The 109258-nt window shown below is 43.3% G+C and overlaps 3 protein-coding genes across 7 annotated transcripts in view; 1 reads left to right on the top strand and 2 right to left on the bottom strand.

Annotated features, from left to right (window-relative positions):
• Window positions 1-32776, bottom strand: part of ADAMTS12 (ADAM metallopeptidase with thrombospondin type 1 motif 12) — a 390453-nt gene extending 357677 nt beyond the window's left edge. For 2 of the 4 annotated variants that reach the window (XM_029218872.1, XM_029218870.1), the window contains exons 1-2: window positions 32328-32498; window positions 10744-11105 (exon numbers count right to left, since the gene is read on the bottom strand). In XM_029218872.1, coding sequence (XP_029074705.1) covers window positions 10744-11105; window positions 32328-32454 — 489 coding nt within the window. In that variant the 5' untranslated portion in view covers window positions 32455-32498. Of the gene's footprint in view, window positions 1-10743; window positions 11106-32327 lie in introns of all 4 variants that reach the window. The other 2 variants (XM_029218869.1, XM_029218871.1) reach the window with 2 other exon arrangements.
• A 12470-nt stretch (window positions 32777-45246) lies between these two features.
• RXFP3 (relaxin family peptide receptor 3) lies at window positions 45247-62640 on the top strand. Its single transcript, XM_029216793.1, is given in 5 exon segments — window positions 45247-45316; window positions 60637-60788; window positions 61231-61904; window positions 61906-62513; window positions 62516-62640. Coding segments are annotated over 5 exon segments (1629 nt in total).
• A 5661-nt stretch (window positions 62641-68301) lies between these two features.
• SLC45A2 (solute carrier family 45 member 2) lies at window positions 68302-100999 on the bottom strand. Of its 2 annotated transcripts, XM_029216897.1 has the most exons (7): window positions 100528-100999; window positions 98179-98355; window positions 81379-81704; window positions 77102-77245; window positions 76307-76430; window positions 71741-71955; window positions 68302-69316 (listed from the first exon to the last, which is right to left on the bottom strand). In XM_029216897.1, exons 1-7 carry the CDS (start codon window positions 100910-100912, stop codon window positions 69092-69094), a joined length of 1596 nt encoding a protein of 531 aa, XP_029072730.1. In that variant the 5' UTR covers window positions 100913-100999; the 3' UTR covers window positions 68302-69091. The 2 variants fall into 2 exon arrangements, with proteins under 2 accessions (XP_029072730.1, XP_029072731.1); XM_029216898.1 differs by lacking the exon at window positions 98179-98355 and having other exon boundaries at window positions 69067-69316; window positions 100528-100962.
• Between the last annotated feature and the right edge of the window lie 8259 nt (window positions 101000-109258).

Here is a 109258-nt window from a genome sequence, read left to right on the forward strand (position 1 = left end):
AAACCCAGGCCTCCTGTTTTCTCATTTTTCAACGTTCTTATTAACATCTGTCAGTCAATGGAGACATTTTTTAAAAGAACCAGATCTTTCTGAAAGCTAATATTTAAGCTCCCTTGACCTATGATTCATGCTGGATCAAAAAAGAAGAGAAATATTAATATATGAACATCTAGTGAGAAACTCTGGACAGCTAATCTTCAGTCTCTGTAATGAAAACAGAAATGAGATTCAAAGTAGAGTCTCCAGAGGAGAGAAGAGTAACGTCTCTATGCTGCACTTGTGTGGACCCGTAAGCCAAGTAATTAGCCTGATAATAAACAGAACATCCAGCCTCTCATCTCCCATCACAGCTGAGGGTCATTCCTCTCCTGGACCATAGGGAGGATCCCTGATTCACAATCAGTGCTTCTCGAACTACTGATTCTTCAGGTCTCTCTCTCGCTTTCAATCTGTCAAGCTGGGAACTCACAAAATGAACCTGATGAATTGAAAAATAAGCAGAAAGACAAAAAGGGAGAGAAGCGGGGTGGGTGGGTGGGGGGAATGCTCATATTTATGAACCTGTAACACAAAGCATTAATAGTGAGGAGAGGAATCTCCCGCCTGCTAGAGGCCCCGTTCCAAAGTCTAATGTCTGAGTAAGCATTGGTCTTACCAGGCAACCCCCAAAGGTCAGGGATCACGGAGAATTCCTCGGTCTGGGAGCAGAGTTAGGAGATACACAGAGCATTTCTTTCCCTCCCCCTGGCGAGGAGCAACAAACTCTGACACACAGGCACCTCACAACTCAAATGAGCGCTTTCTGCAAATAAGCCACCAAGTTCCACATCGGGAAGCAAGGCAAGAAGCCACGCTGAGAAAGTTTTCCCACACAGCTCTGCCAGCGGGTTTCATTCCTCAGCTACACCACCCCAAGCTTCAGCTGAGTTCAAGAACAAGAGGACAGAAACGGCTGCATTTTTTGATTGTATGTTAGGAACCAGCAGGGCTTTCCATCTGGGCCAAGAACTCAACAGCACTCGAGGGAGTGACATGGTATAAAGTATATCCCTCTCATTAGAGGCACCATCATAAAGCAGAGACTTTTAAGTGTCACTAATCTCATTGGTAGCATTCACATAGCAAAACGCAGACAACACTTAATTCTTGCATTTTTGGACATCGGAACCTAACAAAATTTAAACTGTTAAAATTATTGTAACAGCCCATCCTAGCAAAAACTGATACCTTGCTGGTTAGAACCTGGAAAACGATTCCAAAGTTCCATACTGTCTTGCATCCGAAGATTGAATTTCTTTTCAGAGTATCCCTTCCATTTGTTCTGGTGACAAAGATTAAAATTCTATTCCCTTCAGTGTGAAGATGGCTAAGTAAAGAAAGAAAAGGATGCCTTCAAACATGACTCTTGGGTATATATTTCAGCAGAAATGTTTCACTGCAGTTTCGGGCATCTGTATGGGAGCAGTGTTTTTTCTCTACACATATTTATAGAAACTGAGTCTTTATGTATCAATAATTGTTTCTTCTTGAGAAGACCCCCTCCCTTGTGTTCCAGCTCAAGCAGGTGTTCACTAGAGATCAGTAGCAAAGACTCCCGAGTTTCAGGAAATAGAACAGACTTGTTCTTCACCTTGAAGCAAAAGGGAGATTGGGAAAGGCACTCGGTCAGGACTTGCTGCAGCTCAGTGGAAAAGGATCTGTTATTAATGCACACACACCCCATCTCTCCACACTGGTATTTGAAACTGAATACCTCAGGCTTTGGGGAACACACTGGCCGTGGATTGTTTTGTTCTCCTGTGATTGTCACTTGGGGTCCACAGAGCCAAGTCCCATGGGAAAGGGGCGCCAGGACTACTGCAGCAGCACACATTCGTGCAAATTGCAAGAGGGGGCAATTGCAGGGGAGGCAGATGAGATTTTAACAGATGCCCCCTCCAGACAGATGAATTTTAAAAGGCACCGCATCTAAGTAGACAAATTACAAAAAGACGCTCCTCTTTGAGCACAAGGATTATAAAAATACCCCTTTTCCTCCTGGAGCCAGGACATGGTTCGGCTGGCAGAGCCTGAGATGGATTTCAGCCCCAACTGGTCCCCTGGATGGGGTACCTTTGTAGGGTTTGTAACGCAAAAACTGCCCGGTGGGACCCAGCACCTTTAGGTTGGGCATCCCTCTGAAGAAAGTAGATATTCCTTGAAAGGAACTCCTGGAAAGGAGAACTAGAAACAAAGATGGGCCTCAGGCTAGGGAAATTTCCTCCTTTCCCAGCAGCCTCATGATTGGACCCAGGCCTCAGGAGAGAAATATGTTTAGGTGCATCCCTTACCCTGGAGATTGCTGTAGGGGGATTCTTGCTACACAGTGAAAGCCCAAGTGCTTGCTTAGAGATGCTCTTGAAGTTCAGCCTAGGCTCTAAGCACAGCCAAGGTGAGTAGCAGTTTTAGGTTATTATTTGTGTTGTACTTCTCTTCCTTTTACATGCGAACCTTCAAAGAAATCTTGCTGAAAATTATAGTTTGGACTCTGATGTGTTTTACAGAACAAAGAAAAGGCCTGAATGAGATGCAGAAGAGAATAGCAAAGTTGATTGCGGTGTCCCCTTGCCAAAGTCAACATGATGGTGGCAGTCACCATGCTTGTAGAGTGATAGACCCAGGAGGATCTTGTAGCAGAGGTAACATCACCCAGCCATGATGGGGAGCCAGCACCCTGGGAACCCATCAGAAGTGGCTCAGGGAACATTTAAGCAGACTGCATTCTGGAGTTCAATAGATGGCATTCAAGTCATTGCTTGGGTAGCTGAGGAATTATAATCTCATTGTGAAGCCACAGACTGGGAGGGTCTACAGAAACTTGGAGCAGTGTAAAGGCTAAATACTGAAATAAGCACATCCATTCAACCACTATTTACTGAGTGTTTATTATGAAACATAGCTTAACATGTGCAAACAAGACAGGGTGAGAGGAAGAAAAGTTAAGCAAAATAGAGAAGAAAATATCAGGTATTGTAGGTTTTTTAAAAAATAAAATAGGCAATGCGATAGAATACCGGAGGAGTGTAGACTTTGTGTAGTCAGGGAATACCACAAGCTGGGATCTGAAAGACAGAAGAAGAAGAAGGAGCAGCTATGTAGAAATCCGAGGGAAGAGTGTTGTAGGCAGAAGAAACCGTCCATGCAAAGACAATGAAGCCAGAGTGTGCCTGATACTTTGAAAAACAGAGAGAAGGTCAGTGTGGCTAGAGGACTCTGCAGGAGGGCAACATGGTGGGAGAGGGGTGCAGGGAGGTGGGCGCCCCAGATCAGAGGGAGCTTTGGAAGCCAGGGCAAGTTATTTGGATTTTCTTGAGGGAGGGAGGACCAAGCATCGTGGACTTAAAACCAGTAGAAGATTTTAAGCAGAAGAATGCACTGCTCTATAAATGTGTTTAGAAATCCAGTCTTGTCACTCTGCGAGTAATAGCTTGTAGGGAGTTAAGGGAAGAAGCAGAGGAGCCACTTGGGAGGTCAATGCAATGTTCCAGAGGAGAGAGAATGGTGACTAGGACTAGGGCACGGTTTCTCAGCCTCGGAACAATTGACATTTTGGACCATATAATCCTTTGTTGTGGGGCTGCTCTGTGCATTATAGGAAGTTTAGTAGCATCCTTGGCCTCACTAGATGCCAGACGCAATCCTCCCCTCCCCCAGTGGTGACAACCCAAAATGTCTCCAGACATTGCTAAATGTCACTTGGCGGGCACAACCAGCCCTGCTGAGAATTTCTGGACTAGGGGGTTAGCTGTGGAAGTGACAAGAGTGGTAAATTCTGAATATATTGATATTTTGAAGGAAGAGCTGATAGGACTTGCTGATAAGAATAGATAGAGAGTGTGAGAAAAAGAGATGAGTCAATGATAGAATAATTCCATGGGTTTTTGACCTGGGCAACAGGGAAAATGGAGTTACCATGTACAGCAATGGGGAAGAATGTGGGAGCAGGGAATTGAGGGTGTTGCTTTGAACATCTTAAATTTGAGATTCCTTTTAGGCATGTGGAAATGGCAGATAGACAGTTGAAGTTCCAAGAAATGTCAGAGTTAGATATACAAATGTAGTAGTTAGTCACATACATATACAGAGATAGAGATAGAGGATATAGATGATAGACAGACAAATAATTCGATGATTAGATTGATAGATATAATGATGATACATAGATAGATAGATAGAGAGATAGAGAGGTAGACAGATAGATTGCAAAGGGCATGTTGGAATGAAAACAGTCACTAAAAAGCAGGTTCTTGCCACAACTTTCCAGATAGGTTGCACATTCAAAAGCTTGTAAAAAGGCAGCCAAATTAAAAGGGCACTGAAGTCCTTCAGACTGAAAAGAAATCATAGATCATACTACTGAGGAATAGAAACTTATGTTACACCAGGACACTCTTCTCCAAGCATGCCCTAAATCGATGAGCCAAATCTCATCTATGAATAAAATGTGGTCATCCTACCAGCCCCTGTCTTTCCGTGATGAGGAGACAGTGAGGCTCAGCACAGAAGAAATTGCTATCATTCTACCAGACTAATTTAGAATCAGGAAACTTTCCAAAACAGAATATTTCAAGAATTAATATGACCGAAAAAACCAGGGGAACAAATTTGTAAAAATGCTTCACTATTTTTTTTTCCCAAATAAATTATCTGACCCAGAGGGGAAAAAAAGGCAACTGTTGGAGTCTATTTAAGAGACTCATTCTCTAACCACACTAACTACCCTATGGGTGGGGTAGGTCTGATGCCCCACAAGGACAGCCCACCCAATGGGTGATATTATAAGGGTGATGGGCTGGAAGATTTCCTGTGAGAAATGCCATCAGAGTGGAATTTAGAATTCCTCCCCAGAAGGCTGTATAACTCTCACCTTGGGCAAGAGGGAGGACCAAGCATCATGAACCTTTCAGTTCCACCAGTCAACCTAGATAGGTCTCATGGGCAGAACTGGAAGAGACCTACCATGTTCATGGATTAGAAGACTAATGTAGTAAATGTCAATTTCCCCAAATTAATATATAGGTTTAATATAATTCCTGTCAAAAAAAATCTCAGCAATTTTTTATCGTCAGATTATTCTAAAATTTATATGGAAAGGAAAAGAAGTTAGAATTACTAAAACAATTCTGAAAAAGAAGAAAAAAATGGGAGCGATCAGTCTACTTGATTTCAATACTGATTTTAAAGCAATAGTAGTGAAGCCATAGGAATGAAAATTCTATTGGTAGACTAGGACATAAAACTCAGAAACTCATGGAAATATGTCCAACTGATTTTTGACAAGTGCAGAAGCAATTCAATAGAGGGAAGGTAGCCTTTTAAAATATGGTGCTAGAGCAATCAGACATCCATAGGCAAAAAAAGAGAAGAAAAAGGAGGAAGGAAGGAAGGATGGAAGGGAGGGAGGGAGGGAGGGAAGGAGGGAGGAAGAAAGGGAATGAACCTTTACCTAAGTCTCACACTTTAAACAAAAATTAACTCAAAATGATCATGAACTTAAATATAAAATGGAAACATAAGGAGAGAATGGAGGCAGGAAGGAAATGAGTGCGCCTAAAAGGACAACATATGTGATTGTTTTGATGGTAATGTTGGGCATCTTGACTGTATCAATGTCAGATCCTGTCTATGATATTATATAGTAATTTTGCAAGATGTTACCACTGGGGGGGAAGGGGGCCTCTCTGTATAGGTTCTTACAACGGCATATGAAACTACAATTATCTCAAGATAAAAAGTTTAACTCTAAAAAAACTAAAAATAACACCTTTTCAAAATTTTAATCCATAGTTGAGCTTGAAACAAGACAGGAAATCTCAATAGGCCCAAAGGGAAAGCGAAAGAGAGTTGAGTAGGAGTTGAAGTTGAATAACCCTGCTGTTCAGATTAGGGGTCAGCCTTCAACTCCTCAGCAGGGCCTGGAATTGAGGCTAGGGTTTAGGATGGAGCCAAGAACTGTATTCACTTTAATAAAGACTGAGCTGAGAAATACTGTGCCTGACTGTGAGTAAAAATTAAAAATAATTTTTTACTGACTCAAGTATGCAGTCTAGATAGTGCGTGCCTAGCCCAAGCCCCTTGGTGGAAGTGGGGTACTCCATGAAGAGGCAGAACCCCAATCCTGTATCACACGTAAGTGTGGAGTCTAACACCTTGCGCTATCCTCCCAGTCCAGAAATCTAAACTGAAATACGAACGGCAAACTAGCCTGCAACACATCCTGTAGGGCCCTTGATAACAGCAAATCCAGCACCACCCCAGGGTTCTCACAGGTAACAACTCCCACTGCAGATGAATTCCAAATCTAATTGATTAAAGAATACAGTTTCTCTATCAAAGAACATAGAATAAAACAAATCAACTAAACTGTTCAGAGGAAACAAATTCCGTAACTTCAAAGTTTATACAAGTGTTGAGGGGAAAAGATGGTGAAAATGGTGAAGATGACAGAGAGAAAGTTGCTGAGCCAACTTTCAGATGGGGACTGACCCGGTCTGAAAGCAGCTTCCAAGAGGATGGGTACCAGAGCCGTGTGAGAGGATATTAACTGGAGGAAGGAGGTCATCCCACATCTTGTCATGGGTGACCTTTCTTGGGTCTTCAGTTTGTAACCATCTGAGTCTTCTCCAAGGGAGACTAGATGAACCTCAAATTATAGAAAACTCCAAGAGAACACAGCCTCCAACATTAGGATGAGCCCATCTGAAGCAAAGAATATGCCAGCCCTGAGCCATACGAACAAGAAGCAAATGTCCTGCTCCACACAAGAGGGTTTCCTGCCTCAGAAAGCCTTCTCCAAAGCCACCTCTGTCCCTAAGAGTGCTGGGAGGCTTAGAGGCAGCATATCCTAAGCCTGCCATCCTGTGAATCTGAGTGTGGGGTCGTCCCTGGGTGAAAAGGAAAATAAATATCCTGGAGATCAGGCCCCAGACAACTGGCCAGGAGAAATCAGACGCAAGTCCAACCACTACCTTTTGACTAGAACCACTGTAGATGAGCACTGTGAAATGATGGCACATGAGCAAATGAGCTTGAAGCCAGCCAACTTGTGTGCTCACAAAAGAAACTCATTTGGCTTTCGGTGCCTTTTTTATAATCATCCATTAATTGTCCAATTATGTGTGAAAAGATCCAAAATAATCCCAGTGGACTGGTTCTCCTGGAAAAACATCATTCAGTGATTTAGATCTAAAACTTTCCATCATCTTGGCCACCACATAAGTCTATTAGTTCACATTCGTTTCTTTGTGCTCCTGTGCTTAGCATGAATCTGAAATCTGAATCTGAAAATGGCCACATGGTGGATCTTGCAGCTCTCTGGGGCCATTAGAAATTGCAAAGCTCACAGTATTCTATTCCCAAGCCTGGAATAATGCTAAACAGTATGCAATTTCCCTTAGAGAAAACAAGATGGAAGTAGGGAGAAATTGAGGGCAATGGTCCTCAACCCTGGCTGCATGCTAGAATCACCTGGGGTGAGCGGCTACTTTAGAGCAATATTGGCTAATACTGCTAATTAATACCCACTCACACTAATCCAGTGATTGGCAACACCTAATGTACATTGGAATCTCCTAGAGAGCTTTTAAAAATACTGATGCCTGGGCTCCACCTCCACTGACCAGTCAAATCAGAGCATCTGGAAGATGGGGCTGTGGCATGGGTACTTTTTTAAAGCTCCTTAGGTACTACTATACAGTACAGGGAATAACTATTCAGTAACTTGTAATTACCTATAATGAAAAGTAATCTGAAATATATATATATATACACCTATATATATATATATATATAACTGAATCACTTTGCCGTACACCTGAAATTAACACAGTATTGTAAATCAACTATATTTCAATTAAAAAAAAAAAGCCTTAGTTGATCTAATGTTCAGCCTGGGTTAAGAATGACTGCCCTAGTCCAGGCCTTTAGGGAGCATCAGAATCTCCTGAAGAGGTCATTAAATCAAAGGTTTCAAAGAAAGCAGTTAACAGACACCAAAAGTAGTTTTGAGGCTCCCAAGGAGGAGGGGAGATGGGAGGATTGGAGAGTGACTGCTAAGGGGTTTCTTTGGGGGCTAATGAGAATGTTCTAAAATCTATTGTGGTGATGGCTGCAAAACCCTGTGAATATATTTAAAGCCATTGGACTGTATACTTTAAGTGGGTAAATTGTACGTATGTGAATTACATCTCAGTAAAACTGTTAAAACACACTCACATAGGTTTCTGCCCACCCCCAGAGATTCTGATGCACTGGTTCTGAAGTGGAGCCCATGAATCTGCCTTTTTAATGAAATCCCAGGTGATGTTGATTCTGTGAAGTCACAGATCAAACTGCTCTAGGCCACAGAAAGGCAATGGCATTCAAACTTTCTAGGATTTTGTGAGCATGATAACAGTTTATGAACGGTTAATGGTGAATGACTATATGTGGGTTCCCCCATCAGTGTTCTCTGGAGCAGTGTGGCTTTTGCATGTTTGTTTTGTGGATCACTTCACTCCTATGTGCCTGTCCTTCTAGAACAAGGGCTCTTTCTTCTGTTACCCTAGTCGTAGAGGATCAGGTGACACTGATGCTTCCAGGGTTGTCTCATAGAAATGAAAGCAGAAATTGCAAAGGGAAAATGTGATATGAACCCAGAGGAAACCCAGAGGATTAGGACCACGGAGCCAGGAGATATCCCCTGGTTTAACCAAGCACTGTATGAGACCCTGAGAGAAGAAGAAAAGAATAGGGCATCTTTTTTTATTTTGTGTCATTTATGAAATGATAAATAGCTACATATGAAAATCTAGATTTACCAAAAAAAGGCAAAGCAAGACTTTCCACTTATCGTACAAAACGATTCATCCCCGGAGGTCCTTCAGAGCATGGAACTTTCTTGGTACCTTTAAACTGATGTACAATGTTTTACATTAATTTTCCCACAGTTTTCAAGCAAAGCCAAAATAGACAGGTACAGGATAAACAGACTCTTAAATTATGAAGAGCAGGGTTCTTATCAAACTGGCAGTAAGGATGGGAGGATTTGAGATGAGCGCTTCCTGTAGGAATGTGAACGCCACTAGCGGGTTTGCCCGGCAAAACAACCCCGGTCAGACTTCCCTGGTGGCACAGTGGTTAAGAATCCACCTGCCAACTCAGGGGACACGGGTTTGAACCCTGGTCCAGGAAGATCCCACATGCCGTGGAGCAACTAAGCCAATGCGCCACAACTACTGAGCCCACATGCCACAACTACTGAAGCCCACACGCCTAGAGCCCGTGCTCCACAACAAGAGAAGCCACCGCAATGAGAAGCCCCCACTCATCACAACTAGAGAAAGCCCGCGCAGCAACAAAGACCCAACGCAGCCAAAAATAAACAAACAAACAAATAAATAAATCAATAAATTTATTAAAAAAAAAAAAAAAAGCCCAGGTACAGGCGCCAAGGCCGATGCCCAAGTCTCTGCCACAACTCTGCCCAGGACTCCGGAGGCTTTCTGCCCGCAGTCAGTCCCTAAGTACCCTTGGTTAGTGCTGCCCCCTACTCCAGCATGACCAGACCTCAACATAAGTCCTAGGCATTGTTCGCCAAGCAGCTGCCAGTGGGGCTGTCACTGTTGTCACTGCTAGAAGTAAGGCGGAACAAAGGGACCACTTTTTTTTAAGGTTTAAATTTTGAAAAACAAGCTTGGTCACATTTTGAGATGCAGTACAGGGCAGTTGAAAGACTCGGGCTCGAATTAACAAGAGCGCAGTAAAGATATTCAACATCTCCAAACTGCACCATCTGTTAAAACACAGCTACACTGGTGGCGGGGTGGGGGGACACTGTAGAGAGGACAGTGTGCATAACTCACATAACAAGCCACACATTCCAGTGCCTGGCATGTTAGAAATATAAATAATAATAATAGCAGCCAATATTCATTGAGTATTAGTTACTAGATACTCTTCTAAGATTTATATATATATGAATTCATTTAATTCTCACAGTACTCTATTACAGGGCTCAGCAAACTTTTTCTGCAAAGACCAGATGGCAAATATCTGGGGCCTCGTGGCACCATACGGTCTCTATCCTGACCACTCAGCTCTGCTGTTGCAGCTCAAAAGCAGCCGTAGACAATATAAACACATGGGCATATCTGTGTTTCAATAAAGTTTTATTTATAGAAACAAGAGGTGGTCCAGATTTGGCCTGTGGGCTGTAGTTTGCCAACCCCTGCTCTGTGAGTTGGGTGCTATCATTATCTCCATTTTACAGAGGAGAAAACAGAGGCACAAAGGAATCAACTGACAGCCCAAGGGCCCCCATGAAATCTGATCATAAACTACCCACAGTCAACAATTAGATCATAGCAGTTGCTGCCATCACCACCCCATCTGTAAGCCTCGCACTCAGGAGGGGCTGGCCACCCAGTCAGTCACCAGCACGCTCAGAGCTGCCTCGGAGGTTGAAGACCCAGCTCCGATCCCCTCCTCTCCTTGCCCTGATATTCCTGGTTGAAGTTCTTCCTGGACCCTCAATGTCCTTATTCCCCATACCACCCAGACTGATTTTAATTTTATGCATTTTCTCCCCAGCCTGTTTGGAAGCCTGGACCATGCACACCACAAGTGCTCAGTTCCTATGTGTTAAATGCATCTACGAACCCACTGGCAGTGGGTGTGCAGGCCACGAGAGTCAGGGACTGAGGGCAGAGAAGTAAGGGGACTCACCAGTCCATGGCAGGCACTGAGGGCTGCAGTCCCAACCCTGGTGCCTTGCTGCAGAACTGTACCCCTGAGATGGCAGGGGGGACCCGAGGAAGCCTCCATCTTCACATGGGAGAGGTTCCCATATCTCCTCTCCACGATGTAGCTTTTGGAAAGTAATCCCTGATTGACCGTCAAGTTAAAAAACAGGTCCTTCTCCTCATGGGAAATTCTATAGTACACCCGGTCCTCTGGGCCATCCAAATCTCTCTTCCTCCTGCTGCTGGTGACAGGATGGTGCAAGCCATAAGATAGAAAATGTCCGCTTGCGTCGACTCGGACAGGAGCCACCACGTGGTATACTGGCAGGGCCTTGACAAAATGCTCTGGAAAAAAAGGAGACACAGAATAAGCCTAAGAGATCCCTGCTGAGTCTGTGGCAAGATAAATACACCTTGTTTGGAACTTAGATTTTACCCTGTTGATTGCAAAATCCCACTGTTGAAGTGTAGAGATCGTTTCCACCATACAAACACCATCAATATCAAATTCCCCGAACAACACAAATTTACCTGGGGCTGTCTCGTAGATGACAGGTGGCTCTCTGAGCTGACACCAAGACATAGCTCTGGATGTCAGATGTTTTACTGGAGACAAACTAAGACAAGAATTAACTCATGAGGAAGATGGTTAGGAAAGGGGCAAGATCATTATGACAAACAGGAACATTTCAGGTCTAGAGTTCATTAATACAAATCACAGGGCTTCACATAAGGAGCATAAATGCCTCTGGAATTTCCGGTTAAGTCATGTTGGAGGACAACTGCAAAAGCACAGCGAACCCATCATGTACACTCTGACAAACCTTGCACGGTTACAGCACAAGTGTTCTGTAACGTAGCAATGAGTACTTAAAAGAACGTGGGTGTTTCTTTTTTAGTTTTATAAAATATACAACATAAAATGGTAAGGGAACGTATTAGGATCAGAGGCATGGGGTCAAAATATGAAAATTGTCACTTTAGAAATGCAAGACACGCACACTTCTTCCTTCCTTCCACACACGAGAACACAGACACCTTTTGACTTCCTCAAATTGAAATCTCCACCACTGCCTCTTCATTCTCCTGTTTGAGAATAACAAGGAATCTAACTAGTAAGGAGTAAGCATCAGGCTCTGGATTACAGACTACTTAAAGCAAACCATTAACCACTTATGCAGATAAACGAACCTTTTGCTTCAGGCAAAAAAAAAAAAAAAAAAAAGAGGGAGGGAAGGAAGGAAAGCAGAAAACAAAAGGGGAAGGAGAGGGAGAAGGAGAGAGAAAGAGGGAAAAAATTCTACTTTTTTCTACTTTTCTATTTCCACCTCCCAGCTGTACCTCTTGCACTTTGTAACTTGCGTTACTTTGTTCAAGTTACCTCCCCAACTACAATGTCTTTCACACTCTCTATCAAATTCTTATGTTTAACATAATCTTATGCTTATTTTTTAAAGTCCCAAATCAAATTCTCCCTCTTCTTTCTCCTAATGTCCTTGCTTAAAGTTCTTTCTCCCTCCCCTGAACCCCCATGTCCTTACTTTCTGTAGCTCCCAGAACAGCCCAATTTTACAAAGCCTTTTGTTTCTTATATTATTTATTCCCAAACCCTTTAGAGGCCAGAATCTTGCACATCACAGGTACCCAATTCATTTGTGTGGATGTAGCAGTGAACACATTTGTAGCTGGCTAAACAAAAGAACTGGACTTGATAGGGTACAATTATAAAAGAGTTCTTTTCCAGACAACTGCCTTCAAACACACTTGTCGTTCATCTGTGCCTTGGATGAAATATAGGACAGACAACATCAAAAAACAACCCAGTTAAAAAAACAGGCAGAGGACCTGAACAGACATTTTTCCAAAGGAGTCATACAGATGGCCAACAGGCACATTAAAAGATGCTCAACATCACTAATCATTGGGGAAATGCAAATCAAAACTATAATGAGATATCACCTCACACCTGTCAGAATGGCTACCATCAAAAAGACAACAAATAACAACTGTTGGCAAGGATGTAGAGAAAAGGCAACCCTGGTACACTGTTGGGGGGAATGTAAGTTGCTGCAGACCCTATGGGAAACAGTATGGCAGTTCCTCAAAAAACTAAAAATAGAACTACCATATGATCCAGCAATTCCACTTCTCAGTATTTCTCCAAAGAAAACAAAAGCACTAATTCGAAAACATATATGCACCCCAATGTTCATAGCAGCATTATTTACAACAGCCAAGATATGGAAGCAACACAAGTGTCTATCAATAGATAAATGGATAAGGAAGATGTGACATATATATACAATGGAATATTACTCAGCCATAAAATATTACTAGGCATAAAAAAGAATGAAATCTCACATTTGTGACAACATGAATGAGCCTAGAAGGTATAATGCTAAGTGAAATAGGAGAAAGATAAATACCCTATGATCTCACTTATATATGGTATCTAAAAAACAAAACAAATGAACAAACATAACAAAACAGAACAGACTCATAGATACAGAGAATAAACAGGTGGTTGCCAAAGGGGAAGGGGTAGGGGGATGAGTGAAATAGATGAGGGAGATTAAGAGGTACAAACTTCCAGTTACCAAATGAGTTATGGGGATGAAATATACAGTGTGGGGAATATAGTCAATAATATTGTCATGGGGAAACCTTCAAGATGACAGAGGAGTAAGACATGGAAATCACCTTCCTTCCCACAAATACATCAGAAATACATCTACATGTGGAACAACTCCTACAGAACACCTACTGAACGCTGGCAGAAGACCTCAGACTTCCCAAAAGGCAAGAAACTCCCCATGTACCTGGGTAGGGCAAAAGAAAAAACAGACAAAAGAATTGGGACGGGACCTGCACTTCTGGGAAGGAGCTGTGAAGGAGGAAAAGTTTCCACACGCTAGGAAGCCCCTTCGAGGGCGGAGACATTGGGGGTGGCGGAGGGGGGAAGCTTCAGAGCTACGGAGGACAGCACAACAATGGGGGTGCAGAGGGCAAAGTGGAGAGATTCCCGCACAGAGGATCGGTGCTGACCAGAAGTCACCAGCCCGAGAGGCTTGTCTGCTCACCCGCCGGCATGGGTGGGGGCTGGGAGCTGAGGCTTGGGCTTCGGAGGCCAGATCCCAGGGAGAGGACTGAGGTTGGCTGTGAGAACACAGCCTGAAGGGGCTAGTGCGCCACGGCTAGCTGGGAGGAAGTCCGGGAAAAAGTCTGGAGCTGCTGAAGAGGCAACAGACCATTGTTTTAGGGTGCGCGAGGAGAGGGGATTCAGAGCACCGCCTAAACAAGCTCCAGAGACTGGCGCGATCTGTGGCTATCAGCGCAGACCCCAGAGACGGGCATGAAACGCTAAGGCTGCTGCTGCAGCCACCAAGAAGCCTGTGTGCGACCACAGGTCACTGTCCGCACCTCCCCTCCTGGGAGCCTGTGCAGCCCGCCACTGACAGGGTCCCGTGATGCAGGGACAACATCCCCGGGAGAACACACGGCGCACCTCAGGCTGTTGCAACGTCATGCTGGTCTCCGCTGCCACAGGCTCGCCCCGCATCCGCACCCCTCCCTCCCCCGGGCCTGAGTGAGCCAGAGCCCCCGAATCAGCTGCTTTGTTAACCCCGTCCTGTCTGGTCGAAGAACAGACGCCCTCAGGTAATCTCCACAGTCAACTTGAAGCACGCGGCATCTGTGGAATACCTGAATAGACAATGAAACATCCCAAAATTGAGGAGGTGGACTTTGGGAGTAACTGTAGACTTGGCGTTTGCTTTCTGCATCAAATTTGTTTCTGGATTTATGTTTCACTTAGTTTAGTATTTAGAGCTTATTATCATTGGTAGGTTTGTTTATTGATTAGGTTGCTCTCTTCCTTTTTTCTTTTTTAGTATAGATATATACTTTTTCCCCTTTTTCTCTTTTTCTGACTGTGTATGTGTAAGTTTCTTGGTGTGATTTTGTCTGTATTGCTTTGCTTTTACCATTTGTCCTAGGGTTCTGTCTGTCCTTTTTTTTTTTTTTTAAATATAGTTTCTATCACTTATTATCTTTGGTGGATTTGTTTTTTGGTTTGGTTGTTCTGTTCGTTCTTTACTTTTTTTTTGTTTATTACTTTAATAATATTTTTTTAATTTTTAATAATTTTTAAAATTTTTTTATTATAATAACTTTATTTTATTTTCTTTCTTTCTTTCTTTCTTTCTTTTCTTCTCCCTTTTTTTCTGAGCCGTGTGGCTGACAAAGTGTTGGTGTTCCAGCCGAGTGTCAAGCCTGTGCCTCTGATGTGGGAGAACTGAGTTCCAGACATTGGTCAACCAGAGACCTCCCGGATCCATGTAACATCAAACAGAAAAAGCTCTCCCCAGACATGTCTATCTCAATGCTAAGACCCACCTCCACTCAACAACCAGCAAGCTACAGTGCTGGACACCCTAGCTAGACATGCCAAACAACTAGCAAGACAGGAACACAACACCACCCATTAGCAGAAAGGCTGCCTAAAATCATAATAAGGTCACAGACACCCCAAAACACCACCGAATGTGGTCCTGCAAGAAAGACAAGATCCAGCCTCATCCACCAGAGCACAGCCACCAGTCCCCTCCAACAGGAAGTCTACGCAACACACTGAACCAACCTTACCCCCTGTGGCAGACACCAAAAACAACGGGAATTATGAACCTGCAGCCTGCGAAAAGGAGACCCCAAACACAGGAAGTTAAGCAAAATGAGAAAACAGAGAAACACACAGCAGATGAAGGAACAAGGTAAAAAGCCACCAGACCAAACAAATGAAGAGGAAATAGGTAGTCTACCTGAAAAGGAATTCAGAGTAATGGTAGTAAAGATGATCCAAAATCTGGGAAACAGAATGGAGAAAACACAAGAAACGTTTAACAAGGACCTAGAAAACTAAAGAGCAAACAAACAATGATGAACAACACAACAAATGAAATTAAAAATTCTCTAGAAGGAATCAATAGCAGAATAACTGAGGCAGAAGAACGGATAAGTGACCTGGAAGATAAAAGAGTGGAAATAACTACCACAGAGCAGATTAAAGAAAAAAGAATGAAAAGAATTGAGGACAGTCTCAGAGACCTCTGGGACAACATTAAACACAACAATATTCGAATTATAGGGGTCCCAGAAGACGAAGAGAAAAAGAAAGGAACTGAGAAAATATCTGAAGAGATTATAGTTGAAAACTTCCTTAATATGGGAAAGGAAATACTCAACCAAGTCCAGGAAGTGCAGAGAGTCCCATACAGGATAAATCCAAGGAGAAGCATGCCAGGAGACATATTAATTAAATTATCAAAAATTAAATACAAAGAAAAAATATTAAAAGCAGCAAGGGAAAAACAACAAATACCATACAACAGAATCCCCATAAGGTTAACAGCTTATCTTTCACCAGAAACTCTGCAAGCCAGAAGGGAGTGACAGGACATATTTAAAGTGGTGAAAGGGAAAAACTACAACCAAGATTACTCTACCCAGAAAGGATCTCATTCAGATTTGACAGAGAAATTAAAACCTTTACAGACAAGCAAAAGTGAGAATTCAGAACCACCAAACCAGCTTAACAGCAAAAGCTAAAGGAACCTCTCTAGGCAGGAAACACAAGAGAAGGAAAAGACCTACAATAACAAACACAAAACAATTAAGAAAATGGTAATAGGAAGATACATACTGATAACTACCTTAAATGTAAATGGATTAAATGCTCCAACCAAAAGACATAGACTGGCTGAATGGATACAAAAACAAGACCCATATATATGCTGTCTGCAAGAAACCCACTTCAGACTTAGGGACACATACAGACTGAAAGTGAGGTGATGGAAAAAAGTTATGCCATGCAAATGCAAATCAAAAGAAAGCTGGACTAGCAAGTCTCCTATCAGACAAAATAGACTTTAAAAGAAAGACTATTGCAAGAGACAAAGAAGGACACTACATAATGATCATGGGATCAATCCAAGAAGAAGATATGACAATTGGAAATATTTCTGCACCCACAAAAGGAGCACCTCAACACATAAGGCAAATGCTAAGAGCCATAAAAGGGGAAATTGACAGCAACACAGTCATAATAGGGGATTTTAACACCCTACTTTCACCAATGGACAGATCACCCAAAATGAAAATAAATAAGGAAACACAACCTTTAAATGATACATTAAACAAGATGGACTTAATTGATATTTATAGGACATTCCAACCAAAAACAGTAGAATACACTTTCTTCTCAAGTGCTCATGGAACATTCTCCAGGATAGATCATATCTTGGGTCACAAATCAAGCCTTGGTAAATTTAGGAAAATTGAAATTGTATCAAGTATCTTTTCTGACCACAACGCTATGAGACTAGATATCAATTACAGGAAAAGATCTGTAAAAAATACAAACACATGGAGGCTAAACAATACACTAGTTAATAACGAAGTGATCACTGAAGAAATCAAAGAGGAAATCAAAAAATACCTAGAAACAAATGACAATGGAGACACGACGACCCAAAACCTATGGGATGCAGCAAAAGCAGTTCTAAGAGGGAAGTTTATAGCAATACAATCCTACCTCAAGAAACAAGAAACAGTTCAAATAAACAACCTAACCTTACACCTAAAGCAATTAGAGAAAAAAGAACAAAAACCCCCCAAAGTTAGCAGAAGGAAAGAAATCATAAAGAGCAGATCAGAAATAAATGAAAAAGAAATGAAGGAAAGAATAGCAAAGATCAATAAAACTAAAAGCTGGTTCTTTGAGAAGATAAAGAAAATTGATAAACGATTAGCCAGACTCATCAAGAAAAAAACAGAGAAGACTCAAATCAATAGAAGTGGAAATGAAAAAGGAGAAGTAACAATGGACACTGAAGAAATAAAAAGGATCATGAGAGATTACTACAAGCAACTATATGCCAATAAATTGGACAACCTGGAAGAAATGGACAAATTCTTAGAAAAGTACAACCTTCCAAGACTGAACAAGGAACAAATAGCAAATATAAACAGACCAACCACAAAAACACTGAAATTGAGACTGTGATTAAAATCTTCCAACAAACAAAAGCCCAGGACAGATAGCTTCACAGGTAAATTCTATCAAACATTTAGAGAAGAGCTAACACCAATCCTCAAACTCTTCCAAATTACAGCAGAGGGAGGAACACTCCCAATCTCATTCTATGAGACCACCATCACCCTGATACCCAAACCAGACAAAGATGTCACAAAAAAGAAAACTACAGGCCAATATCACTGATGAACATAGATGCAAAATCCTCAACAAAATACTAACAAACAGAATTCAACAGCACATTAAAAGGATCATACACCATGATCAAGTTGGATTTATCCCAGGAAGGCAAGGATGCTTCAGTATACACAAATCAATCAACATGATACAGCATATTAACAAACTGAAGGATAAAAACCATATGATCTTCTCAATAGATGCAGAAAAACCTTTTGACCAAATTCAACACCCATTTATGCTAAAAACTCTCTAGAAAGCAGGCATAGAGGGAACTTACCTCAACATAATAAAGGCCATATATGACAAACCCACAGCCAACATCATTCTCAATGGTGAAAAAATGAAACCATTTCCTCTAAGATCAGGAACAAGACAAGGTTGCCCACTCTCACCACTATTATTCAACATAGTTTTGGAGGTTTTAGCCATAGCAATCAGAGAAGAAAAAGAAATGAAAGGAATCCAAATCAGAAAAGAAGAAGTATAGCTATCACTGTTTGCAGATGACATGATACTATACATAAAGAATCCTAAAGATGCTACCAGAAAACTACTAGATCTAATCAATGAATTTGGCAAAGTAGCAGGATACAAAACTAATGCACAGAAATCTCTTTCATTCCTATACACTAACGATGAAAAATCTGAAAGAGAAATTAAGGAAACACTCCCATTTACCACTTCAACAAAAAGAATAAAATACCTAGGAATAAATCTATGTAAGGAGACAAAAGACCTGTATGCAGAAAACTATAAGACACTGATGTAAGAAATTAAAGATGATAAAAACAGATGGAGAGATATACCATGTTCTTGGATTGGAAGAATCAACATTGTGAAATGACTATACTACCCAAAGCAATCTATGCATTCAATGCAATCACTATCAAGCTACCAATGGCATTTTTCACAGAACTAGAACAAAAAATTTCACAATTTGTATGGAAACACAGAGGGCCCCAAATAGCCAAGGCAACTTTGAGAAAGAAAAACGGAGCTAGAGGAATCAGGCTCCCAGACTCAGACTATACTACAAATCTACAGTGATCAAAACAATATGGTATTGACACAAAAACAGAAATATAGATCAATGGAACAGGATAGAAAGCCCAGAGATAAACCCACACACATACGGTCACCTTATCTTTGATAATGGAGGCAAGAATATACAATGGAGAAAAGACAGCCTCTTCAATAAGTGGTGCTCGGAAAACTGGACAGCTACATGTAAAAGAATGAAATTAGAACACTCCCGAAAACCATACACAAAAATAAACTCAAAATGGATTAAAGACCTAAATGTAAGGCCAGACATTATAAAACTCTTAGAGGAAAACATAGGCAGAACACTCTATGACATAAATCACAGCAAGATCTTTTTTGACCCACCTCCTAGAGAAATGGAAATAAAAACAAAACTAAACAAATGGGACCTAATGAAACTTAAAAGTTTTTGTACAGCAAAGGAAACCATAAACAAGATGAAAAGACAACCCTCAGAATGGGAGAAAACTATTTGCCAATGAAGCAACTGACAAAGGATTAATCTCCAAAATTTACAGGCAGCCCATGCAGCTCAATATGAAGGAAAAAAACAACGCAATCCAAAAATGGGCAGAAGACATAAATAGACATTTCTCCAAAGAAGATATACGGATTGCCAAGAAACACATGAAAGAATGCTCAACATCACTAATCATTAGAGAAATGCAAATCAAAACTACAATGAGGTATCACCTCACACTGGTCAGAATGGCCATCATCAAAAAATCTACAAACAGTAAGTGCTGGAGAGAGTGTGGAGAAAAGGGAACCCTCTTGCACTGTTGGTGGGAATGTAAATTGATACAGCCACTATGGAGAACAGTATGGAGGTTCCCTAAGAAACTAAAAATAGAACTAGTATATGACCCAGCAATCCCACTACTGGGCATATACCCTGAGAAAACCATAATTCAAAAAGATTCACGTACCACAATGTTCATTTCAGCTCTCTTTGCAATAGCCAGGACATGAATGCAACCAAAGTGTCCATTGACAGATGAATGGATAAAGATGTGGCACATATATACAATGGAATATTACTCAGCCATAAAAAAGAAATGAAATTGAGTTTTTTGTAGTGAGGTGGATGGACCTAGTGTCTGTCATACAGAGTGAAGTAAGTCAGAAAGAGAAAAACGAATACCGTATGCTAATACATATATATGGAATCCAAAAAAAAAAAGGTTTTGAAGAACCTAGGGGCAGGACAGGAATAAAGATGCAGACGTAGAGAATGGACTTGAGGACACAGGGAGGGGGATGGTAAGCTGGGACAAAGTGAGAGAGTGGCATGTACATATATACACTACCAGATATAAAATAGATAGCTAGTGGGAAGCAGCTGCACAGCACAGGGAGATCAGCTCAGTGCTTTGTGACCACCTGGGGGGTGGGATAGGGAGGTTGGGAGGGAGATGCAAGAGGGAGGAGATATGGGGATATATGTATATATACAGATCATTCACTTTGTTATAAAGCAGAAACTAACACCATTGTAAAGCAATTATACTCCAATAAAGATTCTTAAAAAAAAAAGATATAGAATGGCTGAATGGATAGAAACAATGAATAAATAAATAAATAAACAGATAAATAAAGAGAAATTTTAAAATACCTTGAGACAAATAAAAATGGGAATACAATAAACCAAAAATCTATGGGATGCAGCAAACACCATTCTAAGAAGGAAATTTCTAGTAATACAGTCCTACCTCAAGAAACAAGAAAAAATCTCAAATAAATTATCTAACTTTGCACCTAAAGAAACTAGAGAAAGAAGAACAAATGAAGCCCAAAGTTAGTAGTAGAAATAAAGTAATAAAGATCAGAGAGGAGATAAATGAAATAAAGACTAAAAAGACAATACAAAGAACAATGAAACTAAGAGCTAGTTCTTTGAAAAGACAAAAATGACAACCATTTTGCTAGACTTGCTAAGAGAAGAGTCATAGCTCAAATAAATAAAATTAGAAAAGAAAGAGGGGAAATTACAACTGATATCAAGGAAATACAAAGTAACATAAGACTATTATAAACAATTTAACAACAACAAATTGCACAGCCTGGAAGAAGTGGATACATTTCTAGAAATACACAATCTTTTAAGACTGAATCATGAAGAAATTTTTTTAAATACTGATTGATTATTTGGAAGGAGGTTGAGTCAGAAAAAAATAAAACTCCCACAAAAAAAAAAAAAAAAAAGTCCAGGTGAGTTCTACCGAACATTTAAAGAATTAATAATTATACTTCTCAAACTATTTTAAAAAACTGAAGAAGAGGGAATGCTCTCAAACTCATTTTACAAATCCAGCATTACCCTAATACCAATCCTAGACCAAGAGACCACACGCATTCGTACACACACAAATTACACAGATGAACATAAATGCAAAAATCCGAAACAAAATATTAACAAGCTGAATTTAACAATACATTAAAAGGATCATACACCATGATCAAAGGGGATTTATTCCAGCAATGCAAGGATGGTCAACATCTTCAAATCCATCAACATGATACAGCACACTAACAAAATAAAAGACAAAAATCACATGCTTGTATTAATAGATGCAGAAAAAACATCTGACAAGATTCAACATCTGTTTATGATAAAAACTCTCAACAGAGTGGGTGTAGACTAAACATACCTCAGTATAACCTAGGCCATATATGACATACTCAATGGTAAAAAGCTGAAAGTTTTTCTTCTAAGATCAGGAACAAGAAAAGAACACTCACTCATAGGACTTTCATTTGACATATTTTGGAGTTCCTAGCTAGAACAATTAGGCAGAAAAAATAAGTAAAATTTATCCAAATTTTTTGGGAAAACAAAAAATTAAAAATAGAAATACCATATGATCCAGCATTTCTGGTTATTTATCTGAAAAAAACAAAAACTCTAATCAAAAAGATATACGCACCTTATGTTCATTGTGGCATTATTTACAATAGCCAAGATATGAAAAAAAAAACTGTGTCAATCAGTAGATAAATGAATATGAAAGATATGGCATATATACACACACACACACACACACACACACAGAAGAATACTACTCAGCATTAAAAAAGAATATAATCTTGCCATTTGAGACACTAATGGACCTTGAGGATATTATGCTCAGTGAAATAAGCCAGACAGGTAAAGGCAAATACTGTATGATTTCACTTATATGTGGAAATCTAAAAGACACAACAACTGAAAAAATAGACATAAAACTGAATTCATAGATCTACCAAACAGATTGGTGGTTGCCAGATGGGAGGAGACTTGTGGGGTTGGGCAAAATGGGTGAAGGGGATCTAGAGCTATAAACTTCTCATTATAAAATAAGTATGTCATAGGGATGTAATGTACACTATGGTTACTATAGTCAATAATACTCTATTGCAAATTTAAATGTTGTTCTCATTATAAGAAAAACAATCTTTAACATTTTATGGTGACAAATGTTAACTAAACATTGTGGTGATAATTTTCACTGTATACAAATATTGAATCATTATATTGTACACCTGAGTGGAATGGCATGTATCAATTATACCTCAATTTAAAAAAATTTGCATAAAGTGGCGCCATACTCTATCTAGTGTCTTGGTGAGGTGATAAAAGAGAAACAGACATGTGAAGTGTGTAATCACTAAGTTTAAAAGTCCTATCTTTTAAGGAAGCCTATTTGCTCTAAAATGCTGGGGGTGGGGCTTCCCTGGTGGCGCAGTGGTTGAGAATCTGCCTGCCAATGCAGGGGACACGGGTTCAAGCCCTGGTCTGGGAAGATCCCACATGCCACGGAGCAACTAAGCCCATGTGCCACAACTACTGAGCCTGCGCTCTAGAGCCCACGAACCACAACTACTGAGCCCATGTGCCACAACTACTGAAGCCCACGTGCCTAGAGCCCATGCTCCGCAACAAGAGAAGCCACCGCAATGAGAAGCTCGCGCACCGCAACAAAGAGCAGCCCCTGCTCGCCACAACTAGAGAAAGCCCACGCACAGCAACGAAGACCCAACACAGCTAAAAATAAATAAGTTTTAAAAAATAAATAAATAAATAAATAAATAAAATAAAATACTGGGGGCGGAGGTGGGAGTGAGGGGGGATTATAGATGAAACAAAAGTAGCCATAATTTGTAATTATTGAAGTGTTGGGTAATGGGAGTTTATTATATTATTTTCTTTAGTGTACATTTGAAAATTTCTGTGATGAAAAGTTAAAAATAAAGGCTTGTTTTGTTAACATAAAAAAAAAAAATGTGGGGGAAAACCGCATGCCTAGGAATCAATGAAGCAAAATATTTGTGATCACGTCTTACATCTGGTTGACATTGGGCCTGGAATCAGAGGACAGGCCAAGTTCCCGCTCTGCCACTCACCAGCAGTGGGACCTTGGGTTCATCACCTAACTTCTTAGCTTCTTCAAGTATAAAACAGAGATAATATCAGTTCTGTCTACCTTATGTGGCTGTTGGGAGGAGCTAATGAAACAATGACAGTGAGAGGGCTTTGCAAACTATGGTGCCAAATAAATGTACACGTTGAAAGGAAGAGAATTCCAAGTCTATAAGGCCTCTGAAGGCAGGTTCTAGGTGTGATTCACGTCTGTATCCTCCACCAGGTCTAGCTGCATCATTCATACAGTAGGTGTAAAGATGACCGTTGGTTGTTCCTATGGCTGCCTTGCATCTGAACGTCTTTACCACATTTGGGAGTTCCTCATCATGGGTCTTGGGAACAGAGCCCACCTCCCAGGAGAGAAGATGCAAGAAGCATGTCCCTCACCAGTCTAGCAGCTCTGGAGCAACCCGTACACTCACGCTTCATTCATCAGAGGCACTGCCTTGACTTTGAATCCAGAAGCAGTGATACTAAGAAGCAGGGATTATGGTAGCGGCCCCGAGATGAAGGAGGAGCTGGGGCTCGCAAGCAGCACCCAGCATCCAGCCCCAGTGGATGAGCATCACAAGCTGAAGTGTCTAGGACACGGCAGAGGCAGTGGCCGCAGAGGCAGCCATATTCTGACCTTTGTTCCTCCTGCAAAGCATCCACACTTGGCTCTCAGCTCTCCTGGCATTTCTTTGAGCAATCCAGGATCCCTTTAATAAATTCTTCTTCTGGGCTCCCCTGGTGGCACAGTGGTTAAGAATCCACCTGCCAATGCAGGGGACATGGGTTCAAGCCCTGGTCTGGGAAGATCCCACATGCCGTGGAGCAACTAAGTCCATGCGCCACAACTACTGAGCCTGCGCTCTAGAGCCCGTGAGCCACAACTACTGAGCCTGCAAGCCACAACTACTGAGGCCTGCACGCCTAGAGCCCGTGCTCCGCAACAAGAGAAGCCACCACAGTGAGAAGCCCGCGCACTGCAACACAGAGTAGCCCCCGCTCGTCACAACTAGAGAAAGCCCGTGTGCGGTAACGAAGACCCAACACAGCCAAAAATAAATTAATTAATTAATTAAATTTTTAAAAAATAAAATAAATTCTTTTGCTAAAATCTAAAATAGTAATAATAATATTGTCATATTTTTGTATGGTGACAGGTGGTAACTAGACTTACCAGTCAGTGATCATTTTGAAATGTATAGAAATATTAAATTACTATGTTGTGTACCTGGAACTAACAGAGTGTTGTAGGTCAATTATACTTCAATAAAAGAAAGAAAGAGGGAAATACGAGACAGAGCACAGTTTTCACTCTTAGGTACTAACCAATAGTCTCAATTTTTAAGAGACTATTAAAAGTCCAGACCCTTGTTTCTGACTGCAGCAACTAAGAGCAACAGAGCACAAAGCAACATGAACAAACCTTAAAAACAATGCTCGATGAAAAATAAGAAACAAAACAAGTTAATACAGAGCCATTTACATTCATGGAAAATACATGCAAAAACAATAACACAGAGTTTGCCAGAACATACTTGAACAAAATAATACATATGGAACCCATTAAAATGGTTTTCTATGCGGAGGAATGGGAGTGGAGAATGGGGACCCAAATGAAGGTGTTTTACACAAATTAATAGTGCTAATGTACCACACACTAGGAGTCAAGTTGACTCAGGCCTCTGTACTGCCGGCTCCCCAAGGAATATCTGGACCTCGTTAGCATCAGAGCTTCACTGCCCTTCAGAGTTCAGACCTCAGGGGGGAATGGGCAGGGTGGTTGAGGTTGGATGTAGTCAGCTTCTCCAGTATTTCCCTCATGTTTCTCTTTTCTTCTATGACTCACAGTGATGTCTCTGGCTCTTCCAGGGTTGGAGAAGTGGGGAGCAGTAAGGGGCAGAAAAAGTCTTATTCAACTGAATACAGCCATTATCCTGCAATGGTACCCCCTGTACGTGGTCCTGTCCTGATGTGGACTCCTCTCAAGAGAAGCTCTTATGTCCCTTATAGCAGGGGTCCCCAACCCCCGGGCCGCAGACCCGTGCTGGTCCGCGGCCTGTTAGGATCCGGGCCGCACAGCAGGAGGTGAGCAGGGGGGCCAGCGAGTGAAGCTTCATTTGCCTCTCCCCATCATTCCCCCATTGCTCGCATTACCTCCTGAACCATTCCCCCCATCACTCGCATTACAGCTTGAACAAACATCCCCCAACCCGTCCATGGAAAAATCGTCTTCCACGAAACCGGTCCCTGGTGCCCAAAAGGTTGGAGACCGCTGCCTTATAGGACCTGTCTCTGAAGATACATCTCAAAGAATTAAACATGATTTAAATATAAAATGAAAGACTAACTTGCCTAAACCCCAGCACCTATTGCCCAAAGAATAAAAGAGGAAATACATATACAGCTTTTGACCCAGTTGCTTTTGATCTAATGTGCTTTTAAGAGAGCCAGCATAAGCTGGTTGTATAATCATATAATAATTATAGTAACCATTTAATGAACACTTGCTACAATACTCCTCATTTAATACACACAACGACTCTGTGACACAGATTCAGTTACTATCCCCATTTCATAGAAAAAGAAACAGAATGTAAGAGAGGTCACAAAGCCAACATGCAATGTTACTTGGATTAAAATCTTGTGCTTCCTATTTCAAAATCATGTTCTTGGCCACTGCATTTTGTGTACATAAGCAGTTGTACTTGGCAGCGGGGATAGCAGAGGAGAGGTAATAGCACTGCCCCTGGGGATGATGATCCGACAGTAAAAGAACTGTATGACTTCTTTAAGAGGCCTCAAGTCACTCAGCAATAAATGGAGAAAATAACTGCCTCTTTATCAGGTGAAGTAATGGGAGGTAAGACCAGTTTCACCTCTTGATTTTACTGCAAAGGAAGCGGCTAAGCCACATCTGCCAATAGGTGTGGATGGAAACAGGAGGCCACTTACAGAGTGTAGCTTCCGTGGGTGGCCCAGCTGCACCTGCCTCATCTATACAATGGGCATAACAATAATAGTATTCCCTCCTAGAGTGGTTGTGAGAATTCAATGCAGTAATATATGTAATAGATTTGGAACAGTGCTTGACAGATAACACTCACTATCTAAACACTAGCTACTTACTCTTGGTATTAAAGATAGAAAATTGGGGGAGTTCCCTGGCGGTCCAGGGGTTAGGACTCTGCACTCTCACTGTCGAGGGTTCAGTCCCTGGTCGGGGAACTAAGATTCCTGCAAGCCGTAAGGTGCAGCTAAAAATATATATAAATAAAGATAGAAACTTGGCTACTAGGGATCTCTGTGGCCTTAAATACATGTAAGCTCCAGGCGATGGGGAGAGGCTTGCACTCATCTTGGCTTTCTCTCAGTAGGTGTTTAGTTTGGAATATGAGCTAGCTATCGTCCTGGCCAATAGAAAGCAGAGTTCAGAGGGGATATGACAGGGATGGAGAAATAAGATGTCAGGAAATAATAATAACTCCTAATTTTTACCATTTCTATGGTCAAAGATGGCATTTAGAGTATACCAATTTGGTCTTGGTCATCCTCACAATTATCTGGAATATGATTAACAAGTGTCCTTGTCTTAGCCTTCATCCCCACCTCTGTAAAAAGACAATAAAGAGGAGTGAGGATTCCTGCTGTGGCAATCTGACCCCAGAGCCCAACCTCCTAACCTTTGCTCTCACTACTTCTCAAGGGGCAACCACTGAGAGCCAGGCATCAAGGTAGGGTGTCAACAGGGCTGGGGCCATTGTGGCTCACAGGCTCAGTAGTTGTGGCTCATGGGCTCAGTAGTTGTGGCTTGCGGGCTCTAGAGCACGGGCTCAGTAGTTGTGGTGCACAGTTGCTCCACGGCTTGTGGGATCTTCCCTGACCAGAGCTCGAACCTGTGTCCCCTGCATTGGCAGGCGTATTCTTAACTACTGCACACCAGGGAAGCCCTGTGAAGGCTCTTCTTACATTAAGATCTGAAATGATTTCCTCCTTGCAGAAGTTATTTTTTGCAAATGGCATAAATACATGATTATGACATTGGTCTTGAAATGCACTGCAGCGCTCCCTCGGTTCCGCCCAAGTCCGTGCAACCTGGAGCATGTCTCTAACATGGGATGAAGTGCTGGTCCTCTCAACTTCATGGAGTTGTCAGCAGCAAAAGAGGTCATGGAAGTGACCGGTGACTTGTAAACAGTACAGGGCAAAACGAACCTGAGGGGATATCGTCAGCTATAGAAGAGAGGCCATGTGTTGTGTGCAAGATTAATACTTCCTATTGTTCTGATACTTCATTGGGAGCCTTGTGGAGGTCATCACACAATTGTGTATGTCACCACTGAGCGATGTGGAAAGAATAGTGGGCAGATATTGCCCAATCTACCTGTTTCTAGTCCCAGAAAGGATTGGATTTATTTCCATGGTCCTTCCTAGATCTAAAATCCAGACTCTGCCTGCCCCTTAGAACTAGAAGGAACCTTAATAGTCATGGAGGTTCTGAGTCGGCCTCCTACTGCAGGACCCTGTGTGACTCCCTTGATGCCGCTGCTGGAACGGCAGTGAGTAGGTGCTCAGTAAATGCATGTTGACTGATGGACCAGCTGGGCCTCTCATTCCTCACCTGCAAAAATAAGGAGGATGGTGACATGACATCTGAAGTAATTTGAAAGTTTGAATGTTCAGAATTTGGGTGCAATTCAAAAATGTTGTCAGAGTGGAAATGGAATTCTAGGGAGATTGCTTAATTATGAAGCAGCAAGCCGGTCATGTGGAGGCAAAGCTCTGGTCATCCTATTCCCTGGAAGCCTTAAGGATTTCCTTCTCAATGCAAATCAAAACTACAGCGAGGTACAACCTCACGCTGGACAGAATGGCCATCATTAAAAAGTCTACAAATAACAAATCCTGGAAAGGGTGTGGAGAAAAAGGGAACGCTCCTACACTGTTGGTGGGAATGTAAATTGGTGCAGCCACTATGGAAAACAGTATGGAATTTCCTCAAAAAACTAAAAATAGAGTTGCCATATGATCCAGCAATGCCACTCCTGGGCATATATCCAGATGAAACTCTAATTTGAAAAGATACATGCACCCTTATATTCACAGCAGCACTATTCACAATAGCCAAGACATGGAAACACCTAAATGTCCATCGACAGTTGAATGGATAAAGAAGATGTGTTACATATATACAATGGAATATTACTTAGCCATCAAAAAGAATGGAATAATGCCATTTGCAGCAATATGGATAGACCTAGAGATTATCACACTAAATGAAGTAAGTCAGAAAGACAAAGACAAGTACCATATGATATCACTTATATGTGGAATCTAAAATATGACACAAATGAACTTATCTACAAAACAGAAACAGACTCACAGCCATAGAGCATAGACTTGTTGCCAAAGGGTTGGGGGAGGGATGGATTGGGAGTTTGGGGTTAGCAGATGCAAACTATTATATATAGGATGGATAAACAACAAGGTCCTACTGTATAGCACAGGGAACTGTATTCAATATCCTGCCATAAACCATAATGGAAAAGAATATGAAAAAGAATGTGTACATATGTAGAACTGAATCACCTTGCTGTACAGCAGAAATTAACACAACATTGTAAATCAACTATACCTCAATAAAATTAAATTAAAAAAAAGAATTTCCTTCTCTAACTAGCTTGTCCTCATTCTTATTCTCATTCTCCTCTCACTCTTAGTTCTACATGGAAATCTGCTCAGAAATTTCTCTTTTGAACCAAATGGGGATTACTTGTAAATCCACTGGTGAGTTGATTGAGAACAAATATTTTGATGAAAAGACTTTTAAAAATCTGAATTTTTTTCTAGTTTAATTTTATTTATTTATTTATTTGAAGTTATTACAAAATAATGGCTATATTTCCCTGTGCTGTACAATATACTCTTGTAGCTTATTTATTTTATACATAGTAATTTGTATCTCTTAACCCGCTACCTCTATCTTAAACCTACCCCTCTCTCCCCCACTGGTAACCACTACTCCATTCTCTATATTTGTGAGTCTATTTCTGTTTTGTTACATTCATTCGTTTTATTTTTTAGATCCCACATACAAGTGATATCATATAATATCTGTCTTTCTCTGACTTATTTCACTAAGCATAATACCCTCTAGGTCCATCCACATTGTTGCAAATGGCAGAATTTCATTCTTTTTTATGGCTGAGTAGTATCCCATTGTATATATATACCACATCTTCATCCATTCACCTATTGATGGACACTTAGGTTGCTTCCATACCTTGGCTGTTGTAAATAGTGCTGCTATGAACACTGGTGTGCATGTATCTTTTTGAATTAGTGTTTTCATTTTCTTCCAATATTTTCCCAGCAGTGGAATTCCTGGATCACATGGTAGTTCTATTTTTAGCTTTTTGAAGAACTTCCATACTGTTTTCCATGGTAGCTGTACAAATTTACATTCCCACCAACAGTGCACAAAGGTTCCATTTTCTCCACATCCTCACCAACATTTATTACTTGTTGACTTTTTGATGATAGCCATTCTGAAAGGTGTGAGGTGATATCTCATCGTGGTTTTGATTTGCATTTCTCTGATGATTATTGATGTTGAGCATCTTTTCATGTGTCTGTTGCCCATCTCTATACCTTCTTTGGAAAAATGTATATTCAGGTCTTCTACCCATTTTTTGATTGGGTTGTTTGGTTTTTTTGATATTGAGTTTTATACATATATATATGTGTGTGTATATATATATTTTTTTTTTATCTTAACCCCTTATTGGTTATATTATTTGCAAATATTTTCTCCCATTCAATCGGTTGTCTTTTCATTTTGTTGATGGTTTCCTTTGTTGTGCAAAAGCTTTTAAGTTTAATCAGGTCCCATTTATTTACTTCTGCTTTTGTTTCTTTTGCCTTAGGAGACAGTTCCAAAAAAATATTTCTACGTCTTATGTCAAAGAGTGTTCTGCCTATGTTCTCTTCTAGGATTTCAATGGTTTCAGGTCTTACATTTTAGGTCTTTAATTAAAATCTGAAAATTTTGGGGGAAATTATTTTTTAAATCTATATATCTGTGCATCACTAATAAGCTCAGAGTACTGTACAGCTATTTTTCGGTATCAACTCCTCTCAGCCCATAACCCTAAAGGTGACCGGGAAAGACAACCATCTCTCACTTTTTAGAGAGGAGAAAGCAAGTCCCAGCGGAGTCTGTCCCACACTAAGCTGAATTTGCTTACAAAGATGTGGAACAAGCAGAGCTGAAAACCAACCCAGGAGAATGCGTGTCTTTGAACCAAATCATCTCCAAATGCCCTGGGAAGTGCTTGCAGGCTTTGTTTGTGCTGCCAGCAAAAGAGAGACTTTTCACAAAAGGGCTGTTTTTCAAAGAACAACAAACGCTATTTTAAACTTGGGGGTGGGAGATCGTATCTGGACCGTTTACACAAGCGAGTGCTGGCTGACTGACATCTCACCCCAGGGTTTGCTCGTTCTGGCTTCCCAGGAAAGCAAAGGGACCTGCTTCTGATGGCTCTGGAAGTGAGCAGCAAATGAGGTCTCCAGCAGTATTTGAACTTTGCAACGTAGGCAGAAACCCTCAACAAGGTCAGGCTGGTGATGTTTGCCACCCAAGTGGTCTTGGGCATTAAAGGGGGTCAGGAGGCTATGGAAGCTTCCCGAGACTTGAGCACTGTCAGCAGACACAGGACTTAATGGATGCTAACCCCGTGCTGTGTGTGTGTGTGTGTGTGTGTGTGTGTGTGTGTGTGTGTGTGTTGTCCCTATTATTGTTCTAGGACAATGCTGCTTGATTGTAAGAAGCCACCCTCTGGGGTGTGGCTACCTGGGTTTAAAACCTCACTCCACCATAGCTAAGCCCGTAAACTCCCCAAGCTTCAGCTTCTATGGGTGTAAAGCAGGGATGGTAACAGTGGTCCCTGCACCCCAGGCAGCTGTTGTCAGTGGTCAAGAGGCTGACACACCAGAGTGCCTTAGCAGTCCTGGCACATGGGACACACTCCAGCCACGCAGGTCATTGCTGCTGCCATGACTGTTTCCCCTCAGAAGTCCAACGAACTCCCCACCAAACAGGAAAGTGTGTCTGACCCTTGCAAGTCCAATAAAAAAAACAGAGGCAACAATACCATCCTGCTCAGGGTGTTAGGTTTTAAAAATATATAATAATAACAACAACAATAATAATAACAAATTTTCCATCACAACTCCTCCGATGCTTTCTATAGCATTGTAGAGTTCCATGAAATTCTGAAAGAGAAGCAGCCAGCTGTGACCAGCAAGACAGGACAGGGAAAGGTGCGCCCCTATGGTAGGAAATTTTCTCTAAAAGGTCTGTTATTTTTACAACACAGCCCTAAATCTTTCCAGGAAAACACAGCCAAGCTCACTCAGCAGGGGGGGGTGGAATCACATTTCCCCTTACCTCACCAGAAGTTTCAAACTAACTAAAAACATGGCAATGACTGCCAGTGGACAGTTGGAACTTTTTTAAAAAAAAATCATTTTCCGTTTTCAGCATCTGAAAAGTAGGGATTGAAACAGTGCAGCATTCAGAAGAGACAAAAGAGACAGTTGGGGGTGGTTCCGAGCTACCTCTAGAGTCTTCACTGCAGCATCCTCAGTGTAAAAGAGATGTGGATCCTCGCCTTTCGGTAAAAAGTAAGGAATCTGCACCTTAAGCACTGAAATGCAAGATGCTCCCAGCCCAGATTTCCTCGCAACTCAGCCAAACGTCTTTGCGGAGCTCAGCCGAGTGGGGGAAGGGAAAAGAGAGCAACCAACTTTGCTCGCGTCTTACCCCTGCGGTTTTCAAAGGAAATAAAGAAAAGCCACTAACCTTGCCTCCTGTCCGGGAAGAGCACAGGGCCCGGCTGAGGTTGTCTCCCATAGCAAAGGGCCCCCAAGTTTAGGAGCTGAGCCACCACGGAGAGCTTTGCAAGCCAGCTCCTCTGTGCACATGGCATGGTTCAGTTGTTGCGGAGAGAAAAGTCAACAAGTTTTAGCTCAAGAAATCAAGTCCTCTCCTGTGGCCGAGCAAGAAGATGCGGGGGTGCATGGTCCAGGAGTGGGGAGGGGGAAGCTGCAAGGCTGCCCACGATGTCCCTTTGCTCTTTTAAGCAGAAAGGGGCTAGTTACCTTTCCGTCCCCTCCCTCCTCCCGAAAGTGGAGTGACTCAGCTGACAGCGTCTGCTTTCCGTGGGGTGCGGAATGGGTCAGAGCGGGAGGGCGCAGCCCACCCCCGATCCCCACCCCTCTGCCTTGGGCGCCAGGCCTCCTCGCAGACAGCTCCGCGCATCTTCCTCCGGGACTCCCACCCCCGCGCTCCGCCGGCCCCGCCCAGAGCCCGGCCAAGCCGTCCAAATAGGGGAGCCCCGGGGAGAGTCACCCTGGGCGGGACTCCGAGTGAGAGGCCCCCCCAGGCCAGCCCCTCATACAGGCGGAAAATGTTGAGCGCAGGGATGGGGCAGAGAGGACCCCACTCCCTGACCCTCCTCAGCTCAGTGCTGCCCCCTTTCCGGCCTTTCCCAGTTCCCGAACTTTTCCCACCATTGCTCTACCAAGGCTCCTCAGCCGGTCTCTGCGATTCTCTTCCAGGCCCGGCTAGGGCTTTCATTTGAAAAAGTAACATGCAATTTTTCTCTTTGCCAAGTCACACAAAGGGAAATGGTCTGTTCAAATGCTAGTTCAACCCTGGACAAGTCCCTTCATCTGTACCATGAGGCTATGCATAGGACCACAGGACCATGAGCCACTCTGAGTCTGCAGGTCTCTCTAGTGCTTTTCTAATTTCCTAAGCCTACCTCCACTCACCCAAAAGGAAACCCGGAGAGCAGAGGAAGTAAGTCAGACCAAGAAGGTGTCAAGGTATTTCTCCAGTTCACCTGCACAGGCTGTCCTTGGAAGGGGAAACCATTCAGGGGCTCAAGCTTTACCTCAACGAGCTAATCCTGCCAACTAGGGTGCTTGTCAGGCATCCTGAGAACTTCCTGGGATAATCCAGCCAAGGTTTTCACCTCTGGGCTGAAACAGGCCTCCTTATTCCATTCGGAAGGAATTTGGCCCCATATTGATTCTCCATGGCTTCCAGCCATCCATATGTGCTCAGTGAGAGGAGGGGGGCAGGGTACCAACTCATCCAACCTTGCCCACGGCCAGTGCAGCCAAGTCAAACAGTGATCCAAGTACAAGGTGGTACTCACAAGCCTGGGGCGGGCAGTTTGAAGGACTTCAGACTGGATACATACACACCACGACATTTCAAGGGGCAGGTATAAGACTCCTGTTATTGCCATTACAAATTCCCAAAAGTTTGGTGACTCAAAACAACACAAATTTAGTATCTTCCAGTTCTGGTGGTCAGAAGTCTGAGATGGGTCTCCCTAGGCTAAATCAAGGCATTAGCCCAGCTGCATTCCTTTCTGGAGGCCCTTTCCTTTCCTTCCGCCATTTTCAAAGCCAGTAAGGGCCAGTTGGGTCTCTTAAGTCGCATCATCCTGACACTATCCCTTTTCCTTCCCTTTTCCATTTATAAGGACCCTTGTGATTATGTTAGCTCCACCCAGATTATCCAGCTTAATCCTTTTATCTTATAGTCAGCTGGTTAGCAACCTTAATTCCATCTGCAACCTTATCCTCTTTGCCATACATTCCAGGTTATATTGTGCTGTCATAGGCCAGTCATAGAACTGCTCTGAGCCTCTTGTCCTGTTACATAAATATTAGGCAAGAAGAGCATAGCTTGAGTCCAAAGGGGATACAGAGAAGACAGGCATGTCTAGTGAAATGTCATGAAGACCCAACAGTAGGGCAGTTGCAAAGGCACTGAAGAACCACTTTGGGCTAGAACTCTTTGTTTCTTTCCCTCTTCTCCTCTTCCCCTCCCCCTTGCCCTTCTCCTCCTCCTCTTCTTCCTCCTTCTGTTTCTTCTTCTTTTTTTTTTTTTTCGCTGTACGCGGGCCTCTCACTGTTGCGGCCTCTCCCTTTGCGGAGCACAGGCTCCGGACGCGCAGCCCCAGCGGCCATGGCTCACGGGCCCAGCCGCTCCACGGCATGTGGGATCCTCCCGGACCGGGGCACGAACCCGTGTCCCCTGCATCGGCAGGTGGACTCTCAACCACTGCGCCACCAGGGAAGCCCCATTTTTTTTTTTTAATTGAAGTCTAGCTGATTTACAATGTTGTGTTTGTTTCAAGTGTACGGCAGAGTGATTCAGTTATACATATATATATTCTTTTTCAGGGTCTTTTCTTTGCTTTTTTTTTTTTTTCCAAGTACTGTGGAAGCAACTCACATAATTGCACCTACTGGTGCAACTACCAATTCACGTCTCCAATTTCAGCAAGTTTTCAACATGGCTCAGCACATATATGCATCCTGCTATTATTCCAAGACTGAGTTCCTCTTACTCTCTCCAGAATTTATAAAATTCCTCCAAAGCCTGGTGTTACCTCAGGGTAGAGGGAAGAATTAATCCTGCTCAACTTTTCCTCTGCTCAGTGGGAAAAGGAAACAAATCCTTTTGGTGACCAAGGTTGGTAGCAATAAAAAAGCCAACTGCCTTTCCTGATATGTCCTCTATAGAGAGCACAGCTGTGAAGCAGTGCAGTGCATAGTCTCCAAAATATCCCATGGCTGATGCAAATATGCTACCATTGAAGAAAAACTACAAACACATGTAAAATCCAACTGTTAAATAAGAGGTAGGAACAACAAACATTTACTACATGCTGACTATTTACTGGGCATTGCCCTGTATCTGCATTACTTTATTTAATCTTCACAAAAACCTATTAATTAGGCAGGTAATATTATTATCTTTGGTTTGCAGATGAGAAAACAGACACTGAAAGGTTAATAACTGGCTAGGATCACATCACTGTGAAGTGGAAAGCTAGGATGAAGCAGTGAAGGTCAGAGAAATGAAAAGACTTAGCCAAGACACCAGGCAGAATCAAATATAGATCTGTCTCACTTACTTGTAATGTCTTCATCCACAGAGAGTGAAGGGACTAAGAATACCAACATATAGACATTATCATAGTGCCTCAGGTAGTGGTTTAGTTCTTATGGTAAAGTGTTTTCCATGTAAAAAAACAAACAGACAAAATATCTAAAATGCTTCACAAAGAGTTTCTTCTGTTACATAAGCAAATAAGGCATAAAAAATTCATACTTTACTTAAAAACCTGTAGAAGAATAAGGGATGGCTGAAATTCAAGGAAAATTAGCTCAAGGCATTTTTCAAAGCTGTCATTAACACTGGAAAGACAAAAAACTGACATCAGCCAAGAAAACCAAGCCTGACTTGGCCCCAAGTATCACAAATGAATATGCCACAAAAAGAGAATTAACATCTGTTAATCCTACCCAAATACCACAACCACCACCTCATAACGGCAATCATAGTATCATACTCTATAGTTTACAAAGCTCTTTTCATAAGCCAAGTCAGAGGATGGAAGGGAGAAGAGTCTTCCTCTGAGGTTTTTGAGCATAGTTAGACCTTAACTGTGCTTGGAAGTCAAAAAACATTACCTTCAAAAATCATACATTTTAATATTGTTGTTACAAGTACTATTTTCTTTTAAACCTCTCTGCAGTCCTTGAAAGAAGATGGAGATGGTATTTGTAACCCTCAGGACTGTCAGTTCACTTTTATTCTTCCACCCACTTGTATTCAACGTATAATTGGATCAATAATAAGCACTGCCCACTCTGTACATTCCCAACACCCAGGGAGTTTGTCTTCCTGGCTCAATTTGAAGACCCTAGAATCTATTCATTGCAGATTTTGTAAAGCTACTTGGCTTTGTATTAAGTGAATGCCATTGGACCATTCCTCAGATATTATAATTAATCCATTTGATTAAAGAAACAATGTCCTGTCAATGCCCCTTTGAAAGCCATGGCCGAGAAGGCTATGGATGCCTGATTATTAAAACATACTATTGGCTGAAAGAAAACAGTGCATCTCAGAAAAAAAATGTGTAGCACTTGGATCAAAATGTTGCAGCAAATTGAAAGTAACATCAGTTTGGGATCAACTTAAGCCTAATCAAAATGAAATGTAACAAGGGTTTACTAGGGTTGGTGGAAGGAGATCCACATGGGTGGTCTGCCAGAGGGAGCCCAGGTGGGGTGAGGGGGGGATAGGGCTTGTGGAAAGGGGTCAGAGCCTCAGCAATGTAAAAAGGACATCCGTGTAGGATAGCTGCCCAACGCATTGTATCAGAGCCAGAGCAGAGTGAGAAGGGCACCCCCCTAAGAGGGGATGTCCCAGCAGGGTGTTGAAATACTGGCAGGGTAAGGAGGTGTGGGGTGATGGTGGCAACTGAGGCAGTGACTGGATGTTGGTTACATACAGGGGGATTGATTAAATAAGTTAACACAGCAAGGATAATGGGAGTCAAGTTTCTCACTGCCAGTGAAGAGAAGTACCAGTCTGAAAAAAGAAAAAAGTAGAATGAACTCTGTGATGTTGTATTGTAACTGAATCCATAGTTGGAACCCATAGCTGTTGATGTATGTATCGATGTATACAGAAATAAAGATATAAATGTGCATAAGTGTTACGTATATGTGTGTATGCATACATATATTCCCTAGGCCTGTCTGTTTGAGTATGTTGGAGCAACAACACCCCAAAAGCAATGAACACGTCTGACACTCAGATCTCGGATTCTAAATACCATTCTCCTCTAAAGGAACTAGGACTCCTTAAAGAAATGGCTTAGAGAAAACAGAAGATGAGCCTGGATCATTTTATTGCTCAAAAAACAAAAAAACAACAAAAAAAGCCAACAACAACAAAGAAAGACTCAAAGAAAGATGAGAGCACATCAAAAGGAGAGAGGAGCTAGCATGAAAGAGCACCCACTAGCCAAATCTAGGAAAGTTTAAGCAAAAATACACAATAGTAATAAATTATTAGACATAAAATAAGAACCATGAATCCATACTGATACAAATAGATAAATGAATAGAAAGGTCGATGATGGACGGAATCTTTATATAATTTTAAAGTACCTCCTCCCAAATATTTATTCATTATAAAGTACTCAAAAGAGTAGAGTGCAGAAGCCTAGCAGGTATCACCTTAATTGAGTTAACAAAGTAAACAGAATCGGTGAGGTGGAAAATCAAAACTGCACACTCCCTGATAGGCTTCAGTGAGAACAACATCACTTGTGTGAAACCTCTGCCAGAGATATATAGCCTGAATCTAACAATGCGGAAACATCAGACAAACCAAAATTGAGGGACATTCTACAAAATAGCTGGCTTTTTACCTTCAAAAGGCCATGAAAATCAAAAGAAAACTGAAAAACTCTTCTAGATTGAAGGAGACCAAAGAGATATGACAACTAAATGCAACACATGAGTCTGAATAGGATCCTTTTGTTACAAAAGACATTGTTGGATCAATTAGTGAAACTTGAAAGGGGACAAAGGATTGGATGGTAGTACTGTTTCACTTAATTTCCTGATTGTGATTGTTGTGGTTTTGTAGAAGAATGTCCTTGTTTGTTAGAGGTATATACCTTAAAGTATCAATATTTGAAGGTGATGAGACATCTAGTTGACAACTTAAATAATTTAGAACACAAAATGTTTTCTGCTTTTTTTTAACTTCTCGTGCAACCTTTCTGTAAGTTTGAGATTGCTTCTAAATAAAAAACATCAAATGTAACAATCTGTTCTCGTTCTTTAAAATAATTTAACACTTGGTGGAGATGCTATAGAATTGGGAATTAGAGAAGTCTAATAATGAGAGGTTAGTAGTCAATTAAGTGCCCATGTATGGTAGTCTCTGAGCACCCATGCTGACAGCTGTGGCTGTTACCATTGTCAGACTGGTCCTATGTTGGTTCTGAACCACATGAGCACCTGTCCTTTTCTATCACTCTGCCTTAAAGATTAAGCCTGAATTAAAGAATAGTGTGCTCATTGTTCCCAAAGAGAGGAAGAAATTAGGGATGGAATGTATCAGGGAACCTTTGAATACTACTACCTTAGCAAAAAGAGAATACCTCATTTATTCATTCAACAAATAGTTATTGATTGCAATATCTATTATAGCATAGTTATATGCTATAATATACTATATTTATATATTTATATATATACTATATTTATATAGAGAGTATATATTTATATACTCTATAAATAGAGACTCTTTCCTCATGCTTGAATATGTCCTAGTTTGAGGTTGTGGGAATCAGGGGTAAAGGAAATAGACAAACAAACAAATATGTACTATGTAAGATAGTGGGAAGAGCAACAGAGAACAATAAGCAGGCTAAGGAGGGCAGTGAGTGACTGAGAGGGGTGGGTTTCTATTTTATATAAGGGGGCCAAAAATGGCCTCCCTACTAAGATGATATTAACAGAAACCTGAAAAAAATAAGACTGAGTAAAATAGCTATCTGGTAGAAGAATATTCCAGGCCAGGGAAACAGTAATAGCAAAGATCCTCAATTGGGAAGAAATATGCTAGGAGGACATGGAAAATTGAGGAGTGTGGTGTGGCTGGAGCATGCAGGCAAGGGGAGAGTGGTGGGAGAGGGAGAGAGGGGAAAGCATGAAGATCCCTAGTGGGGACTTTAAATTTTACCCTGAGCAAATTAAGAAGCCATTGCTGGTTTTGAATAGAGAAGTGACTTAGGATTTACAAGGATCTCTTTGGTTGCTGGGTTGAGAATGGCTGTAGGGAGGGAAAGGCAGGAGCACAGAGAGCAGTTAGGAGGTTACTGAATTAACTCTGGTAAGAGATAATGGTGGGTTACATCAGGTGGTAGCAAAAGACATGGTGGGAATTACTCAGATTCTGGATTTATTTTGAAGGTAGAGCGAACAAGACTTTCTAATGAATTGGATGTATGGTATAACAGAAAGAAAGAACTCAAGGATGATGACAAGGTTCAGAATTGCCAATAATTGAAATGAGGAAGATGGAAGGTAGAATAGGTTTGATAAGGGTGGGGAAATCAGAAGCTCAGTTGGAGACATGCTAAGATATCTCTTAGACATTTGAAAGGAAATGTCAACAAGGCCATTGGATATACAAGTCTAGAGTTCAGAGAGGTTCAGATTGAAGGTGTACATATGGACATCATAGGTATATAGATGATATTGACAGCCATGAAATAGAATGTATGAATGTAGCAGAGAAGAAAAGAGGCATGAGGACTGTACTCTGGGTACTGTAGACTAAATATTTGTGTCTTCCCAAAATTTGTATGGTGAAATTCTAACCCCCAATGTGATGGCATTAGGAGGTGGAGTCTTTGGGAAGTGATTAGGTCATGAGAGCGGAGCCTTCTTGAATGGGATTAGCGTCCTTACAAAAGAGAACCCGGAGAGGCCCCTCCCTGATCCACAATGTGAGAACACAGCAAGAGATGGCTCTCTCTGAACCAGGAAGCATGTCTCACCAGACACTGAATGTTCCATTGCCTTGATCTTGGACTTCCCAAGCTCCAGAATTGTGAGAAATAAATATCTCTTATTTATAAGCTACCCAGTCTATGGTATGTTTGTTACAGCAGCCCTAATGGGCTAAAACATTGGTGGGGGGATGAAATAAGGAGGAATCAGCAAAGAAGACTGAGGGGTGGCCAACAAGGTAAGAAGAGAATCAGGAAAGTGTGGTACCTTCGAAATCAAGATGTCACAGTGATTCACTAGCTCTAACTGGAGGTAAGGACAGGAGAGGAGTCCTTGCTCTCTATACCCACCTGTGTGGAAGAAAAAATGGAAGAAAGAGACCAAAGACTGAGTTTGTTCAGTTAAGAAGCAATAACTCCACCCACTGATATTGGTTGGCCAAAAAGTCCGTAACGGACTTTTTGGAAAAAAGTCTTACGGAAAAACCTGAACGAACTTTTCGGCCAACCCAATAACTGTAGCTCAGTCAAGGTCCTTGAAACCTGACCAAATTAGAAATTCTGTCATGGAGAGTGGTGTCAGGAAGGGATGGGAGTACCAAGGAATGTCCACAACCCTAGCTCACCTCACTCTTTACATTCTCTGAATATGCTGAGCTCAACCAGAGCCTACGAGTAGACTGGGCTGAGGTTCTCATCAGAGACCAGCTAAGTGTCAGTGTTTATCACTGTTCTTTGATCTCTTCCTGGGATCATTGAGAGCAGAACATCAACTGTGCCCTTAAGAAACTTTGAAGTGAGTAAATGAGATTAGTTCCGGTAACAATAAGGATATATAATAATAGTACCCACTCTTTTTTTTTTTGCTTTATTGAGGTATAACTAACATAAAATAAACTGAACATGTTTAAAGTATACCATTTCATGTGTTTGTACATACACACTTGTGAAACCATCACCACAATAAAATTTGACATGTACATGTGTGTGCAAGTGTGTGTGTGTATGTGTGTGTTTGTGTGTGGGTGTATGTGTCAGACCTGAAGTTTCCTCTTGCTCCTTTGTAATCCCTTCCTCCTGTCCCTACTTGCATCACCCCCAACCACAGGAAGCCACTGCCCTGCTTTCCTTCACTGGAGATTAGCATTTTCTAAAATTTTACATAATGGAGTCATATAGTATATACTCACTTTTATCTGTCTTCATTCACTCAGCATAATTATTTGTATGTTTTGTGTGCCAATACTCTGCTCCTTTTTATTTCTGCATAGTATTCCATCATATGGATCTACCACAATTTGTCTATTCATTCACTTTATTAATTTATCTGCTAACCACTGGAAAAATGATGGAAATAAAGCTTAGTCATGGGCACCTTATCTAAAATCAGGCAGATGTGTGCATACCACTAGTTCATGTTAGAGATCTTTCCTCGACATTTATGAAGGTCCCTAATTGCTCAAAAAAACTTTATTTCCATGGACAGTATATATTTCTCCTCAGGATGAAGTGCTTTAAAAGATACACATCAAAATAATGAAAAATCATCTTTGAAGTTGACCCTGGCTTAAGATAAAAGATCTCTTGATGGTGTTGTAGAGATAAACTCCCCTGCCAGACCCAGGGAGAGGTTATCTTTACAGCCATGGGATGGGTCTTTGTAGAACTTTGATTCTCCAGAGCACGGATAGCCAGACTCAGTGCTCTCGCGAGGCCCAGGGGATGGCTGGCAGAGGGCAAGGTACTCTGCTAACACCTTTATCCACCCTGGCTGTTCTCTCCAAATGGTGCTGCCAGGGTTGCCTCCTTGGCAACGAGAAGGCCTCCTTTGTTGCTTCATAGCCCTCTGAGTGTTGCTGATAACACAGACTCACACTATTAGTTACTTGTTTTGCCGTCCTGCTAAATCTGTACCAAGTCTCCTGAGAGGTCCCCAAGAGCAAAGGGTTGTATTGATTCAGTCACTGCTTCCTGCAGCGGCCGTGATCAGATTAAGGTGCTGCGATTCATCTTTTGAAGGGGAGAGAGGTGATATGTGTATGGATAGACGGATGGAGCCTTTGAAATCCAGTGTGAGAAAATTCAGTACACAGGCTATGTTTATTGAACATATGGCTTAGTGTGTAAGACAGGCAGAAGTCTATGAAAGACTTATAGAAAGAAGTGATGCTATCATGTGGTGAATTAAAAAGTGACAACTGGAGCTGCATTTCCTGCAGTGAGATTCAGGTTAATGAATCTTATGACTGGTTATGATTGATTTTCCACTTGATTATAAACTGAAGGTACAGACTATGTTTTATTTCTGCATTTCCCTCAAAGATGAAAATGGTAAATGAATATCTGATCGGAGGATGGGTGTGTGGGTGGGTGACTTACTGGAGAATATTCTGGGGAATGATCTGCCTTGATGCCCATGGAAACGCCCCTCTGTTAAGAGTTGGCTTCCTCTCCTCAATCCCACCTGACCTTGGGAAATCGATTCTGGTCTTAGTATTAGACTATCCTCTCCTCTCTTCGCCCTCAGGAATAAGTACTCTCCTGTGCATATTTGTTAAATGCAAACGTAACAATAGAGATCACCAGTCACTGCAGCAAGGAGGGGTTTGTTAGCACTGATACTTGTTACAACAGACAATACGTACCTCAGCAGAAGGTGGGGCAGCGGCCACTGCTCAGGGGACTGTGGCAGCGCTCTGAGCACCCCCTCTCTGTCACTTCTGCACGTGGTCCTGGCTCCAGCATCTAATCTTGGCACATAGACAAGAAAGAAGAACCCCTGGCTGGCGCTCTGCTGGTGAGGATTTGGAAAGTGAAACCAACATCCCAGGTCCACAGGCAAATTTTTACTGGGGAGAAGGGGATACAATATCTACAATTTACTTCAAAATATTTTTTATCAATAATATTGGTATGTATTACTTTTAATGTACACCCTAGAAAAACGATAGGAACCTTGAGAAGGGTTAGGTAATATTTAATCAAGAGTTCATACTGGGACTTCCCTGGTAGCACAGTGGTTAAGAATCTGCCTGCCAATGCAGGGGACACGGGTTCGATCTCTGGTCCAGGAAGACCCCACATGCCACAGAGCAACTAAGCCTGTGCACCACAACTACTGAGCCTACGCTCTAGAGCCCGTGAGCCACAACTACTGAGCCCACGTGCCACAACTACTGAAGCCTGCATGCCTATAGCCCATGCTCCACAACAAGAGAAGCCACCGCAGTGAGAAGCCCGCGCACCGCAACGAAGAGTAATCCCCACTTGCCACAACTAGAGAAAGCCCGCCCACAGCAGCAAAGACCCAATGCAACCAAGATAAATAAATAAATAAATAAATTTATTTTTTAAAAAAAAGTTCACACTACAAGTCAGCAATTAAAAGTACTTCAACTATCTTTCTCTCTGATAAATGCCAGATGTTTTTAAACTAGAATCCTGAAGATATGTGGCTTGAGGAGGATATTGTAGAGACACTCCCAACCTTACACAAACAGGATACAATATCTAGGAAAAGGGATTTCCAGTTTCAATCTTGATGGGGTAACAGAAATGCAATTTTCCCTTTTGGTGTAAATGACTAAAAATATAATGGGCAAAATATATGAAACCATGGTTTCAGACACTACAACAAGCAGCACAGGACTACAATCCCTGAAAGAAGGCAAACAAGTGATGCGAGCCTAGCAATTACCCAGATTACTGCCTAGAGAGAGTTTTCAGGCTGCAGTGCAGGGAGGGGGACCCCAAACAGCTTAATGGTCTCTCTGAATTGAGGATGCAGTTAGGAATTCAAGGAAGCCAAAGTAGCTAAGAGTTTGCAGGACAGATTATGGAAGAGGAGAGACATGCACAGAGAGGTCTGCTGCGTGTAGAGAGAGTCTCAGAAATGTGTAGCAGATTCCCTGCAAGCCTTTAACTGAGTACTTCTCAGCCCATGCATGGGAATAAACTATCTGAAGGAGGAGGAATAATTTAAAAAAAGAAAACACTGGAAAGATTCAGGTGGAACAACTCCAGTGATTACACAGTGCTAGAAATAGTTTGCTTTCCCACCAGTCAAATTGGAAAATAGCCTTACAATACACAAGGCATCAGAAGGATGTTGCCTCAATAGTGGAACAAAATTATACCTGGAATAAATGTTGTCCTGGTCTCACTTAGCAAAACTTAAAAGCAAGGCTTCATGGGATTAACATATACACACTACTACATAAAAAATAGATAGCCAACAAGGACCTGCTGTATAGCACAGGGAACTATACTCAATATTTTGTAATAGACTATAAGGGAAAAGAATCTGAAAAGACAGAAAGATATATATATAATGATTTCAATAAGTGATGCTGAAAGAACTATATAAATGCATGAAAAAAAATAACTTTGACCCTGAAATCACAACATATACAAAAATTAACTTCAAAGACATCATATTTCTCTTTCAAGTGAAATTTAAGAGCTAAATATATCGAATTTTAGAAGAAAACTTGGGAGAAATCCTTACTTAACTTGGGTTTGGCAAAAGTCTCTTAAATAAAACCCCAAAGTACAAATGCTAAAAGAAAAGAAATCAATTAATTGGCCTTCATCAAAAAACACTGTGATGAAGATAAAAAGGTAAGTCATGGACAAGGAGAAAATATTTACAAAACATATATCTGAAAAATGGCGTGTCTCTTAAATATATAAAGATCTCTTACAACTCAGTAAGAAAAAGACAAACAACCAATAAAAATAGGTGAAATATTTAAATGAGAACTTCACAAAAGATAGCTAATAAACCCATGAAAAGATTATTAACATCATTTTTCATTAGGGAAATGCAATTTGAAACTACAAGATATAATAAAAATGGGCAGAAGATGTAAATAGACATTTCTCCAAAGAAGACATACAGATGGCCAACAGATACATGAAAAGATGCTCAACATCACTAATTATTAGAGAAATGCAAATCAAAACTACAATGAGGAGACAACACCTTCAATTAGCCTGGCGTCACCCGCAGACACCACTGCATCCCTGGGACATCCTACTCCACCTGCGCATGAGCGTCTCCTGTTTCCAGGTGTAAATAGAGACTGGGTGGAGGGAGATTGCAGACTGCAAGAGGAATGACCGTAAGGAGGAGGGAAATTTGGACACAGAGACCCAGGAGGAATGCCATGTGACTACTGAGGCAGAGATTTGAGTTATTCTGCCTCAAGCCAAGGAATGCCAAGGATTGCTGGCCAGTAGCAGAGGCCAGAAGAAACCCATGTGACTGACAGGGTCTCGGTGCTCTGGCCAGGTGTCAGGCCTGTGCCTCTGAGGTGGGAAAGCCGAGTTCAGGACATTGGTCCACCAGAGACCTCCTGGCTCCACGTAATGTCAAACGGCAAAAGGTCTCCCAGAGATCTCCAGCTCAATGCTAAGAGCCAGCTCCACCCACTGACCAGTAAGCTACAGTGCTGGACACCCTATGCCAAACAACTAGCAAGACAGGAACACAACCCTACCCATTAGCAGAGAAACTGCCTAAAATCGTAATAAGTTCACAGACACCCCAAAACCCACCACCAGACGCGGTCCTGCCCACCAGAAAGATCAGATCCAGCCTCATCCACCAGAACACAGGCACCAGTCCCCTCCACCAGGAAGCCTACACAACCCACTAAACCAACCTTAGCCACTGGGGGCAGACACCAAAAACAACGGGAACTACAAAACCGCAGCCTACGAAAAGGAGACCCCAAACACAGTAAGTTAAGCAAAATGAGAAGACAGAGAAACACACAGCAGATGAAGGAGCAAGGTAAAAACCCACCAGACCAAATAAATGAAGAGGAAATAGGGAGTCTACCTGAAAAACATTTCAGAATAACAATAGTAAAGATGATCCAAAATCTTGGAAATAGAATGGAGAAAATAAAAGAAACGTTTAACAAGGACCTAGAAGAACTAAAGAGCAAACAAACAATGATGAACAACACAATAAATGAAATAAAAAATTCTCTAGAAGGAATCAATAGCAGAATAACTGAGGCAGAAAAACGGATAAGTGACCTGGAAGATAAAAGAGTGGAAATAACTACTGAGAGCAGAATAAAGAAAAAAGAATGAAAAGAATTCAGGACAGTCTCTGAGACCTCTGGGACAACATTAAATGCACAAACATTCAAATTATAGAGGTCCCAGAAGAAGAAGAGGAAAAGAAAGGGACTGAGAAAATATTTGAAGAGATCATAGTTGAAAACTTCCCTAATATGGGAAAGGAAATAGTCAGTCAAGTCCAGGAAGCACAGAGAGTCCCATACAGGATAACTCCAAGGAGAAACACACCAAGACACATATTAATCAAACTATCAAAAATTAAATACAAAGAAAATATATTAAAAGCAGCAAGGGAAAAGCAACAAATAACATAAAAGGGAATCCCCATAAGGTTAACAGCTGATCGTTCAGCAGAAACTCTGCAAGCCAGAAGGGAGTGGCAGGACATATTTAAAGAGATGAAAGGGAAAAATCTAGAGCCAAGATTACTCTACCCAGCAAGGACCTCATTCAGATTGAACAGAGAAATTAAAACCCTTACAGACAAGCAAAAGCTAAGAGAATTCAGCACCACCAAACCAGCTTAACAACAAATGCTAAAGGAACTTCTCTAGGCAGGAAACATGAGAGAAGGAAAAGACCTACAATAACAAACACAAAACAATTAAGAAAATGATAATAGGAACATACATATTGATAACTACCTTAAATGTAAATCGATTAAATGCTCCAACCAAAAGACATAGACTGGCCAAATGGATACAAAAACAAGACCTGTATATATGCTGTCTACAAGAGACCAACTTCAGACTTAGGGACACATACAGACTGAAAGTGAGAGGATGGAAAAAGTTATTCCACGCAAATGGAAATCAAAGAAAGCTGGAATAGCAACTGTCATATCAGACAAAATACACTTTAAAATAAAGACTGTTACAAGAGACAAAGAAGGACACTACATAATGATCAAGGGATCAATACAAGAAGAAGATATAATAATTGTAAATATTTATGCACCCAACATAGGAGCACCTAAATACATAAGGCAAATGCTAAGAGCCATAAAAGGGGAAATCGACAGCAACACAGTCATAATAGGGGATTTTAACACCCTACTTTCACCAATGGACAGATCACCCAAAATGAAAATAAATAAGGAAACACAACCTTTAAATGATACATTAAACAAGATGGACTTAATTGATATTTATAGGACATTCCAACCAAAAACAATAGAATACACTTTCTTCTCAAGTGCTCATGGAACATTCTCCAGGATAGATCATATCTTGGGTCACAAATCAAGCCTTGGTAAATTTAAGAAAATTGAAATTGTATCAAGTATCTTTTCTGACCACAACGCTATGAGACTAGATATCAATTACAGGAAAAGATCTGTAAAAAATACAAACACATGGAGGCTAAACAATACACTAGTTAATAATGAAGTGATCACTGAAGAAATCAAAGAGGAAATCAAAAAATACCTAGAAACAAATGACAATGGAGACACGACGACCCAAAACCTATGGGATGCAGCAAAAGCAGTTCTAAGAGGGAAGTTTATAGCAATACAATCCTACCTCAAGAAACAAGAAAGAGCTCAAATAAAGAACCTAACCTTACACCTAAAGCAATTAGAGAAAGAAGAACAAAAAAACCCAAAGTTAGAAGAAGGAAAGAAATCATAAGGATCAGAGCAGAAATAATGAAAAAGAAATGAAGGAAACAATAGCAAAGATCAATAAAATAAAATCTGGTTCTTTGAGAAGATAAACATAATTGATAAACGATTAGCCAGACTCATCAAGAAAAAAAGGGAGAAGACTCAAATCAATAGAAGTAGAAATGAAAAAGGAGAAGTAACAACTGACACTGCAGAAATACAAAGGCTCCTGAGAGATTACTACAAGCAACTATATGCCAAAAAAATGGACAACCTGAAAGAAATGGACAAATTCTTATAAAACACAACCTTCCAAGACTGAACCAGGAAGAAATAGAAAATATGAACAGACCAATCACAAGCACTGAAATTGAGACTATGATTAAAAATCTTCCAACAAGCAAAAGCCCAGGACCAGATGGCTTCACAAGTGAATTCTATCAAATATTTAGAGAAGAGCTAACACCTATCCTTCTCAAACTCTTCTGAAATATAGCAGAGAGAGAAACACTCTCAAACTCATTCTACAAGACCACCATCACCCTGATACCAAAACCAGACAAAGATGTCACAAAGAAAGGAAACTCCAGGCCAATATCACTGATGAACATAGATGCAAAAATCCTCAACAAAATATTAGCAAACAGAATCCAACAGCACATTAAAAGGGTCATACACCATGATCAAGTGGGGTTTACCCCAGAATGCAAGGATTCTTCAATATATGCAAATCAATCAATGTGACACACCATATTAACACACTGAAGGACAAAACCATATGATCATCTTAATAGCTGCAGAAAAAGTGTTCGACAAAATTCAACACCCAGTTATGATAAAAACCCTCCAGAAAGTAGGCATAGAGGGAACGTTCCTCAACATAATAAAGGCCATATATGACAAACCCACAGCCAACACTGTTCTAAATGTGAAAAACTGAAACTATTTCCTCTAAGGTCAGGAATAAGACAAGGTTGTCCACTCTCACCACCATTATTCAAGAAAATTTTGGAAGTTTTAGCCTCAGCAATCAGAGAAGGAAAAGAAATAAAATGAATCCAAATCAGAAAAGAAGAAGTAAAGCTGTCACTGTTTGCAGATGACATGATACTATACGTAAAGAATCCTAAAGATGCTACCAGAAAACTACTAGAGCTAATCAATGAATTTGGTAAAGTAGCAGGATACAAAATTAGTGCACAGAAATCTCTTGCATTCCTACACAATAATGAAAAATCTGAAAGAGAAATTAAGGAAACACTCTCATTTACCATTGCAACAAAAAGAATAAAATACCTAGGAATAAACCTACCTAAGGAAACAAAAGACCTGTATGCAGAAAACTATAAGACACTGAAGAAAGATATAAAGATGATACAAACAGATGGAGAGATATACCATATTCTTGGATTGGAAGAATCAACATTGTGAAAATGACTATACTACCCAAAGCAATCTACAGAGTCAACGCAATCCCTATCAAACTATGAATGGTATTTTTCACAGAGCTAGAACAAAAAATTTCACAATTTTAATGGAAACACAAGAGACCCCAAATAGCCAAAACAATCTTGAGAAAGAAAAATTGAGCTGCAAGAATCAGGCTCCTGGACTTCACATTATACTACAAAGCTACAGTAATCAAGACAGTATGGTACTGGCACAAAAACGGAAATATGGAACAATGGAACAGGATAGAAAGCCCAGAGATAAACCCATGCACACATGGCCACCTTATCTTTGATAAAGGAGGCAAGAATGTACAATGGAGAAAAGACAGCCTCTTCAATAAGTGGTGCTGGGAAAACTGGACAGCTACATGTAAAAGAATGAAATTAGAACACTCCCTAACACCATACACAAAAATAAATTCAAAATGGATTAAAGACCTAAATGTAAGGCCAGACACAATGAAACTCTTAGAGGAAAACATAGGCAGAACGCTCTATGACATAAATCACAGCAAGATCCTTTTTGACCCACCTCCTAGAGTAATGGAAATAAAAACAAAAATAAACAAATGTGACCTAATGAAACTTAAAAGCTTTTGCACAGCAAAGGAAACCATAAACAAGACCAAAAGACAACCCTCAGAATGGGAGAAAATATTTGCAAATGAAGCAACTGACAAGGGATTAATCTCCAAAGTTTACAAGCAGCTCATGCAGCTGAATATCAAAACAACAAACAATGCAATCCAAAAATGGGCAGAAGACCTACATAGGCATTTCTCCAAAGAAGATATACAGATTGCCAACAAACACATGAAAGAATGCTCAACATCATTAACCATTAGAGAAATGCAAATCAAAACTACAATGAGATATCATCTCACACCGGTCAGAATGGCCATCATCAAAAAATCTAGAGACAATGAATGCTGGAGAGGGTGTGGAGAAAATGGAACCCTCTTGCACTGTTGGTGGGAATGCAAATTGATACAGCCACTATGGAGAACAGTATGGAGGTTCCTTAAAGAACTAAAAATAGAACTACCATGCGACCCAGAAATCCCACTACTGGGCATATGCCTTGAGAAACCATAATTCAAAAAGAGTCATGTACCACAACGTTCATTGCAGCCCTGTTTACAGTAGTCAGGACATGGAAGCAACCTAAGTGTCCACTGACAGATGAACGGATAAAGAAGATGTGGCACATATATGCAATGGAATGTTAGTCAGCCATAAAAAGAAACGAAACTGAGTTATTTGTAGTGAGGTGGATGGACCTAGAGTCTATCATACAGAGTGAAGTAAGTCAGAAAGAGAAAAACAAATACTATATGCTAACACATATATATGGAATCTAATATATATATATATATATATATATATAGTTCTGAAGAACCTAGGGGCAGGACAGGAATAAAGACGCAGATGTAGTAGAGAATGGACTTGAGGACATGGGGAGGGGGAAGGGTAAGCTGGAACGAAGTGAGAGAGTGGCATGGACATATATACACTACCAAATGTAAAATCGACAGCTAGTGGAAAGTAGCCGCATAGCACAGGGAGATCAGCTCGGTGTTTTGTGACCACCTAGAGGGGTGGGATAGGGAGGGTGGGAGGGAGACGCAAGAGGGAGGAGATATGGAGATATATGTATTTGTACAGATGATTCACTTTGTTATAAAGCAGAAACTAACACACCATTGTAAAGCAGTTATACTCCAATAAAGCTGTTTAAAATAAATACATGTTCTGCATGATTTCAATCGTTTGAAATTTGTTGAACCTTGATTTTGGCCCAGCATATGGCCTATTTTGGTGAGTGCTCTGTATATAGTTGAATAAAGTATATATTTTCTGGTTGGTGAGAATAGAGTGTAGAACTTACCGTTAAGATGTGCCTCTTGGGCTTCCCTGGTGGCGCAGTGGTTGAGAGTCCACCTGCCGATGCGGGGGACGCGGGTTCGTCCCCCGGTCTGGGAGGATCCCACATGCCGCCGAGCGGCTGGGCTCGTGAGCCATGGCCGCTGAGCCTGCGCGTCCGGAGCCTGTGCGCCGCAGCGGGAGAGGCCGCAGCAGTGAGAGGCCCGCGTACCGCAAAAAAACAAAACAAAAAAAAAAAAACAGATGTTCCTCTTCTGGGGTTTTGACTGAAAGCCTGGACTATTTACCTATTCTCCTCCACTTTATCAGGCTTGAACTTCAATCTCTGTTGCCCCAGCACCTTGTGGCTCTTGAAATATCTGCTCAGCTGAGTAGCCCTTCAACTCTTGTTTTCTGCTGGATATTGTGAGCACCTGCCCTGTTGTAGTAATCAGCCTTTAAGATAGTCTCAACGACCCCTGCTTCCTAGTAATCACACTCTTGTATAACTCCCGTCTCCTTGAGTGTGAACTTGATTTACTGACTTGCCTCTAAAGAATAGAATATAGCAGAAGTGGTGGGCATGTCTCTTCTGTTGTTTTGTTCTAAAAAGACTCCAGCTTTCATGCTGGGTTTCCTCTCTCTTCCTCTCTCTCCCTCTCTAGCCTCCCTCAACAGTCGCCCTGGTGGAAATCAGATGCAGTAATGTGAAGCAGCCCTGTGGAGAATCCCACACGGTGAAAGCTGAAGATCTGCCAGCAAGCATGTGAGTGAGCTTAAAGGCAAATCCCTCTCCCTAGCACCCATGCCTTCAGATAAAACCACAGCCCCAACTGATACCTTAACTGAAACCTCAGGAGAGACCTTGAGCCAATGACACTATGCTGCACCTGGATTCCTGACCTACACAAACTGTGGAATAATGTTTTGTTTTGTTTTGTTTTGCGGTACGCGGGCCTCTCACTGTTGTGGTCTCTCCCGCTGCGGAGCACAGGCTCCAGACGCGCAGGCTCAGCGGCCATGGCTCACAGGCCCAGCCGCTCCACAGCATGTGGGGTCTTCCCGGACCGGGGCACGAACCCGTGTCCCCTGCATCGGCAGGCGGACTCTCAACCACTGTGCCACCAGGGAAGCCCAATGTTTGTTTTTTTAAGCCATAAAGTTTCAGCATAAATCATTATCTTGGAAGAGATAACTCATGCAGAGAGAAGTGAATAAATGGGAAGAAGTAGATCAATTCAGGAATTTTTTGGTCTTCAGGGTTTTTGTTTCTGTTCTTGAGAACAGGATAACAGGACCTACTAGATTGGGTTAGACTGGTTTTATGGGAAAATGAGAAATAAAGAATTACTCTTGGATTTTAAGCTTGAACAGTTAAGTGAATAGTAATGCCATTTACTAAGATTGAGAAAACTGAAGGAAAATCAGAAACTATGTAGAAATGTCAAGCAGCAGTTGAATTTACAACTCTGGAGTTCTGGGGATAAAAGTCTGGAAATCAGATTTGGGATAACAATAGTATCAACCTCACCCATTGTGAGCATTGGGTGAGATAATGCAGAACCTTTGGCACAGTGCACACGGTTGTTATCTGTAGTGGGTAGAATTGTGTCCCCAAAAAAGATATGTTCAAATCCTAGCCCCGGATTCCTGTGAATGTGATCTTGTTTGGACATAGGGTCTTTGCAGATGAAAGTAATTAGAATGAGGTCATCCTGGATTAGAGTGGACCCTAATTCAATGACTAGTGCCCTTATAAGGAGATAAAATAGAGACACAAAGATAGACACGGAGAGGAGAATGCCATCTGAAGACAGAGACAGAGATGAGGGTGATGCAGTTACAAGACAAGAAATTACCTTCGACCCCCTCAGAAGCTAGGAGAGAGGCATGGGATGGTCTCCTTCTCGGAGCCTCCAGAAGGAACCAACTCTGCCAACACCCTGACTTCTGACTTCTAGCCTCCAGAACTGTGAGATAATACATTTCTGTTGTTTTAAGCCACCTGGTTTGTGGTAATTTGTTACAGAAACCCTAGGAAAATAATACAGCATCCAAATAAATGTGACATGTGATTGGTTATCATCACTTCAATCTTTAATCATACTGTGTCATTGATGTTTTTGTTGTTAATTGTCCAAACACCTAACGCGTCGCATTGCACATAGTAAGAACTCAATTTATAATTACGGTAGAACGAAAGATGTGATACTTACAGATTAAGAAGAAGTAATGCAGAGTGAGCGGTGCCTGTACATACTCCAAAGGGATCTTGAGAGGATGGACCCTTTTCTCCTCTCTCTTATCTGAAAACACACTTTGCTTTGTAGAACCCCAGACTCTATAAAGTTCTGATTATATATCTTCTCTCTAATCTGACTCTGGGAGTAATTTCCTGTTCTCTTATCTAGATCCAGCTCAAGTTCTTCTGCCCAGCAGAAATCTTCCCAGAACAAACTACCCCAAACTCACATCCTAGACTTTATTTACCCGTTAATTATAGGTGACATTAATTGGATTATAGCTTTATGTGTTTACTCAACTTTTCACATCAGTATATTATCTCTGTGATTATAAGTACCGAAACATCAGACAGTCTTTATACTTGTTTCAAAACACAGCAGAATGACTCTCTTACACATAATGAATGTTACCACATCTTTACCAGACATATTTCCTCATTGTTACATCTTGAAAGCAAAAAATGAGGTCATACTTTTTATTTATATCTCCAGTGCTCATTTTCTAAGCCCCATCCCAAGGAAAATCCATCCCTACCTTGTATTCCACTTGCAAAGAAACCACAAGAATCCAGGAAGAATGCTTGAATACTCCACAAATCCGCCTGGTGGTTGTTTAGCCCCTTCTGCCAACAATGTGAACTTCAAATGAATCACCCGTGACCTTGGAAAATCAGGTCACAATGTACAGTCCTATAGCTCTTTTCCAGGCTATTTTTCTCTCCTGGCACCAATCCACTGTAGGCATGAATTCAAATCTCTTCTTTCATTCCCACTTAAATCCAGGCGATGGTTTTTAACAACTCTTCTCTAAACACTTGGAGAAGGAATTTCACAGAGGACTGCTTATCCTGCTACTAGCCTTGGCTACTCTTTTGAGGCTCATAATCTGAGTATCTCAGCCCAACTCCTTCCACAGGGAAGTCCAGCCCACCCAGCCATCCACCCAGCCTGAAGTCCAGCCCTACAATTGCCTCAGCCCGAGAGTAGATGATGCCTCCTCTTCTACAGCCTATGGTTCAAAGTTTGTTTATTGACAAAGAGGACATCAGGGAAGAAAAGAAATATCATTCCCACTCCAAGGTGAGTTCTTCCCTCTTTGGGTCCAAAGTTATCACAGTGGTTGGCATCAGAGGGAACGGAAGAGTGTAGGGAGTAGCGGGGGATACCTGGATCTTGCACTCGCAATTGGCATCAAACTTAGGCTTTTGCATCAACTCAGTCTTTACTTACATTAAAATACCAAATTTTTAAATAGTAAATATGTAAATTATAACAATATTATTTTGTAATTTGTTTTTGGCATGTTTTCATTAGAGTACATATCATTATGTAAACTATATCTATATCTGTATTTATCTATATTAGGAGCCTTAGGAAAATATTGGAGGTGTCCCAGGCCTCTCTTGATCTGTGAAGGACCCCAGGTAATAGTATATCAATATTTTCTGTACTTAGTGAAAATAGTTATCACATTCTTCAAGGTCTTAGTCCTAGTAAACATATGCTCAATTTTTCTTTTTAATATTTTCTATTTGTCTCTATTATCCAGGTTCAGCTTGGTGGAGATAGTTCCAGTTTTCTCCAAGAGAACTAATTTTTAAAATAGATAATAAAATTAAAATGTTCATTATGATAACTTCCTCCAAAAAATGTCATAGAAACTTCATTTTAAGAAACTGACTTTCCTGTACCACCCATGTTGGCTCAGGTCTTCTTTTCTATGCTCTCTCTCCTTGAATGATTTCATCTGTTCTTATAGCATTAAAGATCAGTCCATTCCTAATTTGCAAGCTCCACAAAAAGGCAATATGTCCATAAGAAATCTCTTGATCTTCTACCAAAGTCTTTCATTTTCCAGTCTTTCCATCACACTAAATGTCTGTTAACCACCTAGGATGAGGCCATATTGGAAACTACTTTTCCTCTCACCTCTAACCCCTTCCAACCCATCATCATTACCACATCCTGGTGATTCTACTGTCCAAATAAAAATTCAAGTCAGGACTTCTCTCCACCTCCACAGTCACCACCCTTAAGCTGGACTGAATGTTTATGTCCCATCAAAATTCATGGGTTGAAATCCTAACCCTCAATGTAATGGTTTTAGAAGGTGGGACCTCTGAGAGGAGATTGGGTCATGAGGATAGAGCCTTCATGAATGGGATTAGTGCCTTTATAGAAGAGACCCCAGAAAATTCTCTTGCCCCTTCTGCAATGGAGGACCCAGCATAGAAGAATAGAAGATGACCTTCTATGAACTAGGCCTTCACCAGACGCCAAATCTGCCAGTGCCTTAATCTTGGACTTCCCAGAATCTGGAACTGTAATAAATAAGTGTTTGCTGTTTCCTTTACCTGGTCTCCGGTGTTTTTGTTATAGCAGCCTGAATCGACTAAGGCAAGCTGCCACCATCTCCCACCTAGACTGTTGCAGTAGTCTTTTTCCAGGCTCCCAGTTTGCACCCTTCATGCCTTATAACTGTTTTACCAATCAGTATGGTCTTTATAATGTGTGAACTGGATTGCATAATTCCCCTGCTGTTCTGATTTGGACTCTCCCCAAATCAGATCCAGAACCAAAAATTCTAGTGAAAGTAGTTTATTTGGAAGGAGGCCCCTGAAGACACTGAAAGTTAAGTGTGACAGGGAACGGGAGAAACCCAATAAGCATGTATCGTCAAACAAGTTGCCACTCTGCCAGCTAAAGCTTATCTCTAAACTCTGGGGAATAAGTTAAAACGCATAATCAGAGTTACTCTGACAAAGGGACAAGGGAGCTGGGGTACCTATACACCAACCTCCATCAGTCATTTGTTGTAGGCTCCTCTGAGAGGTGAGAGTGGGAGATTAAGTCCCCACCACCCATAGGCAGCCCCACAAACAAGCAAAGCAGCTTCAGAGAAAGGCCACTGGGAAAGAGTCACAGGAGCTGGTATCTGAAGGTCAAGTTGGCAACTAGGGAAATGGCATGTGAGGAGGGGAGATGGGCAGGGCACCAACAGCATCTCTAAACCTACTTAAATCCCTCCAGTAGCTTGCTCTTGAGTTTCGAATGAAATCCAAACTCTCAGTCATGGTCTCCTAGGCTCTGTGTGATCTGACACTTGCTCGTCCTGGTCTCACCATGTGCCATTCCTTCCAGCATGGTCTCCCACCCAGGGTCAACTTTGGTTCTTTGCTCTTCGCCTGCTGGAACAACCTACCTAAATCTGTTGGCCAACTAGTCTTTGGAGCTGGAGTAAGAGGACTTTCAACCACCTCCAGACATATTACCCTCCTGTCTTCCTTTTTAAAACAAATATTCTTCTTCTGGAACCCCTGAAAACAAACTTGAGTCCACGTCTGTCTCTCACTGCCTCCGATATCGCCAGTGAGAGGCCTGCGGGAGAAGATGACACCTTTTGGCACGGAGCTGCGTACGTGGCTGGCTGATGTCTCAAAAAAGTTGAAGGAAGAGATCTGGTGGGCATTGCAGGAGCTGTGACCCCAGATGCTGCCCAACGTCGAAGAAGCGAGCCAGCAGATCACTGAAAATGTGGGCAAGATGCAGCAGTGCCTGTTGTCCTAAGTGGAAATAGCTCCTGCTTCACTTCCATCTCTGCGTCTTTCAAATCCTTGATGATAACCCTTATTCCTCCAAGATTCCTTCAGGTGGGTGGTATGGTTTGGGTTTACTATTTTGGTAGGTAGAAGCAGTCCTAGTAGCTTCTACTTGGTCTTTCCTACCTTAGTAACAAAGATAATTATGAATTCCAATGGAGACAAAAAGTTGTGAAAGAAAAGGATAACAATCATATACTATATATGGCTCAGTTGTTAACGTTTACATAGTCATTACAGCGAAAATGCTGGGGACGGATCTTTCAGAAGTACAATATAACTAAACTGGGGGGGTGTCAGGACGTTGGGAGAAGTGGAAGGAGAGGATGTGTGAGTAAAAAGCTAAACTTTCACCTTCCATGGTAGGGAGTAAACTATTAATGCCTACAATGAAAAAATAAAATACCAATATAAGTATTTCAACCAGAGTTATGCAGTATATAGCAAAAGAATCGGTTAAAAGATTTGAATGTGCCTCTGGGCAAAAGAAATATGGATGGTCCAGCTGTAGGGGAGCTGCAATTTTTTATAATAAGCCCTATGGAACCACATATCTTACTCTTAACAAATGATTCCCATTTTATTGGTGTAAGGTCGGCACCGGGCATCAATATTTTTAAGTGGTTTTAATGTGCAGGTGGCTTTATAGATGGAGGTCTAGCTTAGGTAAAAATGAAAGGGTTTTTAAATAAATCAATTCCCTGGAGTTAGACTTGGATATTCTATAGGAGTAGATAGTTAAGGGAAACTTGTAAGTTACCTTTGAAGGAATTGCCTTAGTAGGAAGATTGCATCTGAATGCAGAGTCCTGAAGTGTGTCCTGTGCCCATACATGTGAAAAGTCTGAGCCCGGCACTAAGGGCAAACAACAATGATGATGATACACGCTCTGCCCTGCCAGGCTGACGCTCTTAAACAAAATGAGACATATTCAGAAAGAGCCACAGCACTTCTTGATAGGGAGGTATGCCTTAACAGGTGTGCTGATAGAGGGTCTGTGATAATTGAGAGGGGAAAAGATCAATACCTATTTCTCGGAGAATTCAGAAAGCTTCCTCCCAGACAGTAACCTTTTGCCAGTAATATTAAACAGTGTAAGTAACATCGAAATATGCTGAAGTGGGGGAAGAGAGAGATGACAATAGAGGAAGAACTTGCACAAGAAAGGGTAGCAAAGGTACTAACTTGGGAAAACAGACTGACAAGTGTGGATCCTCAGTAATAAAACTTGACACACAATTAGATTAATGGGGCAGGAGGAGGGGTAATAGCTGGGTTAAAACCAACTAAAAGAGCCCCTCTTTTAATTTTTCCATAAGGTTGATCCTTATGGATCAACATACAATTTGACAACATTGTCAATTTTCCAAATTTTACGTTAGGAATTTATATGGTAAGATTTTGGTAATATTTTAACAGTATACCTAAATGATATTTGACCATGACTGATATGCCTCTCTCTTTGAATATTTTAGATGCTGGTTGAGAAAAACATGGCCCTTGCCTTTAAGAAAAATGGTCTAAAATATCTTAAGGTCATACTGAAAAAGAACTTATTTGAAAAGGGATTTTTTTCCTTCCATGACACAGACTTAATTAAGTGATGCTATAAATTCCTGCTCACACGTGTGCTTCATTTTCAGAGAACAGATTTGGAAATGAAGAGCCTTCTAGGCCCGGAAGCACTCTGGCAGCATTCTCTGGGAGTCACACTTGGGAAGAGCCTCTCCTAGGGGCTCAGTCTGAGTCCTGCTGCCAAGTACTCAAGGCCTGGCAGACCTCAGGAGCACATGGTCCCCCCCTGTCCTACAGTGAAGAAAATATCACTATTGGGCCTAAATGTGATTTTAAGGAAACCTGTTGAGACGCCCTTCTCTTCCTTTGCTTCCAATCCTGGTATGTGATCAACCACCAGTGGACATTAGTATTTCTTTGGGACTTAAATTTTTTCACATGGAGAGACAGAAAAGGAATAAAAGTTAATCCAGATGTTCCCAAACTTGGGGGAAAATTAGTATCACCTGGAAGAATGTTTTTAAAATGTAGATTGTTGAGCCCCTTTCTGACTCCGCTGAGAATCAGAATCTCTGTGGCCGCATGGGGCTGGGAGGAGAGCAGCAACTTATATTTTAGCAAGCTCCCCAGCTGACTCAGATGTCACCTGCTCAGCACCTATCCTCAGAATATTTGAAAACCACAATTCCTCCCATGTACATACTAGGAAACCGAGGCAAAAGGCTTTCAGGGTATGCCCTAAGCTTCCTTGTTTTTCAACAGCACCTTGAAATATTTTTTAAACTTTTTTTAAATAAAGGAGAAATAAAAATCTGATGGAGAAAGAGCTAGTAAAAATTTGAGTGAAAAGTAAACTTGAAGATGAGGCTACTAAAGCAGGGATAAGAGATGTAAACAGAAGAGACCTGTGTATCGGTTCCGCGCAGAACTGAGTTTCTCCAGATCAGAACTTCTCAAAGGAAGTGGTTTGGTTTGGTTTTGGTTTTGATTAAAGCCTTGGCGCCCTCTAGCGGGTAAACGGAGTAGACCAGAGACTACCGTGAAGCGTGTTCTCCGGAACTGTGCTCCCGCTTTGGAATCAAGATTGTTTCCGTTTCCCTTCATATGTTTTGGGCACCGCGGTTTCTTTTTCACTATGCTTTTTCTATCACCTCTGCTTTCAAGGCACAAACTCTTTATCTCTGTAAGTAAAGTCACGAGCTCTGCAAGAGTGAGGACAGTTACGCATAAGATACTTTTGTTTCAGTTTAGTCCCGGACAGTGAGGAAAACATTTCAAATTTCTTAAGTTTATCCTAACAAATGTACATTTTACACCAGAGCGGTTGATCTGGCATTTAAATAAACTTCAATTTAAGAAGTAATTCAAATGGTTTATATTGGTTCCCGTTGCCCAAAGGAACTTAAAAGATTCCTTAGAATTTACTTCCACTGGTCTGAAAGAAAAAAAAAATCACTGGTTAAGAGTTCTGATTATAATAGTAGTGGAAATAGGGGGCTGGTGGCCAAACAACAGCCTTATGAAATCCTCTATTCCAACTGCATCAAGGTAGAGTGTGGTTGTATATGAGTAAACAATCTGTTGAAGAGCTCTCGGCTGAGAGCTAAACATCTAATGTCTGTGAAGTCGGCGGACCAATTACATGCTCTGCTTCGCTTCAGTTCTCAGAATACACCAAAGCAGAGGGCAACACATGAACCCAGAGTTTTGTTATGTGAAGACGCTTTGAAAATCCTGACAGTCACAGACACCAATTAAAGTGGTCAGCTAATTAATAAGGGGAAGTGGAGCTGGCGTTTGTGTATTCAGGAAGAGCCCTCATCTTCTGATTTAAGGTCTGGGCATGATAAAAGAGGCCACTATCATTGCTTTAAAAAAGAAAAATGGGGGCTTCCCTGGTGGCGCAGTGGTTGAGAGTCCGCCTGCCGATGCAGGGGACACGGGTTCGTGCCCCGGTCCGGGAAGATCCCACATGCCGCGGAGCGGCTGGGCCCGTGAGCCATGGCCGCTGAGCCTGCGCGTCCGGAGCCTGTGCTCCGCAACGGGAGAGGCCACAACAGTGAGAGGCCTGCGTACCGCAAAAAAAGAAAAGAAAAGAAAAGAAAAATGGGCAAAAGATTGAGCATTTGGGAGTGAGAAAGAAAAAAATTCTAATAGTTATGTTTGAGAATAAGAAAGGAAAAGCGATCGCAAATCAAAGCCTACTTTCTCCAGCAACATAGGAAAATAAAGGGTTACGACCATTTCCTTTTGAAGCTGAAGAGGAAAAGGGAAATTGGCCGCTGGGCTCTTCCTGCCGCGCACCTCTCCCCGCTCCCCCCGCGGCGGGCGCGGCGAAGTTCAGCACCTCGGAAAGCGCCCCCTCTCACGGCGCGGGGGTTACGCAGGCTCCTTGGGGGCCCGCGGCCTCGGTTTGGCGGGTGGGGATGCAAATCGCGGGAACGCTGCTGGCAATTCCCCGGGAGCTGACAACAGCGGAGAGACGGAGACGCGAAGCCGCGAGGGCAGCATCGAAAGCCCTGCAGAGAGTCAGAGCGAGGTAGGCAGAACTCTGTTCAGAAGCCTCGTCCACGCAACTGCGGAGGAAACCGACAAAGGTATTTAAAAGAGAAGGAGAGGGCCCCCAATAGCGGCCTTGAGCGGCAGGGCGGGTATGCGCTAGCGACCAAGTGACAGCGGGAAACGCAGGGGGCAAAGTCTGACTCTTACAGTAGGGACCCGGAGACTGCCACCTTGGCCGGAGAACCTCTAGACGCCGACCGCTCGCCTTAGATGCTGTGCTCCTAGGCTCTCGAATTCCCCTTCAGAACAGACGCTCCGCGCAACTCCCGCGCCCAAGGCCAAGCTCCGCTCCCCGGGGACGCGCCTGGCGCCCTGGTCCTAGGCTCTCTCTTCCGCGGCTGCTTTGAAAACCCCCAGGCACGCCGGAACCCCGGGAGAGCTGGACTCCCTTAGGGCTTATCTCCCGAAACCTGACCTAGAGGCACCTGCGCAGGCAGGTGGCCGCTGCAGCCGCGAAAGCCACCATGAATAAGGTGGCTGGCGGGGACGAGCTCGCAGAACTCTTCAGTCTGATGCCGGACCTTCCGCAGGCGACCAACACTAGCGGCAACGCGTCGCTGCAGCTCCAGGACTTGTCGTGGGAGCTGGGGCTAGAGTTGCCAGCCGGCGCGGGGCCAGGGCATCCCCCGGGCGGCGGCGGGGCAGAGAGCGCGGACACCCAGGCGCGGGTGAGGATCCTCATCAGCGTGGTGCACTGGGCGGTTTGCGCGTTGGGGCTGACGGGCAACCTCCTGGTGCTCTACCTGATGAAGAGTAAGCAGGGCTGGCGCAAGTCCTCCATCAACCTCTTCGTCACCAAGCTGGTGCTGACGGACATGCAGTTCGTGCTCACCCTGCCGTTCTGAGCTGTGGAAAACTCCCTCGACTTCAGATGGCCTTTTGGCAAGGCAACGTGGAAGATCGTCTCCACAGTGACGTCCGTGAACATGAACGCCAGCGTCTTCTTTCTCACCTCCACGAGCGTGGCGCGCTACCACTCGGTGGCCTTGCCTCTTAAGAGCCACCGGACCCGAGGGCACGGCCGGGGTGACTGCTGCGGCCGGAGCCTGGGGGACAGCTGCCGCTTCTCCGCCAAAGCACTGCGCGTGTTGATCTGCGCTGGCCTCGCTGCCCAAAGCCATCTTCTCCACCACGATCAAGGTGATGCGCGAGGAGTTGTGCCTGGTGCGCTTCCCGGACAAGTTGCTAGGCCGCGACAGGCAGTCCTAGCTGGGCCTCTACCACTTGCAGAAGGTGCTGTTGGGCTTCTTGCCGCCGCTGGGCATCATCAGCCTGCGCTGTCTGCTGCTGGTGCGCTTCATCTCCGACCACCGCGTGGCAGGGACCGAAGTAGGAGCCGCAGCAGCCGGGGGAGGCCTGGCCAGAGCCAGCGCCCGGAGACGCTCCAAGGCCACCAAATCAGTGACCGTCGTGGTCCTATCCTTCTTCCTGTGCTGGTTGCCTAACCAGGCACTCACCACCTGGAACATCCTCATCAAGTTCAACGCGGTGCCCTTCAGCCAAGAGTACTTCCTGTGCCAGGTGTACGCGCTCCCGGTGAGCGTGTGCCTGGCGCACTCCAACAGCTGCCTCAAGCCCATCCTCTACTGCCTCGTGCGCCGCGAGTTCCGCAATGCGCTCGAGAATCTACTGCGGCGCCTCGCGTCGCCTTCTCTCACTAGCATGCGCCCGTTCGCAGCCGCCACCAAGCCGGAGCCCGAGGACCAGGCCGGCAGGCCCTGGCGCCTCTCCACCAGGCCGCGGAGCCCGACATGCTCTACTCTCCGCCCGGCGTGGTGGTCTACAGTGAGGAGCGCTACGACCTGCTGCCCAGCAGCTCCGCCTACTGACGCAGGCTGAGGCCCGGGGTACGCAGGAACTGCCAAGTGGCCTTCCCTCGGCGGAAAGGAGTAGAGCGGATTAGGGGATGCTGGGGGCCCCCGGATCAAGAGGTAGGAGGGACGAGGAGAGAGAGAAACACAAAAGAGCAGCCTACGAAGTGGCCAGGGGACCTTCTCCGGAGAGGGGAGGCTGCGAACCCAGGTGGAGAGAGGAAGGTGGCAAAGTGGCCGAGACCAGCCTCAACGGACCAAGCCACCAGCCTCCGTCCCCCTTGTCTCCACACACACCCCTTCCTCTCCTTATGCTGTCAGCGCTGGGCTGTGTGGGGCGCCCAGAAGCCGAGAAAGGCATCAGGAATGTAAAGCAGTTCGGGGACAAGGAAGAGGGCCTCAGCCAAGTGGTGCGCAGACAACTGAGCGCACTTATTCCAGCGACTACCCACCCCCGCCCCAGCTCTTGAAAGGGTCCTCAAGGTGCATCCAGTCGGGTAAGCCACTCACAAAACCTTTGCACCTTGGCTCCGGGACTGCCCGGGCGCGAAGGCCTGATTTGCTGCTTGGCTGAGCGGAGAGCCTAGAGTATGGGACCAAGAAACTTCTTCGGAGTTAGAAGAAGGAGTGACAATCTTGTTCCGCCCTCAGGAGAAATGCACCGCGAGAGAGCCACCTCCCATGATGCGTATGGTTTGTCACTTGGGATGGGGAGAGCGGACACACGCGGAGCCCGACTGAGACCCTGCATGGCCTCTGCGCTCATAGGTCGCCGAGACCAAAACCCTCCGGCGTGCGTGTGAGAGCCCCTTCGCGGGGGAGTGGAGTCTCTGCGGGAGGGAGCGGACGCAGTGTAATTCGAGGGGCTGAATAGAGAGACCTCTTCAGGCTACGACCCCTAAAGGAGACAGGGGGCTCTCTGGGTCCCCCAGCAGCGACTGCGCCGCGCGCTGGAAGCTGGGCGTCTGGGTTCCCCTGAGAACCTCCCCTGGAGACACTCCTTGCGTTCGGATCTGCGCGCTGCAAGTGAGCTGTGCCCAGGAGCAACTTGAACAGGTCTGAGTAGACAGGCTACTGGGACTGGGGACTCCTCTGCAGCCTCTCCCCCTTCACTCTTTGGCAATCGGAATGCCGGTGTGATTGAGGCTCTGGGCCAGCGAGTAGGGGGATCTTCCGGCCGCGTTTTTCGTTGGCTTAGATGGAAGATTAAGAGATGCTGTAGAAATGTGGTTCCTGAAACCCAAATTCCTGGAAGCTGGAGTCTGATCTTTCAAGGGGGAGTTGTGGGGTGGGAAGGGGAATGGGAGACTCCGGTAAAATCTGTCCTTAAGGGAAAAGAGTACCGAGAGTCTGTTTTGAGGGGATCACCAGGATTTCAGGTGTGGGGTTTCTTATTGTTCATAACATTGAGGAGAGAAGGCAGGGAATCAGAATCCCCATAGGACTCTACCTTAACCAAGTTCCATTCATTCTAAGGAGTGCTCAGCACGTTGACATGCGTGATGAATCCTTCCTTAAGCCCCAGTGTATGGGACCATCTGAAGGGTGACACATTTCTCATAACAATTCTGTTCTGGTCACGGTACAGTAGTCCTTTCTTGAGGCTGCTCAGAGTGGGGATCGAACAATCTACCCATCCAGCTGCCAGTTTTGACCGAGGTGCTACGGTTGTTCTCTTTGGCGACCTAGTTTGGGATCAAAAAACAGGTAATGTAGGCACCTACCGGTGTGCTTATTTTAATACCATAAATAATCATTATACAAACATGTCTGCTTAAATAGCCTCTGGAACTGTCAATCGTTTTGTGATTTTGTTGGAAATTCCCAGTAGCGTCTGAGATTTAAGGCTCCAAATGGGAACTGCACGGCCCCAGCGTCCCTGGCCCTGCTTTCTGTTAACACACACAGTGCAAACACTCAGGCCTTGCCACAAAAACCAAAGCTGCCTAACGTCCTCAATCCTGAGTAGCCTTGAGGAGTTACCTTTTTCAGAAAACAGAAAAATGCTTTTCTTTAAAAGTAGTCAAATCAGTCTCTCTTTGCCCTTTAGAAAGAAAACTTACTGATATTGATATTGAGGACCAATGGGCTAATAAAAACTGAACTGTAAGCCCTCCTTGTCTCCAAAATACAAAATAAATGAACAAGTAAACACCCACAAAGAACAAAGAGTAGCATGGTGGTGTATCTATGTGTAACGCTGGTATTAGACATTTACAGAGAGATTCTCTTTATTAAAGCAACTTGCCTTTTCAATTTTGACGATAAAATAATGTGTGGGTAGCCCAGGATTTTGGGGGAAATATGTTGAAGTGTGTGCCTCTGGGCACTAGAAAAACAGAAGGGGCTGGGGGCAAGGACTTCGTGAAAAAACTCTATGAAACGAGTCACCTCATCCCCACCCAAACCCGAGGACTCCTGAGAACACGGCTAGAGGGAGCAAAGACCAAGATTTCTGTCTGTCACAAGGACAAAAGCATCAACAAGGAAATGGTCAAATCCAGGGGACATCAGCAATTTATTTTTTGAATGCGTGTTGTGTGCCTAGCTCTATCCTGAGTGCTGGGATCACAAACACATTCCTGACATTTAGAAGGGGACAGCGCCATGTACACAAGGCAAATGAGTCATGGGACAGTGAGTTGAATGTCATAGTAAGGACTAAAAGAAAGTGCTATCTATAGGAACACAGGGATGGAAAGCTTGATTCTCCTGGGGGATCAGAGACTTCCTGGCCAAAGCAGTATTTGAGATGGACCTAGGAAAATAGGTACACTTTAGATGGGCAGATCTGGCAGGTGAGACGGGGGAGTGGGCACATAGAGAGGGTGTCTGAGGCTGAGGAAATGCAGTGATGGAAGGCTTTGAGGTTGGAATGCCAGGTGCATGGTGGGGGAGGGAAGCAAAGCCGTGTGGCTTCCCTTTCTCCTGCAGGGTTTCCTAGGATTTCTGTGAAGAATGTAGATATCCCTATACTTGCTTTATTTGTCTGGGAATGAGACATTTTTGTCTCAGAGAGGATATGTCATTGGTACACTAAGAACAAGTACTTAGGTTCCCAAAGGTGGTTAAAGGCTTTTGAAACTGGATTCTATTCACTCATTCAAACTTCAATGAAGTTAAGGGAGTAAAGTATTTGAACATTTGAGTGTGACTCTGTGTGTGTGTGTGTGTGTGTGAGAGAGAGAGAGAGAGAGAGAGAGAGAGAGAGAGGCTGTGTGCTCTAGCTCCCTTCTTCATCCCATAACCCATCCAGTGTTCCATCTGAAAAGAGCTTCCCCTGTAATAAAGACCAGGCCCTGATGCCCTGTGGTTGGTCAGAGATGACCACTCTTGACTTCTTGGGGGTCCAGGTAAGAGGACCCTCAGCTGTAGGTCACCCTCCCAGCTCACCCAGTCATTCATTTCAAAATCTTTAATCACCTGAGCAGTCCTTGGAGAAATGATCAGGAAATAAACACTGAACTCAGCACATAATTCCATTTCCACAGCTTGCAGAGGTCAAGAAGAGGTAGGTGAAGCAGGAGAGGCGGCTGGGTGCTGTTTCTTTCGTAATGCTGGGTGCTGTGTCACGTGGGGTCCTGGAAGCCCTGGCTTCACCCACACTGTGGGGTTGGGTGCAGGTGTTCTCCCCGGTCACTCCTCTAAGTCAGTCATGACCCTGCTGTGCTCAGATGGATAACGTGAGGCGGAGAGGGAGGAAGGAAGACTGGGGAAGATGGAATATTTTTGCATGTGAGTGTGGTAACTTCATTTGGGAGTGAATACACTAGAAGAAGGCAGGGGGACCCGACTGGGGGGCAGAAAATAAGTGCCGCTGCGGAGAGGAGGAAAGCAGGGCTCAGAGGTTGATAAGTGAAGCAACAGCACGGTCAGCTCTGAGGAGAAAGCTCAGCCCGGTCTGGAAAAAATTAATCTGGAGAAAATGGGATGAACTGTGGGAGCCCAGAGAGCCTGCTGCCGGATAAGCAAGCTGCGTGTTTTGCAGGAGGCAGGAAGGGGCGACCGCTGCGGTGTAAGTCGCTGCCTTCCTTCCCCCCCCACCCCCCCCACACACAAACCAGAAGTGCCCAGATCCACAGGGGTGCCCCCGATGTGCCGCCCCACACACGCTAGCACTGCCCCAGCCACGACCCAAGAGCAGCAGAGATCAGGTTCGTAAAACAAAACGGAGGCAACCAAGAGAACTGCAGCAGCCTGGAAGCCCACAAGTGGTGAGAGGAGAGTGAGTGTGAGAGAATACAGCCCCAGCCTGAGACCACTGGAGCAACTGGGAAGGAGAGGGAGGCTGCCACGCGGTGACAGTGGATCTGGCCCTGCCCTTCGGCTGGTACTCTTTGGTACTCCCCTCAGACCCGGGCAGCCAGGACCCCTGCCCTGGCTCTGATTATTAGAGGGCACTGCTCTGTCCTCCCCTCCCACCTGTACCCCTTCCCACATGGCAAGGAATCCAGAGCCGCCTGGAGCCTGAACTCCACACCCACACCTTCTAGATTATGCTCCGGTACCCAAGACGTCAGAATTCCCCATCTGAGTGGCCCTGAGTCTACAAGGGCTCCGGGGGTCCTGTCCTTCGGAAGGTGAACGACACCGCTGAGCCTCTGCACACTTAGGTGCGAGGGGAGGCTGAGGGCGGCTGTTTGCAGGTGTGGTAGAGGCTGGAGGGGTTGGGAAGGCTGTGGGTGTGCAGGTGCCCAGGTGCACACAAGGGCCCTCACAGTGCTGGGTGGGGCTAAGGGTGGGGGGAGGAGGGATGGGCCTTCATCAGCGTTCTCACCCCGGGCCCCGGAAAGCAGAAGTTGGGAGTGGGCCTGCGCCCCTTGTGCCCCCAGCAGTTTTGCGAAAGAGAACCCAAAGAACCCCCAGAGCACGGTTCCTCTTCTCGGAACCCCTACCCCCAAATGAGCTGACACTGCAGGGGCCTGGCCACTCTACCAAACCATCCATCCTGCTACACAGGAGAAAAACCAGAGAACAGCCCAAATCCCCACGTTCCTGTCCTCAGAGCAGCTCGTTTCCTTTCTCCAAATACCCTTCGAACATGGGAGGTTTTGATAAGCTAGAAATTCACCTGAGGCAACGACTACGCTATCAGACTCTAAGATGAGGCAGGAGGAAGAACCACAAACATTTTTTTTAACTTGTAAAAACATGGGGGCAAATCATTCCGCACCACTCAGGCACATCCGGTGTTATTCAGACAAACACTTATGAAAGGCTGGGGATGGAAGGATCGAGGTCTGGGAGAGCAGGACGGTGAGCCTTCAAAAATAGTGACAATGGCTGTCATTTTTCTAGTGCAGAGACCGTCAGCCCAAGCGCTGCTCTTACCGGAAACAGCAGAGCCGGAGTGCCTGGGGTCGAGGCCCAGCTCTGCCACTTAGGAGTTGTGTAGCTTCAGAGGAGTTCTGTAATGCCTCTCTGCCTCAGTTTCCTCATCTGTAAAATGGAGATCAGTAACAGCAGCCTCTCTCAAGATTGCTGTGTTAACACAGGTTAAACGCTGAGAATGGTGGTAAGCACTCCGTAAGTGTTAACGTATTACAAATGGTCGCAACTCTCTGGGGTAGGAATTATTACCCCAAATGTGCAGATGAACGAGTGTGGCTTGGGTGGGTCTGTAGTTTGCTGGGGAGCAGCAAAGCCAGGATCCCAAACCAGCCCGGCTCTAAAGCTCATGGTCTCTCTATTAAACCATGCTGACCTCTGGCTGAGAAAACGGCTTCACTTGGAGAAGAGAAATGGAAGGCAGTTCTTTGAAAGGCTTCCATAGAGACTCCAGCGGCTGGAACAAAAGTGCAGACTGGAGAGAAAGATTTTTACTGTGTCAATAAGATGAGCTGTTTCAAAAGTAGTAAATCCTCCAGCATGAGATGTTCAAGCAGACTTGTCAGGGATATTATAAATTAGCATGAATTAATTATGAGCGAGTTAAATATGAATTAAAGATGAGTGAATTAATATCTTTAAATAAATCATTGGCAATATTTTGAGTTACAGTGAATTTGACGAAAAATATTATTCCCCCCCGCCAACTATACATGGACACCAGGTTTTAAAAAAAATCACATCACAGCATAAATCCCAGCATCACAGGGACGTGCTAGTCTGCTTCTCAGGTTTCATCAAGGCCTGAAATGCCCTGTGGAAAACAGACCCTGCCTCTCCATTCCGCTGCACTGAGACGGAGGGAGAAAGGCCCGGGGAGGTGCCGTCACCCACACTTGCCATTTGCCCCCAGTGAATGGAGGCATAGCCCAGTCTCTCCTAAGACAAATGATGCCTGAAATAGGGAACCGGATGTGCAGAGGGCTGGCTGAGAGCGAGGAGCGGGCAGATCACCGCAGCGGAAGTCGTAACACGCGGCATCCAATGGGCAGATACAAACAGTGCAGAGCTAAAGAAAAGAGCCATCTCCTGCCGTGTGCTCCACTGTGTCTGGGGTTAGGAACGATGTCTCTTTATTGACCTAATCCATATATCTAACAAAGAGAGCCACAAAACAACAGCCTATCAGTGACACCGCAGAGGCTGTGATCACCACGACGATGACGCTCCCGGCCATGTTGACCAGAAGGCCCAGGCCGCCTCCAACCAGGATCTGAGCCAGCTGCACCATGCAGGTGAGGGCGGCGCAGTCCACGCCCTGCCCTCTCACGCTGCCGTCCGGGCCCCCGCACCGGGCCTGCTGCCTCTGCAAGGGAAGCACAGGAACAGCGTTTGATCTGCACCGACTGTCCTTCAGCGCAGAAGGCAGCAAGCAAACTTCTTCTATAAAAAGCCAGGTAATAAATACTTGCAGCTTGTGGGCTGTTGATCTCAGTTGCAGTGCAAAAGCAGCCGCAGAACGTAAACAAGGTGGCCTTCCAACAGAATTCTATGACACGGGTATTTGAATCTCATGTAAGTTTCCCCTGTCACAAATATTATCCTTCCACTGATGTTTTAAAAATCATTTTAAAATTGTCAGAGAATTCCTAGAATTCCTGTCGTGCCTGTACACGACAGACTGTACAGAAAAGCAGGTGGCAGACCACGTTCGGCCAAGAAGACAGTTTATCAACTCCTGATTCAAGCTCCACCCCCCTTCCTGCACCGCTCTTCCCCACCTGCCACAAAGTCTTAAATTCCACCGTTCACACCTATGGGAGTTCAATGGTTAAGAACGCAAAATTATCTCTTCAATAAATCAATAAGTCAATAAATACAATGCAGTAGAAGCTCAGTAAATCTCCCATTCCTTCTCTTCCCTAGTGGTTACAGTTCAAACATTTTTAGAAGGATGTTGAATCACAGATATGTGTAGGGGTAGCAACATAAAAAAGCAATTCAACCTTTCAAAATATGGTTGCTTCTTGCTTAGTAGATTAAGATTAGTTTAATATTAAGATTAGTTTGATATTTGGTCGGAACTGGTTGATAACATTGCCATTTATTGGGTATCATATATGTGCGAGGCCTTGTGCAAGGCTCTTTCACATACCTTACTTCATTTCGTTCTTACCACCTCCCTAGATGCACGTATCGTAATCATTGGCCCCGTGATAACAATAATGCTACCATTTTCTGAGTCTTTGCCAGGTGCCAGGTAGGCATTATGCTAGGCAGATTACCTGCACTATCTGGTTTCATTTAATTTTCCGACAGCTCTCTAAGGTGGGTGTGTCATTCCCACTTCATTGATCGGAAAACTAAGGCTCTGAGAGTTTGAATGATAATTCCTATACTATTAAATGAGAAAAAATCATCGTGCAGGAAAACGCACATTATCCTTTGAATAAGAAAGGGAAAATAAGGAAACAGATTCATAATCGCTGGATTTTCATTAAAAGATACTGGAAAAATAGACAAAGACCTGACGAGAGTGGTTACATGTAGGAGCCCAGGGTGGGGAGGCGAGGACAGGGAAAGAGTGGAGGGAGGGGTAGGCGGGAGCTACATGATGCACACGTACACGTATATCACTGTGGCTGTTGAACCACGTGATTGTATTACCCCATCTAAACGTGAACTCATTTTGAGTGATATTTAATAAATAAATGAATAAGATCCCCAGTGTCACATAGCTGTCAAAATCGGGGGGGGGGCAGGATTTGAATCCAGGGTTCTCTGAGTCCCAAGCCTCTGTGTTTTGGGCCTAGTACCATCCAACTCCCTCTTGGAGGGATAGTTCTTTATGATAGCTGTCTCTTTAGCAGCAAAGCACCTGCCATGCACTGAAACATTAGTGACCATGTCTGCCAGGGAAGAGGACAGCTACAACTCTTGTTTAAAAGGTTTTAACACCTGGTGCAACTCTCTCCTGCTGTGTTTACCAGATCAAATGATGAAAAAGAAGGCCAGCGCTGCGGTCACATGGACGCGTGTTCAGCGTTTTTGCTGTTTCCTACTGTGATGCATTAAGCTAGTAGCCATCTCTTTAACTTTTACAGTTAAAGAAACGTAAGCCTATTTTCAGGGGGAAAAGTTGCATATCTGGATAAGAAAACATGGTAATCTTAGAGCAGAAATACCGAACCTAGTGCTTTTTTAGCGCAGCATGGGTCTTGCCCTCTGGCTTGAGTTCCGAGATGGAGATGGGGCGGGCCTCCCTTGAGGCAGCTGGTGAGATGACCACCTGCGACCAGCTTTCCTCCCTGCACACAGGGCATGACTTACCAAAACCCGGACTTCCAAGGAAAACGTTGCTCAACCAGTAACTCCCGGAAATTGCACCAGGCACCTCTGCAGTGGTTGAGGGCCTGGGCCCTCGTTGTGGCATCCAGAAGCACTGCAGGTACGCTGGACATGTCATGAGCCCAGAGTTTCCCTCGTTTTGTCTCTGTGTGATTGTGGGCTGGTTTCTCAGCATTACCAACCTCACCTTTCCTAATCTGACTAATGGGAGTAATGGTACCTGCCCGACTGCTCCCAGGTGCACAGGGCTTCAGAGTAAGGAGGGGGTGGGCTGGGAAAGTGGTCAGGCCTTGGCTAGACCATCGTTACATGTGGCTGGACATCTTAGTGCTGCTGTTTCAAGAAGCCCTGTTCTCCAGCTCTGCTCTACATTTTCCTAGCAAGCTCCCCCAGCCTCCAGGTGAGTCCGGACGTCACTCGGTGCAGAGGTTCAACAACACACCTGCTCTTCCTGCTGCTCACGGTGGTACGCGGTGAGGAGGTTAAAAGGCACGGTGTACAGGGTGCTGGACATCACGCCAAACAAGGTGCACATGACCAGGCTGGAGTAGACATTCGGGAAGAGCCCGATGACGCCCGTCCCCAGGCCAAACAGCAAATACCCCATGAAGTAAAGACCCTTTAATCCGATGTAGGGAACCAAAGCTTTCTGAAAGTCTGTGTGTGGGGAGAAGAGAGGGAGAAATTACAGCTGGCAGTGCCTCACATCATCTCATAATTTCAGACAACCTTTCCTTTTGAAGATTCACTTTTTTTAGCCTTCCTTTAACACTGAGTCAGGAACAGAAGAACCTCCTTATCTGTGCTTGAAAACAGCTGGCTTTTGGAATAAGTTTTGAATCCTTTGTGTAAAGAAGAGCTGGAGATTGCCTTGCTGGGTCGATTTTCTTTTCTGCAGGGAAGGACCAGGCACTGTGTACTGGGGAGCTGAATAGCAACGGGATGCAAAAGAGGCGATTGAAAAGCCCGCCTTGGTTATGGGACCCTGGGGCAGCAAGCCATGGAAGAAAACCGGGTATCTTTCCGATTCACAGAGATCTAGCCTAACAAGACCAAAATGACAATCCAGGTCTCTATTAGCCCCACAGCCCAAAGTCAGGCTGGAGGAAATTAACACAACCAGATTACACAGAATGATCCAGCTCATTCAGTTTCTTTGCCCCACCTGAATGCCATCTGCACAACCTGAGAAGGAAGTAAAGAACATACATCACCTGTAGATGCTCTCCCTGCCTTGCCAGCCCTTCCCAGGCTGGTCAGGGGGTCCTGCTGCACCGGACACCTCCCCCTCGCTGGCGCCTTCACCCTCTATGGGCAAGTTCCACAACTTCTCAAAACCTCAGTTTCCTCATCAGAAAATGGAACTAATAAAACCCTTCTTGGTGGTTGTTATCAGGATCAAATGAAGTAAAACGTCTAGGAAATCACCCAGCCCAGCGCCAAGCACACAGAAGACATCCAGTTAATGGTGGCTATCATTACTTCAATAAATACAGAGTTTGCTGAATATGGTTGACTTTTAACTGGGGTCCCCTCCCAGCGGGTAAACTTGGCTTGCTCATAAAGAACTCATGGTAGAGCTCATTTTTTTAAATTGGAAATTCAGCTTTAAAACATTTTACTATGTTTTCCACCACAGTAGGGAAAATCCCTAAAAAAAACCTTTATCTTCCTTTTTTAATTGGTTATTTTTTTTTACTTTTTATTTTATATTGGAGTATAGTTGATTAACAATGTTGTGTTAGTTTCAGGTGTACAGCAAAGTGATTCAGTTATACATATACATGTATCTATTCTTTCTCAAATTATTTTCCCATTTAGGTTGTTACATAATACATGTCAATCCCAAACTCCCTAACTATCCCTCCCCCCTCCCCCTTCCCCCCCTGGCAACCATAAGTTCTTTCTCTAAGTCTGTGAGTCTGTTTCCATTTTGTAAATAAGTTCATTTGTATCATTTTTTTTTTAGATTCCACATATAAGTGATATCATATGATATTTCTCTTTGTCTGACTTACTTCACTCAGTATGACAATCTCTAGGTACACCCATGTTGCTGCAAATGGCTTTTAATCCGTACTTTCCTTATCTTTCCTCTGCCCCATTCTACTGGAACACATGGACCCAGGGGATACACAAATGATAGATACTAGAAATGTGCCTACTCAAGAGTGAAATTTTCCATATCTATTCAAATAATTATTGGATTTACATTGCATAGACAAGAAACCTAATATTTATTACATTTGTATCAATTATGTATTACATTTGTATCAATTATGGAATTCTGAAAATGTTAAGTGGGCAACAGTGCTTCCTCTATTAAATTCATGCCATGCTTGGAGGGCTGTTGTCAAGGTTGAGAATAAAAGCAGTATAAATTTAGGTCAGTTTCTGTTTGCTTAATGATTACATTTATGTGGAAAACGTAATCTAAGTTGTCTCAGTACCTAAAAGATAACCATCAGTATTCATTAGGGAAATGCTCTCACTAAGTGTATAGGCCAGCCAGGAAGGAGGCAAAAGAGGATAAAGAGATATTTGGAAACATAACTAACTTCACTACGAAGATGGAAAGTCTAGCAAAGAATGCTTTATTCATAAAGAGAAAGCAATAAGTTTAAGGGCCAAGTTGACTTGTCCTCTGCTGGGTCTGACGCCAACTCATACTGTACTTCTCCTTAGGATTGTAGGGAAATGATTGATTTAAGCCCCAGCTATGGATAGTAGTGTATGATATGAACAATTGGCTATATTTCAGTACTCAGCGTGGCTATACTCATTGATCTAAGTGTGCCTGCTGTGCAAAGGAGCTTAAAAACAAGTCCCTTATCACCATTCCCCATGCCCCGCCCAGCAGCCAGATAACACTGCTAAGCTCTGTCTGGATAGAAATTCTGGGTCTGCGCCTGATGTTATGTGATGAGTCCAGAATACAGGGTTATCTGGTGTGCTCTGGAATTGAGGGAAATGATTGATTCTGCCCAGAGTGGGTTGGAGTGCAGAGGGAAAGACTTGAAAGATTGCACAGAGAGGGACATATTGGAGTTGGGTCTGGGTCGGGAGGTAGAAACAGCAGTTCAGGTGGAAGAAACTAAAAGCAAATACACAGAGGTGAGAACGTCTGTGCAGTGGGTCCTTGGAGGAGTTCCTGCGTGGGAGTGACAAAGGTCCAAGTGTGAGCCCGGCCAAACTGTGAATCCCGGAGTGCCAAGATCAGGACTTTTACTCTATCTTATGGGCACGAGAGCCCCTGAAGATCCTTGGGTAGGGCTGGTTGGTATTTTATAAAGAAAATTTTAGTTCTAATTCACAGTGATAGGGATCCCATAGATTTATGCATTAATATAACTTTAGAAAATTATTCAAATAGTAGGTGTTCTTTATACACAGGGATTTTAACTGGAAAGGCTCTAAAAAATAACATGCTTTTGAATTTTCAAATGCCATGAAATTCATACAGGAACTCAGACTAGACTAATGGAAGGGTCCCTAGAAGGGATTTTTTTGAGGAAAACAAGTTAAACTTGACACAAAATTCAAATACTAATGACTTTTAGAAAAATGTTTTCCTCTTACAAGAATGAGAATAGTAGTAAATATTCCCCCCACCTCTTGAAAGCACAAAGGGATTGAGATGGATAATTTATTAAATCCTTTCAGTCTAACACTCCCTGATTCTAGGTAGTTGAAATCGTCCTCCTGGAGTTTTCTTTTCTTTTTCTTTCCTTTTAGTATATGTGCTGCCGAAGCAAGCACCCTGGAGTTTTCTTAATTCGTACACTCTAAGGGGGGAAAAATGGGTTTGCTGAGGAAATGTAAGCTTGAAGCCACCACTATTTGGTTACCATAAATTTGAAAGTAATGAATTTTATGGTTTTATGATTATTGGGCTCATGAATATGCTTATGTTAGGTCCCCTTTTCCCAATTGTGCTATACTTTGAAGAGATTTTTCTTGATCTCGAAGCAGGTTTCCCACTGCGCTCTGGCTGAGCAAAGGGCTAAATGCCAGACTAGGGGTCATTATATATATTCAGCCTCCATCCCCACAAGTAGCACGGTTCAGTGACAGAATGATGCCCCTGAGAATGGTAACAGGGATTGTCCCCAACGCCTCCCCCCCAACCTCGGCCATACCCCTGCTGTCCCCTGGGCCTGTCCAAAGCCTGGAGGTCTGCCCTGGGGACCAGCTATTCTCCCCACAATGCTAGAGAAGCTCTCAGATTTCCACTCCAAATGGGGGACCTGCATACGTTTTATAGGCCAGAGTTTTTACTTAATTCAGTGTGTACAGCACTTGGAGACTTCCAAACAAATTAGCAAGCACAAAACAAGCCTGTGTGATGCCCTAGAGTTGGAGTACATCCGTTTGGACTTATTTAAAACCAATCCCAGAAATCCCTTTGTTTACAGTGTCCTCACAGGTAATCTTAGCCAAGGGGGGGTTAATAGACTCCAGACCCCATGGAAAGCTGGCGTCTGAGAAGGTAAGCTGTTGTTCTCAATCTGGAAGAGCGGCCCTGTAACATACCCGCCCATCTGAGCTTAAGTTATTTTATATGTTCATTTTGTCACCTAGCATATTAACCATCCCTCATTTTCTGTCAAGACTGATAAGCACATCTATGAAACGCTACCGATGCCCTTATTCCAGCAGAACACAGACCTAGCGTTAATCAATAATCTTGGCTGTGGCTACCCCTCATCCATCCAATACTTCACCATATTGTTTACAAGATTTCCTGTTACTTTCCAAAGTATTTTGATCAGGATCCCACTGACTGCAAGTACAAAGTAATCACTGAGGAAAATGATACCCAGAATTCACTAGGGAAAAGGCTACTTGATGCGGTCCTTTCTAAGGAAATAGTTTTTCCTGCCCTCCATATATATTTATCAAGAATCTGCCATCTTAGAGAGCAAAAAAATAAATATAGAAATACAGATGTATAAAATCCAAGATTCCGCTAGCCCTTAGAAGACATCCTTAGGAGGAGGAGACTCACAAGAATAAAGTGAGGAAAACACAGAGTTGATGCACAAACCCCAACATCCAACCTCGACCCCTCTTTGGTAGATGAGGAACTCTGTGGAGTTGTGTGCGCTGTAGGGGTCCCCATGGTACACGATCTGCAAGAGAGATTTGGGGCCATTGAGTTACCAGTGCAGGGTGGTAAGGACCCCTTCTCACACGTTCTGCTTCTTCACCCCTTCCTGGGACTCAGACCTCATTCTCCCATGAGCACGTCACCCTTTCATCCTTTCACACCTCCATTCAAGGACCCTCAGGAGGTCTTAATGCATAAAGTCTAAACAACATCCCCCTGGATTTTTAACACCCCTCCTTCTGCCTAACAGCTGGCTCTACCTGCCATAGGCAACCCGGCCACCCATATTCTGGTACAACCAACAGGCTTCTGACTCATCTCTACACATGCCATTCCTATCCCTGCCTAGAATGTTTTCTCCTTCACCCCTCCCTCTCCAACTCCTTCTCACCTTTCAAGATCCAAATCACACTGCACCTCCTTTATTAAGCCTGCTGTGACCGCTACAGTTCACCTTGATTTTTCTTCCTTATTTGTTGTATTTGATCAAGTACTGGTCCCATCGCATAGTGTCCTCTAGTTGTGTAGGGTGTAGCAACTTCCCTCTGGAATCTCTGTAAGCCAGCTCCTTGAAGGTACTCTTTCCTACACTCTTGCTGTGCCCATCTTAGAGGCTGGCTCAGAAGCTCCACAGGTGCTGATGGAGGGACTGGTGTGTGAGATAATGAGCGTGTGCACAGACATGCCCCTTACCTGGCCCATGAAGTCTGTGAAGAAGAGCATGTTGGACAGGAAGGCGGTCCATCCGATGAGGTGGCTGATGCAAAGGCAGCGGTAGTGGGGAGGCATGCTCAACGGCGCCCTCAGCAGTGACTTCATGGTCACTGCCCTCCGAGTCTGGAATAAAAGAGCAAACAGGTGTGACGTTCAGTGTAGACACACAGCCAGCTGTGGGAGCAAAGCATACGGCCGTGTTACATATCCGTCAGTAGACTATCACACGAGGTCGCACTTCCTGGGCGCGGTGCCCAGGTTTCCGCTGAGCGTTCTCAGAAGAGGTGCTCTGTTAAGTGCGTACAGGTACTTAGCAGTTTCAGGTCAGGAACAGGGCTTTGGGGACATGAGGGTGAAGGGACTGGAAATAAAGCTTGCTTTGAGCCAAGATGTAAGACACATCTAGCTTCCTATCTTTGAACAACAGAACTACTGCCGAGGATGAAGCTCATAGATCGAAGCCAGCCCCTAGATGGTTAAATTCTTAGATTTCTTGACTCTTTTTTTTTTTTTTTTGGCTGCGTTGGGTCTTTGTTGCTGCGCGTGGGCTTTCTCTAGTTGCGGCGAGAGGGGGCTACTCTTCGTTGAGGTGCGCGGGCTTCTCATTGCGGTGGCTTCTCTTGTTGCGGAGCACGGGCTCTAGGCGCGCGGGCTTCAGTAGTTGTGGCGCACGGGCTTAGTTGCTCTGTGGCATGTGGGATCTTCCCGGACCAGGGATCGAACCCATGTCCCCTGCATTGGCAGGTGGATTCTTAACCACTGTACCACCAGGGAAGCCTCTTTCTTGACTCTTAAAATGTAGTAGTCTGAATTCCAAGATGGCCTCTATGATCTCCATCCTCATGATTCTGTTCCGTTACATGGCAAAAGGATTTTGCAGATATAACTAAGGTTGCGAATCAGTTGGCTTTGAGTTAATTAATAGGGAGATTACCTGGGTGACCCTTATCAAGTCACATCAGCCCTTTAAAAAACATAGAGTTTTCTCTATATTTCTCCCAGTTGGCTGGGAGCAGAAGGGGAAGCCAGAAAGTCTCAAAGCTCAAGAATTGCTGGCTGTGAAGGTGAAGGGGGCCACCTGGCAAGGACCTGGGTGTGGCCTCTAGGAAATGAGAGTGATCCCTGGCCATCATCAGTTAACAAGAAAACAAGGACATCTACAACCACAAGAAGCTGGATTCTACCTGCATGAGCTCGAAGCTGATTCTTCCCCATTGGAGCCTCCAGAGGAGAAGGCAGCTTCACCAACACCTTGATTTCAGCCTTTTGAGACCCTGAGCAGAGAATGCAGCTAAGCCCACCCAGACTTCTGACCTACAGAACTGTGAGATAATAAATGGGTACGGTTTTAAGCTGCTAAATTTGTGGTAGTTTGTTATGTAGCAACAGAAAACTACCACATAGAGCCAATCAGCTCCCTGCTCTGGGCCAGGTACCTCCTCCTAATTTATTTCTCTGGATCCTGCCATCAGCCAACAGGTGTAGACGAGCCCTATGTCAAGTCAGAAGTGAGAACATTGTAGAACACACACACACACACACACAATGACTACATATGCCCACAATTCTTTAATCTAGACTTAAATTATGTTAAAACCAGAGGCTATAATTTATTGGTATCAGTAGCCTTGAGAGAATGAAAAATTTTGAACTACTGACACAACTGTTTTGAAATACAAAAAATGGAAAGAGCCTTTAATAGCTTGTCATATGAGAGAAGAAAGAAACCTCAGGAATATTAAGCAATCACCTGCCCTGAAGACACTGAGACAATAAACATTAACCATGACGGGGTAATGGGTCTTTCTTGTCAGATTTTTATTTATTCTGAGTCTTGACATAATGATATTGGGTCCTGGCTCATTTATTTATAAGACAGTCTCCTGAGATTTTCTCTTTTAACTATAATAGCAAATTGTTTCATAGCTCTTAACCTTATATGATAATGCTTTTTATTCTTTGATGCAGAAAATTACATTTACTCATTGTAGGTTCGTTGTACAAGTTGATTTTTTTAATTCATCAGTTTTGTAGTATTTATGACTATGCCTCAACTGATTTTTTTACACTTAATCAGTATTAAAAAGTATAGACATTACCTTGGAGTTAGGAAAAATAAACATTTTCTGCATGTAGAATATGGTATTTGTCAAAATAAATGGTGACCATAACAGAAATCCAATGAAGAACTATTACTTTTTTCCTTGACCACAGGAAGAAGCAATGAAAGGTATAGACTGGGAAACAACAGCCTGATTTTCATGCCTCAAAGTGATTTATCTTCACTTTCTTTCCTTTCTTTCCAAAAATTCAAAATTTTAAAAAGTGAATCTGACCAGCAAGTATTCAGTCTCATTCCAAACATTAATTTATGCTTCTGCCTTATACATAATTTTCAGCCTGCTTTCATTGTTAACCTAATTTTTTTTCTTCCAAAAATAAATATGAGCTTCAAAATTGTGCCTAGTCTTTCTGTAAAAGCTGTGAATGTAAATACTTAAAGTCCCTTTGGGTATTTTAACTCAGAATGAAAACGCAGCTGGCTTCTTATTCACTGAGGCGTCATTTCCCTTTGTGAAGCCCTTGCAATGATTCTGAGCCGTTGGGAAATGTTTTACTGCATACGTTATGCACCTTTGTCAACTGGACATTGGGTGGTGATGGATTTATAAGTGAAAAAGGCACAGAGCCATCAGGGGGAGAGAGAACTGTACAAAAGTGCCACCAGAAGGAGACTAAATATTGAAGGGAGTAACTGATGGCATGGAGGAACTAGAGATGGATTTTATGGTATCCAGTTTGAACAATAAATGAAATAATTCAGGCCTCTTGCCATTAAAAAAAAAAATCCCAGTTCTCAAATTGCACAGCCACCCTCGTTTTGGAAAGTAATGACTTTGACAAACAAGATGGTCAGGGCCTCGGCCCTGACACCTCAGAGACACCCATTGCTCAGCTGGAAGCTCCCAAGATGCACTTTTGGAATAGAGGTATCAGATGCTTGGCTTTGAGCCTAAGATATGTTTCTCTTTTTTTTTTTTCTTATGTTGTTTTGCTTTTATTTTTTAAGTCACATAATAGAACCATTCAGAGCCTACAGTGTTGTGCGTGTGGCACATACTAATACAAGTTAATTACATTTGATGCATGTCTTAATGGTGTGGAGGGTTTTATGCCTTTCAAAAGACTTCTACTCACTTGATTTCATTTGATCATCACAACAGCCTCGGGGTAGAATAAGACAGCCTCTGCTGGGTGACCCTTTGAGGGCAAGTCATAATCTATCAATAGGGCAAAGAGGCAGGCATAATCTATAATAGCTACTGATCTTTAGTAAACCCTGCCTTGTTTTGTTCCTTAAACCCTGACATTATTTTTCTTTATTTTCAAAGTAATACTTGTCTATTATAGAAATGTTGAATATACTGAAGGGTTTAGAAAAGAAAATGAAAACCACCTGTTAGCCCATCACCCAGAGACAATAACTTCAATTAACATTTTGGGTATATATCCTTTCTATTTTTTCTCTGGATCTGCGTAGCTTTTCCCACAGTGGAGATCATTTTGTATATGTATGTGTGTTTTATCTGATATATTATGTCTTAAACAAATCTTCAAAAACACACAGATCCTTTAAGGATCGAATGGGTTCCATCGTATGGCTCTTCCATGATTCCCGTGCTGCCTTGCAGAACTGCACAGCGAGGGGGCTCCATCCTAACTGAGATCAGCAGGGAGTGTGAGTGTTCTCCCCCAGGTAGCCTGGAGCCGCAAAGGTTTAAGCAGGTCTCCGGAAACCTATATTCTCATATTTTCTCTATTTACTGTGTGATCAAGATAAAATGAAGGCTTCATCCCAATAACCTCTTAGTTCCTCCAGTTCCCTACCCAGGGATGCTGTCATTTGGAATACAAATTTATAATCCTAATCTAAGAAGTGAAGATACTTCTTGTGTCCTGAGGATGATTCAAGGCTTCTCTTATGGCCTTACATTTTTCAACTGGCTTCATCTTCCCTGGTTTGACGGTCTGAAAAGAGTAAGAGACAGGAGGACTAGAAGAAAATGCACACATTTTTCTATTAGGTGCAAAGTTTTAATTCCAAGGGATAATAGCTATTGGGGATTTGAGGATTCACAAGACTTTTCACATCAAATAAGCAAACAAAAGACAAAGAATCATTTTTAAATATCTGAACAAAAGGCAAGAACAAGAATATTTTTCCTAAGGTAATAAAAAAGAAGTTGCATCTTTACCTGTCCAGCAGGATTTTTGTTTTTTTCTCCCTGCAGCGCCAGCTCTGGGTGTACATAACCATTTTTAACTTTCTCAATAGACCCATACTCATACATTCTGTCTGATGACAATGCAAGGTCCTGAGGGGCTTGCTGTGGGGGAATGTCCTTGGCAACATCTCTAAGTGGGGCTTCAGGGATACTGAACAGATGGATAATAAAACACAAAGTGAGCACCGACGAGGAGAAGAAGAACATGACCTGGAATTCTGTGCCCAGCAGTCTTCCCAGTTCCAGGTGGGCCCAGTCGATGGCACCCAAAACGTAACCCAGGGCACCTCCCAAACCTGCAAAGCAAGCAAGCAAGAGCTGTATTAGTATTATTTAGAAGCATCTTCTCTTTCCATTTCCTTCCATGGGAAAGCTCCCTGAGGACAGCGTAGGCAGCCTGGTTATGATGGGAGAAGCTAAGACACCTTGGCCAGGAAGCATGGGTTCAAGGCCTGGCTCTAGCATGCACTTGCTGTGACCTTGGACTTCCTCACTTGTCATATGGGGATGATAATAAAAAAGCAACTTACTGGTAGGGTCACGACTGGAAAATGGACTAGTGCCAGACACGTAGTAAGCGCTTAGTAAATAGTACCACCATCTGAAGTCCTACAGCTTTCTAAACTGCTTAAGAACTAAAATTCCTGGCCCTAAAGGGCTCCAAAGAAAACCAGTTTCAGACTGCAATAAAATATAAGTATGTATTGTTGTTGATCTATTAATAAGCTTCTTAGGGTGACACAAGTTTGCAGAGACCTAACAGCCTTAGAATCTGTCTTCTTTCATCTATGAAAAGCTAAAGGTGTGGGTGGAGGGATAAATTAGGAGTTTGGGATTAACAGATACACACTACTGTATATAAAATAGATAACAAAGACCTACTGTACAGCACAGGGAACTATATTCAATATCTTGCAATAACTTATGAAAAAGATAAGTTAATGAAAGATAATGAAAAAGAATCTGAAAAAGTATATATACATGTATGTATAACTGAATCACTTGGCTGTGCACCTGAAACATTGTAAATCAACTATACTTCAGTAAAATAAAATAAAAAACAACAAAAAAGCTAAAGGTACTTGTTCCCAGTTGACAGACAGAGAAAAATAAAAACAACAGCTTAAATATGAATTTTTAAAAATCTTATCCTCTCACAGGACCTGGACCTGAAGTCTTTCTGGTGCCTCCTTTACCTGCTTACACTTAAAGACAGTGTGACCTGAGGGAGGAAAGACTTCTCAAAATCGATCCTGCCCTTATGGTCTAATATTTGAAATTCTACCATTAGTGATTCATTCTTTTGGGTTCCTGTTTTAAAAAGCAAGTGCTCCTGGTACAGACAAGACATTGCATGTCTCAGCGCCCAAATACTAAGTGCTCCTCAGATGGTCCTTCTGGCAGCAGGCGCCAGTGATGTCTGAGAACAGCGGGCTGCAGCGGGGCTGTACCATGGGGTGGGAGGTTGTCCAGGGAAGTAAGCAGATGAGTGCCAGACACACCTTCTACCTACAGCACAAGCTTTCGTAGGGCTGATCCTCTGGCAAATACCTTTACATATCAACCTCCCATCATGCCTTAACAAAGACAAATATCTACCTAGTCAGATCAGCTTTCTGTTTGTTTTTTATTTTTCTTGTGTGAGTGAAGGCTCCATTTTATTTCCCAGATAAAGACAACATCCCCACAAATCAGAGAATCAAGGAAGAAAACAGAGCTTAAGGAATTCTCTATCTCTAACCCTAAACATTTAAACTTCCATAAACTCTGACCCCAGGAACACAGATCTGAACGCCAAATAATATGAATCCCAATTTATCCAGAATGGTGGGAGAATGGATGATTCTGGTGACTACACAGTCTGTCTAGTTGCAATTTATCATAGAGGATATTTACAGATAAACAACTGTTTAACCATTGAATTCCAAAAAGACGGCATCATTATCATGCCCTGAGTGACAAAGCATTTTAAGGTGGAATTATGGGAAATGGTGGCCAATGGGGTGCAATGAAAAAACATGTTCTCTGCCAGCAAGGAATATGTGGCCTAGTTATGGGTGATGTGCATATATATAAACAGATCAGTGGCACATACGGTGACCTGTTTGGACGGTGGGCGCCCTGGTAGGCTCCGAGAACGGAAGGCCCTTGAGGGGGTCACACTGTTGCTGATTCAGAGGGGAGCTCTGGGACATATGGTGCGTCTGGATCGCCATTAGACAATGATGCTCTTTATTCAGTCATGGAGATGCCGTGGATGTCAGAGGTCGTGTGCTGAGTCAAGCACTCAACCGGAAAGAATGTACTAAAAACCCAGCATTATCTGAGGGCCTATCTAAACCAGGGTTTCTCAGTCTCAGCACGACGGACATTTGGGGTTGGATAATTCTTTCTTGGAGGCTGTTCTGTGCATTGTAGGATATTTCGCAACACGTCTGGCCTCTCCCGCTAGATGCCAGTACAACTTCTCTACTGGTTTTGACGACCACAAATGTCTCTGACATTGCCCAATGTCCCTCACGGGGCTAAATGGGCCCCAGCTGAGAACCCCTGATCTTAATTAACCCTATGAAAAACTTACACATTCCATTTTCAAAACTATCATTTGTAACTAGATCAATGGTTGTCATACTGCCATTAAGTTCTCCTATCATGTATGCCTCTTTCCTTCAAACCTATTGTTCCACTGAGCAGAGAAAATATAGAACCGAAGACCCCTGCCCATTTGAAAGAATGGATGTGTGAAATAAATCCTCCACTGTGCAACAGAATGGTGGCTTTATTTTATGAATACAAACATGTGGATATAAACATAATGGATTTATATTAAATATTGGCTCGAACACTTGAGTCCCACAATTGAAGGGTTTCCTAGTCTAGGTTTGCATCCACTAGTGTCGTGTACTTCAATAAATATTTATTGAGTGCTAAATATATAAGAAAACGCTACTAACTTCTGGGGATATAAAGGTAAATAAGCCACAGCAGCCCAGTCGTCTCCTCCTCAGAAGACAGTTACAAACAGAAGAAGCAGATAAGTAAACAGCTGCTTTAAAAGAAACTGTAATAAATGATGTGAGAACTGTGGGCTGGGTGCTCAAACGGTACAGAGGGGCTCTGAAGAGTTTATTTATTATTACAGAATTCTCTTAATCAGCATGAAGCTCATAAGAGTTCAACATATCAAGGAATCCAAAGATTTTAGAGGTAGAAGGATGTGTGTAGCTCGTCTAGTTGAATTAGATAAGAAAACCGCAGGCTACGGTGGGTAAGTGACAGGAGACCACAGAGAAGGAAGGGTTTGTAATTATGCTGATTTCAATTCCCACCTGTGTGTTTTCTAATCACGTGACCTTGGGCACTTCTCTGAAAATGGGGACAGTGACGCCTCCTTGTATGAGCCTTGTGAGGGTTAACATGATAATACGTGTAAAGCACCAGCACATACAGTGGCAGAACGAGGTCCCAAACCAAGTGCCCTGTTGACTTCCTACGGAAACCCTAATCCCAAAGCCTCATCCAGAAGCAGGAGAAGCTGACTGCTGCACAGAGGGTGACGATCTGCCTGGAGCTGGCTGAAAGGACTTTGTCATTCTAGGCCCAGTGACTAGAATCTGGGGCTCATTTGAGGGCTGAGAATTGGGCTAACCACTGACCTAGTGTGGCCTGTAGCAAGTATGGTGGAAAAAATATGTATCTCAAACCTGGAAAGAGAACTGTTTAAGAGCCTGATCTTTAAAAATATCGTTATAAAGCAGCACTTCTGAGACTCCACAATGTGCACATGAGCCACACAGGTGTCTTGTTAAAATACAGGTTGTCTTAGTCCGTTCGGGCTGCTATAACGAACATACCATAAACTTGGTGGCTTATAAACACCAGACATGTCTTTCTCACAGTTCTGGAGGCTGCCAAGTCCAAGACCAAGGTGCCAGCAGATTTGGTGTCTGGTGAGGACCCACTTTCTCATTGACAGCCATCTTCTCACTGTAATCTCACTTGGCAGACATGGCAAGGGAACGTTCTTGGGCCACTTTTATGAGGGCACTAATTCCGTTCACGAGCCTTCATGACCTAATCACCTTCTAAAGGCCCCATCTCCTGAGAGCATCACATTAGGCATGAGGTTTTCAACATATGGATTCTGGGGGGCGCAAACATTCAATCTGTAGCACAGGTTCTGATTTTAAACATGTAGGTATAGGCTGAGGCTCTGCATTCCTTTCACACTCCCCAGTGATACCACGGCTGCTAGTCCAAATATCACTGAGTACTCAGGTGATAGAGCAGTTTGCAAGCAAACTGCTCCACCCTCACCTGATATTCTTGGGAATGAGACTTTATTGTCATAGGATATTTGACCGACAAGCCACAATTGATAAAGCACAGTGATATGCAGTCCTGTAAAACTAAGGATAATTTGCATGTATTAATAGGTTTCTATGATTTGTAACCTGGTAGAACTATTACAGAGGAGTTATACTGCCTCATAGAAGGTTAATCAGATTTGTATCTAACCTAGTATTTTTTTTCTTTTGCTAAACACACACACATATACATTTATCCTGCAAGAACCTGGGGAAACTGTTCTTTATGTCTTCCCTGTCGGCTCCCTCACTAATCAGTGAAGTAAAACATGCTACAAGTATCTGAAAGTATTCCAATCCTCTCTTCTCTCGGGGAAGGGGGGAAAAATAAGCAAAATGATTTTGTTTGTCCCAAAGCTACTGTGAGACATAACTAAAAGTTAGAACATGCCTTGAAGGAATAGTAGGCCATTGGGGATATTATTTTACTAGGCACCATATTAAAACTCTGTATGGAAACATTTAACTTGATCTATTCACACCTTCAGTACGATGAGGGCCAGCAGAGGGCTGCGGGAACTTACTGAATGCTTTACTTTTTACTTCCTCTGCTTAAACTAAGAATTTTATCTTCAAAATAGTCTCCTGAACAAAGCCTAGTCGTCGCAGCTGCAACAGAGGTCAGCATCAACTCCCACGTCTACATCCAGGTTACATTTATCTCTGCTGCCAACACCAGCCTCCCTGGGGGTCCTGGAGTCAATCTCCGGGCTACTGGCCAAATCATAAGCTGGAGCTTCCAACGGGCACCTGCTGCCACGTTAGATAACCAGCCTTTACGAGGAAGGCCCACAAGTGGTCCAGCCTTCTTTATAAAGAAGGCTCCTCCTTCACAGAGCCGGGCCGTGATGTCAAACTCACACCAGAGCCAACCCCGTGAGAGCGAATGGCTCGGCAGACAGATATTGTATTTCATAACTAATGATACAGGTTGAACAACGGTTCCTCCTGGAAGAAGTCCAAGCGTATAGAAATATGTATTCCTTTTTCTTTTGTTCACAACTATAATAGGTAAAATAGGAAACTGGGAGAGTTTCAGGGCCAAGGAATCTAAAGAGAGTCTGTCTGAGTCAAACGCGGCACATACCACATGCCTGTAACTGCTTCCCTGCTTCAGGTGTGTGACTGAACAACCTCCACGCTGACGGAGAAAGAGCTCAAGGTGAGAGAGCTCGCAGTGTGCTGCCAGCTTCCATACCCCAGCAAGGTGACAGACGAAAGACCTCCACATTCCCGGGAGGCTCACGAGACAGTCGTTCTCATTCTTTTCTACGTGCTCAGAAAATAGCAATGAAAGTGTCAGACTAGGTTCCTACCTACACCAAACACATACACACTAAATCCCAGAGAGCTAACATAAGTACCAGTTACTAGGTGTGTATGAGTGTGTGTGTGAGAGAGAGAAAGAGAGACCTTGACCCCATTTGTTGATCAACAGAAATTGATGGGGGACTACTCTCACCAAGAACTGTGCTGGGCACTGGAGGTACCGCAATGAACAACACAGACAGGACCTGCCCTCCTGGAGGCTGAGTGTACAAGGAAAATCAATCAAAAAGAGGGAAGACACAAGCAGACCTGACACTCCGTTAGATTTACAAGGCAACTCGTCTCTTAAGAGATGTGAGATAATATATTTAAAGTACTGACAATGGTTTCCGTCCACCCACAACTACGCCGGTACTTCCCTGGGCCCTTCCTTCACATTCAAGCTGAGCCAGGATGCCTCATTGCTTGGGGCAAGGACATGAACGTAGAAAGCAGAGAAACAAGAATGTATCTCCTTGCTTCTGAGTTTCAAAGGCCCTCAGGCTCCAAAGGCATAGATGGTAGATTCAGTAGAAAATGTGACTGAAGAACAAGGCTTCCGCCAGGAAGCCGAGGCAACACAGGCTCAGGAGTGAGGGTGAGTCCTTCCTTCATGACGGTGGGTCTGAATGTGCATCACGGCGTCCACCGCAGCCTAACCGCTGAGCGGCTCACGCGGCCCCCTTGGAGGAGGTTCTGTGAGCAGCCCCTCCAGGACCCCAGGAAGCTTCTCATGCTGGAATCCATCCTACATTCTGCTCAGCCTCAGCTACCAGCTCTGCTAGGCCCGGTGGATTACTGTGTGATGTGGCCCCTTCTCCGAGAAACCTAGCTAGGCCTTGGTCACCGTGACCGTCTGGGGGCAAGAGTGCTGCACATGGCCATTTACCATCAAAATTGGGCAAGAGGGGACCTTGCTCCCCCATGTGGAGCAGCCCTCCCTCCTCCTGCGGACCAGAGTCAAGTGGCCCTGTCTGTGACCCAGGCATGAGAAACAAAGGGGCATCCAGAGATCTTAGGTCAACAGCACCTTTTTTTGTTTGTTTGTTTGCGGTACGCGGACCTCTCACTGTTGTGGCCTCTCCCGTTGCGGAGCACAGGCTCTGGACGCACAGGCTCAGCGGCCATGGTGCACGGGCCCAGCCACTCCGCGGCACGTGGGATCTTCCCGGACCGGGGCCGAACCCGTGTCCCCTGCATCGGCAGGCGGACTCTCAACCACTGCGCCACCAGGGAAGCCCAACAGCACCTTTTTGTGTCACCTGAAGGAAGCTTTGGGAGACAGAACTTCTGAACCCACAGAGCCCAGAGCACCAGGGCCGGAGAGCATGAAGTCACCAGTGGTCCAGGAAACGACAAGAGGCAGAGCTGCCCAGTTCTGCCCTGTGGTCCTGGACCCATGTATTCTACCTACAGCCACACAGCACCTCATAAAGGCCTTTGACCTGCAGGCTAACTGGAGCCAGGAGGGGTGCCCACCCTCTGCTTGGTCCAGTGGGGTGGTAAGGTGTGGGACGTGACTGGCAGACCCAAGCTTGTGTTCCCATCACTGGGGATGACATATGGCGTGGACTCCTGTGTGGGGTCCGCGCTCCGAGCTCCTGAGGGGTGCAACTGAGGTCTGGGAGCACTGGCAACCACACCCAGGTACACGCTTCTCCTCTGGGGACAAGGGTCCAATGAAAGTAAGTTGCTTGCCGCTCTGCCCCTCACCCTGGTGTTCGGGCCACCCCTGAGTGGGCTGGAGTGCAGGCCCCATCTCCCTCACACTGAGCTGACCGATGGAGAACCGGGCTGGGAATTCTTCCTTCCCCATCACCTGGTCCCAAGGGGATGCCCCTGCAGCCGCAGGTGTGAGCCTGGGGACAGGCCTTGGGAAGCAGTGGTGGATGACACAGGGTCAGGACAAGCTGCTTGTCTGACCTGGAATGCTCCACGTCCATCCTTGAATGCATTGCTGCTGGACTAAACTGTCAACCGAAAGACAAACACACAATGCAAGAGCTGTGAGATTTGTAGGAGCCTTGTGATCCGGCCTGCTGAGCAAGCAGAAGAACAGAGAAACGCTATGCTTCCTTGAAGGCCAGGTGGCTCCAAGAAGTCTGCAATCTGCCTTCACCCTCTAATCCCAAATCTTCCCGCTTCCCCTTTTCCCTTCGCACAAAAGAAGCCCAAATTCTACCCCGAATTAAGATGGTTCTCTAGGAACCATCTTCTTGGGTTGCTGGCTTCTGAATAAAGTCACTATTTCTTCCCCATCAAAAAATAAATAAAATAATTTTTAAAAATTAAACAAAAAAACCCACAAGGCTTCCCAGGGTAGGCAGGGCATTCATTCATGATGGGTGTGCCTATATTGGCGAATCCCTAAGGCAGTGGTGGCTGTGCTCCTTCCTCCTTGGGCTTAGTTGGGGTGGGAGGATGGGAGGTGGGGAAACTCCTCAGAACCTCCTTCCTCCAGGTAGCTTGGGGGATCCAAGAGCAGAAGGGACCAACACTTTATTTCCTGGGAAGACCCCAGGGGGATATTAAGACCTCAAGAAAGAAATGGCTATGCGGTGGATGGAGATAGATGAGCTTGTGTGTCAGGCTCTGTTCTAGGTGCTTGACATTTACGACTCATACAATCCTCAGAACAACCCTTTGAGGAAGGTACTACCACTGATTCCTATTATTAGTGGTAGTTACGTTCTAGAAAGTCTCCACAAGCCCTGAATTCATGAATAGTAAACTACTGCTCTGAGGGGAAATACAGTGTTAAGTTCCATGTGAGCCTCTAGTCTCGTTTTCATCAACTGATCAACATATAACCTTGTTTTACGTGTGTTTCTGCTTAAAGATATCTTTTTTAATATACAGCTGTTTCATTAACATGGAACCCATGGCTAACAGCACTATAACTCACACCTGAACAAAACTTATTAAACATATTTTCTCCATAAGACACATCACAACGTTCTTGCACTTATGAATCCGAGACAGTGCTGTCAGCACCACATTTAGGGCCGCTGTAAATAGTGAAATCACCAAAAAAAATGCAAAGAAAAAGATTGCCACTAAATATTCCAGTAAAGGGACATCTGTTTACAGTGTGAGAATCAAAACAAGAAGTCAGAGTGTCACCTTGATCAACCACAGCCGGGAACAAGCACATGGGATGACTCAAAATTTTTCTCCTCCACTCTGCAGATGCCTGCAGTGATCTCAAACAAGCTACAAGTATTGATTGTGACGGCAAAAATAAATTTCAGTGAGCAGATGACTTCACAAATACAGAATCCATGAATAGGGAGCATCAACTGTATTTTTATCTCTAATTTAGAGACAAGGAAATCAGAGCACGGAGAGTTTGCAGGTCACAGAGCTCCCCTCATACGGGCCGGCGTGGGAAGAGCAGAATGGCATCGGGGGTGGAGGGAGCTGAGAATCCCCAGGTTCTGAAGGGGCCGTGCAGACAAGGCTGAGAGCGAATGCAACTGTGAGCAGCTGAGTCCGACCACTGAGACACCGGGGGGCCAGGGACAGCCCAGTAAATGCCAGTGTGAACACACGATGCTAAAACCCAAATCCTCCCTGCCCTGAAACCTTTCTACTCTAAGCTCTCAGAATTTAGATGCAACCCCTGGGGAAAGGGGTGGGAGAATATTCCAAAGGGACTGACACTAAGTTTTCTCCATCCTGTGCCAATGGGGCTTAACACAGACGCAATTAAATTAAGTTTGGGGTTTGGGAATCACACCCATTTCAGACATGAAGATTCACCCAACATTTTCCACTACTGAGCAGCGGTTATACTGTTGGCTAAAAAATTTGCAGCAAAGCGATGCCAGAATCATATACTCCTTAATCAAACACACGCACGCAGAGAACTGGGGGAGTGTTTGCCACAGAGGGTAAGAGCACTGAGACCGCGTTTTGTGCTCCTGCGAAAGCTGCTGACATGTCTAATGCAATAATGGTTCCCATAAAAGCATTCACCTTATCTCAACATTTTCTAAAGGCAAGTTTCTTGATTTGAGTCTATGAATGACTACTGCTACCCTAATTCAGAGAAGGTTCTTGAAACTTCTCATTTTCTGACGTGACATGTAAAATCTGACTCCTGTTCTTGCTTAAAGATTAGAAATAGTCAAGTCATTAATGGGCCCGATTCTGGAGCCATTTGTGGCTTCCATGAGTTTTCTTTAAGCCTGCAGAACTAATATTTCAGTTCTGAGTTGCAACAGCTCGTTTTACTGTAAGGTAAATTGTTGAGCACTTTGCAAAATGCTTTAACTCCTACTAATGGTGACCAAACAGCACGGAGCACCTACGCTAGAGTGAGAAAGCTCAGGACTAAGTCATGAGCTGAATCAGGCAGCCCTTGTGGACACGGCAGGGCCTCTCGGTACCCCCATCCCAGTCCTTTCTCCAGCAGCCGCTGTGGTGACCAGTTCTAAGCTAGCCTTGGCCCTCTTTGCTCAGGTACCTTGCCTGAGGGAACCCACACTCAGGTGGGGCAGCACCCACACAAGGGAGGTTAAAACCCACGGGAGCACCCTTGGCCGGTGGAGACTGGAGCCAATGCATTCATCTCCCCAACTTGATCCTCCCAGCTGGAGAGTTCTGAGATGCACTTCATAAGGCTCCCTGGAGGGTCCTGGTGAGATAGAGGCAGCCACTGAGAACAAAGGCCAACTCTGTAATGCTTCCTGTATTGGCCTGCTCCACTCCCCCCGTTCTCTCAGTCTCAATCTCTGGAATCCTTTCCCCAATAAGCTATGTGCATACAGACCTTCTCTGGGGCTCAGCTTTGAGGTGAATCCAAACAAAAGCATGACCCAGGTCTCTGGTTGGCTGGCTGGCTGGCTGGTTGGCTTCTGCCCCTGGTCTAGTCTACTGCTACTCAGCTCTGTGACCTTGGGTTAGTCACTTACCTCTTGGCAACACAGCTTCCTCATAGGTAAAATGAGGATGTTAAAATAGAATATTGGTCTCATCAATATTTCTTCAGCATATTCCCAGAACTATTCTAAGCACTGGTGATACAGCAACAAACAGGAAAGATAATATTCCTGTCTTCAGAGAGCTTATATGTTGGCTATCGAGGCAGACAATAAACAACAAACAAATGAACAAATAATATATTATCAGGTAATCAGGAACACATCACTGAGGAGGGGCTATGCGACCAGATTGTAACAAAGAGTGAAAGCAAACCAAGCTGGCCAATTGGTATCTGGGGAAAGATTTCTGGCAGACAACGCAGTCAGCGGAAAAATGCCCTCAGGGGCTCCCTTCTCTAACCTGCCTTTGAGATTCTTTGAGAGGTAGGTGCTGAAATGGGAAAAGAAATGGCAGTTTGGAGGCATTAACCGTTTTGCCCTAAGTTATTCACGTCACCCTCAAAGCTGAAGTTCCTGTATCCTGGCTTCTGCTCTGCCCACATCCTTTCCAAGCCGCCTGAGTGAGGTGATATGAAAGTTCACCAGGGGCAGAAACTTCAAAGGGAACTCAGCTGATGAAAGAAATCCACTCATGCAGCAATGAGGCCTAAAGGAGAAGTTAAAACTGACTCTAACGTGAAAAGTGGCTTCTTTCCACCTGTATAGGTTTGGTCAAAGGGGCCCATATCTGAAATTTATTTTTAGGACTCGTTCTGTTAGTTCTTAATTATTTCTAATCTGAGCATTTGTTTCACTAGCATTTTCATGCATACTTTGAAGTATTAAAGAAACAGAAAAAACAAAAGAAGCTGAGCCTAAGAAGTTACCCATTCTTCTTCCAAAGATGTACATGGGGCAAGTTTCTCACTGAGTCATTATATACAAATAAAACTTTCACAGGTCTGGCGGGAATGGAGGAAATCTAATACATATAAACATTTGGTGTTGAATCCTTTTAAATGGTTCCTTGCTCTGGACCTGGGACCGCTTGCCAGGATATTAATAACTAGCATTGTGTAGAGATTCACACCGCTGTGAAGAAACAAAAGTTCAGAAATACTACGGCTACTTAGCAGACGAGGAGCCAGGATGTGACCTGGGACGGCCTTTACCAGCATGTCTGGCCCCAGCCTCCTCTGGCGGGATGGAGCCCGCTGCTAAGGAGAGCAAGGCCTTGGGTTAATCTAGCAACACAGGCTTGGTTAGAAGCATTCTGACACAAGGGAGGAATCTCCTTCTGGTGAGTGTGGGTTCCACAGCCTCAGAGGCACCCAAAGGTGAAGGCATGGGGTGAAGGGATGAGGGTGGATCCACTAAACACAGCATATCTACCACATTTGCCAGGGATGGAGGGCAGATAGAGTTACCCTTAAACATAAGAGACAGAAGAAGCTGGAGGACTAAAATGTCCTTCTGGAAGCCAGTAGGTAGGGTCTCTTCTTAAAAAAAAAAAAAAAAAAAAAAATCAGAAATATGCTGGAGGGCTTCCCTGGTGGTGCAGTGGTCGAGAGTCCGCCTGCCAATGCAGGGGACACGGGTTCGTGCCCCGGTCCGGGAAGACCGCACATGCCGCGGAGCGGCTGGACCCGTGAGCCATGGCCGCTGAGCCTGCGCGTCCGGAGCCTGTGCTCCGCAACGGGAGAGGCCACAACGGTGAGAGGCCCACGTACCGCAAAAAAAAAAAAAAAAAAGAAATATGCTGGAAAATATTTTGGCAGTGAACCCTTTGACACTTACTCACAAAGCATTTGGAATTGTTGGGCCTGGACCACAGCTCTGAAATAAATAGAGAAGAATTTCAATTTACTCGAATGATTGGATTCCTCAGGCAAATGGTATCTTGCTGATGCTGAAAACCAAAATGGGCCCTAAAACTGAACATGACTTTATTGTAAAATGCTTGCTTCAAGCAGAATGTTATAGACATCTCTTTGCCAAGTTCATGTAAATTCGGGAGGTCTGGCATGTATGCAAAGACTAAGCAAAGTGATAATGCACTGCTCATTATTTTTCTCTCCATTTTTTAATGTGGTCTACCATTCAGAGCAAGGACACCACAGTGGGGTCACACATCCATGTTTAACTCAACAGAATTCAACTATTCACACTTTTAAAAGAGGGAGAGAGAGAGAGCAAGAAAGATAAAAAGAACATTTTAAATAATATGGGTTGTCCTATCTGTTATTCTGTTAATCGAGTCCATGTCCAGAAGTAAACACTAAAGAGGAGACGAATCTGCAGATATATTTACCTGTATCCATCACTATGCAGATCTATATACATAAAACAAGGTATACTGTATTTTAGAAATGATCTGAGAGGTGTTTTCAAATAATGTGGACTCTCTGTGATTATCACTTAAGCAGGGACTTTAGAATCTAAACTTTAAATAAGGTGAGACTTTCTGTTTTATAGGAGGAAGGTATTTTAAGTTGTTTTTTTCTAGTAGAGGATAGAACTTGCTTTGAGCCATCCGCACACCCTCGGGGATCCCCCTACAGCCAGAGACAGTTGACTGAGGTCCAGAGTTCATGTTGGTCAAGAGACAAAGCAAGGTAACTAAATGAGCATATTCATCTGATCGCTGCGATTTGTAAAACTGCCCGAAATACAAGCAGGGTTATAAAACCTAGAGTCTCTTTTTAAATAGCTAACACTTCTGAGCGTCTGCTAATGGCAAGGCAATGAGTTGGAAGCCATGGGAGTTTGCAGGTGAATCTTCATGTTTTTACAAATCTTGTAGAAGAGATGGATAAATCCACAGTGAGGAGAGAATGTGAATGTAACAAATGTGATCCGGTAAAACTGTGAATATGAGCATAACTTTAAAATGCAATTACCTCTTCATTATTCACTAAGAGACTGGGATTGGGAAGCTCTGGCTGTCACTTCCTTACAATAGTCTTGGTCTTTAATTGTTCTCATGAGGCTAATACTCAATTGTGTTTGTATTCTCTGTGGTAGCTACTAGTTTGGGCCTATTCAGTATTAATAATTACCCCTTCCTCCTGGCTAACAGAACCCCAATTTGATTCAGGGATATGCTCCCCACCCCCCAAAATACCCTCTCTTTTTTCCAACCTCCCAGGCCCCTCGGTGCTCATGTGACCTAATTCTGCCCCATGAGAAACAAGCAGAAGTCTGTGGGGTTCTAGGAAAGCTTTTGTTTTCTTCATTAAAAGACATATGTTGAAGCCCTAACCCCCAAAGTGACCACATTTGGAGACAGGGCCTTTAAGGAGATAATTAAGGTTAAATGAGGTCATAAGAGTGGGGCCTTAATCCATAGGACTGGGGTCCTGATAAGAGGAAGAAGAGGTACCAGGAGTGCACGCACAGAGGAAAGGCCGTGTGAGACCACAGCGAGCAGATGGCCGGGAGCGAGCCAAGAAGACAGATCTCACCAGAAACCAACCCTCCTGGCACCTTGATCTTGGCCTTCCAGCCTCTAGAACTGCGAGAACATAATTTCTGTACTTTAAGCCCCCCAGTCTGTGGTATTCAGTTATGGCAGCCCAAGCAGACCACATAGGCCACAAGGGAAGTAAAATTCAGGATATGTGTATGGTGAACTGTAACCTCCACTGTCTCTTCCTGCTGGAATTATCCATTTCATTGATACCTGATGAACTTTTGTGCTTTGATTATGCTGTGGGTGGAGCCTCTGGCCAAATTAGAAATTAAGTTTGCCTGCAATTTGGAAGAGAATGGAGGGGCCTTCTCTCTAGGAAGTGGGTAGAAGAAAGTTTCTAAGCAGCTTTGATTTCCAAAGGGAGAAGAGGGGGAAGGGAATTTCAGTGTGAGTAAAGCCCCAGAAGCTGGAAAGGAAAGGGCAGTCTCCTTGGTTTGTTCCATTAATATTCACTTTGAGTACCTACAATATGCCAGGCAGTGTGGCGGTACAGGGATACAGTGAGTAAAACAGTCCTGGATTCTGCCCCTGGGAACACGCTGGGAAACTGCTCAGAGCACAGAGGATGTGGCGGGAGTAATGGGAAACAAAGCTTGAAGGGTAGGGTGGGAACAGATTGTGGGGAGTTTGAACCCTGTCCAGGAATTTGATCTTGATTCAGTAGACAAATGGGGAGTGATGAAATAAAATTCATATTTTATGGCAAGACGAGAAAAATTTAAACATAAAATGTTCTCTCTGCCCGTTTGGGCCTCCATCCTCCCCTTTAGTGTGCATCGTGCATCTGTATTATACATTAACCAGACCGCTGTATGAGACACAAGAATACTTGCTCGATAAGGAGCAATTTTCTCCTGGCACCAGCAAGGTAACCCCTTAGGAAATAACATTCCTTTCTTAATCCTGTAAGTGGTCACGATGACCCACTACTCACCTTGTATGTGCAGATCTGGACTATGTAAACTGTCAGTATGTCATTTGATGTATAATCCTTTGTCTCAAATCTAACTGTGTTTTGACCTCTAATGGGAGGAACAGTTTTCGAGCTCTCTGAGAGACTGTCTCCTGGTTTATAATCTTCAGGTTGGCTTGACTAAAATTCTCTATTTCTTTCTTAGATTGACTGGCGATTAATTTCACAATTTGTCAACAGGAGCCATTGCAGGTCATTGAACAGGAAAGTGCCCTGGTCATAGCTGTCTTTTAGGAATATGAAGTGGAAGCTACGTGTTGTTTCCGTTGGAACAGGAAGAAATTAGAGACTGGAAAATCAGTTAAAGGATAAGTACGAAAGATACAGTGAAAGCCTAAACCCAGGTCACGTTTGCTTGAGACCACTATACGCTAATATCAGTAGAAAACTTCAAGACATTTTATCGAACTCAATAGAAATACTACCATGCGTTAACCTTGGAAAAGTTCCCAAAATACAGGGCTCAGTCTTCTAACACAGAGGAAGCAAAGCAGAGATTGTTTGGCCAAGAATAACACTGATGTAAGCCGGGAAGGAGTGGCCATATTGCCCAAAGTACTTAGAGCAATAAGACTGTCAATGTGTCAGGTTCAAAAGCCAAGAAGTCTCCCATGATGTTGCTGTAATTAATTTTCAGATTATGATAAAGCAGCAGGAACTGTGGGATTTCAGTTAGGAAGATGCAGTTTGAATCTCTATTCTGGGACCTTCTAGCTGTAGACAGGGGGCTCGGGGGCCCCACAGACGGGCTGGACTCCTGCTGTCTGTCTGCCCTGGAGCACGGAGGAAATACCCTCTGCTGGGCAGCCCCTTCCTTCCAGGGCTCACCAACCAAATATTTGCTCTAACAACAAATTACTGAGCCAACAGCTTCCGTGCAGGTGCCGCTCTGGGCTGCAGAGACACAAACTGGACAAAACTCAAGATTTTGCTTCTCATGGGACCTACCTGGCCGTGGGAGGAGACAGAATATGTCAAAACATAAAATATATTGCCTGGGCGATGAAGACAATCAAATAGAGTCCCCACGAGTAGACACAGAAATGCTCCCAGGCCAGGATCATGTTGTCATCTTGTGCATGACACCCCAGTCCTATAAAAGTCCTAACTGGAGCTCTATAAATTCATGCATTGCTCTAAATCAAGGACCCAACAGCAACCAAAGGAAGCCAGCAATGACCCCAAGAAACGTAGAGAGCCCCCCATATCCTCCTGGCATGGCCTTTTCCAAACCAGGAGGTTGAGGAAATGCCAACTCTTTATACAACTAAGAAACCTCTAAGACTTGGGGCTTTTTATTTGCTTGGTTTATTTCTATTTTTGTTTTTAAATGTGATACTTGCCACAGAATCATCTGGGGTAGTCAGCAAAAATGCAAATTTCTAGGCCTCACCTCAAACCTACTGAATCAAAATAACTGGAGAAGGGGCCCAAGAAGTTGCATTTTTAACAAGCTCCTAAGTAATGCTGATGCTACATATTACTGATTCAAAAATAAAACAAAACAAAAAATAAAGTCAAGTCTACAAGGCCTCTTTTCATTTTAGTTGTAAAGGTCTCCACAAATGGCTCTTCAGAAAGCTCTTGTATAAACTTCCTTTGCAAAAACCCCACAGCCTGGTCACAAGAGAAACGCACTGGAAGACAGAGCCCGCGTGATGGGAGCAGTCCATCAATGGATCCATTCATTGAAAAAGTCTGAGTGCTGAGACACTGGATGGCTTCAGTGGAAGGGCCTCCCTATCTGGGGAGCTGAAGGATAGACTTTCTGGAATATTTCCCTACCTGTGAAGAGGGCATGGTAGTGGAGGCCCCTTTCCTTATCTCGATGGGTGCAGACATCAAATAAGTAGGCTTTGATAGGCCCATCAATGAAGTCAGCAGCAAAATCAAAGAGAACCACACCTATCATGGTGACGCTGATGGCCCAAATCAGCTTCTTCCTTGGGTCAGCAATCAAAGCTAAAAGAGAAACAAACATTGGTCTCCTAAATCCTGGTTTAGAATGATCCGCGTTTCTATTTCCACCCAGACTTCCTGTCATCAAATTATTTCCCTTTACTTTCATTTTGCTTTGCTTTTCCAAATAAGAAATAGCTCCATTATTTTCTCAAGTTTTAAAAATGATGCAGTCAATGTCCAGAAAAGGCAGCTCTCTAGAGACAGAGAGTAGACTGAGCAGTTGCCTAGGACTGTCAGGGAGAAGGAAATGGGGAGTGACTGCTAACAGTTACCAGGTTTCTTTCTGGTCTGGGGGACGAAAGTGTTGTGTAATTAGATAGTGATGGTGGTTATGCAACCTTGAGAACATATGAAAAAGCACTGAGTTGTACACTTTTAGATGGTGACTTTTATGGTATGTGAATCATCTCTTTAACTAAAGCTGTTTAAAAAAGTATACATGCTGATTGTAAACCATTCCAACCATATAGAAAAGCTGGGGAGATGCTTCTAGATCCCAGCCCCTAGATCTGGTCATCCTTCAGACATCCCTTTACACACTACTGTAGAGAGGTGTGCACCTGTGCCCTTATGCAGTGCTTCTCAAACTTCAGCGTGCTTAACCACCACCTGGACGACTTGTTAAAACAGATTGTTGGGCTCCACCTTCTGTGAATCTCCTGTGAGTCATCAGTAGGTGGGCGGTGGGGACTCTAACAGCCCCCCACTGAGGCTAATGCTGCAGGCTGGCCCCAGGGGCCGGTTCCATGGATGACAATTTTTCCACGACTGGGAGTGGGGGGTGGAGACAGTTCAGGCGGTAATGCCAGCGATGGGGAGGGATGGTTCGGGGGGTCACGGGAGCCATGGGGAGCGGCAGATGAAACTTCACTCACTGGCCCCCCTGCTCACCTCCTGCTGTGCGGCCCGGTTCTCGACAGGCCATGGACCAGTACCGGTCCGTGGCCCGGGAGTTGGGGACGGGATCGTGTTGTACATGAGCATTTCAGGTGATGAAGAGCAACTTCACAGTGTTAACAGCTAAATAATATTCATCCTATGGCTATGCCACAGTTCACTGACTCACTCACAACTATTTCCCTTGCTTTCAGTTTATTTTTTAAACCTAGTATGTAATATATGCACCTGTTATTTTTAACATCTTTATTGGAGTATAACTGCTTTACAGTGTTGTGTTAGTTTCTGCTGTACAACAAAGTGAATCAGCGTTATGCATATGTATAACCCCATATCCCCTCCCTCTTGCGTCTCCCTCCTACCCTCCCTATCCCACCCCTCTAGGTGGTCACAAAGCACCGAGCTGATCTCCCTGTATGTACCTGTTTTTAAAAATACAGTAAAAAAATAAGTGAAAAATAAGCCTACCCTCCCCCTCTCACCCCAGCCCTTTAGTACTCCTTCCCTACTGGCAACAATTCTTTTCAGGTTTTTTGTAATTTCTTCCAGAAATACCCTACATTTATAGATTTATGCCCTCTTTTAAATATACAGAAATGATAACTGATTATCCTGTCTCATTATCATCCATTCTGCTAGCCTGAGAGTTAATGCTCAAAAAATGTGTGCTATTTTTAAGTTTAACGATTCTTTTCTCAATGCAATATGTACTACCACCAATTACTGACTAATTGGTGGTGGCTGATTAACGGCTAGAAAAAGTGCTCACCGTCAGGTTTACGTCCACAATTTGCAGTGCAAAAATGTCCCCTTGAGCTACCAGGCTGATGCCCTGTACCTATTAAAAGACTCCACAGAAAGCTGTGAACATAATTAACTCTCATCTGGACACAAAGTTACATTTATTGTAAAAATTTATGGAGCCATTTGGCAGCTGGTTAATTTGAGAAAGTACTAAATAAGGTATAATGGGCACAAAAAAACCCCATAATTGATAAACATGTAAAAATATGTAATTTAATAAAATAGGTAAAAATATAATCCTATTTTCAAATTCTCACAATTGAAAAATAATGTATCCTGATGTTTCTAAAAGTAAAGGTGCCTAACCACAGAATTTGGGTCACTCAAAGGTGAAAACTCAGTGTAACTTAGGAGAGAGAATCAGTTTTAACCGATTTCTGACTGTGGCGTAAAGAAATCTGCATTCTCCTTTCAGCGAGCTGCATAACAGGACCCTTCTCCCGGCCTGCCCACCTTGTGCTGCCCACTGACCTGATACGATAGCGTCCCCGTTAAGGTACATAGCCATGCCCAGGAGCATCACGATGCCCAGCGTGAGGATGTAGGGTCTCCGCCGTCCCCACCGGGCCCGGCAGTGGTCGCTGGCCAGTCCCACCACGGGCTGCAGCAAGAATCCCAGGACAGGGCTCAGGAGCCACACCATGCTGTAGAGACTCCTGGGCAGGCCCACGCTAAGCAGGACTGGGGTCACGTAGGCCGCCTCCACCGCGTAGCAAAACTCCCGGCCGAACATGGCCATGCTGTGCATGACCAGGCTCCCTGTGGGTCTTTTGGGCGGCTCCACAGAGCCGAAGAGGCCCTCCTCAGCGAGGGATTTGTAGGTGTGGATGCCAGGCTGCCCACTGCTGTCGCCCATGGCCACTGGGTGAGGAACCTGCCTGCGAGCCCACCACCTCTTGCGTGGCCCTGGGGTTTGCGCTCCCAGCTGGATTTGAGGTGCAGCCCGGCTGAGCGGCCAACAGAGATGGTCAGGCTGGGGGAGGGGCTCAAATTCTTTCATGCCTCTAAGATCACAAGTTATGATGAGAAGGAAGGGGGGTGGGGCCTGGAAAGCATGATGGAGATTAGCTGCTGTGAGCCCTCTGGCTCCTTAGAATGTTTTTCTAAGAGTCTTCCTTTGTACTGTTCTCTCTGCCTCTCTCTCTCTCTTTCTCTCTCTCTCTCTCTCTCACACACACACACAATCTGTGACACACAATCACACACAGCTTTGAGACAATAAAGCCCTATAATCCAGATGTTAAGTATGAATGAGTCGATATCTTTTTTCTAAACTTTTTCTAGGTATAAATATTCTGTCCTCTCCTGAACACAAGTTTTCTACACACACACACATATAGTCAATTAACTAGACTTAAAACAGTGGGAGGTTGCCCCTTCCCCTAAATCACTAGCTCTCTCACAGCACTGTGATAGTTTCCTTCATTGCACTTAACACACTTCAGATAGTTCGTGTTTATTCTCCTTCTCCTATGTTGGTCTTTGATCCCCTTATGAGCAGTGATCTGGTCTGTTTTGCTCATTATGGCATCTAGCATGATACCTGGCACCTAGCAGGTCCTCAATAAACATTTGTTAAAGGAATTATAGAATGAATAAAGTGTATACACAACATTTTGTAATGCCAGTCAATTGCCTGTTTGCTCAGATCCATTCTCTCCCCCTCATACTATGCTCCATACCATAAGGGACTACATTTCCCAGGTTCCCTTGCTCTCTGGCTTCTAGGTAGATTTGTCCAATCAGAGGCACTGGTGGGAAGACTCGGGGCAGGAGAAATGAAGAAATCAGGATACTTCCTCCCCTCTCTTTCTCCATCCTGAGATGTCTCTGGCAGTGGCTGCATCTCCATTGTGGGTCCAGCTGCCAACCTTAGCTTCTGGGTCCCTATAACACTATCTTTCCCATCGATCCTGCAGATATGGGAGTGAGCCTGGCTTCCTGTGGTTGCTCGTATCTGAGTTGCCTCACTGTCCCCTGGGCTTCTCATCTCTTCTATCACCAATGTAATTCTCCATAATAAATTTCCTCTGTTTTAAAGACTTCGAGTGGGTCATATTTTCCTTGTTGAACCTTGAATTCAAATGAAAATCTGAGTGGCAAGGGAAACATGATCTCATAGGAAAGGCCCTAAAAATGGTTTAACAGCAAGACTTGGAGTCAAAATATTAAAGTTTAAATTCTGGCTCTGCCTCCTTCTACCTGTATTTCCCTGAGCAAATCACTTAAAGTGGTAATTCCCAAACTGTGTGCCAAGGTGCCCCAGGGCACCACAGTGAACTCAAAGGGGTATCTCAGGAGATTTTAAAATTTAAAGAGAGTAAACTCAGAGAAACTCAACATCTTTCAGATACTACATGAAGTAAGAATGAAATAGTTCGTACTCACAACATAAGACTGTACTACAATCCTTTCAATGACTTTAGATTTTTGTGAGGCTGGGTTTTCCACAGCCATGATAAAAGGCAAGTATTGTGGGACTTCCCTGGTGGCACTGTGGTTAAGAATCCGCCTGCCAATGCAGGAGACATGGGTTCGATCCCTGGTCCGGGAAGATCCCGCATGCCACGGAGCTACTAAGCCTGTGCACCACAACTACTGAGCCTGTGCTCTAGAGCCCGAAAGCCACAACTACTGAAGCCCACGTGCCTAGAACCCATGCTCCGTAACAAGAGAAACCACCTCAATGAGAAGCCCACGCACCATAACAAAGAGTAGTTCCTACTCACCACAGCTAAAGAAAGCCCGCACACAGCAATGAAGACCCAACGCAGCCAAAAGGAAAAAAAAAGCAAGTACTGTATGAATATCAATGTGGAACAGAAAACGAGGGTAGTGACATCCAATCTGATTCCAAGGCACGAGAAGCTGCAGTGTCCTACAGGTGCCTATGACCCATTAGTGACTAAAAATGAAGTAAGGAGGGAGATCAAGATGGTGGAGTAGGAGGATGTGGAGCTTAACTCCCCACACAAACACATCAGAAATACATCTACATGTGGAACAATGCTCACAGAAAAGCAACTGGAAACTGGCAGAAGATCTTCTATACAACCAAACCTGCAAGAAAGATCTCCATGTAACCAGGTAGAATGAAAAAAAAAAAAAGACAAAAAGGCAGAAAGACAAAAAAAAAAAGACAAAAAAGACAGAAAGGAGAGAGAAAGAATTCCTCAGACAAGGAAAAACTAAAAGAGTTAAGTAATACTAAACCTACCCTAAAATAAATACCAGAAGTTCTTCTCTAAATAGAAAAGAAGCAAGTATCTATAGGAAAGGGGAAACACAATAGGAAAGGCAAATATATTAAAGGATTGAAGATCATTTTAAAAAGCCAGTATACAGATTAAAAAAATGTTTTTAAATTCTGTAAAAGCAATTATAACTACAATGAACAGCAAAAGGATAAACACGAAGATTAAAATAGGACATCAAAATCGTAAAATGTGGGGGAGTGGAGTAAAAAACTGTAGATCTTTTAGAATGTGTTTGCATTTGCATGACTATCAATTTAAAGCAAGTAGATATAGTTATGGGTCAATATACTTGAACTCCAGGGTAACCACCAATCAAAAACATAAAATCGATGCACAAAACCAAAAAGAAAGGAACTCAAGCATACTACAAAAGAAAACCATCAAACCACAAAAGGAGAAATAAAAAGAAATGAAGAATTCCAAAATCAATTGGGAAACAAAGTTTAAAATGGCAATAAGTACATACCTATCAATAATTACTTTAACTGTCAATGAACTAAATGCTCTGATCAAAAGACAAAGTGGCAGACTAGACTAAAAAAAACAAAAGCCCACCATGTGCTGCCTGCAAGAGACTCATTTCAGGAAGAAAGACACAGACTGAAAATGAGGGCATAGAAAAAGATATTTCATGGAAACGACAAGAAAGTGGGGTAGCAACACTCATATCAGACAAAATAGACTTTAAAACAAAGGCCATAAGGACAAAGAAGGACATTATATTATGATAAAGGGATCACTACAAGAAGAGGATATTATACTCATTAGCATATATACACCCAGTATAGGAGCATCTAAATATATAAAACAAATACTAACAGACATAAAGGGAGAAATTGACAGTAATACAATAATAGTAAGAGACTTTAACACCTCACTGACATCAAGGAACAGATCATCCAGACAGAAAATCAATACGGCAACAGAGGTCTTAAATGACACAATAGACTAGTTGGGCTTAATACAGAAAAAAAAAAACAGAATACACATTCTTTTCAAGCACACATGAAACATTCTCTAGGGTAGGTCACAAAACAAGCCTCAGCAAATTTAAGAGAACAGAAATTATTTCAAACATCTTTTCTGACCACAACGGTACGAAATTAGAGATCAACCACTGAAAGAAAAACGAGAAAAGAATGATTACATGGAGACTACACAATATGCTACTAAAAAGCCAATGAGTCAACAATGAAATCGAAGAAGAAATGAGAAAGTATCTCAAGACAAATGAAAATGACAACACAACCTCACAAAATCTATGGGATGCAGCAAAAGCAGTTCTAAGAGGGAAGTCAACAGAGATACAGTCCTTTCTCAAGAAACAAGAAAAATCTCAAATAAACAACCTAACCTACCACCTAAAAGAATTAGAAAAACAAGAACAAACAAAACCTAAAGTCAGCAGAAGGAAGGAAATAATAAAGCTCAGAGAGGAAATAAATAAAATAGAGATTTAGAAAACAATAGGAAAAAAACAATTAAACCTAGAGGTGGTTCTTTGAAAGGGTAAACAAAATTGACAAACCAAGAAAAGAGAGAGGACCCAAATAAAATAAGAAATGAAAGAAGAGAAATTATAACTGATACTACAGAAATACAAAAACTTATAAGAGAATACTATGAACAGTTACATGCCAACAAATTGGACAACCTAGAAGAAATGGACAAGTTTCTAGAAACATACAGCCTACCAAAACTGAGCAAGAAGAAACAGATAATTTGAACATCACTAGAAGTAAAATAGAACCTATAATTAAAAAACAAACAGACAAACAAACAAAACTCCCTGCAAATAAAAGTCTAGGACTGGACAGCTTCACTGGGAAATTCTACCAAACATACAAATAAGAACTTACACCTAATCTTCTCAAACTACTCCCCAAAATTAAAAAGGAAGGAACATTTCCAAAGTCATTCCAGGTAGTCACCATCACCCTGATACCAAAACCAGACAAAGACACTACCAAAAAAGAAAATTACAGGACAATACCTTTGATAAATATAGATGCAGAAATTCTCAATGAATATTGGCAAACCGAATCCAACAATACATAAAAAGGATCATACACCACGATAAAGTTGGATTCATTCCAGGGCTGCAAAGATGGTTCAACAAACACAAATCAATGTGATATACCACATTAACAAAAGAAATGACAAAAACCACAGGATCATCTCAATAGACACAGAAAAAGCATTTGACAAAATTCAACATCCATTCATGATAAAAACTCTCACCAAAGTGGGTATAGAGGGAACATATCTCAACATAATAAAAGCACTTAAAACAAACCCACAGCCAACATAATACTCAACAGTGAAAAGCTGAAATTTCTTTCTCGCTAAATTCAGGAACAAAACAAGGATGCACACTCTTACCACTTCTATTCAACATAGTATTGGAAGTCCTAGCCACAGCAATCAGACAAGAAAACGAAATAAAAGGTATTCAATTTGGAAGGGAAGAGGTAAAACTGTCACTATTTGGAGATAACATGATACTCTATACAGAGAACCTTAAAGACTACACAAAAACTATTAGAACTAATTAATGAATTCAGCAAGGTAGCAGGATACAGATACAGAAATCTGTTGCATTTCTTTACAGTAACAATGAAATATCAGAAAGAGAAGTTAAAAAACAATCTTGTTTAAAATTGCATTTAAAAATACCTAGGAAGGGCTTCCCTGGTGGCACAGTGGTTAAGAATCCGCCTGCCAATGCGAGAACACAGGTTCGAGCCCTGGTTCGGGAAGATCCCACATGCCACGGAGCAACTAAGCCTGTACGCCACAACTACTGAGCCTGCGCTCTAGAGCCCACGAGCCACTACTACTGAGCCCACATGCCACAACTACTGAAACCCGCACGCCTAGAGGCCATGCTCTGCAACAAGAGAAGCCACCGCAATGAGAAGACTGCGCGTCGCAACGAAGAGTAGCCCCTGCTCGCTGCAACTAGAGAAAGCCCGTGCGCAGCAACAAAGACCCAATGCAGCCAAAAATAAATTAATTAATTTTTTAAAAATACCTAGCAATAAACTTAACCAAGGAGATGAAAGACCTACATGCTGCAAACTATAAAACATTGATAAAGGAAACTGAAGATGATTCAAAGAAATGGAAAGTCCATGCTCTTGGATTAGAAGAATTAACATTGTTAAAGTGGTCATAATAACCAAAGTAATCTACAGATTTAATGTGATCCCTATCAAAATAGCCATAACATTTTTCACAGAACTAGAAAAAAAGAATTCTAAAATTTATATGGAACCACAAAAGACCCAAAATTGACAAAGCAATCCTGAGGAAAAAGAACAAAGCTGGAGGCATAACCCTTCCAGACTTCAGACAATACCACAAAGCTACAGTTCTTAAAACTTCACACTATTGGCACAAAAACAGACATGTAGATGGAATAGAATAGAGAGCCCAGAAACAAACCCACACACCTACAGTCAATTAATCTACGACAAAGGAGGCAAAAATACACAACAGAGAAAAGACAGTCTCTTCAATAAGTGGTGTTGGGAAAGGTTGACAGCTACATGTAAATCAGTGAAATTAGAACACTCCCTCACACCATATACAAAAATAAACTCAAAATGGTTTAAAGACGTAAATATAAGATGTGACGCCATAAAACTCCTAGAAGAGAACACAGGTAAAACATTCTCGGACATAAATCGTAGCAATATTTTCTTAGATCAGTCTCCCAAGGTAATAGAAACAAAAGCAAAAATTAACAAATGGGGTCTAATCAAACTTATGAGCTTTTGCACAGCAAAGGAAACCATTAACAAAATGAAAAGACAACCTGCGGAATGGGAAAAAATACTTGCAAATGATGCAACCAACAAGGGCTTAAGTTCCAAAATATACAAACAGCTCATACTATTCAATAGCACAAAAACAAACAACCCAATCAAAAATGAGCAGAAGACCTAATAGACATCTCTCCAAAGAAGACATACAGATAGCCAAAAGGCACATGAAAAGACGCTCAACATCGCTAATTATTACTGAAATGGAAATTAAAACCACAATGAGGTATCACTTCACACCAGTCAGAATGGCTATTATCAAAAAGTCTTCAAATAATACTGAAGACAGTGTGGAGAAAAGGGAACCCTCCTACTGTTGGTGGCAACTTATACTGGTGCAGCCACTATGGAGGGTATGGAGGTTCCTTAAAAACCTAAAAATAGTGCTACCACGTGATCCAGCAATCCCACTTGAGTACGTATCCAGAAAACACGAAAACTCTAATTCAAAAAGATACATGCACCCCAATGTTCACAGCAGCATTATTTACAATAGCCAAGACATGGAAACAACCCAAGTGCCCATCAGCAGACAATTAGCTTAAGGAGATGTGGTATACATATACAATGGAATACTACTCAGCCATAAGAGAATGAAATGTTGTCATTTGCAGCCATATGGATGGACCTAGAGATTATACTTAGTGAAGTAAGTCAGACAGAGAAAGACAATTATATGGTATCACTTATACATGGAATCTAAAAAATAATACAAATGAATCTATGTATAAAACAGAAGCAGACTCATAGAAAACAGATTTATGATTACCAAAGGGGGAAGGGGTGGGGGAAGGATAAATTAGGAGTATGGGATTAACAGATACAAACTACTATATATAAAATCAACAACAAGGATTTACTGCACAGCACAGGGAACTATATTCAATACCTTGTAATAACCTATAATGGAAAATAGTCTGAAAAGTATATATACATAACTGAATCACTTTGCTGTATACTAAACACAATATTGTAAATCAACTATACTTCAATTTTAAAAAAGAATGAAATAAGAAATATCTTCAATGTACATGTATTATATTTTTCAAACAGCTGATAAGTTGTCAGGACATAAATACTTCAGTTGTTGGGACCTGATTATTTATAAGTGGAATAGTTAGGTATTTCTTCTGACCTAGGGGCACCATGGAAAAATTACTAAGACACTAAGGGAGATGTGAACTAAGATGGTTTAGGACCATCTGAGGCTTGTGTCCACATCTATAAAATGGAGAAACCTGCCCTACCTTCCCCTTGTGATCACTGAAGAGCAACTGAGATACTGTATGTCACAGATGTAACATCTGTTCTCCACTCCTCCATCCTGATGGAACCTGGACTAGCTTCAGGAATCCACCCCTCCCTCAAATACCCACGTGCTTCCAGGAAGTTGAGTCCAGGGGAGCTCCAGGAGCAGGTTGGCTTCATCTAAGGACAAGCCTATCCTCTCTGCCAAAGACTGGTGCAGGACTGGCTTGTGACTTATCTAGATTCAAGGAGATACAAGACAAGGTTTGCTGAGGGCTCCTGAGACGCTCTCTTCTTCTGGATGTTGCTGTGTGTGGAAGTGAGATCCAGAACTTGCTACATGATGGGGGAAAAAATAAAGGTGAAAAGCTGGGTAGGGAAGTTGAACAGTAGTCCAGGGAAGAGGTAACAGGGGTCTGGATGAAAGCAGCAATGGGAGATGGGCAGAAGGACGGATATGGGAGCTCTGAAGGTGGAACTGACAGCACTTCACTGTTGAGTTTCATTCCTTTAATAAATATTCACAAAATTTCCAGTCATGGGCCAGGCACTACTCTAGGAACTGGGGACTTAGCAATGAAACCTAGGAATGAAACCTACAAAGTCCTTCATAAAGCTTCCGCTCTAGCCTGCATTGGTTAAGGAATGAGGGCTGGGGTCAATCAGCATGTCAGCAGTGATACACAGTGTGAAGGAAAATGAAATAGGGTGAGGGGAGAGCGAGTGACAAGGCAGCTGCCATCCTGGACAGGGGTCAGGAAAGGACTCTCCGTAAGGGACATGTGAACAGTGGCCAAATGAGGTGAGGCGTAAGCCGTGGGGGCCTACTGGGGGCAGAGGGAGACAGCACAGGAGTGGAAGCTGGAGGCT

This window comes from Monodon monoceros, unplaced genomic scaffold, assembly GCF_005190385.1.
Source record: "Monodon monoceros isolate NGI ecotype Baffin Bay Population unplaced genomic scaffold, NGI_Narwhal_1 Super_Scaffold_12, whole genome shotgun sequence".
Lineage (NCBI taxonomy): Eukaryota > Metazoa > Chordata > Mammalia > Artiodactyla > Monodontidae > Monodon > Monodon monoceros.

What these genes read in the sequence shown, in the direction of transcription:
- SLC45A2 (XM_029216897.1), bottom strand. Translation starts at nt 100,912, where the DNA reads ATGGGCGACAGCAGTGGGCAGCCTGGCATCCACACCTACAAATCCCTC. An exon ending in CTACCATGCCCTCTTCACAG is followed by an intron (nt 81,705 to 98,178) that starts GTAGGGAAATAT and finishes CTTGCTTTGCAG; the next exon opens with GTTTGGGAGGTGCCCTGGGT. An exon ending in GTTTTCCTCACTTTATTCTT is followed by an intron (nt 71,956 to 76,306) that starts GTGAGTCTCCTC and finishes CCCCACACACAG; the next exon opens with ACTTTCAGAAAGCTTTGGTT.